At 55.6% G+C, this 121,896-nt stretch overlaps 1 protein-coding gene across 12 annotated transcripts; it reads left to right on the forward strand.

The window, feature by feature from the left end:
* The first annotated feature begins 24,803 nt into the window (after positions 1–24,803).
* On the forward strand, positions 24,804–111,647 carry CFAP46 (cilia and flagella associated protein 46). Of its 12 annotated transcripts, none has more exons than XM_059901063.1 (59): positions 24,804–24,915; positions 25,791–25,915; positions 26,070–26,201; positions 26,852–26,916; positions 28,457–28,621; positions 29,490–29,613; positions 30,081–30,175; positions 31,557–31,667; positions 34,800–34,899; positions 40,766–40,864; positions 42,651–42,841; positions 46,077–46,305; positions 46,467–46,587; positions 47,845–47,968; positions 48,179–48,309; positions 48,848–48,975; positions 49,990–50,123; positions 51,367–51,579; positions 52,808–52,973; positions 53,683–53,832; positions 54,698–54,805; positions 55,327–55,493; positions 62,141–62,272; positions 62,647–62,809; positions 64,613–64,697; positions 66,870–67,008; positions 67,383–67,566; positions 70,268–70,427; positions 71,269–71,474; positions 72,330–72,503; positions 73,118–73,267; positions 78,488–78,636; positions 79,547–79,645; positions 80,280–80,412; positions 81,133–81,279; positions 82,946–83,146; positions 83,252–83,358; positions 84,456–84,632; positions 85,512–85,647; positions 88,917–89,105; positions 89,843–90,031; positions 91,591–91,725; positions 91,806–91,985; positions 92,378–92,548; positions 97,106–97,203; positions 97,684–97,760; positions 97,921–98,051; positions 98,366–98,490; positions 99,294–99,373; positions 100,345–100,506; positions 106,360–106,430; positions 106,511–106,592; positions 106,663–106,698; positions 107,161–107,263; positions 107,759–107,871; positions 109,202–109,283; positions 109,937–110,073; positions 110,173–110,253; positions 111,067–111,647. In XM_059901063.1, the coding sequence occupies exons 1-59, from the start codon at positions 24,867–24,869 to the stop codon at positions 111,189–111,191; spliced, it is 7,836 nt and encodes a 2,611-aa protein (XP_059757046.1). In that variant the 5' UTR covers positions 24,804–24,866; the 3' UTR covers positions 111,192–111,647. The 12 variants fall into 12 exon arrangements, with proteins under 12 accessions (XP_059757046.1, XP_059757048.1, XP_059757047.1 ...); XM_059901065.1 differs by having other exon boundaries at positions 106,532–106,592; XM_059901064.1 differs by having other exon boundaries at positions 89,846–90,031.
* The last annotated feature ends 10,249 nt before the right edge of the window (positions 111,648–121,896 follow it).

Below are 121,896 nucleotides of genomic sequence, written 5' to 3' on the forward strand. Positions count from 1 at the left end.
CCTCCAGCCCCCCCGGCCGCGCCCACCTCCAGCCCCCCGGCCGCGCCCACCTCCAGCCCCCCCCCGGCCGCGCCCACCTCCAGCCCCCCGGCCGCGCCCACCTCCAGCCCCCCCGGCCGCGCCCACCTCCAGCCCCCCGGCCGCGCCCACCTCCAGTCCCCCGGCTGCGCCCACCTCCAGTCCCCCGGCTGCGTGCCCTCCACTGTCTCCACCCAGGACTGTTCTGGGGCGATCTGTGGCATCCCCTCTGGGGGGAGAGTCTCTGCTCTGCAATGTCATCCCCCATCACTGCCCAACTGACAAGGAAGGAGCCCAGGAGCCGCCACCATCAACTCTCACAGACTTGTCCACAGACTACCTTGTCTGAACAATCCTGCCCATGTCCTCAGCACAGAAGCAGCAAAGGACCCCCTGGACAGCCTGGGAGCCCTCGGGGCCTGTCTCCGAGCCCATGGGATCCGGGAGGTTATCAGCCCAAGGAACGCCCTCAGTGATGCTCAGCCCTAGAATCCCAGCTGTGCAGTCAGGAGCCTGGTGGAGAACCGGCAGGAGGGCCCACGCTGCCATCAGAGCGTCGTCTCCCTCTGGTGGCAGCTTCCTGAGGGCTCACCCTCCTCAACTCCACCCGAGGCTGCGCCCGAAGCCCAGGATGCCAGCGATCGCCCTCCCCACCCCAGGGACACCGCCGTCACCTCCCCACCCCATGGACGCCACCGTCACCTCCCCTCTTGGCTGTGCCTCCCACAGCAGGGCTGCCCTGTCTGAAGCTAGTGGCTGGTCCTCATGTGCCCAGGTGCGTGGGCTCCGTGCTGCCCCTCTGGCCCCTCTAGCTAGGTGTGGACATGGGTCCAACCACCAGGAAAGCATCACCTAGGAATGAGCTCTCACACTCTGCTCCCCAAGAATTAGCCCAATGTGGAAACATGGAGGTGGGAACACAGAGGCTCAAGGCCTTTGGCCAGGGTGACAGGCCTCAGTCCTGCTGTCCACTCCTCTTCCCAGCCGGCCAGCCCCCCACCTTGACCGTGGCAAGGGGAGAGCTCTGAACCTAGAGTGCCGAGGTCCACAGAAACAGCACCATCGAGGCTGACACTTGCCAAGGCCACACGTCATTGTCACGAGGCTCAGTCTCTGTAACACACCAGGGCCACACAGGAGCCCAGAAGCTAACTAACTGTGGGTTAAAATGTCTCTGGAGCAAAACTGCAGACACACCTCCAGTCAGCCTTTAAAGAGACACCCTGAATGTTGCCAACCAGATGAAGGAGTGGAATGCCGCCAAGTCTGGTAACACAACAGGGTACAGAGGGGTTGTAGGTAAGTGTCAGAGGCCATTGTCTCCACTAGCACACTGCCATTACCACCATCACCATAATCACCATCACCACCATAACAATCATCACCATCATCTCCATCACCACCACCATCAACATCACCATCACCACCATCATCACCACCACCACCATCACCATCTCCATCACCATCCTCCCATCAACATCACCACCATCATCTCCATCACCATCACCATCATCATCACCACCACCACCATCCTCACCACTTTCATGACCACCACACTCACCATCACCCCTGCCATCAGCACCACCACCATCATCAGAAGGTGGTAGCTTCCTAGATCATACAACCCAAAGGATACTTCTGTGACCTGGAAAATGCTGAGGTTAAGAATTCGATGGAACGCGATGGTTTATTTGGTGAAGGGAGAATGGAAAGGCATTCTTTCAGCTCAGGCTTTGTCATCATGTGGCCTCTCCAAATCTACTCCAACACGCCTGCCTTTGTGTTTAAAGGGAGATCAGCACAAGGGCACAGATGGGAGGCTCGTTCCACCCTGATCTTCCTCAAGCCCAAACAGCAAGTCGTACTTTGAACCAGTGGTTTCCACATTCTCTCTCTCTTTTTATCTTTTTAGCAGAAAAGCCTTGATTTTCCTGAACTAGATCTCACCAGGAGCCCAGGATGCGCAACCTCACAGCAGAGCCGCCCTGGTCGGCCGAGGCCCGAGGCCCAGAGTTTCCTGAGCACCCCGCCGCCCCTGCCTGAGGCCCCTCTGTCCTCGCCCATCAGGGGACAAGCCTCTGGGCACTCCAGGGGCTTCAGGCCTGCCCGAGAGCCCACATCCTGCAGGGAAACAGCACGTCTGCTGCCCAAACTCCAAGACCCCGAAGTCAGCCCTTGTCCTGAAGTTTCTGAAGAGTTTATTGATCATGAGGCACTGCCCAAGCTCACACCACGGAATTCAACGGCGTCTACACCGGCTCTCACCCTCCACAGTGGCCGCAGGCCACAGCGTCCTCCTGCCCACTGTCCAAGGAGCCACCACGTCCCAAACAGATGCCCAGGGACAAGGGACCATGGCACGTCCTGTGAGCACCAGCCGCTCTGAAGGGGGCAGGGGGCTCCAAGTGGATGAAACCTGGTGGGGCTGCTCGTGGCCACGAAAATGCAGTTTCACGCAACTGTGCTTCTCCTCAACTTGCAAAAGGAAGACAAGTTTTGACAGTAAAAATTATATTTCTTCCTTTTATTTCCGCTGAGGTTTCAGCACCAGAAACACCAGTCTCTTTCCAGGAGGCGCTTCCGCTGTTCACCGTCAGAGAGGAGAGGCTTCCTGAGCGGAGGCTGGGCCTCGGGCAGTGCCGGCCTCCACCGGGCAGCCTCGCGCTCCGGACACTGGATGGCGCTCCAGCCGCCCTGGACCCACTGCCGGCCCGCCGGTTCTGTCTCCGGTGCAGCTCATCCACAGGGTGAGGAATCCTTCGTGAGGCTCCTGGGCACTGAGGGTCAGCCGGGGTGGCAGCTATGACGAGGGCCCACCCCCAGCCCAGGACCCAGCCCTTTGAGTCTCAGTGTCCAGCCCGAAGCTTCTGGGCCAGATGATGACGTCACTCATCAGAGACCAGCTCACAGGAGCCGCTCCATCCATCCGCGGTCTCCCTTCACTCCGCTGTGTTGTTCTCTGCTTGGCCCGCCCGTCTCTGTGCACATGGGGGTTTGTTCCCACCCAGCGCTTAGAAGCTGGGGAGATGGAGCCGTTAGGGCCACAGCAAACGCCTCATTAACAGGAGGGGCCGAGCTGCTGGTCTCCGAGCAGCACAGGGGGATTTGCGGGGGGATTCCGGGTGCGGCTCCCTCCCCGCCGCCAAGTGGGCGAGCCTCCTCGAGGGTCCCAGCAGTGTCTGCAGGGCGCCAGGGATGCCCACGAGGCCAAGCCAGAGGGTCCTTCTCATCCAGCCCAGGACGCCCCAGGAGCAGAGCCAACACCCTGCTCAGGGCAGGCGGAGGAACCGCCCTTTGCCATCGACGGCTTAGCTGGGGCTGCCCCCACCAGGACAGACACCTCATACAGCTCACGGACACGGGGCCCCCGATACGGAGTGAATTAGCCAGCTGCTGCCCAGGCAGTGCCCTGGGCTGAGTCCACGGCTGCGCTCAGAGCTCGGCCAGCTGTGGCCTCCGTGCCTTGGGCCAACCGGCCACCCCCAGGGATGCTGACCTTCCAGGTGAGGAAGGCTGACTGTGGCCACACGGGCCACGAAGCGGTGGGTCCTGCCCGCGATCAGAGCCGCGTGGCTCACCTCTCGGGTCTAAACTCCCCTCGACGGATCTCGATTCTGTTTCTTCCCATGGTCGTGGGCAACCTTCAGAAGGCTTCTTGGCGTCAGTGTGAGCGTTGGCTGTGTTAATACCACAGAAATAAGAGGTGTCTCCAGGGTGTCAGCAAGCCAGACGTCGGGCTCCGCCCTGCACTTCAGAAGCCAAGCTGTTACTGGTCAGAAGATGGGCCCTAACATGACCCCGGAGGAGAGCTGAGAAGCAGCTCAAGCCCACAGGTGGCGGCCACAGCAGGCCAGGGGCCCCCCGGATGCCCTCGGGAAGCTGTTCTCGTGGTAAACAGGACAGAAAACAGAGGGGCCCTAGACTCAGCCTGGCACATCAGAGGCCGATGCTGAGCTGGGAAGAAATCCCTTCCTCCCGTGAGGACGCCGGCCGCCTCGCTCCTGCCCCCAGGAACAGAGAGGCTCCCAGATGACGAAGAAAGGCACCTCCTCCCGTCCCCTCCCACCACTGTCAGGGCCTCGCCTGGGGACCCTCTCTGAGGGAGCCCCGCCCTGTGGCCGCCAGGTGCCAGGAATCCTTCACAAGCTGCTTCTGGACAAAGGAAATGCAGCCTGAGATTCTAGGTCACTGAAGGGAGTGTTCTGGGCTATTTTAAACGAAATGGCCTGCACTTTTTATAGAAGGGGCAGGCGTTGGCTCTTCTCTTCTTGCTCCATGGTTTCTGCCACTAATGGTAAAATCTGTCTTCAAAAATCTAAGAGAAAAGGTCCAATAAAACTCAGTAATAAGGCTTTGGTAAATTACATATGCATAGCTTTCCAGGTTGGAATTCCTCTCAGAAGCTGACGGGTTGGGTTTGTTATGATGGACACAGTAGCCTTTACCGAGGCGTCTTCATCACAGGAAAAGGCGGGGCTCCCACACCGTCCTGGACGCAGGGTTCTCCCCCCACCAGGGTCACGGCCTGAGGGGCAGGAAGCATCCCTGCCGTGGACACCAGGAATCCTCCCCCCACTTCTCACCTTCAGCCAGTTCGCGCTGGGCTTCTGGCACCCAGAGCTGCAGGTGCTGCTCGTGAAGCGGGCAGAGGGGACCCAGCCAAAGCCCAGCAGCTGCATGTTGCCCTGCGCCCCGAGGCTCTGCTCGGCTGTCCACCTGCACGGTCACCCACTCCCAGTCGCGGCCCACCGGTGACACCGAGGCCTAGAGGGATTACATCCAAGCAGCTCCACTCGGAGCCGGGAGCTGAAGCCGGACATTCGGACGCAAGGCCAGTGCCTTCCTCCCCTCTGCGCTCGGGGGGCGGAGGCTGCCAGCTGACACAGTTCAGGGCCGCAGCCCCTGCCCTCTCCACACGGGCCTCCCGCTGACCCACAGACCTCAGGCTGCCACAGCCAGGCTCCAGCTGCAGGTGGAGCGGGGTCCCCAGGAGGGCCGGGGGGCCAGGGAGGTGCAGAAGCAGGGGAGGGACCAACAGGGGCGGAGGAGGGCGCCCACCGGGCTCCCACCGCCCCCCCCCCCCCCAGGAAGTGCGGACCACGCTGGTCTCAGCCCAGCCTCGACCGTCTCCGGGAGCACAGGATCCGAGGGCCCTCAGCTCGGCTGCAGTGGGACCAAGGCCTGACCCCAAGAGCAGGGTCAATTGCCAACCACTAGCCCCAAACGCCCGGGCCTGGCCAGGACGGCAGGTGGGACTCAGCGGGGGTGCTTGTCTGGACATGGCTCAGAACAGGGCTAGGGGCCCACGTGGGCTCAGATGACCACACTCCAGCAGAAGCTACATCTCCAGAGGCGTAGCCCAGATGGCGGGTCAGGAGGCGGTGCCGGGAGGGGAGGGGAGACCCCACCTTGTCTAAGCCCTCGCACACAAGGTCACCGTCTCCTCCCCACCTGCCCAAGTGTCGAGTCCACGCCAGGTGGCACTGCAGGGGCAGGGGCCCCGGGGAAATCGGAGTGTGGCCGTCTGACCTGGGCGCCTGCGGCCTCGGAGCCGGGCTCAGAGCTGCCGCCAAACAAGAAAGAGCTGAAGGCCGAGGTGACCCCAGCAGGGCCGCCCTTCTGCCCCGGGTGGCGGATCCTGAGCTGTCATGGGGCCCAGTGGGAAGCCAGGTGATGCCTCCTAGGTGTGTGGTCATCTATAAAGTGTGGACCGAGGGCAGCAGGGGCAGGACAAGGCCCAAGTCTGGGCCTTTGCTGGGACGGGCTTCTGCCAGCTGGATGCACCCAAGCGCTCCTCCTGGACCCGCTGTTTGTGTGGCTCTCGCTTTAATCACATGCTGTTACACAGACACTTCCTTCTGCCCAAGTCCAGCCCTGAGTGCACCTCCAGCGCCTGTGATCCAACCTCAAGGGCCCCCAGGAGGGGTCTGCGGGCCCTGAGGTCTGTGGGCAGATGCCCTGAGCAGGGGTCTAGAGTGGCACTGGAGTGACTTCTTCAGGAGGCTGAGATGGTGCCCGAAAGCCCCAGCTGCCCTCCCCGGGGTCCCCTGGCGGCACCAGCAGGGCAGGCGACGGGAAGCAGGTCCAGGATCAGATCGCCTCCACACTCACCCCCAGTCACCAGTGGACAAACGGACATTTGGGTGAAGGAAGCGGTCAGGCCTGCTGTCCTCCTGGGGCCATAGGGCAGGTTAGGCCGGGGACACACTCACCTACTGGCCATAGGTGGTCCAGGTGGTCCTGTGGGAGTGGGTGGTCCTTCTTCCCCTCCACCTGCTCTCGGGGCCCTGCAGGCCTAGGCGGGGCGGGCTGACCCACAGCGCCCACCCGACACCGTCCACACGCCCCAGAGTCTGCAGCGGATGTTCCCGCGGGGTCGCAGGACATCCTGGACCTGTTCCTCAGCGGCCACCAGCTCAGCCCCCTTCCTGTTGGTTTTCTGAGGTTCGGGTGTCCCCTTTGCCCTCCCAGCTCCTCTGCCAACCAAGCCCACACGCCCTTGGCCAGAGACCAGCAATGGACTATCATTTCTGGAAATCGAAGACGGCCCGACACGGGTCACACCGTCCAACGGGAAGTGGCGGTCCCACGATGCCCACTGGAATTGCTCGTGACAGGGAATTACGGGCACGGCCCGATGAAGAAAAGGCTCAGTGCCCAAACCTGTTCCCTCTAACAGTCTTTCAGAATCCCATAAAAAATGACTGAATGGTCAGCATAGAGTAAAAGAAAACCTCAGTCATGGTGTTGATAGTGGCCCCAGGGCCTGGCCAGGCGAAGGCAGGGAGAACAACCTGATCCTAAGAAATGACAGCAAGACCTGGTGACTATTCGCCTCATTTCACGCGTCAGAGCACGAGGGCCTCACAGCGAAGTGAACTCGATGCTCCACTGACGTGTCTGACGCCGGGTCTGGTCAGTGACACACAGTTCCCTCCAGGCTGCCCTTATCCGCCTCCAAGTTTCATCTTTTCACTGAAGTGACAAGGTCTTAAATGCCGTTGTCAGATTTGAGACAATAGTAGCAAGAACAGGGGAAGTAATGTTCTAGGCGACTTTTGTGGAAACCTAGTTTCATCTTCTTGTTTCAGCCCCACAGGGAGGACCAGCCGCTCAGTGCTGGGGCCTGGCTCCCCGAGGTTTGTAAACAGCTTCCAAGGAGGAAAGTTGAAGTGGGCAAAGACTGATTTAAAGTTACATTTGATTCGTCACGATAACTTTTCAGATTCTGTTTTTGAAGGCTGGGCCCCAGGGACTTAATGCTGCTGAGACTTGGACTCACATTATCTTATCGACGCATCCAAGTAGCCCTGAACTGTAGTAATTTTCGCCTCCGCAATCCTGCCTTACCCACGCCCCCCAGGTCCGCCCAGATCCGTGGTCTGCGCTGCTCTCGCTCGGGGGGGAGGGGGTGTCCGGGGAACCCTGCCGTCGGCCCCACGTGCCGGCAGGTTTGGAACGTGGGGCAGGAAGTCAGACGTTGCTCTCTACGGTTTGGGCTGGATTGAGTCCCTCAAAGCTCAAGTGTTGAAATCCTACCCCCCCCCCCCCGCCCCTCACAAGGGACTCTATTTGGAGCTGGAGGTCTTGGAGGAGGTGATTAGGTTAAACGAGGTCGTTAGGGTGGGCCCGGATCCCGAAGGACTGGGGTCCTTCTAAGAAGAAGAGATCAGGACACAGACACACAGAGGGACGACGTGTGAGGACACAGAGGGAAGGCGGCCGTCTACGCTCCAAGGACAGGCCTGCGTCTCGGGCAGAGAACAGCCAAGCCCGCCAGCAGCCCAGGTCTGGGGCCAGGTGGGCGCCGCGTGGTCGGGAAAGCTGTGCTTGTCCGGGGCTTGGCGCTGCTGGGCCCGGCCTGGGCCCGCCGCCCTCACCGAGATGTGAGCGGTGTGAGCGAGGGCTGGGGGAGTCCCCGTGACAGCCGGTCTGTGAATAAACCGTCACAGGGACCTGAGCGCCCTCGCCCGCTCTTGGCCTGGCATTGCCGCATCGCTGACCAAGTAAAAGCAGCTTTCCTTCACCACGGGTGTCTGGCCCCAGGTGATCATCACGGTCACTGCCACCACCTCTCTGCCCGGTCACCTCCCTGGGTTTGTCCAGTCGGGCTGTCTCGACGTGGGCTTGAGAAGATGTTGCTCAGAGAGGTCAAGCTACCCGCCCAAGTCCCACAGCCAGGCAGGGGCCCAGGGCCGTCCGAGGACCAGCTGTGCTCCCCGGGCGCTTGCTGACCGGGGAGCAGAGCACCCACACTGGCCCTGGGCAGGGGGACAAAAGATGCGGCCTGTGATGAGCCCCGACTGAGGACCGAGCCCAGAGGACACGGTCTCCTCCGGCGAGGGCGCACAGCACACCCGTGAGGCCGCGGTCTCATCTGAGATCTGCTGCCGGTCATCCGACTGGGCAAGTTCCCCGTCTGCACAGGGTGCGTCCCCGGCTCGGCCGGCAAGCCACGCTCTGCAGAGCCTTAGAGTCTCAGCACGTGGGGACCGGCGGGTGAGCAGACCGTGGTGGCAGGTCAACAGATGCTCAGCGCTTCCCAGATCGCAGTTCGCGTCTGGCTCTGGCCATTCCCTCCTGTGCTGCCGTCCCAGTGACTCTGCTTCCTCGTCCCATCGGTCTGAGGGCGAGGGTTGTTCAGGGAAAAGAAAGCCTCACGGTGCCTGAGGCTGCAAATGAGAAACTGGCGCTACGTTCCGCGTTTTCTCTCCCAGCCCCCCAGCCCGGACCTCCTGGTCCGGTGTTACTTAGCTTCTGCCGCTGGCTGTTGTCTCCGGGCGGGGCCCTGGGCGGCAGCCAGGATAGGAGGCTGGTCTCTAGGGGTGCTCGGCCCAGCAGATGCCTCCTCCACATCCCTGACTGTGCTTTCCACGCTTTTCCAGGTTCATTCACGTAGGTGCCTCTAAAGGGTCCTGTCCTAACCGGGGAGGGGGGGTGTCTCCCAGCCCAAGGCCATTTGCCAGTGTCCCCTCTGTCTCCATGCTCGCCACCATGATCCACACGTGAGCCCGGGCCAAGTGTCACGGGCACCCGGGAAGGTGCCGGTGCCATGTCCCGTGGCCCCCGTCCCGCGGGCTGTGAGCGGGGCTGCGAGAAACGTGCCGGCGCGTTTTTGATCGGCACGTGTGTGCATGCTCGGGAGAGGGCTTGCTGGGCCACAGGTGTGCAGGTGTCCAGGTTTGTTAAATCCTGCTCAACACCTGGCCCGGGGTTCCTGGCTGCAGGAAACACGGGCTGCCACTCCGTGTGGTTGGAAGGGCAGCTCTGTGGGTGTGGAAGAGGAGGGGCTGGGTTTGAAGAGGCCGGCTGGAGGGGGCAAGGGACCCCTGAGATTAAGGAGAGATGTCAGCCGGCTCTGATGATGCGCTCATGCCGGGGCCTGGTCACCTGGGACTCTGGGCCTGGCCTGTCACTCAGAGGCTGAGCAGGGAGGAGAGGCCGAGGCAGCAGGTGGAGGGAGGGGAGGCGGGGGGCGGGGGCTGGGGAGCAGGTCCTCTTGAGACAGGCTGGGACCTGGGACCGTTGGCGGCAGTGCTGCAGTGCTTGCATCTGGACATACCTCTCCTGGAGCAACAAAATACAAAGTAACTGTGTGGGACTAAAAATAACTGCGTGCATACCCGTTGAGGCAAATTCTACACAAAAGATACAAAGAAACCAAAAAACCCAACTGCCACTTTTGAAGAGCCTGGAGCAAAAGCAGGGAACTGTGCACGCCCCCTGCACACACCACCACCTAAGGGATGGGCAGAACACTTAAGCAGCCCCTCGCGGGACCCCTGGACCTGACCCCAGCCTTGCCCCATATAAGAAACAAGCTTGCCCCCCTTCAGGGAGCGAGCAAACAAAGGAGCCTGTGGTTTGTTCTCACTCCCCCGCAGCAGGCGCCCCCCTTCCCCAGACAGCCTTGCCAATTTCTTGTCTGGCCTCTGATCAATTTCTATTGATTAAGGAGGCCCAGAGCCCTGGTGGTAACACCCCGAGCAGGCTCAGTGCTGCAGGGAGGGACCGAGGACCAGGGGGTCACTCCCAGGGCATGTGCAGAGGTCCGAGGCTGGGCCCGGGACCCACGGCCGCCCTGAGTGGGGGAGACCCCGGACCCATGGGCAAGTAACGGGGTAGCTCGGAGCCAGGACGCGAGCGACTTCCGGCGGGTCTTGATTTTTGTAAACCAGCAGAAGGGTGCCCTCTCCGAGGGCCGTCAGACTGTCCCAAGCACATGAGTGTGAATTGGATGACTGTGAGCCCAGCTCACGAGAGGATCCAGGACACGGCAGGTGTACCAAGGACACGGCAGGTGTACCCACCCCCAGCCCCGGGAGCCCGCATCGTGGGGTTGGGGCAGCACCCACGGGAGGTGGGGGCAGGTGCCGAGTGGGATCAGCGCGGCTGTGAGTGAGGGTCCCGCCGGGAGGCCCGAGAGCGGCACTGCGGGCCCTGGGAGGCTTGGGGGATGGGGCTTCTGTCCCGTTTCCCGGCCCCAGGGGCCACAGTATGGAGCGGTCACTGCAGGACCCCTGCCTCTTGACCCGGACTCGGGCCTGCCTCCCAAGCATGCCTTCTTAGGAGGATTTTAAAGGAGAAGCTGCCATGTCGCCCACTGGCAAGTGAGGCCGTGAAAAATTGAGCCTCCGCAGAGACTCGCCCGTCGCTTCCGTAACTAGTCCCACAAGCACTTTGGGCTAAAAGGGCACATTCCTGCAGAGCTGAGCAGGAAGGCTCGGCCCCGGCGCCTGGTTATAGGGTTGGATTGGTCGACCACACGAGCCTGGACCACGTCCCCAGGGCTGTGAGCTAGACGGAGGCTTAGTCTTCTTCCTTTCCGCCCTTGGATATTGGAACGCGGACGTTCTGTAGTTCTCTGGGCTGTGCATCACGACTGCACGCGGGGCGGGATCGTTGAGAAGAGGGTGGCCCTGCGCCACCCGGGCTCCGACAGGGACAACACGGGAGAGGCAGGCGGGGCTGCCGGCGCCACCTCCAGGAGCATCTGTGGCTGCGCAAGTGCACTCACTCTCACGCACGCAGAGCCTCATTCTCTAGATTCCTCCAAAGGGACTCAAGTTCCCCGGTGTCTGTGATCACAGGAATGGGAGGGGGCAAGGGGGCTCTTAACTGCCGCCAGGAGTAGGCTGGGGGGCCCCCGGCGGTCTCAGAGCAGCAAGAGGTCCCCCAGGCTGAGGAGCAGGTGTGGGGTGGCCGGGAAACAAGAAAAGTGCCCAGTGCAACTGCTTTGGGACCCACCGTCCTGCAGTGCATTGTTTGGGGTCTGACCTGAGTCTGAGGCATGTGCTTTGTGTCCCCTCTCAGCTGACTGGTTGTCATTATCATTTCCTGCCAAGGGAACGGGGATGGAATCAGATGCACTTTTGGGCAGAGCCCCAAAGGAAGACACCCAGAGAAACCCGCACCAGCTAAAGTCACCCCAAGTCCCGGCCCCACGGTGACACAGCCCCTCTCTGTGTCCCAAGCTGTCCTTTGGTCCCCAAAGTTCAACCATCAAGTTAGCAAACCTCAGCGTGGTGATGGGGGGCGTACCAGATGTTGGATTCATTTATCAGTGCTTTGGTTCTTCTGTTTTCTAATTATTTTCTATTATCTTTTTAATTCCTTCCTTGTGCTTTTCTTAGGTTAATGTCATTCTTTTCTAAAATTTGGGTTGGATGGCTAATATTAAGTTTGGTTTATAATCACAAGTAGTTATTTTTCCCCCAAGCACCGTCTTTGGCAGGGATGTGCATGACCTCCCTCCAGTTATTTTGAGATACTCTATTTAATAAATTTGTTTTGATTTCTTCTTGAATCCGAGAGTTCTTTAAGACATAGACATATTTATCCAGTTAGAATGGCAGAATTCTAGATGTGCTTTGTCTTATGATCAGACTGTTGTCTCTGCTATTTCTACTTTGGGGACTGTATTGAGGGATTTTTGGTAACCTAATTCATGATCAGTAATTGAATATTCCCTGGGCACTTGAAAAAAAAGTTTATTCTCTATTTTCAGCAGGAGATATATATAGATATCTGAATTGGAGGACTGTTATTAATATATAAAATCTTACATTTGTCTACCTGATGTCTTTAACTGAGACAGAATTAAAGTCTCCGGTATTAATATTTTTCTACTTTTTTTTGATTGATGCTTTTCAGATTTGATGTTAACCTTGTCTGATCCCAGAATGCTGTGTTTTCTCCTTCCTTTTTCTTCTCCTTCTCTGTCTGTCTCCTGCATTTTCTCTTAGGCCTTTGCCTCCTCTTTTATGTTCAACCTTTCTGGGTCACTTAATTGTTTGTGTGTTTCTTTTAACAGCAAAGAGCTAGGTTTGTTTTGTGCTCCAATTTGAGTCTCTTTCATTCAACAGGAGTATTTGGGCTCTTTTCCTGATATTAAATTGGTCTTATTACATATTTATATTTGTTTCTGTTTTATTTCATTTATATTTTCAGATTTTTATGTGAAACTTTCTGTCTGTATTGTTTTTTGTATTTTTCTTCTAGCAAATCATCTGTGACTGCTCTGCTTCGGTTTCTGTGAGCTCCTTCCGACACTGTGGAGGACGTGGCTTCGGGAGGAAGCTTTTCCCTGTGGTTTCTGTGTAACCACGGTGTTATGGGATGTATTCCACTTTGTAACCCCGGGCCTTCCTGTCAACTGCCAAATTTCATTGAGTAACACTTGCCTTAATTTGTCCAGGGTCTATTCTACACATTTAAATATTTTTCTATTTTTACTATTTGATATATCAATTTTAAATAATTTTTTAAAGACTGTTTTCTACCTTCTTTTCCCTCCCCTCCCTTCACAACTATTGTTACTGAAGTGATTTCTCTATTACCTCCTTAATACTGACCTCTGACCTGCAGCCATAATGCCCAGAGGTGCCCTAGGAGGAGCCCAGGCCCCTCGCTCTGGACGCGAACCCCCTGGTCTCCGGTGACTGAGGTTTGTCTTCTCCCCGGGTCTTCAGGAAAGGCTCTTGGGGACCACGTTTCCTGCGTTTTTGCAGGTATGTTAGGAGGTAGTTTGGCTGAATATAAAGTTCTCGGATCAAAGCTTCTGGATAGGGTTGCCAGATAAAATACAAGGTGTCTCATTAGTTTTGAATTTTAGGTAAACAACAAATACTATTTTTTAGTATATATAGGAGCCATGCAATATTTGGTCGGCAGTATTTTATGGGACATATTTATACGAAAAACTAATTTTTTATCTGAAATTCCAATGTAACTGGGTGTCCTTTTGTGTATGTTTGATTTTTGCTAAGTCTGCCAACCCCAATTCTGGATAAAGACGGAGGATTGGAGACACAAGCCCCCCCCCGCCCCCGGTTAAGCCTGCGCAGGCGACACTGAGGGGTAGTGAGAGCAGACCCCCCCGAGGACAGAGCGCACGGGGTGGGGGGCGCTGGGGGACAGAGGGACGGAGGGCTGGGCTCTGGAAGGGGTAGGCAGGCCAGACGCAGGCACTGGAACCAGGAGGCAGGCAGACTCCATGCTCTGCCCGGCCACGCGGTTTGTTCTTGGGAGAAGGTGAAGCCGGGGCCCCTGGTCCAAGACTGCAGGCACCTGGCCAGCCAGGGAGCAGGACAGGAGGTGGGACATCCCTGCTTCGCTGGGGTCCCCCAGGCCACACGGCACCCGCGGTACAGGGCCTCCAGCCTGCGGCCGTGTGCGCAACTCCTAGTTTTGCAGAGGCCCTGGCGACCACCGGGGTTTTGAGCCCCTCTTCAAGGTGACGCCCCAAGGCTGGTCCTAGGTGTCTGGGGGCCAAGTGTGCCCCTCACCTGGGAGCCGGGGCCACCTGGTAACCTGCATGTGACTCGTTTGTCAAACTGTATACAGAAGGTCCACAGCTGTGCTGACCTGGGGCTGAGAGGCTGACTTCCAGACCTGGGCCCTGATTTCAGGGACCCCCTGGGCGACCTCGTGGGAACTGAGGGCTGGTCCTTCTCTGCTCATCCGTCTCCTCCCTGAGGAGATGACGAACCCTGACCCTGAAGTCTTGGGGACAAGGCTGACGTCCAGGAGAGGCTCCAACTCCCCAGATTTGCAGAGCCCGGACCCCGTCCACCTCCCTCTGGCGGGGAGATGCCAGGCCCTCCACCCAGACTTCTGCCCTCAAAGGTGGACACAGGACTGGGGTCAGCAGGACAGGAGGCTGCTCCCAGTTCATTTCCTCGGACTTGCATCCCAGGGGGCTGTGCCACTGGAGGGGAGACAGACATGGAGAGACGTCCCGAGGGAGGGACTTGGTGCCTCCACCCTGGACCCAGGCTACCCCCTGCCTCGGCCCCTGCCCCCAGCCCCGACCCCAGCCATTTCCTGGGCAGGACCTGGGGGTTGGGAACCATTCAAACAGGAGGCACAATTCCAGAAAAATCATGTAAACTGAAAAGGTCTGGTGTCCACATGGCAAAGGAGTCGGGCTTTTGCCGCCCCTCTGGGTCCCCGAACAGGGTCAGGGAATGAGGCAGGGGGCCTTGAGCTTCCGATCTGTACCCAGAACTGGGGGCGGCAGACTCGGTGACACAAAGACAAGTGAGGGCCCTCTCGGGGGGGCCAGCAACTCTGTAAACAGGAGGCTGACCTCCGACCTGCGAACTCTGCATGAACCCCGGAGGGCGTCCGCAGTCCTGAGAGGTCGCCCTCCCACCCCGGCCCTGGTCAGCCATGGTCCCGGGCGGACGGATGGGCCTGACTGGCAGGGCGCCCACTCCTACTTCTGTGGGACGTGCTGTGTCTCAGCGCAGTCAGACAGACGCGAAGCCCAGGCGGGGGTCAGGCAGACGCGAAGCCCAGGCGGGGATCAAGCTCCCTCGACGCCTGGACACCTGGGAGGTCCAGGTCCCGGCCTGGAAAGACCACCCCCAGCACCCCAGCTAGAAGGGGCTGGGCCTCCCCATGGGCAGTGGCCGGTCACCCCTGTAGCTGAGGAGGAGCCCCTGGCCCAGGTGATCACTGGGTTCCTGATGTTGAAGGAGAGAAGTGTGTCCTCAGTGGGAAAGACTGCAGTCCCCAAAACAGAACAAAATGACCCCAGACTCCAGCACAGAAAGCACAGAGCTGGGCTAGGGCCCCAGCTGCACATCAGAAACACAAGATTAACCCAGATGGAGACCCCGAGGAGGCAGGCAGACGCCTGGTGCTCCCTGTTTCCAGTGCAGATGGGCGCGGACTCAGGATGCCCGCTGCTGCCCTTCCCCCGCCCTGGTCGCACTGCCTGCCCGGGCCCAGGACCTTCCTGCCCAGGGCTGACCAGAGCTGTCTGCTCAGCCCCTCACCTCACCGCGGCGGTGCCTTTCCTGTCGGCGGTCAGGGCCGAGCTCCGGGGGACAGGGCTCGATCACCACTTGCCCCGAAGTCCATCAGAGGAAGGACACCATCGAGGACCAGGCTCAGCCAGAAGCAAAGGACGCGGGACCTCCTGGAGATGCTGCCCGTGTCAGGGCACCGAGCCCGGAAGGCCGGGAGTCGGGCCCGAGGACGGGCCTGGCCAAGCGTGGGAAGGGAGCTCCCGGGCTCCACGGGATTGAGGAGGAAATCTCAGTGGGAGCCTCGGAAACTCCGAAGGGCCAGATGACACCCGACAGGCAGCTCTGACCCACTCCCTGCAGTGCCCGGGCCAAACCCAGCAGGACGCGGTCAACGGCTGTCACTCTTCCCCCTTCTAACTTGGGACCCCCCGGGAAGGCCACAGGCTCCCCTAAATAACCTCCAGGACCCAGCCTCCCGGGGCAGCCTGAGCCCCCTTCCCACTAGGAAGCCTCCTACTCCCCGCCCTGCCAAACCCCAGTGACCTGGACCCCACTCCAGCGCGCCCTGGGCAACCAGGCTCTGCCGTGCCCACCCGGGGGTCTCCGGCGACGTCCACACCTGGGGGGCAGAGAAAGGAAGCGCCTGTGCCCCCAGGGCTGCCTGTGCTCCGCTGGCCTGCGACGGGGGGAGGCCACACAGCCAGTCCCTCCTCACCGGCCACCCGGACGGGAGCGGCCACCCTCGGGGGCACGAGTGGCCACGCAGGGTCAGTGGTGCGAGCACAGTCGGCAGAGAAACGTGTGGAGTGCCTGGTCGCACCCCCGCTCTGAGCCTGGGCTTGTCCCCCAGGCCTGGCACCAGCCCCTTCCCTCCGACAGGTAACCCGGTGGCTCGGGGTCTGTGCGGAGCCTGCATAGCCTGCTGGTTCCTATCTTGTCGGAGCTCTTTTTAAAAAAAGCAAAATAATAACAACAAACTCGCTAAACCAACTGATAATTGAATCAAGAAAAAAAATCAAAGGAAAAGTCAAGGTACAAAATTAGTTCTGGGAAGCGGAGACTAACTGCAGACTTAGAAAATTAAGTCTCCGCAGACTGTTAGCACAATTCTGTGCTAATGATCTGAACCCCTGGATGCATTGGACGGTTCCCGAGGAAGCCAAAGTGACCAGGACAGACTTGGACAGACACTTCACAAAGTCAGGCGCACGAAGGTCCGAAAGCACGTGAAAGTGCTCGACGTCATTAGTCATTAAGGAAATGCAAATTCAAACCACGATGAAATGCCATTTCACACCCGCGAGTATGGCTAAAATAACAGACAGATTACACAAAGTGTTGCCAAGTATCTGGGTCAACCGGAATTCTCCTGCCTTGTTGGTGGTAAAGTGGTACAGCCTTTTGAAAAGCAGTTTGCAGTTTTCGTGAAGCAAGCGTACACTCACCCTGGACCTCAGCCTCCCAATGCTCAGCCTTTGCCCAAAAGAGATGAAAACAAACGTCCAAGGAACACTTGCACGTGGAGCTCATGGTAACCTTGTTCATAACACCCAGACCAACACCCGCAAAGTCCCACAACACGGGAACAGATACACAATCACGTGTGCTCGTGTAGCAGAGCACCACACGGCCGTGTAAAGGAGCTGCCGCCGACACACGCAATAACGTGGACGAGCCTCAGGAAGGTTATGCTGAGTGAGAAAAAGAGCCGGACGCGGAAGGGAACGCGCGGTAAGATTTCATTTACAGGAAGTTCTAAACAGGGAAACCGTGGAGGTGGAAATCGGAGCAGTGTTGTCTCTGGGGGAGGGACACTGGGTCCTCCGTGGGTGACGGGATGACCCACGCCCTGGTGGGAGTGTGGTTACGGGGTGTGTGCATTTGTCAAAACCCCTCCAAACATGGCACTTAGGACCTGTGCCTTTCACTGCAGGTCAAAAAATTACATCACAAAGATACACAAAACTGTGAGGGAGAGAAAAGCGAGGGAGGGCTGTGACCTTCACATCAGACAAGGTTGGACTCCAGGCAAAAGAAATGAACAAAATGACAGAGGTGATAATCCACAGTGCAGGTGGAGTGGCCGCCAACACCAACGTGCCACGTGCCACAGGACCAGAGGCCCTGAAAGCAAGGAAGCCTGCAGGTGAGCACGGAGACCCAGGCAGAAGCACGCCAGTGATGCCGTGTTTTCAAAGGTGAGGATGCAGAGACCTGGACAGTAGAATCGGTGCCATGTTCTAACTGACATGTCAAGATGTCCCCGGTGCCTGCGGGACCGTCCTGAGAACTGGTTGCATATCTGGGCCCAAAGGTGCAGAGCAGAACAGGTGCAGCCGGGCCAGTGCTCTCGCCTCACAATGCGGCACCACGAGAAGTTAAAGCGGCAGGAAACAAAAAACTTTCAACTTGCATAAGAAACTACTGAGCCAGAGAAGAAGGAACTCTCATTACAGAATATCTAGAAAGCAATCCTAGGGAAATCCCGACTGCTCAAGAAAATGCATCCAGAATTTGGAAGTAAGGCAGCTAAGGGCTCTGATTTTCAGCATCAGGCCACGCTCTCGCCTGCAGCGGGCAGAGCTCTGGGGGCTCCTGTCGTGACCCCCGGGCTGGTCGGCCAACCTGGGAAGTCATAGGTCACCCTGTGGAGAGGGGACAGTGTGTGGGTAGAGAAGTGACCCCAAGGCTATACACTCATCGTCCCGTGCAACGTGCACCAGGTGCGGATCTGAGGCAGGAAACTGATTCACTGTCCCTGGTCCACTGGCGGGGCTCTATGTCCTGCAACCTCGGACCTCACGGGCATCCGCCAGTTTCCTCATCAATGGGCTAGCGGGTTCTCTGCCACACCCCCAGCTATTTGTATAAAAAACACGTTTCAACAATTTGAGAATCAGGCTTCTGCATTACATATCAGAAATCATGGGATACAGCTAATAGAGTGCTCAGATGAAAAGTCACCCTTTTTTACTTATATTAATTACTAAGAAAAGGTGAAAATAATAAATCAAGCATCCAATTCAATAAGAACTAAAAATACAGCTAAGTTAAGCAGACAGAAGGATAAGAACTAAGGAAGAAATTAATGATTTAAAAAATAAACAATGATAGGATCAATAAATAAATCCAAAAGCTGGTTCTTAAAAAAAAGGAAAACAATAAAATTTTAAAAATAAGTTAGCTAACCTAATCAAGAAAAAAAGAGAGATACACAAAATAAGGAAACAAGAAGAAAAAACAGCCCCAGATACAGAGGAAATGGAAAACAACCATAAATGACTACTTTGTTCAACCCCATGCATATTACAATGTGGATGAAGTGAATGCTTTTCTAGGAAAATATAAATTACCAGACTGAGTCAGGAGGAGCCAATTACCACAGATGAGAGTGTTGTGAAAGAGCTGCAACAGTACACACGCGTGTGTTCACACACACACCCAGACACACACACACACACACACACATCCATACACACACACCCACACACACACATCCATACACACACACCCAGACACACACACACATCCATACACACACATACATCCATACACACACACACCCAGACACACACACACATCCACGCACACACACATCCACACACACACACACATCCGCACACACACACACATCCATACACACACCCCCAGACACACACACACATCCATACACACACACACCCAGACACACACACATCCATGCACGCACACACATCCATGCACACACACATCCATGCACACTCACACACATCCATACACACACATCCATACACACACACATCCACACACACACACATCCAGACACACACACACATCCATGCACACACACATCCATACACACACATCCATGCACATACACACACACATCCATACACACACATCCATACACACATCCGTGCACACACACACATCCATACACACACATCCATGCGCACACACATCCATACACACATCCGTGCACACACACATCCATACACACACATCCATACACACACACATACATCCATACACACACACATCCATGCACACACACACACATCCATACACACATCCATGCACACACGCACACATCCATACACACATACACATACATCCATGCACACACACATCCATACACGTGTACACACACACCCAGACACACACACGAGCATATATGCACACATACGTGTCCACACAAATACCCACACACACATACACAAAAGCACATATACGCACATCACACACACGCACACACACACACCTGCTCAAAACAGGAAAAGAAAATGTCCAGTTTCACAAGCTCTAGTGAACCTTTAAGAAACACATAATTACAATGTTATGAAAACCAGTTCAAGAGCACAGGAAAAAAAGGAAAAAAGAACAAGCTTCCCAATTATTTGCTTGAGAAGAAACCGCAGGACAACCTTACGTATTGACATTGAGGCGCGTATTGTAAGTGAAATGTTCGCAGGAGCAGGACCTTTCCTCACAGCCCAGAGGGAAGCCGACGGGGCTGGCGGGGCACAGGCGGGAAACAGCCACGCGGAGGGCTCTGCGGAGCTGCCTCCTGGGCGGTCAGCGGGCCCCACCTGGGCAGACGCCCGGCCTTCCATCCAAGCTCCTCTGCGCGCTCAGTGTTTGGAGGGAGCGGAGGAGAATTTCAGGGGGAAACACGTGGCACCCCACATGTTCCAATTTGATTCTTGGGGAGATAAACCTAAGAGTGGGCCTGACGTGAATTGTCTTTGCTAAATGAAATACCATCCGGCAAAAAATAACTTTGTTTTCCACTCTTAATATTTCGGGCTGCTGTAAAACTGGAAACATGAGTTTTAATATTTAATGCTCTAGGACTCTGAAAGTCTCTTACTACACAATGTCTGTGAGACACTTCCTCGGTGGGAATAAATATTTTATAACTGCTATGCGTATGGTGCCGGATGTCTTTATGAATAAACAAAGACACGTTTGAGAACCATCTGTGAGGACTAATCGCTGGCTAATTTGACAGGGACTGGAGACTTCTCCTTCCAAGGTGGTGCACGGCTCCGCACGCTGAGGAAGAAGGGTGTTTAGGTTTCAAAGTGATATCCAGGGAGAACTTCTTTTGTCATGTGTCTACATGTGTATCCATATTTCATCATGCGTTGGGCTCTAAACTTTATCTAAGAAAACTTAGACACTTGTCAGAAAATGTGTCAGACGTCCCCCCTCCCTCCCACTGCCCTGTGGTCTGCATTTGCGTCCTAACCTTCACCGACGGGCACAGCTAAAGCCCTGGTGAGGATGTCGGTTGGGGGTGTCTCAGGAAACACAAAGCAGCCGTGGATTCAACAAGAGAGAAGTCTACTTTTTTCTCACGAGGCCACCCAGGACTGAGCAGGTGCCCACAGAAGGGGACCCGGGCTCCTTCACCCCAGCACGGAGATTCCCTCTTCATGGCACAAAATGGATGCTCAAACTCCAGTCTTCAGAGCCACTGTCCCACCAGCAGACAAAAGGAAGGACCAAAGAAGGGGTTGCTCTCCCTTTGAGCACACTCCCCTAAATCTGCATTGCAGTGACCAGAGCTGGGTCACTTGGCCATACTGGTCATAAGGAAGGCGGGAACTGGGGACGTCTTGTGCCTGCTAAAACTGGGATCTATTCCTGAGGAAGAAGGGGAGAAGACAGAGTACGACAAGATCTCCCCGAAGCCTGGGAGGCCAGGTGAGGGAGATCTGCTCTGCCGCCCCTCAGCTGCCGACTGTCAAATCGTCCACGACACTTTCCTCTTTTCAGGCTGGCCTTCTGGGCTCTTCCAGCCACGTCACCGGAGCCCAGCCCCGCCCAGGGCACCGAGACCACCCCCTCCCTGCCCGCCAGCTTTCCCTCCCGGTCACCTCCGCCTGATGCCCACACCCACCTCCTCTGCTCCTTCAGCCTCCCACCCACAGGGGCCTCAGGGGACCATCTCTCTCCCTGGACTTGAGCAGCTGTGCCCTGCGGGAGCCTCTTGGGGATGGGGATGCCACTCGGGGTTCACGGCCCCACACCGCAGGGCCCACAGGAGCCTCTTGTCACCCACTCCCTCTCCCTCCTCCACGCCCAGTCCTCCCCAGACCACCTGGCCTCCCTCAGCTTCCCAGGCAAAGCGCCCGCCAGCTGACCCCTGGCCCTGGTCCACCCGCCCGGCCCAGGGACCCCGGCTCTGAGTGGGCCCAGCTCATGGTTCATTCCGGCTTGGCTGTCATCACAGTAAAAGAAGATGCTCCTGCTTTAAATGTCGCTTCGCTGCGTTTTGAAAAATGCATACGACCATGTGCCCAACTCTCCAGTCAAGACGTGGACCTTGTATGCCACCCCTCCCCAGTCAGGCCCCCACCCGATTTCTGTCACCTTAGGGTCCCTTTGCCTGTCCTAGAATTTCGTGGAAACGGGATGGTGCAGATGGCTTTCACACCTGGTGCTTTGCTCCCCATCGCCCCGATTCATCCACCTCGGGGTCGCGTGGCTGGTTCACTCTTTTGTTGCTGAGTCGTGGTCCACCGTGACTGCGCCACAGCTGTTTACCGTTGGGCATTTGGGGTTGTCTCCACCTTGGGGCCATTAAGAATAAAGCTGCTGTGTAAATTTCTCGTACACATCTCTGTGTATACATGTGGTCATTCCTCTGGGTAAACACCTAGGGAGAAGGATTTCTGGGTCAGAGAGTAGGGGAATATTCAACTTTATTAAAAACATCGTTTTCCAGTGATAGCGCATTTCATATCCCCACAAGCAGTGCAGAAGAATCCCAACATCCACCTTTGTTGGCTGTTTCCGTTGTAACCGTTCTAGTGGGTCTATGGTGACATCTCTTTTTGAAAATTTGTATTTCCCTGATTACCAACGATGTTGAGCACATTTTCACGTGCTTATTGGATATTCAAATATCTTGTATTTTTGAGAGTCTATTCAAGTTTATGCCCGTCTTTTAAAATTTGTGTTGTCCTTTTATTATTGATCTATTGGCTTTCTTTCTATAACCTGGATACATGTCCTTTGTTAGATGTTCACTGTGATTATTTTGAACCAACCTGTAGTTTGCCTTTTCATTTTCTTCACAGTGCCTTTCGAAGAGCAGAGGCTTCACTTTGGATGAGGACAACTTTCTTTCTTTTCCTTTGATGCCATTTTTTATTCCCTACCTAAGAAACTGCTGTCTGCTCCAAGGTGGTGAAGTATTTTGTTTTACTCAAGAAGCTGTACACACTTAAATTTTACTTTTAAAGTCTACCTATGGTCCATCTCAAATTAGTTCTGTCCATGGTGTGATGCAGGTTCCAGGCAATTCACTGCCCACTTGTTCTGGCATCACTTGTTGCAAAGACTTTCCTTTTCCCCCTTGAAGTGGCACATCTGGCAAAAGCAATGGACCGAATCCACGTGGGTCTGGTTCAGAACTCTTTATTCTGTTCTATTGATCTACTCATCTGTCTTTCACCAACACCACACTGTCTGAAACACTGCAGCTTTAGAGAAGGTCTTGAAATCCAGGAGTTTGAGTCCTCTAACTTTGTTCTTCTTCCTCAAGGCTATTTTGGCCATTCTAGGCCTTTGTGTTTCCATATAAATTTTAGAATCAGCTGTCAATTTCCAGAGAAGCACTTCTGGGATTCTGACTGAGATTTCATTGAGTAGAAAGATCAGCCTGGGGAGAAGGGCACGTCACAGATAAGCTCCAGTTCACGAGCTCGGCGATCCTCTCCGTTCACGGGGGTCTCCTGGAGTTTCCCACAGCAAGGTGTTGTAGTTTTCAGTGGAACAGTACTAACACATCTTTCGTTAAATTTATCCCAAGGTAGTTGGTTTTGATGCTATTTTAAATGGTACGTTTCTGCCCTTCTCTGTTGGTCGTCAGTATACACAGATACAATTGATATCCACGGATAGCGCTGTATCCTGCTCCTTGCCAAGTTCACTTATTAGTAGTCATAGTAGTTTTGTAGATGCCACAGGATTTTTTACATCCATGATCACTTTGTTTACGAATAAAAGTCCATCAATTTGAAAAGTGCTTAATTGTCTTTTACCTTTAATAAGACACCTCCCCAGACACCAAAGGCCCTACATCATCTCCCCCCAGGCTCTTTCCTCCCCATTAAGAGCCAGACTTCTTAAAGAATTATGTGCCCAAGTCTTTCCCTCTGCCTCCTCTCCCTCGCTCACTCTTCCACCCCCTCCCCCACCCCGCCCCCAATTAGAGAGGTAGCTGTTCCTGAGTCACCGACCTCCTCCCCTGGGTGCTGTTAAACCCGACAGTGACTTCCCAGTGCTCACCTCGCCACTGTCTGGGCCACATTTGACCTGGCTGATCCCTCCCTCCCCCTTCCCTTGGCTTGTGGACCCAGCCCTGCACAGGCCTCCTGTCCAGCTCTCCAGTCTCCCCTGCACCTCTTCCTGCCCACGGCCCAGGGGTCTCAAGGGCTGCCTCCAGCACTCCCCCTGCCATGCTCCCCCTCCGCAATCTCACCCACACGCCATCACCTCTGCACACCTGCTCACAGGCCTGGGCCTCCAGCTCCGGACCTCTCCTCCCAGCTCAGACACCTCCCACAGACGTCGGCTCTGAGCGCCCGATCCACATGTCCCAGACAGAAGGCCCGACGTCCTCCTGAGCCCCACACCACCCGCACTTTCCCGGAGCTCCCCAGGCTGGCCCATGCCCCCATCCACCCCCAGGTGTGTAGTCCCGAGGTCAAGGGTCCCCTGGCCCTCCCTGGCGCCACGTCCATCACCCAGTCCTCACCTGGCGCCCGCGGAACATGCTCAGACCCACGCACACCGCTTAAGGCAGTAGGAAGGAGAACGGGCCCTGGCAGTCACGCTCTGCTGCCCCCACCCCCCATCGGCACTGCTGTGCCCCCGCCCCGCGCCCCTCCCCAGGCCTTGGCAAACGCTACTCCTTGGACACCTTCTCCCCTTCCTTCTCTGTCCAGCACTTGGCCCCTCTTTCAGACCTCAGCTCAACTGCCCTGAGCTTGGGGCGCTCTCCCCAACACCCCCCTCGGGACCACACCCCTCTACAAGTGGCCTGGCTCCCGCGCTTCCCCAGTTACTCTGTGCCCGCGTGATGTCCCCTCGCCACGGGGGCGGCCGTCCACCCGGCTGCCTTTTCAGGCCCAGCTCAGCCCCGGCCAGTGGCAGGGGGCAATTAACTATTTGCAGGATACATGAATGGATGAGCTAAGGAACGCAGGACCGCTTTCTGGGAGACTGCGAGGGGGTGTCAGCAGAGGGTCAGGGCCCGAACCCTGGGCATCCTGGACCGGCAGGGACCCAGATCGGAACCCGGGGCAGCTGCACTGGGCAGCCCCGTCACGGGGGTGGGCAGGGGCGGGAGGCGGGGGCAGAGCCTGCGGACCCGCCTGCGAGGACGCGACCCGGGTCAGGCGGGCGCCTCGCCCTCACGTCCTCTCCGAGGGGCTGGAGGCGCGCTCACTGCGTGGGCGCCGGAGCGGTTCGCCTCCGGACAAGTCTGGCCCCGCCGCCGACCCGTAGGTCCCGCCCTTCTCTGTCGCTAGGCAACCCCTGGGCCGCGGAGAGAAAGCTAACCGACCTTGGGCAGCGGGCACCTCGGACGCCGGCGTCATGGATCCGGTCATAATGCAGGAGCTGGCCCGCGCCGAGAGCCAGCAGGGTGGGTGGGTGGGGCGCCGGGACCCACCCGCCCCCCGCCCCTGGGGAGACCCCGGGACCCGCCGGACCCCCGCCCCCCCGCCCCCCGGGGAGGCCCCGGGACCCGCCGGACCCCCGCCCCCGGGGAGAACTCGGGACCCGCCGAGACCCTCACTCCTGGGGAGGCTATCCCCACCCTGTTGACCCCCGCCCTGCCTGACCCAATGACCCCTTGAAGCCAGCACTTCGAGGATTTGTCTGACTTGGGCAAACTATGGCGCCTTTTTTTTTTTTTTTTAATTTCTTTATTTATTTTTAATTAATTAATTAATTTATGGCTGTGTTGGGTCTTCGTTTCTGGGCGAGGGCTTTCTCTAGTTGTGGCGAGCGGGGGCCACTCTTCATCGCGGTGCGCGGGCCTCTCACTGTTGCGGCCTCTCTCGTTGCGGAGCACAGGCTCCAGACGCGCAGGCTCAGTAGTTGTGGCTCACGGGCCTAGTTGCTCCGCGGCATGTGGGATCTTCCCAGACCAGGGCTTGAACCCGTGTCCCCTGCATTGGCGGGTAGATTATCAACCACTGCGTCACCAGGGAAGCCCCTATGGCGCCTTTTTAAAAGGAAGCCTTTCGTCCTTCCTAACCGTTGCTCAAGGATTATTCACCTCACGCTGCTCCTGAAGCCGGAGCCGCAGAGCTGCTGCGGGGCCCGGAGGGCCGAGCTCGGGCATCTCGCTGCTGGGCTCCTTCCCCCGGAGAGGACCGGGCCAGCGCGGGCGCCATCACGGGGGTGCCTGCCCGACCCCAGACCCGTCCCGGGCCCTCCTGACCGTCCCCACTGCTGCTTGGTGGTGCAGTGGCTGCGTGATGACCAAATCTGCCTCAACTCCTGTCCTGATAGATGCTGCATCCCTGAAGAGGGCTTATCAGTTGATCAAGTCCGCCAACCTGGGGAAATCAGAGTTTGACCCGACAGAAAGCTTCAGCCCCGACCTGTTTGTTTTGTGTGCAGAACAGGCCCTGAAGGTGATTAATCCCAGGGGTCCTAGGGAGGTGCCTTCAGGGGACCCCGATTTCTTGGTTTGTACTAGAAGCGGGAAGCGGCAGCCCCTGCTGGGTGGTCCACTGGGCCGCCCCCTCTGCGAACCTCTTGGGGGGGGGGGTCTGTGTTCTTGTGCAGATGGGGCAGCCCGAGGTGAGCGAGGACTGCATCCGGATGTACTTCAAGGTGAAGGGGCCGGTCACCCAGTTTCTGGGCCGAGCGCACCTGTGCAGGGCCCAGCTGTGTGCCCCCAAGTCCACCGAAAACATGGTGAGAGGCGATTCCGGGCCCTGTCCCAGCGTCCCCGCCAGCCCTGCGTGCTGGTTCCTCCCGATTTTCTTTATTGTCCTTTTGAATCGTGAAGCCTTGGTGTGTACAACCTTGAGTGTCTTGGCGAGGTGAAGCGCAGCCTTAGCTAGTTGGCCATCCTGAAATGAATATATAATTGTTCTACTGTATTTTTCCCCTGAGGTTGCTTTCATTCTCCTCAAAGTTCCACGGCTTGTACCGCCGCAGTTAAAATTCCCCCGCCTCCAGACGGCGTCAGGCAGACTCACCTTAAAACGGCTTTGTTGGGAGTTGGGTGACCAGATTCATCTTCAGTGAAGTGAGATGCCGCATTTCCCATCTGTGCTTTTCCCTGAGGGGTCTGGCTTGTGTCCTTTTGACCTCTGCCCTTTGTGTCCCCATGCCTGGTCATGCCTGCAGCACAGGTGGGGCGCAGGGTGGGGTGGGGGGTGGACTTCCAGGCTTCCAGGGAGGGGGCGGAGCTCCTGAGAGCTTCTGTGAACTCCCACTGTTCACACCCTGGGGGCCGGGCCGTCTTCAGAGAGGCTTAACGTTCAGGGGAGTGAAGGTGACCGGTGATTGATGTTCCAGTAGCAAATTTGATCTAATTGTGCATTCTTTATGTTGTTTAGGAGGAATTTGAAAATTGCGTGACTCAGTATATGAAGGCAATCAACTTTGCAAAAGGAGAACCAAGGTGAGCAAGGCGGATCGGCCGTTTCTAACTGAGTGTGTACAAGGTTTAGAACCAGAACTTACCAGGTGGTTCTGTCTGTTTGGACGCTGGGGTTTTTGTCTTGTTTTGTTCGTGTTTTACTGCATCTAAGGCTGTGGGCTCACGTCTCTAGCGTTGGAGCTGGGCCGCACGCACACTCGACCCTTTAGCTGCATCCTCTTCCCTGTGCAAAGGTCTCTATGACCTGCAGATGCCTTTTGCCTGCTTTCTCTGTGGGAACCTCGCCTTTGACCAGTCCCCAGGCACCTCCCTTTCTGGTCCTCTCTGGGGGGTTGGCATCTGGGCTTCCTCCCTGCCCTGCCCCCACCGGCCTGTGCTCCCCCTGGCGGATCGCCTGGCCCACGGCTTCATGTCTGGAGGGGTGATTCCCCTGAAACTCCAGCACAGTTTTCTACTTAATTCCTGCTTAAATATTATTGAAATTGTTAAGTTTGCATACAAACTGGTATTGATACAGCCTATTTAAACAGGACACAACGTTTAAAGCACATTTAAGTATAAACCCTAGGTTCATTCATCATTCTCCCAGTGTCTGCTGTGGATGGCCTCCTCTGGCCAGCCCCTGTCGTAGGTGCTGGGGATACAGGGCCCAGCCCTGCAGACCCTTCCTCAGCGGGGACATCTGGATGGCAAGGCCCGGCCTTGAGCCAGAGGTTCTAAGGACAGTGGGTGTTTCAGGGGGACCATGCCCTGGAGCCCTGGAGCCCAAGCTGTGGGCACCCTTGGGGAGGGGCCTGGTCAGTGCTGCACTCCAGGGGTCTTGGGGGGACGTGCAGACTGCCTGGGGGAGGACCAGGAACCTCGGGGGCTGGTGGATGAGGGGTCTGAGTAGACCCACGAAGGAGCAGGCAGCCTTGTCTTCCTGCTGGGCCTGGTCCTCCCTCCTCTGGGGCACAGCGGTCATCGGCAGCACCCATCCATCAGATGACCAGCACCGCCAGGTACCTGGGTCCTGCAAGGCAGAGGTGGCCCCTCCAGAGAGGCACCTGGGTTCCCTCACTCGGGTTCTTCTGGGGGCTCCTGCGCCCTCAGGAAAAAGCCCAGCTTCTCAGGGCGCCCTGCTCCCTCCCCAGCGCTCCTCCTCACCCACCGTGCACTTCATCCACGCGCACAGGGACCCCACCCAAGCCGCTTTCCCTGTACTGCTCTCCTGGCTGATTCCTCCAGGCAGCCTTCCTTGATGCCCCCTGCACTTGCCCGTTCTTGTCTATCCCTTGAAAGCCGAAGGAGGCCTTCCTCATTGGGTACTTTTATGGGGAGCTGATCACTTTTCAGAATGGCCGAAGGAGTGATGGGATGTCTGGTCTGGACCTAGGAGCCTGTGGCGGGGTCTGAACTGGAGCCACCTACTCGGCTGAGCAGGGCATCTGGCAGCCAGGCCGGGGCGGCTCGGGCAGGGCTGCTGCACCTGCCAGAGACAGAGGCCCTGGGTTCCCTCAGCAAGGGGCTCAGGACGGACTGGCTCTGGGTGAACCTCACCCGCCCTCTTCTTGTGCCCCAGGTATTACTTCCTGGTGTATAATGCGTCGGTCCTCTACTGGCGAATGGCGAGGCCATTTCTCAAGCCTGGGTATCATCACCACCTGATCCCCAGCCTCTCGCAAATCGTGAGCGTGTTGAATGAGACTGAGGAAGAGGACAAGGGCTGGCGGGCAGAGCTGATGCTGTGAGTCGCCTGACGCCCGGCGGACGCTGGCCTTCCCCTCCCCGCTCCTGGTGGCCACATTTCACATCGCAGCCCTGGAAGTGCTCTCTAGTCCGAAGTTAGAGTCAGGTTTTGTGTGTCTTATCTGCAGATGTTTCTAAACTCTGCAGACGTCATCACGGTGTCCTATCAGACAGGTGTTCCCACAGGACAAGTGCTTCTACTCAGAACCCAGGAAGTGGGAGCCTGTGTCATAGTCCTGGCTCGTGGTTTTGAAAATAAATAAGTTGTGAATCTAGTAGACATTCTAGCAACATACAGCTTGGCCAGAATGCTCACGCATCCAGGTGGCCCCACTTGGGAAGCTTGCCCCGAGCGCATAACCCCAGGGACAGACAGCCCTGCGTGGATGTCGGCAAGTGGTCCCCAGCCGGCCAGGCGGGCTGAAAGGCGCTTGGTGACACTTTCCTGTATTTGGGTGGCATTGTTTTCGGCCAGTGACTTTGTGGATGCCACTGGGGGTGCCCAGAGGGTCGGCCCTGAAGTTGGAATGCAGAGTGTGCAGGCATTCCTCACCTGCTTTACAGCTACGTGGGGAGGCTTTAACAGAAAATAAGTGAAACTATGCTCTTTCTGTAAAACACCGTTGTTTGAGTCCTCGGTAATCACAGCGCAACAGTCCCCTTTCCCTTTGCAGGCAGTGGCCGAGCTTTCCAGCCCCGGCCCCAGCCCAGTGAGCCCCATACAGGGCGTGGGGTAAGGAGCTGGCCAATCCCTGCATCTTTCTGAAATTTGTAAAACATAAAAATATAATGACCGGGTTATTAGACGTTTGCAGCAGAAAATGACTTCATCCAGGTTTAATATGGAGTATTTTTGTATTATCCAGGGAGCTCCTGGAGTGTTATCTACAAGCTGGAAAACACGAGGAGGCCACGAAATTTTGTGCCACCGCAGCACCGTTCATCAAGGCTAACGCGCCACAGAAATACCGACAAATATTTGCTCTCATGGTAAGCTGGAATATTCCAAACTGTAGAAAGAAGTCATTTTCTTAAGCCATTGTTCAGGAAACTGTGGATAAAAAACAGCCAAGACCATCCACTGAGAGATACAAAAACATACATACATATGTACGAGCATGAACAGAACAAAACAAAATCTTTTCCTTCGTTGTGACTGAATATTTCCTTTTTAACAATACTGAATTTTTTAAAAAGTTAGCAGAAAATTAGTAATTTAAGTAATTACTGCAACAGTGTGTAAAGAGCGTTCATCACCTATTAATTTTATATATAGGAATCAAATTATATAAGAAAAACTAAACATAAAGCATAATAGATGAGAAAATGACTGTTAATTACGAAATTTTACTTTTAAAGGAGGAACATTTGTAAAATAATAGCTAAACAAAATATCTGGTCTTTCCCTAATTATTTGCTTAAATTTCTGTTAATATTCTGTTTTCATCTTATAACAGGTCCGACATGAATTAATGGATGAGCTTCAGTTAAAGGAAGAAAAGAGGAGTTCTACTAGCCTGTCTGTTACTTTCCAGATTAATATGCTAAAAGCGTAAGCGCTTTGGGAAGAGGACAGGCGCCGCGTAGTCTGTGTGCCGGGGTGGGGCGCACGTGTGCAGGGACGGTGAGGCTGGATGGCGGGCTCGGCCTTGCCTCCCTTTACTGAGAGGCTCCGGGGCGGATGCCAGAGTGAGCGCAGCTCCTCAGCAGTGAGGAGGGTGGCTTTAGAAGAGAGGGACAGCAGCCATGTCAGATGCTTCAGTTGGCCCTGCCAAAGGAAGCTTGAGACTTGACCATGAGCTTGAACAAAAAGAGAGTAGTTGTGGGTGAAACCCTCATGGGACTGGGTGAGAGTGCATGGGAGAGACTGTACCCAGGTAGAGACCTGCTGTGGTGGCAAGAGGGAAATAGGATGGTAGAGAACCTTGTGTGTGAGTGAGGAGATCCCAGTGTGTGTGAGTGAGGAGATCCCAGTGCGTGTGAGTGAGGAGATCCCAGTGTGTTAGTGAGGAGATCCCAGCATGTGAGTGAGGAGATCCTGGTATGTGTGAGGAGATCCCAGTGTGTTAGGAGATCCCAGTGTGTGAGTGAGGAGATCCCAGTATGTGTGAAGAGATCCCAGTGTGTTAGTGAGGAGATCCCGGTGTGAGAGTGAGGAGATCCTGGTGTGTTAGGAGATCCCAGTGTGTGAGTGAGGAGATCCCAGTGTGTGAGTGAGGAGATCCCGGTATGTGTGAGGAGATCCCAGTGTGTGAGTGAGGAGGTCCCAGTGTGTGTGAATGAGGAGATCCCAGCATGTGTGAGTGAGGAGATCCTGGTGTCTGTGAGTGAAGGGAACCCAGGGTGTGAGGAGATCCCAGTGTGTGTTAGCGAGGAGATACCAGTATGTGTGGGGAGATCCTGGGGTGTGTGAGGAGATCCGGTGTGTGTGAGTGAGCAGAACCCAGTGTGTGTGAGTGAGGAGATCCCGGTATGTGTGAGGAGATCCCAGTGTGTTAGTGAGGAGATCCCGGTGTGAGAGTGAGGAGATCCCAGTGTGTGAGTGAGGAGATCCCAGTGTGTGAGTGGGGAGGAGAGCTGTCAAGAGGAGGCAGGTGCTGGTCTGGGTTGGGTCTGGGCAGATGGGAGGTGCCAAGCCTCCCTTCCGGTGGGCTCTTGGTGTGGGACTCGTTCTGGGTGCAGGGCCTGTGCACGGCGTCCTCGGGGTCCGTTCTTAGTGATGGAGGAAGATAGAGCCTGGGCTGGCAGTGAGGGAGGAGGGGCATGAGCGGTCATCAGGAGAACGGAGAGGAGGAAGGAGGAGGTGTCACCTTCGGCCTTCTGTTCAGTGAGGACACAAGTTCATAGACTTCAGATTTTTTTAGGATAATTTAAAGAAATCTGACAGGATCTTTTGGTTGTTTAATATTTGATTAAATTGATCTACATTCTAGAAAATTGGATAAAAATGATTTATCTGAAGATATCAACAGAATTCTGAAGGATACCTATAAATGTTTAAGTTATTACAATCACCAGCACTTTCCTTCAATCAGAGAGGAAAAGTAAGTGTTTATGTTTTTCCAGTTTCACATTTATGTACAGCATTTCATAACTATAGGAAAATGTGGGGGAAAAAAAACATAACCATAATTACCCAAGCAAGTATCAACCATTGTGGAGGTTTTAGTGTATTTCTGTCTAGTCTTTTTTGTCCTGAGGTTTGTACTGTTTGGCAGCACTTGGGTTATGAAACTTCACATCATACTTTTTAAAAGTCAAATTCGACTTCTAATCACAAGCGCTTTTCAAGTCGTTGTACCGTCTTATACCTCTGAGCAGACGCCTGGCAGTTCGGCAGCGGAAGCACAGACCTCTCGCTGAGTGTCTCAGGTGTTAGTTCTCTGCTCCCTGAGTCCTGGGAGCGCTTCTCAGGGTTCAGTCCTGGATCGGATTCCTGGGAACTGGTATTTGAGCCAGAGGCTGAAAGAAAGGTCTGGAATGTACCCCCAGTTCAGCTCTTTCATCAGGTTCTCTGAGTTGTTCTAACTCAGAGCAGGTCCAGCTCGTCCCGTCCCTGGGCACAGCCTCCCTCAGGGGCCCCGGGAGGTTCCAGAGGGGGGACCCTGGGGACAGAGGGGACCACATGACACCAGGACACCTGCCCCGCCGCCTGGGACGGCACTGACTCCACTGCAGGTCTGCTGCCTGCTGGCGAAGTGGAACTTTCTTTCATATATTTACGGACATTTTTTTTCTCTCGTTAATTTTCCAATGATTTCTTTTGCCCAGTTTTTAAAAAGGAGGTTGTAGATCCTTTTACTAAGGACTTGCAAAGGCTTTTTCTATTTCAAAATTTGAGCCCTCCAATTTCAGTATAATTATCAATTGTGTCAGTATGTTTACTTTTTAGGTCTTTTAAAACAATTTTTGATGTACAGATGTGTTTTATTTTTATTTTATTTATTTATTTATTTATTTTTGGCTGCATTGGGTCTTCGTTGCTGCGCATGGGCTTCTCATTGCGGCGGCTTCTCTTGTCGCGGAGCCTGGGCTCTAGGCGCGCGGGCTTCATTCAGTAGTTGTGGCGCGCGGGCTTAGTTGCTCCGCGGCATGTGGGATCTTCCGGGACCAGAGCTCGAACCCGTGTCCCCTGCATTGGCAGGCAGATTCCTAACCACTGCGCCACCAGGCAAGTCCCCAGGTGTGTTTTATTTAAGATAAGAATGATTTGAGCTGACGTTCATCCCCCACCATCCTGGACCAGGCTCCATTTAGACCGTCAGGGAGTCCCCACACTCCTGGCCCAGCAGCCCGGTTGGTGGGCGCTGACCCGGCTCCCCCAGGAGCCCCGGCGTGTGGCCCACACGGAGCCAGCTGCGCCCTGCTCCTGACCCCCCGCACCCGCCCCGGGCCTCTGTGCCTGCGCCCGCCACACGCCCCCTCTCCCCCGCCTGTGGGTCTGTGGCTTCGCTGTTGCCAGTTTACTGTGTTGTGGCTCAGAGGCCAGCTGGGTGGCTTGTGGTGCGGCTTCCCGAGTGCTCAGCCCAGTTGCTGCTCCCAGGCCTGGAAGGGGCGTGTCCCCTGCTGCCCAGGGTCACAGGCTCAGCCGCTTGGAGATGCTGTCTGTGGGGTCAGGTCCTTCCTCAGCCCCGAGGCTCCAGCCGTCAGTGAGGGGCCCCTGGGCTTCTGTATCTGGAATTCTGGGTAGAAATAAAAGTTCTGTGAGTTTAAGACCAAAACAGGACTGAAAATCAGTGATGGCTCCCTTTGTGGGTTCTCCCTTCTTCCCTGCACAACAGGCCCAGGCGGCCGGAGCTCGGGGAGGCCAGAGGGGCTGTGGGTCTGGAGGCCCCGCCAGGGCCCTTGGAGGTCCAGGCTGCACGGGTCGGGGCAGAGGGCGGGGACCCTCACCCACCCCAGTGAAGGGAGAAGGGAGGGTGCCTATTACAGCGGACAAGCTGCTTGCTGCCAGGGTGAGTGTCGGGAGGCGGAGATACTGGACAATATTCTCCTGGCTGAGAAGTGTCTTTGAGACTGAAAAACGAAGCAGCAGCTCCATAAAGTACAGTTAGGAAGTTCATCGAGGGGACTGACACACAGGCAGGAACGGTCTGCGGACGACAATCCAGAGGCATCGCAGCTGTGCTCCGAGCCACCAAAAGGGGCACAGGGGACTTAAAGGAGGACTTAAAGGGGCCAGAGCTAAAAATGGCACCTGGCTACCAAGTGGGACCGAGGGTTTACCTCCCCTGGGGGTCCCGTGACCACTGACAACACAGGGCACTCTTCAGTTTTCATGTCAGGTGAAGGCAAACGTTAGCGTTGCCGGGGCTCCTCTGGCGGGGACGCGTTCCTTGTGAGTGGGCGGAAGCTGGGTCGCGGTCACGAGAAGGGGGCGGGGGTGGGGCTGCGGGCCTGAGAGGAGCTGACAAAGTGCAGTCCATGTGGTCCGGCCACACTCAGATTGTGACACCTGCCTCGGAAAGAGCAGGGGGGGTGTTGGCTTATCCCCAAGGGAGGCTGGCATGTCTGGGGACGCTGCTGGTGGCCACTGTTGCTGGTGACCAGGGGTGCTGCTAAACACTCCACCGTGTGCAGGACGGGTCCCCACCCAGCAGAGAATTGCCTCATCAAGACGTGATGGTGTCAGGCTGAGAAGCCTGGCCCATCTCCCACCAGAACCACTGCCTTGATTCCTGCAGTTTTATATTAAGTCTTAAAATCAGGCAGTTTAGTCCTCTGACTTTGTTCTTTTTCAGAGTTGCTTAGGATAGCCTAGGTCCTTTGCATTTCCATACACAGTTTAGCATCAACCTGCTGATTTCCACAAAGACCCCCATTGGCGATTGGTGACTGTGAATGCTCTGGTCACGGGATAGGAAGAGCCAGCCCCGAGGAAATGCGTGTCTGTCTCTTGTCACCCCTGCCCCCCACCAAGGGCTCAAGTGATGATGCCCAGGGCTCACAGCCCCTCATCAGGCTGCACCTGCACCTGTCCTGAGGCAGTGGAAGTCCCTCCACATCCTGTGTCAGGGCCAGAGGGGGCTGGGCTTAGGGACCCTCACCATGATTTCTCTTCTCTTCCATTTTATTCCTGCCTCCCCCTGAGTGACAGCTGAAGGCTTATTCTACCCACAGGTGGGTGTTTCTTGTTGCCTCCTATTGACCCGATGCTGTTTTGTTTCTGTTTCCAGAATTCTTTTGCTTTTTGAATTAGCTCATCTTTCTCTGATCTTGAAGTGTGGGGAGATCGCCTCTGACTGCCTCTCAGACTTGAAGAAGATGGACAGCAAAGTAGGTGGTCAGGGGCTGGGGGCACCACCCCCGCTCGCTGTGACCTGGGCATGAGAGGCAAACAAAAAAAAAAAACAAAACGGGAAAGGAATTCAAAAGCCCCTCACCAGGAGGGCCTAAATTGTTGTGTTGGTAAATTTCCTTTCAGTCTTTTTTAAGTGCAATTCATACAGTTGAGATGATGTGATTTTTGCAGTTTTGCATCAATAATATCATTAATGATAAATGGATCAATTTGTCAAGAGAATATAACAATTGTACATGTATATGCATCCAACATCGGAGCACCTAAATATATTAAGCAAATACTAACAAATCTGAAAGCAGAAATAGACAGCAATGCAACAATAGTAGGAATCTTTAATACCCCACTTTCAACATGGATAGATCATCCAGACAGAAGATCAATAAGTATGTATTGGGCTTGAACTACACTTTAGACAAAATGAGCCTAATAGACATGTGTAGAACAGTCCATTCAATGGAGGAAAATACACATTCTTCTCAAGCACACATGGAACATTCTCCAGGACAGATCATATATTGGATCAGCGGTACCCAACCTTTTGGGCACCAGGGACCAGTTTTGAGGAAGACAGTTCTTCCACGGACGGTGGGTGGGGGTTGTTCAGGCGGTAATGCGAGCGCTGGGGAGCGGCAGGTGACGCTTTGCTCGCTCGCCCGCCGCTCACCTCCAGCTGTGCGGCCTGGTTCCTAACAGGCTGTGGACTGGTACCGGTCCACAGACCGAGGGTTGGGGGCCCCTGTGTTAGATCATAAAACAAGTCTCAACAAGTTTAAGATGATTTTCTGACCACAGTGGTGTGAAACCAGAAATCAGCAACAGGAGGAAAGCTAGAAATTCAGAAAAGTGTGAAAATTAAACAACATACTCCTGAACAAAGAAGAAATCAAAAGGGAAAAAAAGATTTTGAAACATAGGACAATGGAAACACAACATACCAAAACTTATAGAATATAGCAAAAGCAGTCCTAAGAGGGAAGTTCATAGCCCAAAACACCTACAATAAGAAAAAAGAAAGATTTCAAATAAATGACCTATATTTTATACCTCAAGGAACTAAAAAAAAAAAAACCAAAAGAACAGAACAAAGCCCAAAGTTAGCAGAAGGAAGGAAATAACAAAGATCAGAGCAAAAAGCAAATGAAATAGAGACCAGAAAACAAATAGAAAAGATCATTGAAACTAACTGGTTTTTTGAAAAAATAAACAAAATTGACAAACAGCTAGACTAGGAAAAAAAGAGAAGACTCAGAATCAGAAATGAAAGAGGAGACATTACAACTGATAACACAGAAATACAAAGGACCATAGAGACTACTATGAACAATTATATGCCAGGAAGATGGGTAACCTATAAGAAATGGATAAATTCCCAGAAGCATACAACCTACCAAGACTGAATCATGGAGAAATAGAAAATCTGAATAGACCAATGAGTAAGGAGATTGTATCAGTAATCAAAAAAATCTCCCAACACGGACAAGATGACTTCACTGGTGAATTCTACCAAATATTTGAAGAAGAATTAATGCTAATCCTTCAAAAATTCTTCCAAAAAATTGAAGAGAAAGGAACACTCCCCAATTCAGTTCACAGGGTGAGCATTACCCTGATACCAAACCAGACGAAGACACTATAAGAAAAGAAAATTACAGGCCAATATCACAGATGAACACAGATGCAAAAATCCTCAACAAAATACTAGCAAATTGAATTCAGCAGAACATTGTATAGATCAAACACCATGATCAGAGAGATTTATCCTGAGGTTGAAAGGATGGTTTAACGTAGGCAAATCAATAAATGCGATATATCACGTTAACAGAATGAAGGGTAAATATACGATCATCTTAATAGATGCAGGAAAAGCATTTGACAAAATTCAACATCCTGTCATGATAAAAACTCTCAACAGATTGGGTATAGAAGGAATGTACCTCCACATAACAAAGACCACATATGACAAGCCCGCAGCTAACATTATATTCAATGGTGAAAGACTAAAAGCTTTTCTTCTAATATCAAGAATAAAACAAGGTTGCCCACTCTTGCCACTTCTGTGCAACATAGTACTGGAAGTTCTAGCCACAACAGTCAGACAAGAAAAAGAAAAGTCATCCAAATCAGAAAGGAAGAAGTAAATGTGTCCCTGTTTGCATTTGGCATAACCTGTTTATACAGAGGAAACTCTAAAGACCCCTCCAAAAACCATTAGAACTAACGAGCAAATTCAGTTAAGTTGCAGGATTCAAAATCATCATCCAAAAATCGGTTACGTTTCTGTTCACTAAAAATGAACTATCAGAGAAATTACAAAAACAATTCCATTTACAATAGCATCAAAAACAGTAAAATACTTAAGAATACATTTAACCAAAGAATTGAAAGACTTGTGCACTGAAAACTAGAAGACATTGATGAAAGAAATTGAAGAAGACACAAAGAATGGAAAGATATCCCATGTTCTTGGATTGCAAGAATGAAAATTGTTAAAATGTGTATACTACCCAAAATCACCAACAGATTCAATGCAATCCTTATCACAATTCCAATGACATTTCTCAAGAAATAGAAAAAAAAATTGTATGGAACCACAGAAGAGCCAAAGCACTCTTGAGAAAGAAGAACAAAACTGGAGTGGAGGCATCACACTTCCTTATTTCCAACTATACCACAAAGCCATAGTAATCAAAACATATGGTACTGGTACAAAAATAGACACATAGACCAATGGAACAGAATTGAGAGCCCAGAAAAAAGGCCACACACATAATGTCAACTAATCTTTGACAAGGGCAACAAGAAAACACCATAGGGAAAGGACACCATTAAATAAACGGTGCTGGGAAAACTGAATGGCCACATACAGATGAATGAAATTGGACCCCTACCTTTTCACCACTCACAAAAATTAAATGGATTACAGACTTTAAGACCTGAAATCATAAAACTCCTATATGAATACATAGGGCAAAAACTTATTGACATTGGTCTGGGCAATGATTTTTTGAATATGACAACAAAAGCAAAAGTAAACAAGTAGGACTACATCAAACTAAAAAGTGTCTGCACAGCAAAGGAAACAACACAATGAAAAGGCAACCTATGGCATAGGAGAAAAATATTTGCAAACCATGTATCTGATAAGGGTTTAATATCTAAAATATATAGGGAACTCATACATCAGTAGGAAATTATCATCATCCAATGGGAAACAATGGGCTAAGGACCTGAATAGACATTTTTCCAAAGAAGATACTCAAATCCTACATGAAAAGGTGCTCAACATCACCAGGGAGATAAAATCAAGACCTCAGTGAGTATCACCCCCACACCTGTTAGAATGGCTGTTATCAAAAAGACGAGATAACAGGTGTTGGTGAGGATGTGGAGAAAAGGGAACCCTTGTGTTCTGTTGTTGGGAATGTAAATTGATACAGCTATTATGGAAAACAGTAGGGAAGTTCTTTAAAAAATTAAAAGTAGAACTACCATATGATCTAGCAATCCCACTTCTGTGTGTGTGTCCAAAGGAAATGAAATCAGGATCTCAAAGAGATACCTACACCCCCATGTTCACTGCAGCATTATTCACAAAAGCAAGATGTGGAAACAACCTAAGTGTCTGTTGATGGATGAATGGATAAAGAAAATTGTGTGTGTGTGTGTAATGCAGTGTTATTCAGCCATGAGAAAGGACATCCTGCCATTTGTGACTGTGGATGAATATGGAGAGCATTACGCTCAGTGAAAGAAGCCAGACAGAGAAACAGAATAGCATGGTGGTTGCCGGGGCCTGGGGGCGCATGAAGTGGGGAGGTGCTGATCAAAGGGGACAAACTTTCAGCTGTAAGATGAAAACGTTTTGAGGATCTAATGTACAGTGTGGTGACTATAGCTCATAATTCTGTAGAGTATACTTGAAATTTGGTAAGAAAGATCTTAAGCATTCTCACCAAAAAGAAAACAAAACAACAATGAGGTGAGGTGATGGATGAATTAATTCATTTGATTATGGGAATCATTCCACAATGTATACGCTTTTACACTTTATACATTTACTCTTTAAATATATACAATTTTATTTGTCAGTTATACCTAAATTAAAATTTTTACATAAAAATAAAGCAGAGCAGACTTTTCAGAAAAAAAGATTAGCAAACTTTCGAAGGTATAGTAATGCAAACTATCCAAAATGAAACAGAAAGGAGAAACACTAAGGAGGATATAGAGAACATCAGTGAGCTTGGGACGACTGCAAGCAGACTAATGTGTATGTAATCGGAGTCCCTGAAGAATAGAGAAAGGAGGGAACAGAAAAAAATATTTTAAGAAATAACGGCTCAAAATTCTAAATTTAATCGTCTGTAAAGCGCAGGAAATTATGTCCTGAGGAACAGAGAGAAGAATGACAGCAGACTTTCTGTAGGAAATAATACAAGCCAAAAGACATAAGATCAACATCCTTACAATATTAAAATAAAATTAAAAAAACTATCAACCTAAAAAATCTACACTCAGAGAAAATATCTTTGAAAATCAGAGGCAAAATAAGTATTTATTAAAATATACAAAATCTGAAAGAGCCTGACTTACACTACAAGAAATTTTAAAGGACTTTTTCAAGCAGAAGGAAAATGATGCCAGGCGGAAATCTGGATCCACACAAATAGTGAAGAGGACCAGCAAGGGGAGCCACATGAGTCACACAGAGACTGAAAAATATGTAAATCTCTTGAAAAGATAATTGGCTATTTAAGTCAAAGATAATAACATGGATCAAAAGACTCAATATTGTTAAGATGTCAGTTTTCTCCAGATTGAACTGTACATTCAATGCGATTCAAAGTCCCGGTGGGAGTGTTTCAAAAATTGACAAACTGAGTATAAAATTTACATGGAAATGCAAAGGATCTAGAATAGCTAAAAGCAGCTTTGAAAAAGCAGAACAATGTCAGAAGACGAGCATGACCTGATAGAAAGGCACCGTGGTTAAGACAGGGTGGCCTTGACATGGAGACTCACAGAGACTGAGGGACAGGACAGGGTCCAGAAAGAGACCCACAAACTCGGGGCCTCCAACTTGGATGAGGTGCAGAGGCTTCCGGTGGGTGACAGAGCATCTTGTCCCCAAATGGTACCGGACAAGGAAACAACCACACGCGAGAAAGTGAGCGTCGGCCTGCGCTTCATACCGTGGACAGAAATTAACTCAAAATGCATCATAAACCAAAACGTGAGAGTTAAAATGATAAAACTTCTGGGGAAAACGTTAAGAGAAAAAAAATAAGAGGAAACTTTGTGAGCTGTTATCTCACAAGCACACACCTAGTAGGTGGCTAGACTGGAGGCTGACCGTCCCAGATGGCCAGGAGTGGGATGGGAAATGGCAACCCCTTGGGAAAACAGTTGAGCAGTTTGTAAAAGTTAAGTGTGCCCCAGCCACCCACCCAGCAAATCCCAGGCCCCTGCCGCCCCGCCGCCTCCAGCAGGACGCCCCGTCCAAACCCGGCAGGGATTCAACGAAAGAAATTGCTGGCCAAATTTCATAACAGAGCGTTCGTCTGAAGTTGGTGTAGTTATTTAAAAGTTCTGTGTCCAGTGAAATTAACTATCAAAGGTGAAAAACAATTTTTTTTCTAGCTTTCTCATTTAAATCTTTGCATCTTTTGGAAACATTTTAAGTTTTTCTTATATATATTTGTATTATCTAGTTTTTATTTGTTGAATTTCTACCTAGTACACGAATTGTATTTTTAAATGGTCTTTGAAGTTAATGAATGTGCATGATCACGTTCGTTAAAACTCTCCATCTTACACAACAACTCCTGTGCCCCGCAGGATCCTGGGAAGCTAATTGAAATCGAATGCCTGGAGTATGAATTGGAAGCTGTAGGACTTGCAAATAAAATTAAAATCTACACCCGAGAGGCTGTAGAGGTAAGTCCTCGACTAGGAGCCGCAGCAGATGCTGAACTGTTGTGCAGGTTCCCTGGACCCTGTGACTTGACTGGTGCCAGGTTTGGGGGGGAGACCTGACAGGCGCGGGCCAGCCCCCGTGCCCTGGTTTCCCACCCGCGACTGTGGCCTCGCTGGCAGGAGCTCCAGGGGCCTGGGTGGCCCTCAGCTGCCGAGGCCGGCTGCCGTCCTCCTCCGCGGCACGGAGCTGGGTCCCCCACGGCTCCCAGGGCCACCTTGGCCTGGCGGACGTCTGGGTTCATGCAGCCCATTCTCTGGGCCGGGGGCTGGGGTGAGACCATCCTCTGGCCAAGCCCTCCTGCGGCCTGTGTGGAGTGGCCCACCCCAGCACACTGATAACGCTTGCCATTGGTGAACGCTGAGCCCCCATGAGAGCCCTTTGCCATCCTGACTCAGGTCCAGGAAGGCAGACGTTGCCCTGGCTCTAGTGCGGGGCTGCCGGCCTCGCCGGGCTTGGGAAACAGAGGGGCTCCAGTGAAGTGGTGAGGTCATCACAGGGGCTGGGGGAGACGGGACCCCGGGAGGGGGGAGGGCAGGTCCAGAGGACCCCCACGAGCGTTCCTCCCTTGCTGCCCCTTTTGGAAACCCCTGACTTGTCTAGAATATTCCACTGGTACTTAGTGAGGAGGCAGCTGTCTCTCTGAGGAGTTGGCGTGCGGCAGCCTGGTGACAGACCACGTGAGCTCAGCGTCCTGTGTAATGCAGTCAGAGCTGGTCCAGCAGCCACTGCCAGAAGAGGAGTCCAGCGGTCATTTACGTTCTTTAATAAGAATCCTGCAGCTGAAAAAAGGGAACCAAAATACACTGAAGCAGAATGATGGCGGCTGGCATTTCTTTGGGGCCCAGGTGTCCACCCCCTGGCTCAGCTCCTGGGACCCACGTCCCCGCCTGGCCCGGGGGGAGCGGGAGAGGCAGCGTCGGCGCTGTGAGCTCTGCCAGAGGACGAGCCGCTGGGCCGGGGCTCCGCCAGTTCGAGGCCACCTGGGGCATGTGCGTGTTCCCTTTGGCCTTGCCCAGGTGGCTGCCCCTGCCGGCGTTGACCTTCTCGAGGGAGGTCGTGGGCTACCTGTGGGCCGCGTGCTGCTGCTGGCAGGTGGTGGCACTGGGACTGCAGGGCTGTGTCCCTCTGCCTTTGTCGGCCTCGCACCTCGGGCCAGGGGCCCTTCAGTGGCACCGGTTCATGAGACTTTGATGGACGAATCTTGGCAGCCAGGAGGCACCGGGTCTGAACCCCAAGGCTGCGCTGGTCCCTGTGGCCTGGGAGCAGCACGAGGGGAGGCCCCCGGGTGCCAGAAGCCAGGGCCCACGGACATGGCTGAGCTTGGGAGCCCGGGCAGCCCTGGTGGGCGCTGAGGGTGGCGCGGAGCTGGTGAGGCCCCTTGCACAGGCTGAGGCCGGCCAGCGCCTGTCTGCTGGGCAGGGCGTGTGGGGCACAGACTGCAGGAGCTGTTCACTGGGTAGTGGACGTAACTGGGTGTGGGCCCCATAAATATACAGGGCCAGGAGATCAGCAGCCTCGCCCAGATGGGCTCACAGAGGAGAGACACACCCAGAGGGCGCAGAGCCCGTTCTAAGCCGGGCCCTTCTAGAAAAAATCACGCAGGCCATTTCCACTGACAGACTCAGACTGTGGGCCCGGGCCCCACCTGCGGCCTCCTGGGCTCAGGGTCGGCCGGGGCTGCCCTGGCTTGCCCTGTGGTGCGCGTTGGCCCCCAGCCTCACACATGGGCCACTGTCCTTTGTGCAGACCCAGCTGAATATAGTACGGAGACTGGACACGGTGCTCCAGCGAGCTGTGCGCCTGGGCGACCCGCGGGTCATCCACGTGGTGTGCGCCACGCAGTGGGACACATGCCTCCCGCTGCTGCAGCACGACCTGCGGCGCCATCTGCGGAAGTCGCTGACCGCCATCGCGGAGGTCCTGGAGAAGGTGGACAGGTGGTGGCCCTGGGCTGTTCCCCCGGGAGGGGGACAAACGGGCGGGAGACCCTTGGGGTAAGGACGACGTCCGACTCATTTTCCCAAAAAGTGGGCAGGAAGGGCAGCAGGACTCCACGGCTCCCCGCAGAAGTGCCGGCTCGAGAGGCCGGCAGCCCGTGGGGGAGGTGCGTCTGGAGTGCGGGGGGCAGGGCCTTGCGGGGGGAGGCTGGGGGCACCCAGGTGGCGCCCATCTGAGGTCGAGAGGGTCCTGGGCTGCGTGGCAGGGGGGTGGCAGGGCACAGGGCCTGTGGGCACAGGCGCAGGAGGGAAGGTGGGGTGGGCGGTGAGTCGGTGAGGCCCCCAGGCTGGGGGTCGCAGCCCATGGGGACGCTGCAGATGGTCCCCGGCAGACAAGGGGGCTGGGAGACGGGGACTTGGTGTGTGGGCAGAGAAGAGGTGTGGAGGGTCACCCAGGAGGGGGGTGCAGCCTCAGGGAGGGGCAGTGGGGAGAGCTGCCCTGCCCCGTCTGCTCCTGTGATTAGTTAAGGTTGGGTTTCGTCACCTACTTGAGCCCTCGGAGCAGGGGTCTCGGCAGGGGAGCCAGGGGCCTGGTTGTCAGCCTGAGGGTGGGCAAGGGGGGTCCCCAGGCTCTCCAGTACGGTTCATTTCCTGCCGGCACCTGGGGGTCTTGGCTGTGAAGGGTTGCATCTCTCTTCAAATCTGGGATTTTTACCCATTTTAAAAGTAGTTTCTCCTTCTGGAATCCCATGGGGATGTATGACGGGCTCCTAGCCAGCTCCCGACCCTCCCCCCACCCCCAGCGAACCTTCCACACTCATGGGCCCACCCCCCGTGTGTGACACGCTGAATTCTGACCGATTTCCTCCAGGCCATTAGTACTCTTTTATTTTACAAATTCTCTACTTTTCCTTCCTTTCTTTAGCCTATATTTTAAAATTTTAATGACTATTCCTTCCAAAATATCCTTTTAGTTTATTTTCATATTTGCCTGATTTTTAAAAATAATGTCTTCCAGTTGCCCTCTTTTTCTCTGACAGTTCTTTTTCTGATTAACTTTATTGAGATACAATTGCACACAATAGAGTGCACACATTGTTAATGTCCCTTTGCTGTGTTGTTTTTTAATCAGGGGTGGGTGTTGAGTGCTGTCTAATGTTTCTTCTGCATCTATTAAAAGGTCTGTGACTTTTCTCTTTTGTTCTTTAATGTGGTGAATTACGCTGATTGAGTTTTGAGTGGTGAACCAGCCTTGCATTCTCTGCATGGTCCTGACATATGTCAGCGTGTTGTTAAAGATTTTTACGTGTAGGTTCATGAGGACGTTGGCCTGTGATTTTCTTCTTTTGTAATGTCTTTGTCAGGTTTTGACATCAAGGTCATGCTGAATTTATTAAATGAATTGGGAAGGTGGGAAGGATTCTTTCTCCTTTGCTTTCTGAAGGAGTTTGTGCAATATTGGTGTTTTCTTCCTTAAATGTTTGATAGAATCCAGTGAAACCACCTGGGCCCGTCTGAAGCGTTTCTTTTTCCATCCTTTCAATTCTCATCCTCTGTGGATCTTTCAATTTAAAGTGTAGAGCACAGCTTTTAAAAGCATGTAGTCTGCTGTTGGTCTCACTTCTTTCTGTCTAGTATGATAATCTCTGCCTTTTAACTGGAGTGTTGTCCCGCCTCCAGGGACCCCAGGCTCGTGCTGCCCACACCCAGTGCTGTGTTTGGTCCAGCTTTACAGTGGCTACTCATGGCAGAGACTTGATCACAGTTGGAAGCAGAAGGAACTCTGAAAATTACTCATTTCTAAGTCCTTTTCATCTGGTCCCATTCATCCTGTTTTGGCAGGGACGGAGTCTCTCATTCGAATCTGCTGTGCTTACTCACCATCGTCTCCGTGGCTTCCTTGAGCCAATGGTTTACCAGGTTGTTCCTGATACTGGCTGTTCCGCTGTGTAGACCTCTCCGCCTGGCAGGTTGTTCCTGATGCTGGCTGTCCCGCTGTGTAGACCTCTCTGCCTGGCAGGTTGTTCCTGACCAGGGCTCTTCCACCGTGTAGACCTCTCTGTCTGGCAGGTTGTTGTTCCTGATGCTGGCTTTTCTGCTGTGTAGACCTCTCTGCCTGGCAGGTTGTTCCTGACCAGGGCTGTGCCTCTGTGTAGACCTCTCTGTGTGGCGTCGGCTTGCCTCAGCTCGCTCCTCGGGTGGTCCAGCCCTGGATGAGTCTCGCATTATGGATTCAAGGTCAGGCTGCCCAGAGCACACAGGTCGGTGCTGGTCCAGCTCCCATTCTGTGGGCCTCCTCTTCCCCTGCCTCAAGACAGAACGAAGTGCCCCTTTACTGGCTGCTGTCCAGACTTCCAGGCAGAGTCCGTGGAACCTGGGTCCCTGACGGGAGCGCAGACCTCACGCTTGGCATCAACCAGGTGCCCTCTCCCGCCCGCCACTCCTGCCCCCCGAGCAGCGGAGCGCCAGCCTCCAGGCGCCATGGGCACTGCATCCTCTTCCCTGAGGTCACAGGCCTAGCGTGTGACGCTCATGCCTTGTTGTGGCTGAGGGTCGGCTCGTGGGTCCCCTAGAACTTTAATTCGACCAAATTTGTTGGCTTCTCTGATGCTCGCGTCCAGGGTGGAGGCGTGGCGCGGGGCTCTGCGTGCTGCGGATGAAAGGCTTTGAGGAGACTGTATTACCGTCTTAGACAGGCCGTCTGCAGCCCCGCCCAGCCCAGGAGCCTCCAGCAGAGGCACCAGCAGGGGCAAACGCCAGGCAGGGCCCACGGGTCCACGGGAGGCGTTCTGAGCAGGGGTGTGTGTGCTTCGGGCGACGAGACGGAGAGAACTCAGAGCAGGGCCGAGAGGGCCCATCCCCTGAGGCGAAGCCTGGGCTTCGGTTGTACTAAATTCACTTGCTTGGCCACGCCAAGAGCCTCCCGGGGTGCTGGACGAGATGCAGCGTCGGGCGCCCCGTGTTTGCTGAGCCCGCCACCTGGCTTTCGTGTCACAGCTGGTCTCTGTAGCGTGGAGCCCGGCTGGGCCCAGCCGCTGCTCCTCGGCCCTGGCGCACCAGCGGGCTCTGGGGTCTCCTGTGGTCTGCAGGGACCTCTGGGGTCTCCTGTGGTCTGCAGGGTCCTCCGTGGGTCCCTGGGGGAAGGCAGGGCGGAAGGCAGGGCTGGAAAGCCAGGCGCCGGGGGGCGTCCCGCGACAGCCCGGCCGGGCTCTTGTAATGCTGTCTGTCCCCCCAGCCTCATGGTCCTGTTCCGTTGCCAAGTGCACATGGAGGTGGCGTACATTGAGGAGGATGAGGGCCGGCTGGAGGCTGCCATGGCGCACCTGAAGAAGGCCATGCTCCTGGACACCCTGGGCCTCCACCAGGACGAGCTCAAGATGGCCTTCAACCGCCTGCAGCTCTGCGCCACGCTGTACCAGGTCCCCGAGCGCGCCGAGGACAAGGCCACCTTGGCCATTGAGCAGGTGCGCCCCCCCACCCCCGGACCTGGGCCCTGCGGCCTCTGCGCCTGGGGAGGGCAGGCGTCCTAGGCGGGGCCCCGTCAGGCCAGGAGCGCTCGGGAGAGATGGGCAGCGGCGCTGCTCCGGACGACGCGAGCGCTCATCACGCCGTCTCCCCTTCGCAGGCGAAGAAGGCGATGCCCGAGGACGGTGTGCGCAAGAAGCGGGCACTGCTGGTGAACGCGGGCCTGGCCCTGGCCCCTGACACCTTCCAGATCGTGCTCGACAGCGAGAACGAGGCCAGAGGTGTGCAGGCGCTCTCAGCAGCGCACACACGCCTGAACCCCCCCGCCCTCGACCTCCGCCGCACGGGCCTCAGGTGCTGGTGTGCAGCCTCGGGTCCCCACTCTGCGCGACAGAGCACCTCCCGTGGCGCGGGGGAGGCTCACGCAGCAGCGTTCGCCATCACACAGCCTGGAGGCCCGAAGCCTGAGACCGAGCGGCTGGAGGGAAGGGCTGCCTGGGCCTGCGTCCCGGGCCTGCATGGCTGGCTTTCCTCTGCGCCCGTTTCTCTCTGTGTCCAGCTTCCCCCTTTAAGGACACCCGTCATAATGGATTAGGGCCCACCCTAATGACCTCATTTTAACTTGATTTTTCCTGGTAAGACCCGTCTCCAAATAAGGTCACATTCTGGGGTTCTGGGGGGTTAGGGCTTCCTCATATATTTTAGGGGGCACTCCCCCCATGCCACTGTCCCCCCCGAGGATGGGGTCCTGGGCTTCTCTGCATTACCGCCAAGTATATCGAACCCTTGCAGATGGCAGATGAGCGCCCGGCTCTGGAGCACCCCGGCGCCCTTCCTCTCAGAGTCCCCGCTGAGGTCGCCCAGGGCTCCCTTCATGTTGGCTCCCCCGGCAGCCTTCAGCCGGGGGAGCCCCAGCCGTCCGCAGACAGGAGCCGCGGAGGGAGCCCGCGGTGGCCAGTGTGGTGGATCTGGGATGGGGACTGGGGGATGGCTCTAGGATGTGACCCTTGGCCTCGGTGGGCCACGGACCTTGTGCTGTCTCTGTGGCCGCCGCACGTCACCAGGTCCTGTTGTCACCCTGCCCGGGACGTGGCAGTGCCACCCCGTGCTTCCTTCTTGTCCCGCCGGGTGTGAGGGGCACGGGCCCAGTGGGCAGTCGCCCCGGACACGCTCGGGCTCTCTTGGTGCGTTTCACTCGGCGAGGGGCCAGGCAGGAGCAACCGGCCAGGCGGGGGCCTTCCGCGGGGTCTCCGCCAGTCGGCTGCTGAAGGCCGCCACTGTGCTGGGCGCGGGTGGGGGCTCTCGGGGCCGGCCCGGCGGGTGCAGAGGGGGGTCGTTCTGCGCACCAGCTGCCCCTGGTGCCCGGCGCCCCTCCCCCACAGAGGCACAGCTAGCGGGACCTAATCTTCATGAAAAGGTCAAAAGACGCCCGGGAGGCGCCACCACACCCGTCCAGAGTCCTGCGTGCTGGGGTTGCGGGAACGTGCCCTGACCCGAGACCCGCCGCGTCACTGCCCCGTCCCGCTGTCCACCCTCAGTTTCCACCGGGAAAAAGCGGGGCCGCTTCACCCACCTGTACGCGAAGGCGCGGCACCACTCCCTCAGCGTGGACGAGGCCGCGGGGCACGTGCGGCGCCTGCGGGGCCGGAACGACAAGGAGAGGTGAGCGGGCAGTGGCCGGGGGGTGTGCGGGGGCTTCTGGGTCGTCGCGGCGAGGGCACCGGACCGCTGCCCACCCCCTCGCCTGGCCCCGGGCAGCACCCCCGCGGGTCTTCCCGCCGCCCCGCGTCCGGGCTGGGGCGTCTGTTGGGCTCGCGGCAGGAGCGCTGCGCTGGTTCTCCCGAGCACAGAGCTCATGGCGCACCTGTGCAGGGTACAGATCTGGGCCGAGCTGGCCACGGTGGCCCGGAAGCAGGGCGTGTGGGACGTGTGCCGGACGGCCAGCCGCTTCTGCCTCGTGTATGACGTCGGCAAGGTGCAGCGGCAGGCGAGGCTCAAGCGAGGTAGGCCCCGGGCCACTGCTGGGCGCCCGCACTGGCGGGGTCTCCCCAGGCAACCTGGGGTCGCTGCGGGGCCCGCGGGGGCTCAGCGAGAGGACCCAGGGCTGCAGGCGGGGGGCCTATGGGTGGAGGGTGGGCCTGGGCCGGCTCCCCCCGTCAGCGCTGGGTCCGCACGAGTCCGGCCTGCAGGTCCCTGGAAGAGGTTGGTCTTGCGGACGGTGAGGATGGGGGGACCTGCGGGCAGTCCCAGGAGGCCCGGGGCGTGGGTGTTGGGGGCGGGGCCGGGGCTTCTCGAGGGGCAGAACCACGCAAACAGAACCAAGAGCCCAGCTGTCAGGGAATCGGCGGGAGATTGGCCGCGGCCGAGCTGGCCTTGGGGACACCTCGCCACCCCGTGGGGCCCCTGCGCTTGGGAGGTTTCTGCCACCCCCTCCTGGGCACAGTGCCGCCTCGCAGAGACCCCGCCGCCGCACCGGGGCTGCGCCGCGTTCCCTGAAAGGCTGTTCGGGTTCCGAGCATCCTGCGGCTCTGCTCTTTCCAGGGAAGAAGAAAAAGGGCGAGGATGGCGCGGGGCAGGACTCCTCGGGCCAGTCGGACGCCACCCTGCAGAGGCAGGCGTCCCCCAGCCTGCTGCGCAAGTTCGCGGAGGTGGGGTTCATCAACGCCGAGGTGCGTCCCTGCCCACGGCCCCTCGGCCCCCGTGTCACCTCTGCACGGACGTGACCCTTGTACTCCAGCCCTGCTCCCAAAGGAGCCTGTCCTTTAGGGAAGTTTTCCCGGGTTCTTGGGAGACTTTCTGGGAGAAAAATATAAATCAGAACGTATCGTAAGGGGTGTAGATGTTAATTTTCCTTAGAAGTCATGTTTGAATTGTGAATCCACGGTGACATAGGTACTGCAGGCTGATGGTTGCTGGATTTGGGAGTGCCCTCTGCATGGGAATCGCTTCAAAAGCACTCTGGCCCCGTTGTAAGGGAGGGGTGTGTGTTCTGACCCCATCCCCTCAGGGACCGCTGAAGGCTGCTGGGGACCATCCCCCTCAGCCCGACCTGGGGTCGCTACCGCCCCTGCAGTGAGCATGCAGAGACCCCAGCCTCGGCCAGGTGGCTTAGCTGGGTCCAGGCTGGCACTGGGATCCCTGCACCTGCACGTGGTGGTGATTTTGGTGATACTTTGTAACTTCGGGATTCTCAAGGCCATTTGAGGTTGTTTATTTTGGGGGTCGATGGGGTAACCCGGCCAGAACTCCCCGGCTCGTTCAGTGAGGGTTTGCTGAGCGCCTCCTGAGGGCCAGGCCATGCTGAGAGCTGGGGGCAGGTGACCGCAGAGCCAGGGATGGAGCCGGCATCACCCCCGGGAGGCAGGCAAGGCCACCTGCCCCCCATCCTTGGTCCTGTCAGCCTGCAGGGCTTCAGTGCACAGCCGTGGAGGGACGGGGACCAGGATGCCGTGGGCGCCTGAGGTGTGACGAGGGGACGTTTGTGTCCCTGGGGGCTCAGGCTGTGCTCTCAAAAGGAGCCCGTCTCTCTCTGAGATGCCGCGTGTACGGGTGAAGCAACGGCGTGGGGCGGGGGAAGTGTCGCTGCAGGCGGGGAGGGCCCAGGGGCCGGGAAGGCCCTGGGGCCATCGCGCTGGGTCTGTGCTCCCGGGACCTCTCCTCCACTCCACTCACTTCCTCTGCAGGCCACCGTCCACCTGCTGCGATCAGAGGGCGTGCAGCTAAATGACCGTCCCACGCCCCCCGACGACCTGAGTCAGCACCCGGTGGGCTACACGCCCGAGTCCCCAGAGGACAACGCCGAGTGGATCACGTACCGGTAGGGGAGCCGCAGGGACGCGTCCTGTGCGCCTGGCACCGCTCACGTGTGGCGCGGGGGCACAGGCCGGGACGGGGGCCGCGCCCAGACGTGCGAGGGAAGCGGCCGGCTGTCCCGCGCGGCTCCCTAGCTCACGTCGTTGCTCGCTGTGGTTGGTCTTCCTCGTCATCGGTGGAAACGAGACGTGAGGGAGTTGGTGTCCGCGGAGGGAAGCGGTAGTCGGGGCTGGCCGTGGGACACAGTCCCGGGAAGTGTGTGAACGGAAAGAGGGTCCACAGGGAACCCCCCAGAGACTTGCCCACGTGAGATGCCGAGTGCAGTTCAATCATGAAACCGAGGTGCTGTGGAAACAACCACAGTTTTTAGCCGTTGTTTCATCTAAAATTAAATATTTGAGAGGTGAACACGGTGGGGAGTGAATGTCCGCGTCGCGGTGTCGCAGGAGCTGAGGCTGTTGGCTGCTCCCCGCTGAACGTGGAGAGGGACCTGCTTTCCTGTTTGTTGCACCCGGTGGACGGGCCCTCACACCCGCCTGCCATGGAGGGAGTCGGGGACGCCGCCGGACTCCCTCTGCCCACGAGAGGCACAGGAAGGAGGGCCCTGACCTTGTGCAGATGGGGTTTGTCTTGGTGTTTTACGTCACCTGTGAGAGCGCAGCCCGGGGCCTTCCCCAGGGGCCGCTGCCGCTCCCGTCTGGGGCCGGACTCCTGACGCCTGGAGGAGGGCCCAGGCCACACCTGACCACTGCTTTTGTACAGCCCACGAGCTAACAGTGGTTTTGATGGTTTTTAAGTTTATGAAATTAAATAGCGAAAAACACACAACGGAGACTCCATGTAGCTGTCGAAGCCCAGGGTACTAACTGCCATCTGGCCCTTTAGAGAAAGGGCTTGCCAGGCGCTGGCATCCACATGGCGTCCATGTGGACGGAGGAGGGCAGCCTGGGTGCGCTGGGCCGGGGAGACGGGGCACAGGCAGGTGCAGAGCCGGGCTGGCAGGGGTCCGTCGTCGGCCGGGGAGGGGCGGAGTGAGGGGCGTCCAGCAGGGAGATGGGAGAGCCAGGCGGATGGGGTGGAGGCGGGAGGAGCCGGGCAGGCCGGGTCCTTCAGCGGGAGCGGCGGGCAGCCCCCAGCAGGGCAACTCTCTGACCCCTGGGCTCTCAGGACGGCTTCACACTGGTGTCTTGGTGCTGGTTTGGGAAGGGTCTTGATCCCGGGGAGAGCCTGACGCACGCCTTCTGTAGGACCTGGATAGAGGGCCTGTCGCAGTACGCCATGAACAGCTGGCTGCGCTCGGCCGACATCGGGCAGAAGCTACAGGAGGCGTGGATCGTGCAGAACGCCGTGGTCTACGTCCTGAATCATAACCAGCACCTCCTCACAGCTGGGCGGCAGAGGGAGCTCGTGGACGCCTTGTACCACCTCCTGGGCACCGTCAAGGCCGTGGGCCACAGCGGGTGGGTGAGGCTGGCGGTCGCTGTGTGCATCCTGGCTTCCCAGGAGGGCCCCATCCTGCCCCCGCCAGAGACCCTGGGATCGGGCCGGGAGCTGTGGGGTGGGGCGTGCGGGGCCACCCTCACCTAGCGCCTAGCAGTGACAGGGCCTCTGTGTACTGGCCGTGCGCCCCGAGCAAGATACTCCCCCTGTCTAAGCCGCAGGGCAACGTGTGGGGATGGACGAGGTTGTCAGGCGCCCTCGGGCCCGCACACGGATTCCCAGCAACATCACTGCCACGCGGGTTCCCAGCCTGTCACACTCTTGTTTCAAACAGCACGATTCTGAGGGAGGATGGCTGAGGCCCAAGTCTCGTAGGAACGGGTGGAAACCGACCTTGGTCTGACTTGGGGCGGGTTGAAAATCAGTGTCCGCGAGTTTTCATATCCAGGTGGTGTGGACTCTTGAGAGACCGATGTTCTCACTCCCCGAAGTTAGAAATGTGAAAGCGTCAAGTCAGGTCAGACCTTTACCTAATGAGCGTCAAGTCAGGTCAGACCTGTACCTAATGAGTGTCAAGTCAGGTCAGACCTGTACCTAATGAGCGTCAAGTCAGGTCAGGCCTTTACCTAATGAGGACGACTTTTTGAAGCCCTCTTTGTGTTTTTTGTTGGTTGGGCTTTTAGTCTAAACACTCAAATTTAAAATTTGTCGCCAGATCCCGAAGCAGAAAGGCTTGAGTGAGTCAGGACGCAGCTACGTGTGCACATGGGGATTTTTACGCTGCGAACAGGACGGAGCAGCCGTGGAGGACGGGCCTGCCAGTGCCCTCACCTCTCCTCTGGGCGCGAGGCCCTGGCAGGGTCCCCAGGACCATAGGGGTTGCGGGAGCACCTCTCCTTCTAGGCGGGTGTCCGTGTCTCTGTCGTAGACACAGGTCGGACCGCGTTTGACGGTTTTAAATGTTTTGGTGCTGAGACGTTTCAGGAAGAAGCAGGGAGGTTCTGGTCCAAGCCCACTCCATCCGACGCCCAGTGGAGGGCCTGCTGGACGGCCCGGCAGCGGGCACGGTGGCCAGGTGGGCCTTTCTGTCCAGGCCCCGCGGGACCCCCTGAGGAGTCCAGCCCACCTGGCACAGGTGTCTCCCAGGCGTGAAGGCCGCCTGGTGGGGGACGAGCCTCCACCGCAGGCAGTCCCGTCACCACGGCTTCCTCCCGGGGACGGCCTGGCCCGGACCTGCTTCTCTTCCAGAGACTTGGTACTGCTGGCAATGCTCTGCGGCAGCCTGGCGCGAGGCCTGATCGCCGCCTGGATCCCAGCCCCGCCGCCGGAGAAGTCTAGAAGACAAGCACGCGCACACCCACTGCACACGCCGCTGGACCCCGAGGCCGCCTCTGAAGTCAGGACCGCAGTGGAGGTGCCGCGCCCGTGGGGGGGATCGGAGCCGGGGGGTGGCAGACCCCGGTCAGTGCAGGCGTCAGTGGGAGAGCAGTTGAGGAAGGGAAGCTGCAGGCATTCTCAACTGCCCGGAAATGGGGCGCGGGGTGGGGGACACGCTTTCTCTAAAAGCAAGGAAACAAGACGAGGACACCTGGGTGTCAGTGGTGGGGACATCCCTGCAAGGCCCAGAGCTTGGAAAAATGTGGACATAAGGCCAGAAAAATAGGACCAATGCCTGTTCAGAACAGGAAAGCCACAACATCAAATAAAAGATGCACAGACCAGGGATACGGACGGCTCCACGGTGACCGAGTGGGGTTGTTTGTCCCCTGATTGCATCTCCCGGTGACGTGGACTGTGTGGTGGTCATCGCAGTCAAGGAGGAGGGATGTTGATGGGTGTTGACAGGCATCTGATGGCCCGTCACCCACTCCTAGTACACGTGAGAGAAAGTGAGTTCTGTAGTGAGTCTGAGGCACGTGCAGAGCCTGCGGCTGCCCCCAGTGCGGCCGAGAGCAGTGCCTCCTTCCTCCTGAGGCTGTGCCTCAGCCCCAGGACTAGTGCGTGTTTGGGCCACCTTCCCTTCTGGACCAAGAGCCAGGTCTGCTTGTTTCTGCAGCTTTGGGTCTTGGCTCGGGTTCCCTGTTTGGATTCAGGTGTCACGAACAAGGACACCGCCGTTTCAGGTCTGCGAGTTCGCCCTGAGCCTGACCAGCGGGACGGTGCCTGAGGAGGCGGTGCCCGTCAGCGCCCGGCAGCAGCTCGTTGCCACGTGGGTGAAGGCCAAGCAGCTGCTGCAGCAGCAGATCGGACCGCGCCTGGGCACGGACGAGCAGGTGCCGGCCGGGGGGCGCCCCCGCTGACGCCTTCCCCACCCGAGGGCGAGCAGCCTGGGGGACAGGGCAGCGGGGCTGCGGAAGCAGTGCTTCCCTTCGGGAGGGTCCGTCCTTGCCGAGCCCGACCCCCGAGAGATGGGGCACGAGGCCTCCTCTGCCCGCCTGGCCGCTGGAACATGTCCTCGTTCCTCCAGCCGACTGGCCACGGTTCTAACTGTCCACCAAGAGCCGCTGGGCCTCTGGGGGTGCTGTCCACCCTCGGTGACACCTTGCTGTGGCTTCATCTGGAGGTGCGTCTAGGCCAGAGGGGGGCACCTCCCTGGCAGGGCCCCACGGGCCACCTGAGCTGTGAACGCAAGGCCGTCGGGGTGAGGGGGCAGGGGAGCCACCAGGGGCCCAGAGGGGAGGGGGCAGGGCCAGCCCCACAGCTTCTGCTCCTGCAGACGTGGGCCGTGGATGGAGACCAGTGGGAGGTTCCCCGGGGCCCCAGCTGGGGCCAGGACACGTGGCTCCGGTGGGAGGTGCGGCTGGCAAGGCGGGGACCATCAGGGAGGGGCATCTGAGCCTGTCAGGAGTGAGCACGGGGGTGGAGCAGGACCGGGGGAGGGGCCTCCAGGCAGAGGGCCGCCCGCCGCGCCTGGCCACCTGCCCTCCCCCTCGGGCCGGGTCAGCCAGCCGCCGGGCCGCCCTAGGGGCCGCCGCGCCTACTCCTCTTCGTTACGTGAGGAGGCAACGTGGAGACAAACAGCTACACAAATAGCTCCGATCGTTGCCACAGAGCTGATGTTTCACAGGGTCGCTTCCCGCTTAGTCCAGATCCTCCAGCCCCCGGGCTGACGGCCCCTCTGCACTCCCTTCCCACCAGAGCACCAACGAGGACGTCAACTCGGTGACCAGAGTCCTCGTTGCTCTGGAGATGTACTCCTGCAACGGGCTGGGCCTCATGGACTTCACTGTGCCCCCCTTGGCTCAGGTAGCTGTCGCTCCCTCACCCCACAGGTGTCCCGGTCCCCCCCATTGTCACCTCCCCCCAGAAGTCGCCTTCCTCCCCCTTGGCCCACGTAGGTGTCACTAGGCGCCTGGTAGGCATTCCAGGGGCTGTGCCCCGACAAGGCTCCCCACCCAGCTCGAGGTGCTTATTCGAATCCCGCTGTCGAGACGAGGAGCCCCAGGTGGCCAGAGGCCCTGCCGCGTTCTCAGCACAGCGCTCCCAACAGAGCCGCGCGGTCCCCTCAGGGCCCCTGAGCCTGGCCTCCCGGCTCGTCAGAGGGCAGGGCTGCCCGTGTGGCAGGAACGCGGTGTGGACACTGGGACGTTTGTCCCCGACCCGCCAGCCCCACCCAGGCTTGGCCGCAGTTGGCAGCTGGAGCCTCAACCTCGCAGGTGACTCAGCCTAGGCCGGGTGACCACTGGACCCGTCCATGTGATGTCAGCCGTGAGCTGGCAGCAGAGACGCCCCCCACTCACAGACGCCCCTCTCCCCGCCACCGGCAGCTGGTGAAGATGGCCTCGGAGTGCAGCTGGTCGGATCCCCTTGTGGAGGTGCAGACCCTGACGCGGCTGGCCCACTTCACCTACGTGGCCCGGGACCACGAGGCCACCGTGGCCTGCTCGCAGAAGGCCATCCAGATAGGCGTGAAGCACCTGCAGGCCTGCAGTCCGTGAGTCACCCCAGCGCCCGACCTGCGTCCCTGTGGTGCGCTGCCTCCTCCGAGCCCACCGGGGGGGGCCCGCAGCCTCACCCGCTCGGCCCTGTAGCCGCCCCGCCAGCCCCGCGTCGGCCGGGGTGACGCCTCAGCTGCGGCCCCTGGAGAGCCGTGTTCAGCAGGATCCCGAGGCCCCACGAGCCTCGCCAGCTGTGGGCGTGACGGGGGCACAGAGGCGGAAAGGGCCTCAAGGCTCAACCATCGGCCGCTCCCCACAGGCAGGCAGCTTTGTTGAAAGTAGTTTTGAGCAGGCGACTTAGGAGGCCAAATAAATTCGGAAGTAATTGAAGGGTGATTTCAGTGAAAGGAAAATATCCCCCCACCACTGGCTCCTCTCCGCCTGAGCGCTGCTGGCGGCGGCTCTCCAGGGCCCCCGGACGGCCGCAGACGCGCCAGGCCACTTGGTCCTGTGCCTCGGGCCCCACTCAGCTCACCAGTAATCGGGGCTCCTGATCCTTCCCTCTTCCTGAACATGAGGCTCTTTTAAATTTGTTTCTGTTGTAAGCATTTCTGCTGTAAAGACTGTTTCCCTTGAGGCTCTTCTCTTTGCCTTACTTCTGAGTCTATTTCCTGAAAGACGGGATCCCGGCCCCCAGGCCAGGAAGACACCCATCGTGGCCGCACAGCCAAGCTGGCCGCTCGAGGCCGGATCCCAGGAGGCCTGGCCTCCTGCCTCTGGGTGATGGGAGTGGGAGCCTGAGCCTCCCTCGGTCAGGACCCCGGGGCCAGGTGCCGGAGCGCGGCCGCCATATCCTAGCGGCTGCTCTGGGGCCTGCGTGGGACACCCCCGTGGGTGTTTGGGGGCTGACGAGTGACCACGACCCAAGCTGTGGTCACCTGCCCTGCACGCAGCCAAGGCCACAGGCTGCTCAGAGCTCCCACGGAGGCCCCCCCACCTGCACTTCATCTGTCCCTGCAGTGGCTCCTGGGCAGGGGCTGCGGTGCCCCAACCGGGAGCAAGGAAACCAAGGCAGGCAGAGGCTGAGGCTCAGAAAAGCCAGAAGAAACAATAGGAGGTCCTACACCCAATTATTGGAATTCCAGAAAGAGGGAAGAAAGCGTTCTTAAGAAAGGAGTGAAACGCAGGAGCTTCCCTGAGCAGAGGACACCATCTCACGATTGACCCTCCCGCCAAATGACCGGCGAGAAGAATGAAGAGATACTCACATCCAGATACATCATGGGATCATCAGGTCACGGCAGATAAGGAGACTATCCTACAGCATTTAGAAGAAAAGAAAAAGAAGAAGGAAATAGAAACTCAACAGTCTTCTCAGAAACTATCACTAGAAGCTAAAAGCAAGTGGGACGTTCTAAGTGGAAGTAGTTTTCAACATGTAATTCTAACTCACCCAAACTTTCAAGTATCCCGGTAAAGAAAGCTACTTTTAAACAGAGGAGGACCTAGAAAATGTATTTGTCACACACCTGTTTTTAGAAAGTTAATTGAGGATACACTCCAGAAAAACAAGGGAGTAACCCAGAAAAGAGAAAGATGTTGGATGCTGGAAATGGAGATGCAATCCAGAAAAGGTGCCGAGCTGCACTGCAAGGATGTAGGGGAGGGCCCTGGGGGTGCAGGCAGGGCCAAAGGAGGACCCAGTGTTGTGGAGAGTTTACAGGTATTGTGGTAAAGGAGGGAGGGAGAAAAGCCAGTTGGAAATGCCAGGAGATAACAAAGGTAATAGCTTGCCTCTTCAGTGAAAAACACAGACATTATCATGGTGTTTATTGATATGCCAGTGTTAGGATTAGCATTTTGACAAAGAAGACTTATTTGTGGTTACCTAATAAAATATCAGTGTTACCAATTTTGACAGTACAAAAGTAAAGTAAAAGCACAGATAACATACTTTAGCAGCGGGAAGCGGGAAGAGGACAGGTGGCGTGAGACCCTCATCTGAGAAGCTGAATAGTCGGGTGTCACTTGTTGAGGGTCCACAAGATATTCTGAGGTACAAAGATAATAAATAGGGGAATTAAAAGTAATGCTAGGACCAGCTATATTCATAAGTTGGGAAAAGGGACTTCTATAGGTAATGTTTAAAATTCATAAATTGGGAAATCAAGATAGAAGCCAGTTTTTTGAAGGAAAGCATATACCTGCTGGAAGACAGAGCTGAAGACCTAGGAGTCATTCCCTCTTGGGAACAGGACTGGGAGCTGGGTAGGGGAGTTCCTTTTAACCATGCGGTAGGTGCCACTTTGATAAAAATTACAAGGTTAATTTTAAAAGAAAGAAAAAGACTACATTCATAAAGAAAGAGTCGGCGTGTGAGGGCTGCTGCATCGTCTTCCTGTAACGGAGTTAAGGCTGATTTCACTACTTGTTGCGGGCACAGCAGAGCTTCTCAGGGGACGGGGTGGCAGGGTGCCCGCTGCGGTGACGGGTGTATGCCCCAGCTTCGCCATTCTTTCCTCAGTGATTCTTAAATTGACTTTTATTTTAAAACAGCAATTCTTATAATAAAATAGGCTAAAACCATAAATGTTTACATATGGTAATAGGGAAAGGGGAAGTCGTACAAGACTATGTAAAAGTTTGGTTTTCACCTTAAGACCTTTGAGAACTCATTTGTAGACTGCTGCTGTCCTCTAGTGGTGATCGGTGTCACTACTCTCAGTGGGGTCACCCCCTACCCGGGTTTGACTGTGGACCTGCCCCGTTTCCTCCCCCCCCCCCCCCCCCCCCCCCCCCCGCCGCACTGAGGGCCGGCTGTGTCCAGGCCTGGAGCTGGGCGCTAGGAGGCTGGACAGGCAGAGGCCAGCGGCCCTTGGCTCTCTAGGGGACGCCGACTGCACGGTGGTCTTGCTGGCCCCTCAGAGCCTTGGACCCTGTCCCCAGTTGGCAGGATCCACGGTCAACTTCAGCCGCGTGGCGTGTACTGCAGATGATTCACCTTTTTTTAAAAAAATTATACATATTTCAAATTTTTATGCTAATTTTTTCTATTTTGCAAGTTATGTAAAGAAACTCAGTGTGGAATTGGTCACAGAGTAATTTTTATGATAGCATTTCACAGTAATAGTGAAAATAGTTTTCAGATCTTGGTGAAAAATAGTGCAGTTACTAATCAATTAGTATTCTCACCTCTGAGTGTGTAATTACCAGAATCAGTTCATATTTATAGTATTAATGTAAAGGAATATATATTAATAAGGAATTTCATGTAGATCCCTAAAACAGACCCACAGAGATTAATTACCTTTCTGCTTTGTTTAGCACTTTTATTTAACATAATCATCATCGCTGCTGGGTTTTTATGTGAACTTAAAAGTCATTTTTTCTGCCAGTTCTGGCCATGACACACAATGGATCTCATACTCTTGTGCTATTTTAAAAACTGTAAAACGTGACAAAATACATGAAACAACCGCTTCCAGACATTGGCCAACAGATGGCCCAAGGCCGCGCTTCTTGCAAGAAGAGGCCGTCAGAAGTGAGCCCCACCTGCACCCTCGCGCGCGGCCTGGGGCCGCGGGGCGCTGCCCAAACTGCAGCACCGGGAGCTGGAGCCCAGACAGAAGAAATGCGCGCGGGAGACAGAGACCAAACCCCGGGGCTGCTGGGGCCTCCGGACTCCACAGGATGCGAGACGAGTGAGGAGGTTCCTGGGCAGAGAAGGGCAGATCCCGCAGGCCGGCCAGAAGCGGGTGACAGAGATGCCAGAGGCCCCGTGCTGGCCCAGGAGAGTCAGGGAGCCCTCGCCGAACCGCCGGGGCATTCAGGAAGACCATGCCCTAGGGGCTAGGCTATAAGGGCCACGCGAGACTCGCCCTAAGACGCCTAATCCAAATCTCAGTAGGATAAGGATGAGCCACAGGTGAATTCACTGCCTGCCAGAAGGAAACCCCACCTTCCTTTAAAGGAAGGCAACATAATCCACACTCTCAGCAAGACAGCCCTCCACCCCCACCCCCCACCCAGTGCCCAGCATAACAGCAACCATCACCAGGCATGTGGAAAAACAAGAAACTGTGGCCCATACCAGGAGAAAAAGCAGTCAGCCGACTCAGACATGACACAGATGTTGGAATTAGCAGACGATGGATTTAAAACAGTTATTGTAAATACAAGAAAGGAAAGGAAGGATTTTAATGGGCAAATTACAGGTGGTGAATTCCAACAAAGAAATGGAAACTCTAATTAAAGAACTAAGTGGAAATTCTAGAAATGACAAGTACAATCTCTGACATGGAAATATCACTGGGAGAGCTTGACATTTGAACACTGGAGAAGTGATCAGTGACTCTGAATGCAGGTCAGCACACTATGGAAACTGAAGCACAGGGAGAAAGGCCTGAAAAACAGAGGAGCAGTGCCTTGGGGACCAGTGGGCTAGTGCCCACGGGCCAGCACAAGTGCAGGTATGGTCTCAGAAGGACAGAGGCCAGAGGGCGAGGTGGGAATACATATATTCAAAAATGTAATAGCTGAAATTGTTTCAAATTGAGTTAAAAATATCAACCCAGAGATCCAAGATTTTCAATGAACTCCAAGCAGGCTATACACGAGGGAAACCACACCTATTTTTATTGTAGTCAAATCGCTGGAGACCAAGGTGACAAGAAAACCCTGGAAGGAAGGTGGAAGGGGAAAAAGATGCATTACACACAGGGAAACAGGGATGAGAGGCGAGTTCTCAACAGGAACAATGTAAACCATCTTAAGTGGTAAAAAAGAAAAAAACCCTGTCAATCTAGAATTCTATATACACCAAAAATAGCCTTTGAAAAATGAAGGCAAAATCAAGCCATTTTAGATTAATTAAAACTAAGAGAATCCATTCCCAGAAGACCCACAGAACAAGAAATGCTAAGGGAAGTTCTTCAGCCTGAAGGAAGATGGTACCAGCTGGAAACTCAGTTCAGGAAGTAGTGAAGAACGCCCCAAGTGGTGACTGTGTGGCCGAACGTAAAAGGTTTTTCCCCCTTCGGTTCTTAAATTCTGTAAAAGACATACGCCTGTTTCAAGCAAAAATACATTGTATTGTGGGATTATTAACAAATGTGGAAGTACAATGTATGAGAGTGATAACACAAAGGATGGGAATGGGAGAGATAGGGGTATATCGAGAGTTCTTATACCGTCTGTGAAGTGATATAATATTAATTCACCGTAGACTGTGATTAGTTAGTTAGGAATGTATGTTGCAGTCTCTAGAGCAAGTACTACAGAAACAATAAAACAAAGAATTATACCTAGACATCCAATGGAGAAGATAAAATTGAATACTAAAAATATTCAATTAGTCCAAAAGGGGAGGAAAAAAAGAAAGAACATATGGGACAAAAGGAAAGCGAATAGCAAAATAGAAGATTTAACCCAACCACATCAACAGATCTATTAAATGTAAATGGGCCAACACTCCAGTTAAAGTGCAGAGTTTATCCAACTGGACACAAAAAGCAAGACCCAGCTCAAAGCCATTTTCAAGAGACACTCTTCAAATACAAAGACACAGGTGAAAAGTAAAAGGAGGGGGAAAGATGGCGTCTGCAGCACCAGTTGCAAGAACACTGTGGGGCTGTGGTAAAGCTCCCAGGATGTGGGATCAGAGATAGACATTTCACAATGATAAAAGGGTTCAATCAGCAAGAATCTTAAATGTGCATACACTTAACAGCAGAGCTTCAAAATTCAAGAAGCAAAAAGTTAGATACAGCCACAATTATAGCTGTAGATTTCAACATTCCTCTCTCAGTGGCTGATAGAACAAAGTAAGCCGTAAGCATGTAGATGGTCACCATCAGCAGATCACCCAGTGGTCATTGACAGACTCTCCCCAAGGACCATGTCCTAAAGATCCAGGTCTCCAGGACAGCAACGCCAGGGCCCAGGCGGGGCTCGGCTGTCCTCCACCTCCCGCTGGGTTGGCATGCCCATCCTGGGGGACGGGGCCAGCCTCCGATTCACCCCCAGAGCATGAGCTTGACCGTGCCCTGCAGATCCTTGCAGGCCGAGGGACAGCCTCTTTCTCCCCTAGACTCCTGACGGGCAGGGTGGCGGAGCAACGGGCTCCCGCAGGCAGGTACCTGGCTTTGGGGCCTCCCGGGCCATGGCGGGGGGTGGTCTACCCAGGAACCAGTGCTTTTCTCCTAGAGTAAGCCTGGTGCCCCCTGAGCCGAGTTGCGGGGACGTGCGTGCGGTTGTTATGTGCACAAGCCGCGGTTTGGCTGAGAGAAGAGAGCTCACGGCGCCCTTGACGTTGCTGAGTCTAAATTGTACGTTCTGAGCTCTCAGCGCAGAGCCTCGGCCCCCTGAACAAGACGTGCTCTGGGGCATGGGGAACGGGGCCCCATTGCTCCCGCAGGGCCCGGCCTCGCTTGGGGTGGGCGCCTTGTTCTGCTACTGCTGCTGCCGCACAAGGCACCCTACGTATTAGTCATTCAAACATCAGCTTATGATTCTGTCTCATGGTTCTGCGGGTTGACTGGACTCAGCCAGTTAGTTCTGGTTTGGGGACTTTCATGACGTTACTCTGGACTCCCCAGGGCTCTCTCCAGGGGGCGGGGTGGGGGGTCCCCAGGGCTCTCCCCTCTCGGCAGCACCTCCCTCCCCTGGGAGGCTCCGGTGAGCCGAGGCGCTTGTCTGTCTCCAGGGTGGAGGCTGAGCTGGTGGCGGAGGTGCTGAGCGCCGCAGCCTGCGTCCAGGGCAGGAGCATCGTGGACGACCTCAAGGGCCGGAAGCAGCTGCGCCTGACGGCCGCCGAGGCCTTCACAGAGAGTGCGAGGTGGGCTGCGGCCCCCGGAGGCCAGGGTCATGGTGCGCGCGGCGCGTCTGGGGTGCGTGTTGCGGGTGGGGATGATGGCGCCTGCGGCCCATGGTGCTCGCTGGGGGCTGTCCCCGAGGCCGGCCCCTCCCCCAGTGGCCCTGTGACCAGGGTCATCGCCTGCCCCGTGCGGTGACACCCACCTCACCCCCGGGGGTTCCCGGCAGCCCTGAGCGTCTGAGCCGGGACGGGCCCGAGGAACGGGGAGCCGAGGCCGTGAGCGGGTCACGGCAGGGCTGCCTGAGCGGAGCCCGTCCTGGTCCTGCAGAGCCGTCGTGGGGCCCCACCCCTCCCCTCGGCACCTACACCTGTCCAGGTCAGACCTTCCCTTCCAGGTTTGGGGGCCTCGCGGGGAGCAGCGCCCTGGTCATGCTGGCCGCCCGACACTTCTGGAACACCTGGCTCCCGCTGCTGCCCTCTGCCGTCAGCAGGAAGAAGTGCAAGAGTGCCACTCGGAGGGTCATCAGCATCATCAACGAGACGGAGGCCAGAAAGCAGGTGCGCTCCGGGCCGCCTGTCACGTCCTCCCTCCAGAAAGGCGGGCGAGGTTCCCGAGGAAAGACGGGCCCCATGGGACCACTCAAGCGATGAACACGATGGCTGCATGGGGGGCAGGGGACGGTGACACCCGTGAGATCCCAGCGGGGCAGGCGGGGCGGCTCCTGGCTGCGCTCAGGGCTCAGCTCTGTCCTCCCCCATCCCCGAGGGAACCCTAACTCAGACCTGGAAAGCTCCGGTAGGAAAGGGGAGAGGAGGGAGGGGGCACAGACCCACTCAGGGCCCAGGGAGGTTTCGCCTGACGGTGGACAGGCATCTGGTGGGCCTCAGGGAGTGAGGCCCCCTTCCCCCTCCGCCGTCGCCCAGGAGTGCAGTAGGTCGTGGCCCGGGGACCTCCCTTGATCTGAGAGAGAAAGCGTCAGTCTGTCACCTTTGAGTATCACGCTAGCTGTGAGTTTTTCATAACTTTATTGTGTTGGGGAATTTTCCCACCACTCCTAGTTTTCTGAGAGATTTTGTGATGAAACGTTTTTGGATTTTGTCAAATGCCTTTTTTCCATCAATTGAGATGATCGTGTGGTTTTCTCCTTTATCCTGTTAAGGTGATGTGTTACACTGATTGATCTCCTTATGTTGAACCACCCTTGTGTTCCTGGGATAAATCTCACTTGGTCATGGTGAATAATATTTTTACTGTGTTGTTGGATTTGATTTGCAATTCAGCAACTTACTTTGTTGAGAATTTTTGCATCTATATTCATAAAGGGTATTCATCTATAATTTTCTTTTCTTGTGATGTCTTTATCTGGACCCCCTATCAGAGTAATGCTAGTCTCATAGAATGAGTTAGGAAATGTTCCTTCCTCTTCAATTTTTTGAAGAATTGAGAAGGATAAGTGTTATTCTTTTTTTTAATGTTTGGTAGAATTCACCTGGGAAGCCATCTGGTCCAGGAATTTTCTTAACTGGAAGGTTTCTGATTACTGATTCAGTCTTTACTGTTAGAAGTTTGTTGACATTTTTTATTTCTTCTTGAGTCAGCTTAGGCAACTTGAGTGTTTCAAGGGGTTTTTCCATTGCTCGTAGGTTATCTAATTTGTTGGAAGACAATTGCTAATAGGATTCTATTATAGTTCTTTTTATCATTGTAGGGTTGATAGTACTGTTTCCACTTTCGTTTCTGATTTTAGTTATTTCTTTCTTTGTGTCTTCTTTCATCTTTTCTTTGCCAGTCTAGCTAAAGGTTTGTCTATTTTGTTGATCTTTGCAGAGAATCGATTTTTGGTTTCATTGATTTTTTTCCTATTATTTTTCTATGCTCTAATCCTTAACATTCCCTTCCTTCTGCTAGCTTTGGATTTAGTTTGTTCTTTTTCAAGTTCCTTAAGGTGTAAACTTAGGTTGTTGGCTTGAGATCTTTCTTCTTTTTCAATGTCGGCATTTGCAGCTATAAACTTCCCTCTGAACCCTGCTTTTGCCGTGTCCCATAAGTTTTCCTAATATGCTTTTGATCCTATTGACTCAAAGCTATAAAACTGACTTGTCTGCTTCGTGTCATTAAAAGCCGTAGACTGTGTTGGCAGGGCTAGTCTGTGCATGTGTGTGTGTGTTTTAAGGTAGTGAACCTTGAACTGGAGTGCCTTCTCTTACAGGGGAAATGTGATTCCACGTTTTGTGACTTAGTATTTCAGAAACTTAGCTGCAGTTTCCGTAATTCAATGCTGAACCAAATGAAAAACAAACTGGTGAAAGAAGAAACTGCAACTTTCAAACGTCTGTATTGTTGATTTGATTTTGCTTTAGGAAAAAGGGAAGACGCTGCTTCTGCACCAGTGGCCCACAGCCGACTTCCAAAGTGGAGAGACGACGGAAGGGTGTTTTCGCTCAGGTTTGTAGATGCAGGACAGACAGAGCCCCAGGCATGAGGCCGGGCAGGGCCTGGTGCTGTTAGATCCCGAGCCTTGTGTAGAACAGGTGAAGTTGTGGCAGCGAACACGGGAAATGCCTGCTCAGCACTGAACTCGGGCAGGCACGGTGAGGGTGAGGGCTCCTCATGAGCAGTGAGGGACCCCCACTGTAAGCATGAGGAAACCCCCCAAGCCTAGATGGCCCCCCAGTTCAGGGCCACCCTGCGCCCTCCCAGGCAGCCTTGAAATCTAGCCTCTGGGTTTTTCTGACAGGTAAATCACACTTTTCCATTTCCATAAAAATGTGGAGATATACTTCTGCGAAAAAAAAGTAGTGACCTTAATAAAATAAAAATATATTGTATAATTTATTTCTAAAATAAAAAATGATCATCTGCTAAAAAATAATCATCCCTGTTAGTGTAAGGGCCACGGTGTGTACTGGGAAGCGTGCATGTGTGGATTAGAGCCGTGGCCCCTCCTTTGGGTGCCTCAGAGTCTACAAGAGAGAGAAACTCGATTTAAAATAGCGAACAAAGATGTGACCATGTGTAATTAAATACTGAGTTGCACTCTAGACCCCCCCAGGGAAGATCGTTTGCTGGTGCCAGAGGGAGATGCAGACGGCCGCCCAGACCCGCAGGCCTGCGAGGCCCGGTGAGGAGCTGGCTGCTTGGGGCCCCGGCGCCGCCCGGAGCGCGTGGAGCCCGTGACGCTTTGCTCCACGTGCTGAAACATACTCAAGATAGCTAAAGGGGTTAGCAGCTTGAGCAAGTCAAATCGTAGGAGAAAATGAGAAAGTAGAATTGAGCAAAGCAATGTTTTGAGGAAAGATTACTGCCTAAAGTTTAGAGTGATCAAAGAGGCACACTTTCAAAATACATGAAAATTTAAATAATGAGAAATGCAGAAAATTAAAAAGTAAACACTGGGAAAGTACTGGCATCAAATTCGGCAGCTAAATGATCCATTTCTATAATGCATGAGCAGTCGCATTAGTCAGGTTACGAGATGCCACACTGCAGTAACAAATGACCCCGAAGGCTCAGCAGCTGAACTCGCACGGGCAGTCTCTCCCTCCTCGTCTGAGGCACCGTCTGGAATTTCTGGCAAGCGGGGTTGCCACGTCCAGGGGCATGTGCCCCTGCTGCCAACCAGGGGGTGCAGAGCCCTCACCACCCCGGCGTGTGGTTCCGAGTTGGCCTGGCCGAGATGAGAGGAGGAAAGCACGCTACGGAACCCACGTGGTTCCCAAGTGTCAGACGTTGACCAGTGTATCTGGTCACGTGCCTAAATCCACCTGCTCCTGGGCACCTGTATCCCGTGCCAGCGCTGGCAGTGGGGGGCCGCAGTGAGCCCTCAGGCCCCGAGTGGTGTGAGCTGGTGCCATCCTCTTAGCCAGCAGCCGGACAGCCTGCCGGCAGGATCCATGGGCGTGTTCGCCCCTTTGCTATAACGATTCAGAAACGGGAAAGAGAGCTACACGGTCAACGAGGTAAAACAGGACAAGCTGAGTGTCTGGTACCAGGGGCAGGGGCTCTGCTTTGATGGACGGTGGGGCTGAGGCGGCCCCCTCGAGCGGCCTGGGCGAGGGTGGTGGGGAGAGGCTTCTTCTTTCCTGACGCTCCCATTGTTTATTTTTAAAATTACGGAAGAGTAACGGGAGTTTCCGAAAGAGAAAGGGCTTGGAGGACTGCGGGGCCCGAGAAAGCCTGGCGGGGTGGGGCTGAGGGGCAGCCGGGGGCACCTGGTGCAGGTGAGGCAGGTGGGGGAGGGAGGACAGCAGCGCAGGTGTCGCTCAGGAGGAGCCCCTGAGCCTTCAGTCCCAAAAGGACTGATGTGTTTCCCACGATCAGGAGTCATTCCCGCTGCTCGAGGCCCGGCCCTGGAAGGGCAGCTCTGCGTGTGTCTAAGGGACGCAGATGACGAGGTCACGTGGCTGGATCTCCACGCGGTCCCACCTGCTGTCCGGCTCTGCGGCAGGAGGCCCGGGGCGTCCCAGACAGGCGGCCGTGTCCCGAGTGCTCCCTGGGGGACTCCCGGTCCTGTGGGCCTCAGGGTGGACCTCGAGCTGCCAGCACCCCCATTCCCAGACCCCCCAACCGGCGTCCCCGCGTTCCCAGGCCCCTCCTGAGCCCCCTCTCCCACGGCAGGGGCCGAGGATGACCTGACGCTGAGGGCCGCGCTCTACGGCCTGCTCTTCCACAGCCATGCCGACCAGGACGACTGGGAGGGCTGCCTCAAGGTGCTGGATGAGGCCCTGCAGGTGCTGCCGCGGACGGCGCACCGCCTGTGAGCGCCTGAGGCCCCCCGGGGCGCCTCCCCTCCCCGTGCCTCCCCCCCACCACCCCCGGTCATGCCTCCCCCTGCAGTCCCCCAACAGGGCGGCTCCCTCCTCAGCCCCCCACCCTCCCCTTTCCCCTGGTGACTTTACTTCCCTACCAAGAAGTCAACACAAGAAGGGAGGGGATTTAAGCCCAACACACACAAATGATAAATGAAAAAAACAAAACACAGCACAACACAAGACCCCCAAGATACTCAGGTTTCATTTTGTTTTCTCTTTGTAAGTAGGAACATGCACAAATACTTTAGTTTGTGTGCATTCTATATAGTTACGATTTTTACCATTCAAGCATTAATTTCTCTCTTTTACTTTTCTTCAGCTTGATTTTCAAACATATGGTCATCGTGAAGGCTAGACTCGGCCAGAACTTTATGATGGAAATTCAGAAATTCAAAGACCAGAGTGAGGAGTATCTGGCACACATGTGGCAGCGCCTGGCCCTCAACTCCAACAGTGTCCCCGGGGAGCTGACCTGCTACCACCACGCCATCCAGGCCCTGCAGGTCTGGCTCTGACTGACCGTGTATCTGCGGATGAAGCCCCCGGGGGCGGGAAGGCGGGGGGGCGGTGCAGAGTGAAGCCCTGCCCCTCGGGAGGCCTGGAAGGAAGATGGGGGCAGCGGGACATGAGCCGGGGCGGCAGACGGACCCTGTCCTCCCACGTGAGGGACGTGGGCCTCGTGAGACTGTGTGGGGAGGGCAGGGGGTGGGCCGTGGGGCTCTGCAGCCTCTGGGGTTTCAGGGTCTTGGGGACAGCCCCCCCCCCCCCCCGAGAAGCTAAGACACATGTTCCTCTCGACGCGCTTGGAGATTTGGGGGAGGGCGGGCACCTTGATGTGATGCAGAGCTTGTGGGACTTGCCTCGGGGCAAAGAAGGCCCCTTGACGGTGGGACTGAAGCCGCCCCAAAGACGTGCCCTGCGGCAGGCACCTGATGGGCTTTTCTGTTGAGCAGAATGTCTCCCCTCGTGGAGCAGATCCCACCGAGGTTTCTGAGAGCTCCAGGGTTGGGGTGTCACCCGGGAAGGGGTCCAAACACAGGCTCCATCGCTGGCCCTGTGGTCATCACCCAGCGGTCAAGCAGAGGCCTGGGTCCACTACAAGTGGCCGTGGGTGCCCCTGCATCTCGCGCCTGGAGCCCAGGCCAGGGTTCCTGGGGCCAGGCAGCTGTGCCGGGGAGCAGGCGGTGCTGTGGACAGGGCGGCTGCTGGCCGAGCCGAGCTGCCGGAACCCTCTGCCCAGACTCCGTGGAAAGGCTCTCTGCCCCTTCCTTCCTTCGTTTCTTTTATCTTAGGGGTACAAGGTGCTTTATAGTAAATTCACAGGGTTATGCAGCCATCATCACAATCAATTTTAGAACATTTCACCAGCCCCCCAAAACCCAGGTCCGTGGGCACTATGTCCCTCCCCCCACCCCCGCCAGCCCCAGTGAGCCAGCGTTACACGGATGGAACCAGACGAGGTGGGTCCTCTGCGTCCGGCTGCCCTCCCTGGACGTCACGTCCGAGCTCCATCTGTTGAAGCGCATGTCAGGGCTTCACTGCTGGTGGTTGAATAATCTTCCATCGTGTGGATGGATGTTGTGCCGATGGGCCTCTGTGTTGCTTCCACTTATGAGCTCTTGTGACGGGACTGCTGGAGACATCCGTGTGCAAGTGTTTGCACGGACACGTTACCGCTATTCTCTTGGGCACATACCTGGGAGTGAACTACCAGGTCATGTGATGGCTCTGTTTAGCTATTTGAATCGTGGTTTGACTTGCGTTTCCCTAGTAACTAACGCAGTAACTAGTAGCATTTTTTTCATGTGCTAATTGGCCATTTGTGCATCTTCTTTGGAGAAATGTCTATTCAAATCCTTTGCCCTTTTTTAAAAACAATTTGGTTTCTTGTCTGTTTATTGCTGAGTTGTAGGAATTCTTTATGTATTTTGGATACAAGTCCCTTATCAGATATATGATTTGTACATATTTTCTCTCATTCTGTGGGTTGTCTTTTCAACTACTTTCTCGTATTCTTGATGATGTCATTTGTAGCACAAAAGTGTATAATCTTGATGAAGTCCAACTTACCTATTTCTTTTCTTCTGCTGCTGCTTATGCTTATGGCATCGTAGCTGAGAAACCAAAGTGTAATCCAAGGTCACGAAGATTTCTACGTTTTCTTCCAAGAGTTTCATAGTTTTAGCTCTTACATTTAAGTCTTTGATCCGTCTTGAGTTCAGCCTTGTGTTTGGTGTGAGGTAGGGGTCCTGCTCCTTTCCTCAGCCTGTGGCTGCCTGGTTTTCCCAGCACCGTTGTTGAAACGATGACCATTCTCTCTTCCACCTACCTTGTCCCCGTCATCTCTCTTGCACAGCTCTTGTCAAAGCCACCCGTGACCACATGGTCACAGTCATTCTGAGGCCGCATCTGACCCCTCCTCTGCACTGATGGTCATCTGTCACCTGGCTTCCAGGCCCCCACCTCTCAGGGCCGCTCCTAATGAGGGGGGAGGACCCCACTCAGGGCTGGGATGCCCCGTCCACGCCCCTCCCTCCCTGGTGACGTCAAGCAGTGTCCTGGGGAGAGTCCCCCCTGACCTTGCGTGTCCCACCGCCACCTGCCCCTTCCCTCACCTCCTGCACCTCCGGCTGCACACCCTCCTCCTCCTGGCGTGTGAGGCGTGAGGTGTGGGGCGTGGGGCCTGGGGCCCGGCAAGTGGAAGGCAGGCCGGCTCCGCTCTCGGGGGGGCGGGGGGGGGCAGCGTCCTCCCTTCGTGCGGTGATGACTGACGAGCGATACGGGCTCTGACTCGGGACGGTGCAGCATCTTCCCTGCCCTCCGAGCCCTGGGAGCCACAGAACCGTCCACACCTCCGAGTGCCGGAGGAGACCCGGGGCTGACGGTGGAGTGCCGGCAGAGAGCCCCTCAGGCCGGCGTGCCCCGGAGGCGGGAGGGACACGCGGGGCCTGCGAGGGGCCCGGCGGGCAGGCGGCGGGGCGTCCACGGGGAGCAGAGGCCGGGGACACTCGCCTGGCTTTGGTCTTGCTGCCCGCTGCACGTGGGAGGTCTTGCTGAGCCTGGTGGTCTCGTGACGGTAGAGACGGGTGAGAAGGAGCCCCTGTGTTTCTAGAAGGTGGAGGCACACAACACCTGCACTGTGGTTCTCGGGCTGCTGAGTGGCAGGTGTGTGTCTTTACCATCCTTTTCTGTTTAACCCCAAAGAAGCCAGAGAGTGAGTGGCAGAAGGTTGACTACATCATGGAATTCAGCGAGTGGCTGTACCACAAACAGTTTCCTCTTGAAGACGTGATCTTCCACCTGAAGTGGGCGATCGACATCCTGCTGAGGATGCAGCCCGACAGGGGCTCCCCTGAGCCGGCAGGTGCGGGGGCCACAGGCGCGGGGGCCACAGGCGAGGGGCACAGTGGCTGGGGGAGGGGCCGCCCGCCGCGAGGGGCTCCTGGGCTGTCCCTGCGACGCCCCCAGCAGGCCAGTGCCCTGTGGACTTGGCGAGGTCAGGGCCCCGCCTCCCCGGGTGCTGGCCCTCCCCCTCCATCAGAGCACATCCACCAGGAAGGCCCAGCCCAGGGGTGATAGGGAGGTGGTGGGAGCAGCTGCCAGATGGGCGGAGGGAGGGCGGCAGCCGCCCGGCAGCCCCTCTGGTCCCCTGTCTGGGTCCGGCGTGAGAGCTGTCACCGAAAGGCGGGACAGAACTCCAGTCGGATGGGTGCTCCGGGCAGCAGAGGCGCCTCGGAACAGCGGGCCGACCTTCCCGGCACCGAAGCAGCCTCCTCCTGGGCCTGCAGAGCTCAGGGCCCCAGGAGAGGGGCCGCCTCCCTTCCGCACGTGCCGGAGGCTCGAGGACACGTCCACTCGACGGCCAGCCCTGTCTGGGTGCAGCCAGACGCCCAGCTCAGACCGGCTAGGGTGACCCATGGTGGGGAGGAGACTCTAAGTAGACCCCAGAGCCCAGGCCCCCAGCCCGGCCTGGGGCAGCGTCTCCTCACAGCCCCGACGGTGGGCGCGGCGTCCCTGCGGGTGGACCTGTCGTGTCCGCTGGGGGAACCCTGGGAGGCCCATCCCTGATGGTGCCCTTGGCCCCTGTGAGGGCTGCGCACCCCCTGGAAGAGTCTCAACCCCAGGCCGGGTGACAGGGGCCTCTGGGGACCAGGCGGGCGCAGGGGGCGGGCAGGGAGGACACCCAGCGGCACCCTGTCTTCCAGAAGAGCAGGTGTCCACTCCGGCGGCCCCGGAGGGCCCGGGGGCCGAGGACTCGGGGCCCCCCTCCCTGGAGAAGCTTCGGAATGTACGGCAGCTTGAGACGCTGGCCCGCGCCTACACGCTGCTGGCCCTGGTGGTGACCCCGAGCGCCGCCTGCCACCAGGACTACTGCCTCATGGCCTACACCTTTCTCCGCCGCATCTGGCAGGTGAGGCCGCGGGAACCTGCACTTACACAGGTCCTGCGTCTCTCCCGGCACAGCGTCCCCCTCCCCTCCTTCCCAGCAGCACCCGCCCTGCTTTGGGGACTCAGGGGAGGAGAGAGGGCCTCACTGCTCCCGACGAAGTGGCCCCTCCTCTCCAAGACTCACCCCAGCGCCTTTGCCCAACCACCCCCAGAACCCTGTCTTTCCACCGCGCTGCCACTGGGCTTCCAGAACCTTCTCTATGCCCCCTCCGCACGGCCTCCGAGCTGCCCTCCTTCCCACCACCTCTTTACGGGGCCCCCGGGGCAGCTCCTGGTCGACTCTTGTTCTCAGCGACCTCCCGCCGTCGGTGCCCGCCCCGTAGGACAGTGTTGGCAGGACAGGCCTTTCTTCTGGGGGCAGGTTTGCACCCTGCCCCCGGCCACGTGCTGGGGACAACAGGGCCATCGCCCTTTGGCAGCAGGAAGGACTGGGAAGGCCGTCCTGGGACTTAAAGGTGCCCCAGGCCACTACCACCCACCACCCACCATGCAGCGACTCTTTGCGATTCTTTGAGAACCGCTAAAAGTCACTTGAGTGTGTTCTTCATTAGAGACATTAATTCATTTTATGGTGCTGACAAGCTCTTCTTAAGGGTCAGCTGTGCGTCCCCGCAGGCCCAGGGTCCTGGAGGAAGCCCCTCGAGTGCAGAGGAGGGCGGCCGCGTGTCCACCCACCAAGGGGCACTGCCGCCACCTCTGCGCCGGGTGGCTCATGGCCTGGCCACTCCCTCCCGACCTGCCCTCATATCTGAGTGCATGGGAGGAGGGGGACCCGCTTCTGTTATCAGTGCTGCAAATTCGGATTTTCTTTTCCCAGGTTTCTTTATTAACAGCAGGAAAGTCAATTTCAGAAAGTAGAATTCCAGCAGCAGCGAGTTCACATTCGTTGTTGCTTCAAAAGGAGAAGGAAAAGAGCAAAGACAGAGAAAAAGACAAGGACAGAGAGAAGGACAAGGGCAGAGAGAAGGACAAGGGCAGGGACACGAAGCAGGTGACGTGCCCTCCCGGGGGGCCAGGCTCTGCCCCAGCCGCCCTCGAGGCTCCTCGTCCCAGAGGCTGGGCAGCAGAGGGCAGGGCCGTCCCGGCTGCTCCGTCCGGTTTCCCCCCCGGGAAGTGGAGCCAGCGGTTCTGGTCCCCCTGCCCTGGGTGTTAGGAGGTGACACGGGGAGGGTCTGGCTTCTCCCTTGTGATCTGTCATCTGCGTTCCCAGAGCGGGTCCCTCCCTCCGCCCAGGTGCATCTGGGCCCTGGCCATGCGGGGCGGGACAGCACCTTCTCTCTATCCACTGGGGGCCTGTGCTGCACGTCACCTTGTCACCGGAGGAATTGCCCGTGTCCGGGGCTGTGCTCGCGGCAGCACCCCTCCCGGCTGTCCCGCCTCACTGTCCCCACTGGGGACGCCCCCGCCTCCCTCCCCCAGCACTGTGCTCTCCGGGAAGTGGAGACACGTGTGGCTCCGGCGTGGCTCGCCGTCGGGCTGGCAGCCCAGGGAGGGCGCCACGCACGTCCCCAGAGGCGCTGCCGACCCGTCCTTTCCCGTGGGGCCACCTGGGTGTCTGCTTCCAGCTCCACCCCCTAAAGCAGAGCCTGGCTTCCTGCTTTGCAGTTTCAAAGCCCCACTCCTGGCAAACGCCTTGAAGACGTACCAGCAAGCATAGAAGAGTGGGCTTCCTACGCTTGCCCCGAAGAAGCCATAGCGGTATTTAAACAGGATCAGAGCAACTTTGCCGTCAACCCGTCAACTCTCCAGAAGCCGGTGAGTGGACCTGAAGACGCCGTCCCAGGCCTGTGTCCGTGTCCTGCCTCCTGGCTTGTTGTCACAGCTGACGCTTCCCGGTGTGAAGTGGGACCAGAGAGGGACGCACAGAAACAGGGCTCTGGTCGGGGAATTGTGAAGAAGGGCCTCCTGGGCATGAGCCCCCAGGCCCTCCCACAGGCCCGTCCCTGGCGTCCTCCCCCTCCCCGAGCACCTGCAGCGCCTGGGGGACTTTTCCTCACGCTCACGCTCACGGGTCACACTCCTGACCATGAAATTCAGCCGTGCCTGGGAGTGCCCCCCGGCTGTGACAGGCCACTGCAAACCGGCTGCTTAAAGCAGCAGGAAGGTGTTCCCTCACAGTTCTGGAGGCCACAGGTTCAAAGTCAGTATCACTGGGCTGAAGTCAAGATGTCGGCGGGGCCACATTCCCTCTGGAGGCCCCAGGGGAGGGTCCTTCCTGCCTCTTCCAGCTCCTGGGGGCTCCTGGGCTTGTGGCCGCGTCACCCCCGCCCCCCGCCTCCGTTGTCACGTGGCTTCTCCGCTGTGTCTGTGTCTCATCTCCCACGTACAGGGGCCCATACGATGACACGTGGGGCCCGCCTGTATCATCCAGGGCAACCTCCCCCGCTCGGCATCCTGACCTTGATCACACCTGCACGCGGCTTCCAGGGGTAGCGCCGGGCAACTTCGGGGGCTGTTTTCCAGCCCCGCACCTGCCTGGTTTCTGTGCTTGTGGAAATAGAGACCCTCGGCCTCTAACCGCCCGTGGCTGGCTTCTCCCTGGAGCGCGGCGTCCGCGGGAATCCTCCGCGCTGCCTCGTGTGTCTGGATGTGTTCACATTGTCGGTGTCGAGTATTCCGTCTGGTGACTCGACCACGGCCTGTCTGTCCTTCAGCCACGGGAGGCACAGGGCTGTTTCCATCATGCCTGTTACAGATGTCTCAGGGCCCACGTGCCCACGTGTCTGGAGGGCACACCAGCAGCGGGGTTTCTGGGTCACGGAGCACGTGTATCTCCAACTACAGCATGTTGACAAACTGCCTTCGGCAGCGGTCGTGCCAGTGAGGCCCGCCTTCTCACCTGGCCGTCTGGGGGGCGTGGGCCTGTCACTGGGCTCAGCCGGACACTCCCTGACTACGGCGAGGCCGAACGCCTCTCAGCTCCTTTGGGCCACTTGAGTGTCCTCTTTCGTGGCCTGCCTGTGCAATCGGTCGCCCACATTTTATTAAGCCTTCTGTCTTTTCCTTGTTGAATTGAAGGAGTTCCTTATCTCTCCTGGAAAAAACACTTTGACAGTTTATGACAGCAGGTCACCCTCCACTCTGTGCCTTGACTGTCTTGAGGTCTTCTCGTGAATACAGATTCCAAGTTTTAGTGTACTAAAAAGTATTAATCTTTCCCTTTATGACTAGTGCCTTGTTGTGTCCTGTTTAAAAAAAATGTTTTCCTTCCCAAAGGTCATGAAAATGTTCTCTTAGGATATTTTCCCAAAATCTTTATACTTCTACATGTCAGATTTAGATCCACTTGAAATTGGTTCATGTGTGTGTTGTGAGGTGAAGGATCCGGGTTTGAGCGCTCCGATCTGGATATCTGAATGTTCTGACACCACTTATTGAAACATCGTTTGCCTGGCTTCTTTGCCACGCTTGTCATGAATCAGGCGTCCACACCTGCACCAACACCTCCCTGTCAGAGCTGCTGAGGTTCGTCACCTTGACTGCTTGGGAGAGAGCACGTCCCGACCTTGTTATCCAGGAAGGTCTCGGATGTCCTTTCCATCGTCCATGTGTTTCCATGTGTCTCTTAGAGTCAGCTTGTTGGCTTCCACCGGAAACCCTGGTGGAGTTTTGGCTGTGATTGCATTGAATCTCGAGACAAGTTTTAGGTTAGGGGGAGAACTGACGTCTTTGCCACGTTGAATATTCCAATCGGTGAGCACATTCTAGTTCCCTGTTGATGTAGGTCTCCTGCAACTTCTCTCGATGATGGATTTGAGCTTTATGCGTGGAGGTTACACACATTAGATTTGTTTCTATGTATTTGACGTTTGTGCTGCTGTTATAAATATACCTTTTTTGTTTCATTTTTTTAAACTCCAGACGAAATCTAGAAATATAATTGTTTTCATCTTGACCTTGCAGCCATCAGTTTAGTTAACTTCTAGATAAGTTTGGTAGTCGATCTGTAGATTCTTTTGATTTTATGTGTATACACAGAGTCTGCATTTCGTCCGCAAACATTTTTCCTCATTTCCGATCATTACACTTTTTATCTCCTTATTCCACTGGCTGCCACCGACACAGTGCTGAACAGAGACGGTGATACCGCCGTATCTTGCTCCCTGTCTTAGCAAGGGGGTTTCAGCATGTCACTCAGTGTCACCGATGTTTGCTGTAGGTGCTTATAGGTATTCTTTATTGATTAAGGAAGTTCCTTTGTTTCTATTTGCTAAGAGTTTTAATCACAAATGGCTATAGATTTTTATCAAATATTTTTCTCCATCTATCAAATAATGGTTTTTTCTCTTTCCTTATTTTAATTGATTTTTTTCCCTAATGGTTTGAGAAGATTTTAAAATATGGATCCAATTTACTTAATAGTTACAGAACGCTTCAGATTTTATATTTCTTTTGTAATGTTGGTGGGTTGTGTTTTTCTAGGATGTTTCCAGTTAATATAAAATTTTAAATTTATTGGCATAATGTGGTTCTTAATATCCTATTATTATCTTTTAGTGTCTGTAGAATCTATAAATATTTCTGTGTCTCCCCCCACTCTCTTTCTTGAGCAGCCTCACCAGGAATGATCAATTATTAGTCTCTCAAAAAACCACACGCTTTCCAGGCCACGCAAATACCACTGGGCTGGGATGTAAGCCCTGACAGGGCTGTTTTACTTCATTGCCCTTAAGCCTCAGGTATGGGCTCTGGGGACCCAGTCGGGGCATTAGCCTTCAGTGGGCCCTCAACTCCACCTGCAAAGGAAAAGCCAGAGGTGCCGTTCAGGCTCTCAGCTGCCTCTGCTGTCAGCAGACATTCCAGGACACGTGTATCCCAATATGCCAGGTTCACATCTCTCAGTTCACATCTTCTTCCATGTCTCGGCCCAGGCGTTTTTGCCTGCATTGTTCACTCTTCAGTGCTTTTAAGCAGATTTTTTTTTTTTTTAAACATCTTTATTGAAGTATAATTGCCTTACAATGGTGTGTTAGCTTCTGCTTTATAACAAAGTTAATCAGTTATACATATACAATATGTTCCCATATCTCTTCCCTCTTGCATCTCCCCCCCTCCCACCCTCCCCATCCCACCCCTCTAGGTGGTCACAAAGCACCGAGCTGATCTCCCTGTGCTATGCGGCTGCTTCCCACTAGCTATCTATTTTACATTTGGTAGTGTATATATGTCCATGACACTCTCTCACCCTGTCACATCTCACCCCACCCCCTCCCCATATCCTCAAGTCCATTCTCTAGTAGGTCTGTGTCTTTATTCCCGTCTTGCCACTAGGTTCTTCATGGCTTTTTTTTTCGTTAGATTCCGTATATATGTGTTAGCATACTGTATTTGTTCTTCTCTTTCTGACTTACTTCACTCTGTATGACAGACTCTAACTCCATCCACCTCATTACAAATACCTCCATTTCATTTCTTTTTATGGCTGAGTAATATTCCATTGTATATATGTGCCACATCTTCTTTATCCATTCATCTGTCGATGGACATTTAGGTTGCTTCCATGTCCTGGCTATTGTAAATAGAGCTGCAATGAACATTTTGGTACATGACTCTTTTTGAACTATGGTTTTCTCAGGGTATATGCCCAGTAGTGGGATTGCTGGATCGTATGGTAGTTCTATTTGTAGTTTTTTAAGGAACCTCCATACTGTTCTCCATAGTGGCTGTATCAATTTACATTCCCACCAACAGTGCAAGAGAGTTCCCTTTCCTCCACACCCTCTCCAGCATTTATTGTTTCTAGATTTTTTGATGATGGCCATTCTGACCGGTGTGAGATGATATCTCATTGTAGTTTTGATTTGCATTTCTCTAATGATTAATGATGTTGAGCATTCTTTCATGTGTCTGTAGGCCATCTGTATATCTTCTTTGGAGAAATGTCTATTTAGGTCTTCTGCCCATTTTTGGATTGGGTTGTTCGTTTTTTTGTTATTGAGCTGCATGAGCTGCTTGTAAATCTTGGAGATTAATCCTTTGTCAGTTGCTTCATTTGCAAATATTTTCTCCCATTCTGATGGTTGTCTTTTGGTCTTGTTTATGGTTTCCTTTGCTGTGCAAAAGCTTTTAAGTTTCATTAGGTCCCATTTGTTTATTTGTGTTCTTATTTCCATTTCTCTGGGAGCTGGGTCAAAAAGAATCTTGCTGTGATGTATGTCATAGAGTGTTCTGCCTATGTTTTCCTCTAAGAGTTTGATAGTGTCTGGTCTTACACTTAGGTCTTTAATCCATTTTGAGTTTATTTTTGTGCATGGTGTCAGGGAGTGTTCTAATTTCATACTTTTACATGTATCTGTCCAATTTTCCCAGCACCACTTATTGAAGAGGCTGTCTTTTCTCCACTGTATATGCTTGCCTCCTTTATCAAAGACAAGGCGACCATATGTGCGTGGGTTTATCTCTGGGCTTTCTATCCTGTTCCATTGATCAATATTTCTGTTTTTGTGCCAGTACCAAACTGTCTTGATTACTGTAGCTTTGTAATATAGTCTGAAGTCAGGGAGCCTGATTCCCCCAGCTCCATTTTTCGTTCTCAAGATTTAAGCAGATTTTTAAAATAGCTCATCCAACTTCTCTAATTTTCTACTGAAGAATAATTGTTTTATCAAACCTAGTCTGACATTATAAGAAGTATTAGTTCGTCTCTGTCTATATTAAATTTGAAAGCAATTGTATGTGTATATAAAGACATGAAACAAAGACATTAATTTGAATGAAAGCAGATGGATTTTTCTTGTGAGCATCTTTATGCTTGGGTGCTGAAGATTCCAGGAGGTTGCACACGACAAGCTGAAAGCCATGAACTGAAGGAAAGGAGGCAGAGAGCACATCACTCCTTCCCTCAACAGACACCGGTTCAGCACCCGTGTGTGCGTGGCACTGTGTGCACAGAGTTCCTGTAGGGAAGACCCTGGGAGCTGGGGGCCTACCCTTCCCCCGTCTTTGACCTTACATGTTTGCTGTGTATTGATGTAGACGTACAGTTTATACTATCTGGACCACTTGGTCGAGGCCCTGCAGAAGGTGTTCCTTCACGAGCTCACCATCCCGGTCCTGCAGCTGGGGGCACTCATTGCAGCCTCCGTGGTCGAGAGCAAGAGCCTCAAGGACCTCTACCACCTCCGGTTGGTACACCTGCTTTATTTTCCAGGGAGCTGGGAGACATTTAGTGGCTAAAGTGAATATTTCCCAAAGCAATATAAAAACAAATAAGATTTTAAAATATTAATTCTGTAGTTGACTATTTATATAAATAATAAAGTCCCTAAGATTTGTAAAGCCAAATAAATCAGAATACTTAAACATAAAAATAGTATCTTTAGTTTTAAAATTTCTACCTGGTTCTTAAGAGAATATGATTATTCCAAGGAAATACACACTGAAGTAGAATAAGTAGAAAAAAGGAGCATTGTGTCTTCAGCTTACTCTCAAATAGTTCAGGAAAACATTTTATGTATATAAATTTTATATAAAATTTATGTGTAAATAATTTTTAATTATTTCCTGAACTATATATGAAAGTTTATATATAGTTCAGGAAATAATTTTTATATATACAATTTTTATATTTTTATATAAAATTTTAATAGATTTTTACATATATAAAATTGAGAGAGAGAGAGAACCTGGGTGGTGAAGGATGTAGTAATTCTTTGTAGTGTTTGTGTAACTTCTCTGGAAACTTGAAATCATTTCACAATACAACTGTTTTACACAAGAATCAAAGCAGAGCTTGTTTGCTTAAAGTTGTAATGGGTCAGAGCCCCACCCACTGTGCCTTGTCTTGACCTCGAAAGATGACCCTGAGACTATAAATGTGTATGGAGTAAAATATATGAATGAGTGTAGAAATGTGCTCTACCTGAAAGTTGATGGAGCCATCTGTTATTTTTCCCTAGTAATTTGGCTTAGCTTTACAACTTATAGAAAATATCCTCAGATTATCCTTTCCTTTTCCCGTTTACCAACTTGTATCAAGTTGGCTGAGCCCAGGGCAGCCCGACTCAGGGCTGATGCTCCTCTCGCCCCCCCCAGACTTGCCCTGGTTTGTGCTGATCTGAAGTTGAGGGAAGCAGCCGCTTTCCACGAGGAGGTGGTCGGGCACGCCTACATCTGCGCAGTGGAGCAGGCGAGGTAAGTCAGCTGGGGCCGTGGAGCTCCCCCTGCTGTGCTCAGGCACCCACCCTGCTCTCAGCCGCGTCTCCTCGGGCCCCAGGCCCCGTCTCCCACCACGGCTGGGCAGCAGGTGCAGTTCATTCCTCACTTGCCCTCCCGTGTGTGGGCATCTCCCGGGCTGGGGCTGCATGAGGGAGGGACACGGAGCACCAAGCGTGTGCAGGGGTCCAGGTGGAGCGGGAGGGGTGAAGGAGGTGGCATCCTGAGGGCACACGGGGAAGGAGGGTCCCACAGGAAGCAGGAGCTGGGCAGGGGCCTCTGTGGGCTGCCTTTCCAGATGGGGTGGAGTTCTGGCCTGGACGTAAGTTTGAGATTCATGTTAAACATCCAGGTCGGGATGTCAAATGAGTAGCTGGATGCATGAGCCTGGAGTTTGGAAGAGAGAATGGGCTAGGAGTGGAAATTTGGGAGTCATATATGCTGCTAAACCATGGGAATTTAAAAAAAATCTTTGTAAACACGTGAGTGAATAGAGGCTTCTTGTAGCTATTTTCATTTGTATTTCTTTGATTACTACTGAAATTGAACATTTTCAGGTGTCTCTGGCCATTGTATTTTTTCTTTGGCATAATGCCTGTTTTACTTATATTAGCTGCAGAAAAGAAATTGCCTTGAAAAAGGAGAAAAATAAGGAACCTCTACTAGAAGAAAGTCTGCCAACACTGAGCGAGCCCCCCACTCCAGCCCAGCAAGCAGAGATGAAGCCCCTCGTAGCAAAGGATAAGGTAGCCTTGCTCTGCAGAAGCACCTTGGTTCCTAGCCCAGCGGGGGCAGTGACAGGCCCCGCTCCAGCCACTGAGCTCGGACTTGTCTTAACTGCCTGCTGCCTCCAAATCCTGGTGCCGGGTTTCCTGGGAAATCCAGGGATTGCTGGGATGTGTCTCCTCCCTGCGGGCCCTGGCAGTCCCCAGGGGGGATGGGACTGTAGGGCCTGAGCTGCAGTTCAGAGAGGACGGGCTGGGAGCAGCGGGTGCCCCCCCGGGGAGAGCTGCCGCACCAACCAGAAGGGGGAAAGGGCGAGGCCCTCGCAGCCAGGGCGGCCAGGAGGTCTGAGCGCCCACCGGCCCGCCCCCGACCCCGTCCGGTGGTGGGCTCGCCTCGCATGGGCTTGCCCGTAAAGGAACTAACCATCCCCACCGCCATGCTCCGAGGTCAGGAGCACTTGTTACCATGGGAGTGCCACACCTGGGACCCCCTTCGTGGGGGGAGATGGCCGGGCCCTGGAGCACGCAGAGCCCTCCCGCAGGACAGGCCAGGCGAGCCACCTGCACCCGGGGCTGCTTGGTGGGCCTGGTGGGTGAGGAGAGACAGACCTCCCGGGGACAGCCCGTCCACGGGCACCGGAGCGGGGGCTGGGCTCGGCGGGTGCGGGGCCGGTGGGCAACCTTGCTCGACAGTACGGGCCCTGCACCCACGCAGCACCCGCGGGTCTGCATGTCTTACAGACTTTGAAGATAGACGGAGAGACCGGCAGGGGCCTGGATGGAATGTCCTTCCCGCAGTTGTGGACCCTCAAGGCTGAAGTCCTGCTGGAGATGGACCTGTACCAGCCTGCGCGGCTGCTCCTGTCAGAGGCGTACCTGGCCTTCCAGGTGAGGCCACACCTGCCCGGCCCACTGCACCTGTGGGGCCTCTTCCCCCGAGAAGCAGCCCCCCAACTCCGCGCCCCCGCTGAGACACTTCTCTCCGGGAGGCAGGGACCTGTCTGTGCTGAAGCCTGTTCTAGAGCGCCCGTCCAACTCCCATGTGCAGATCCAGCTCTGCTGGAGGTCTGTCCTTCACGTCCTTTGTCTGTCTGCTCCTCTGGTTTCTCGAGCTCCTTCATCAGAGTGTGTTAGAGCCTCCGTTTCTCATAACCGCTGGCTCTTTTTCCTCCTGGGCTGGGGGGCCCCTTCTGTTTCTGAGCCGGCCTCTCGATGTGCGTGTGGACGGGAGCCCTGGAGAGGCTGAGGGCTTCGGTTTTGTTCTAAGAGGCAGACAGATGGTGCCCCAGGGCCCCGACCCGCTTGGTTGTTTGGTTCCCGCTCCTCGGTGTGGGCCTTGCAGGTGTCTGTGGCCTCTCCGGGGTCTCACTGGAAGCCTGGGGTTCGCCCGGCCCCCTCAGAAAGGCTTGACTCCAGCCTGGAAGCTCAGCTCTCAGCTCAGCCCCTCAGGCCCCTGCTACTGGCTGCTGGGTTTCTTGAGCCTGCTCTGCCCCTGAGCACAGGTCTTTGGACCCTCCCCCCGGCCCCCGCCCCCTCCAGTGCCAACTTCTGGAAGCCCCAGGCTCCTGCCTCCTCCCCCAGCTCAGCTGTGGCTTTCTTCCTGGGCTCTGTCCCCCATGAGGACGGATGCCCTCGCGAAAAACCCAGGACAGAGCGGAGCCACCCGTGTGTGCGTCCCTCCCTCCCCAGAGGTGGCAGCTCAGCTGCAGCGTCAGCGGCTCCCAGGGCCTCAGACGGGTGCTTCTGTCTCCGGGCGGGTTCAGAATTGTTCCCTGGGAGGATGGGGCAAAGTTACAGAACCAGACAGGCTGGCACTTTCTTTGTAGAACTCCAGAGAGAGAAGCAGCCCTAATAAAGGTATAAAAAATTCACAGCCTTGGGAGGTTCAGCTCTCTGTCTTAGGCGGGGGGACAGGTGTGTACAGACCAGACTGAAGAGGGAGCGCGGCCTGGGAGGGGGCCGAGGAGGCCGTGTGGCTGCTGAAGGGAAGCGGCCAGGCTGGGCCCCGGGGGGATGCAGAGGCGCACGGGCACGGAAGGGCTCCCAGGGGCCGGGAATGGGGCTCCAGAGGGTGCACAGGTGGCCGAAGGAGGTGGGGGGCTGTGAGCGACACCCACATGCCACAGGCGCCGCAGTCCCGTCTCCTGGCCCGTGCCCGTGCATCCGTGGCCCTCCCTAGCCTCCCCCAGACCACGAAAGAGCCATCCACACGCTGCCCTCACCTCCCCCCGGCCGCCACCCAGCCCTCCTGCTGCCAGGAGCGGGCTTTCCAGGGCGTCAGTGCTTTCCAGACTCAGGGGAGTAGGTCTTAACACATGCCCGGGCACCCAGCCCAGCCCCTGTGCCCTCACACTGCAGGCATGTCGCCAGACAAGAGCTCACACAGTGTGTGCAGAGGCCTGGTGCCACGGCTGCCGTCTCTCTGTCTCTGTCTCTGTCTGTTTCTCTGTCTCTCTGCCTCTCTGTCTCTCTGTCTCTTTGTCTCTGTCTCTCTCTCTCGCTCACTCTCCCCCTGCCACTCCCCGTCCTATCTCAGCACGCACCTCTTTTTCAGGAGCTCGACGATCCTTGTGCAGAATCGAAATGCCTGCACCTGTTGGCACGGTTGGCAAATAAGGAAAAGAAGTACGGGCAAGCTAGGAAGATGATCGAGAGGGCCCAGCGCCTGGGGGGGAGTGAGCAGTTCTGGTACGATTCCACCCTGACCCTGGCGGACACGCTCCTGTCCACTGAGAACGAGAGGAGAGAGGAAGTGGTGAGGGGCCGGCCGCGTGCCCGCCCAGCGGTGCAGCCTGCGGGAGGTGTGGGGGGAAGGGGCGGGACAGCGGGGGCCGCTGTGACCCTGCTGGGCCTGCCTCAGGTCTGCCAGCTGTTCCAGAAGCTCATAGATACCTTCAACGTTCTTAAGAAGGAGAGACCGAACCGAATGCCCATATTGGAATTCATGACCGCAGACCTAGAAGCCAGGTAATTTTTTGTAAGAAAAAATGTTAATCAACATGAAAATAGTGGTTTACTTTTTTCCATCTATTAATTTTTAAGCCAAATTTCAAGCCTACGAAGTTCAGAGACTCACAGGACAAGGCCCTGTGCCCACAGCCTCCGCCCGCATCCCTTCCTGGAAGCAAGCATTTCTCTCGGGATGCGGCGGGTGGCCTTGTTTGTCCCGTGGATTCTCAGCTCCCGCGGAAGTGGCTCCGTCTCCGGGAAGCCTCTAGGCTGGGGCAGGCCCGGCCTCTCCTCTCCCCACGTTGCCAGGTGGTCAGACGTCCTCCTGCGGTCTGTTGGTCTGTCTGCTCCTCCGCTCGCCAGTTTTCCGGGCCGCGTGTCAGGTCCACAGAGACAGCACCAGGGTCTCTGCAGCTGCCTGGGAGGCGGGAGGCCACAGGAGAGAGACCCCAAGTAGGATCGTTAGCTTTCAGATCAGCAGCTTATCTTCGAGCCATCCTCCTGGTCGCTTATCTTCTCCTAGAAAGTGGTTTCCTCGCGGTTTCAGCACGGATGTTCATGGGTGCCTTTCTCGTAACTGTGCAAAGTCTCGAGGTCTGTCTCCTAAGTTGGATTTGCAGATTCCAACTGAATCCTCCTTCTCAGAGCAGCTTCTGCTTTACTGACCAAAGAATTGTGGATTTTGCCTGATTTTGGTTTTCTATATTCTCTCTTGGTCTTTGCTGAGTTCTTCCTGTGCTGCAAGAGGGCTTGTTCTGTCATGGCTGTTCCGTCTCCCCCTCTGGGGTGGGTTCCTTGGTCCCCGTGCTCTGTCTCTCCCCCTATAGCAAAGGCACTTCTGACGCCCCCTGCAGCAGGGTTTGACCTGTGAACAGATTTCATTTCTGGTGGGTTTTCTTTTCTGCCCCTGAGTGTTTTAAGAGAGGGGCGGGGTGGGGAGTTGTTACTTTCTAATTTTATGGCATTGTGACCAAAGAACGTGGCTTGTAGGATTTCTGGTGTCAAGAAACGCTGGGGAAGGTGTTTCTCCCTGCGCCCAGATGGAAGCTAGAGGTGGGCGGTGGCCTTGACCATGAGTCTCAGGGAAGCGCCTCCCCCGCCCCGCCCCCCCTCAGGTGTGTGAGCCTCCAGATCAAAGCCATCCTGGAGCCAGTGGGCTGTGAGCCCCTCCAGAACTCGTTTCTGCTGATGGAAATGGATGATCGCTTGTTGGAAATTGAGGAAAAGTTTACCAACATTGGCCACAAGGAGAAGTGTGTGGACATCAAGCTGGAGCGCGCCAAAATGAAGAGGTGGGTGGGCCCACGCCCCCCTCCCCGCCCTTCCGCTGCGCTTCCCTGCTTCCCCCACGCGCCCAGCCTTCCTCCCGGGCCAGCCCCCTCTCGGCCGCCAGCAGGGCCTCCACGCGGCTTGGCTTGGCCGCGGGGTTCCACGACCCTCCCCCAGAGACACGTACTGGGGTCCACAGTCTCTGGGGGGCGTCTGCCCACGTCATCCCGGCCCAGCCCTGGCCCCGGGCACGCGCGTCTTCCCGCGGCCCACAAGGGCGCAGACACGCGTGTGCACATGTGGCCACACACATGTCACCTCGGGAGGCCCGGGCGCTGACCCCGCCTCAGCGGGCCGGCACCCCTCCCATGTGATCCTCCCCTCTCCCCGCACCCTGCCCAGGGTCCCCACGCGGTCGGGGCCACGCAAGCGTCCAAGACACAACAAGCAAACCAAGGGCAGGGTATTACAAACAGACTTTATGCGGGAAAAGCAACCTGACACCTGTGAAACCTAACCTAACACAGTATTATCATAGAAGCAGTATATGTAGAACTTTAAAAAATGCAGAAAAACACAGACAGGAATATTAGGTGATTAAACCAGCACAACTAATATTGTGGCATTGCTTCACCTGATGTATCAAGCACCGATTTAATTATTTATAAACATAGTGTCATACTGTGTTTACCGCATTACTCCAGATCTCTCCTTTTTTTTTTTTTTTTTCTGAGATATATTGAGAATATCTTTCCAGGTAAAACATCTAATTATAAAATTTAAAGTACTAATAAAATATACATCATAATTACAAGAAAATTACATGCTACACATTTTGTTAGTACTGATGACGTAATGCTTTGACATTTTTGTTCTAAATTCCACTCTTCCATCCAATAAAGGTTATCTGCCCAAAATGAGAAAGATGAAGAACGGAAAACTGCATGTTACTTGGAAGCATACGACCTGGTCCAGAGAGCTGCTGCCGAAGAGGAAGAGCAATTTCACCGTATTCAGGGCTTACTGTCCCTTCAGGGTGTAAGTGTGTTATGTGATTTTTACCTCAATTTAAAAAAACCTAGAAAGCTATGGAGGAAATGCCCAAATGTTTGGAAAGTAAGTAGCATACATCGAAATAACTATGGGCCAGAGAAGAAATCAAAAGGGAAATTATTTTGAACTGTAGTGCTGCAGGGGGTGCATACCAAAGTGTTTAAGGTATCTCTAATGCAATACTTAGGGGAAACTTTGTGCCACTAAACACCTGTATGAGAAGAGAAAAAGATCCCAAATCAGTGATCTCACCCTCTGCGATGTGAAAGGAGAAAAAGAGCAAATCAAACTCAAAATAAGTAGAAGAAAGGAAATTGAAGATCACAGTACAAATCAATGAAATAGAAAACACAAAAATTAAAAAGAAAATCAATAAAGCCAAAAGCTGTTTCTTTAAGAAGATCTGTAAAGTGATAAACTTGTAGCCAGACTGATCAAAAAAAAAAAAAAGAAAGAGAGAGGACATAAATAAGCAATATCAGAAATAAGAGCTGTGGCATCACCATAGACTCTACACATATTAAAAAGATAATAAGGGAATATCATGAACAACTCTATGCCAATATATTTGACAACTTAGATGAAATGGAAAAATTCCTTGGAAGACACAATCTACCAAAGCTCACTCAAAAAGAAATAGATAACTGAATAGCCTTCTATCTATTAAATAAATTGAATTTGTAGTTAAAAGATTTTCCACAAAGAAAATGTCAGACTCATATGGCTTTAATGGTGAATCCCACCAAACATTTAAGGAAAAATAATACCAATTCTGCACAAATTCTTTGAGAAAATTGAAAAGGAGGGAATACATCCCAACTCTTCTATGAGGCTGGTGTCACTATGATACCAAAACAAGGTAAAGATATTTAAAAAATTAGAAAAACCTACAGGCCATTATTCTTCATGAATATAGATGGAAAAAATTTTAAACAAAATTTAGAAAATTAAGTGCAACAATGTATAAAAAGGATTACATACCAAGTTGAGGTTATCCCAGGACATAACATTCAAAAATCAATCAATTTGGTTCACCATATATTTTTAAAAATTAAAAATAAATTATCATCTTAATAGATGCAGGAAAAGCATTTGGCAAGATCCAACATCCATTTCTGATTAAAAAAAAAAAAACTCTTAGCAAACTATTAATAGAAGGGATCTTCCTCAATCTGATAAAGGGCATCTATGAAAAGAACTAGAGCTCACATGTTGAAAGATTGAATGCTTTCCCCTTAGGTGAAGAATAAGACAGCAATGTGTCCTCTACCACTTTGATGCAGAATTTTATTAGAGTTCTAGCCAATTCAACAAAGCAAGAAAAAGAAAAGCGTCCAGACTGGAAAGGAAGAAGTAAAACTGTCTTTGTTCACAGCGAACATGGTCGTCTGTATAGAAAATCCTGTGTAATCTACAAAATAATAAAGCTATTAGTACTAAGAAATGAGCTTAGTAAGGTTGCAGGATACAAGAACAATATACAAATATTAATTGTATATTTCCATATACTAGGAATGATCAATTGGATATTAAAAATTTTAAAACAACACCATTTATGACAGCATAAATATGAAATTTGACAAAAAAGTGAAAACTCGTACCCCGAGAACTACAAAACATTGCTGAGAAAAATTAAACAATACCTAGATAAATGGAAAGATCTATCAAGTGCATGGCTCAGAAAACTTGACGTTATTAAGATGTCAGTTCCCCCCTACATTATCTGCAATCCTGATCAAGATACTGTGGGGGTTTTGTTTTGTTTTTTGGGTTTTTTTTTTAGAAATTGACAAAGTGATTTTTAAATTTATATGGAATTTCAAAAGACCTAACATAGCCAACACAACTTTGAAAAAGAAGAACAAAGTCGGAGGACTAACACTACCTGATTTTAAGACTTACTGTAAAGCTACAGGAATTGAGACTGTGGTTTTAGTGTTAAAAATACACAAACATCAGTGGAACGTAATAGAGAATCCAGAAATAGACACATGCACATAGACAGAAAACTGACTTTCAGCAAAGGTGCAGAGAGTTCAGTGAACAAAGTCCCATCGTTAGAACAGTGGTGCTGGAGCAACTGGATGTCTGCATCCAAAAAATAAACTTCAGTTCTTACCTCACACCATATGTAAAAATTAACTTAAAATGGATCATAGGCCTAAATGTAAGAGCTAAAACTATCAAACTTCTAGAAGAAAACAGGAAAATACCTTTGCGGCCTTAGGTTTAGCAGATGAAGATTTCTTATGTATGACACCAAAAGCATGATCCATCAAACAATAAATTTATAAATTGGACTCTGCTCTTCAAAGACACTATTAAGAGAATGAAAAGACAGTCGACAACTGGGAGAAAACATTTGCAAATCATTTATCCGACAAAGGTCTTGTCTCCAGAGTATAGAAAGAACTTGCAAAACTTAGTAAGACATAAACAACCCAATAAAAACAGACCAAACATTTGAACAGACATTTCTCCAAAGAAAATATGTGGATGGTAGATAATCAGGTGAAAAGATGGCCAACGTCATTAGTGAGTCAGGGAAACGCCGATTATAACCACAGTGAGAAGCCGCCGCACACCTGTTAACATGGTTACAACTTGAAGGACCGACCACACTGAACATTAGCAACGACCTGAGGAACTGGGGCCCTCCTACGCTGTTGTGTTGGGGACACAGCGCGTGCAGCCACCTTGGAAAATGGTTGGGCAGTTTCCTGAAGAGTTGAGCACGGGCCCGCCGTATGCCCCAGCCATCCCGCTCCTAGCCGTTTACCCAAGAGACATGAAAGCACGTGTTCACACACAGACGTGTGCGTGAATGCTCACAGCAGTGGTATTTGTAACAGCCCCAGACTGCGAGTGGGTAAACACACTGGCGCATCGACACGACGGAACACTGCTCAGCTGTACGAAGGGAGTGACATACAGGCGACAACGTGGACGGACCCTAACATAACCACGCTGAGTGAAGCACGCCAGGCAGAGAGCACGTGCTGTACGATTCCATTCATGTAAAATCCGAGAAAGTGCAAGCTAACCTGTAGACCCAGAAAGTAGCCACACGTTTGCCTAAGAAGGAGGAGGTTGAGGAGGAGCAGGGAGGAGGGTTTGGGGGCGAGGGTGCAGCCGTCATCCTCGTGGGTATGGACGAGGATGGACGTGGGTATCCACACGTCAGGACGCGCGCGCCTGTCGGGGCTGAGCCTCGGCAGGAGCGCCCGCGCCGTGACCGCCCGCGCGCGTCTCAGTTGCAGAATGTCAGCACCCCTCGGATGAGGAGGCTGGCGCACCTCAAGCTCAGCCTCGTGGAGGTGTGTCTGGACACGCTCCAGCTCACGTGGGAGGAGACGCTGGAGCAGCAGCTGGAGCAGGGCTCCGTGCACAAGCTGCTGGCCGACTACCTGCACAGCCCCAGCGACTACACTTCTGTCGGCCTGGTAACTGTCCACGGACACTCGCTGGTCCCCCGGGGCCCCCACCCATGGGGGCTGTCGTGCTGTGGTGGGGTCTCCACCTCCGTGTGCCTGACGTGCAGACCAGCCACTGGGACTCCAGGAGGCCAGGTTTCACAGGCCTCCCCCTGAGGTCTCTGACCAGGGTGGGCTCCCTGCCCCGGCAGCTTCCGGCAGCTCCCAGCAGCCCCCAGCAGCCCCCAGCAGCTCGGTGGGCCTCAGAAAGGCCCCGTCTAATTGGCTAATGAAAGCGGGGTCGTACTTGGCGGGGGAGGCCCCCTGTGCACAGACGGCTTCCCTTCCCAAGGCACAAGTTTGCTCTGACGGTTATGTCGTCACAGTAAGGGGTCCATAAAGGTCAACTGCAGTCTGTTAAGAAAATAAGCTACATTTGCGAAATACTTGTTTTAGGGAAACATGTCCTGGCATTTTAGACTTTGTCTTAGATTTCATGAAGTATGAATCAAATTAATTTGATGTAACTCTAAATGGATCAAATTAGTCCTAAAATGGAACTGCATACAAACTCATGTCCTTGTCAGTCAGCCCCAAATTAAGGTTCTATCAGCAGACTTCAGACCCTCCTAACACCTGAGGCTTGGAGACCCTCGCCACAATGCATGGGGTGTTAGAGGGTGGGTCCCCGTGGGGAGGGGCAGCAGCGGTGGGCCTATTGCGTTTCCGGGCGGGGATGGGGTAACCGAGGCGGTTTGTCCCTGAAGAAGTGGTTCACCCTGAAGCGGACCCTGGCGCACACCGTGCTGGCCCAGCTGGGGAGCTTGCAGCCACTGTGCGCCGGCTGCGTGGAGCTCCGCGCCCAGCTCCTGGGCCTGGCCGGGAAGGCCCTGCACCTGTTGGCCGTGCACGCAGACCCCCTGCGCCCCGCCTTCTACTGGGAGGAGAGCCTCTTGGTACGTGCTTCTGCTTCTGGCTGGTTCACAACCTACCACCTACGCTTAAAAAACAGAAACAGGATATTCAGAGCTCACCTGACCTCAGTAAGAACTGAGGTAGCAAACAGGTCTCGAATCATCCCCGTCAAGAAGGGCGATGTGGGCTATGGCAGGAAGGAAAGGGCAGCAGCAGCCCGGCCTGGGGCCCGCAGGGAAGGACAGAGACAGGGACTTCGGGGACAGGCCCGAGGAGGGGTGGCGAACGGGTGGGAGAGGAAGGGCAGGCACGCGGCTGGTGCTGGTCCGAGGGCAGGACGGACCCATCCTAAGTGGGGCATCCCACCCCACCCCAAATGTGTCTCCCTCACCCTGGCAGCTCTGCATCTGGGCGTCTGGCCTGTACCTGAGCACTGGGCCTGCATCCTATAGCACAGTGGGGGGCCCCGCCCCCCTCGCTCCCTCCCCTGCCCCCTCACTCCCCTCCACCCCCGCCCCCCTCACTCCCCTCCCCCGCCCATACGGTCTGGTCCGGTGAAGCCCTGACCCCAGCAGCTGCTTCAGTGCACGGAAGCCCACACCCTTCCCTCCAGCACTCCCTACCCCCACAAGTCTGCCCAGCAGGCCCGGTGCGCCTCGGAAGGGGCTCTGGTGGCAGCCGCCGCCCCCGCTGGCCGTGGAAGCTCCAGGTCGCGGTCCTAACCACCTCGGCAGATGCCACCTCCTCCAGCTGGAAGGCACCTGCTTGGCGGTGCAGCCGGGCTCATGCCCGTAGACGCTGCTCTTTCAGGAGACCCCCAGCCCTGAGCAGCCAGGCGCCGCACCCCTGTGTGATTTGGGGCTGGTGCTTCCACTTCCCTGACCCAGCTGGGTGTGCAGGCCCTGGGGTCAGCCCGTGACTGTCTGTCCTGGGTCTCCAGGCCGCAGGACGTGACTCCCATTTGGGTGAATTGATGGCGTTTGGCCCCTTGTCCAACCAGAGCAGGTGTCTCTGAGTCAGGCAGACGTGGACCAGATACACAGCTGCTTTCCACGCGGGCGTCCCGTCTACGAAGTGGCCCTCACCACACCCCGACTCGGAGGCGCCGCTGGGGAAACGTGCCCCCCAGGCCCCGCTTTGTGTCGTGTCCCCTCAAACCCAGGGCTCCCCTTCAACCCGAGTCCTCCTGGGCCTGCTGCCCCCTTGGCAGGTTCCCTTGGCATCCTGAGGACCGCGTCAGGGTGGCTGGTCCTGCAGACAGGAGGGCCTCGTTTGTGCCTTTGTCCCCCGGGCCGCTGGGGCAGACTGGCAGCTGGCTCCCCGGGTCCTGGCCGGCCTGACGCCGGGGGAGGTGATTTTCAAGGACTGAAGGGGAGTGAGCACAGAAGGCCATTGACCTGAGCCTGCCGAGGCCCCACCCTGGCTGCACCTGCCAAACGCCAGGCTCTTGGGCCAGGGTCCTGCTGGTTACCTAAATCAGCGAGATGCCGGCCCAGCACCCACAGCGCCCTCACCCAGGGATCCTACAGAGACGCCTGGCCTTGGTGGGCACTGCCGTCCGTGCCAACGTGCGGGCCGACCGGAGGTGCGTGTTCCGTAGGGGGGCGCTGAGCTGAGCAGCCTCAAGTGTCTGGAGGTCATCCAGGAGGATGAGGAGCGCGAGGGGCCCTACGGCGACCTGCTGGCCTTCAGGGCCACCCCCGAGGAGCACGGCGGGAAAGGCTGGGATCTGAAGGTAGCCCTGCCCCAGCCCCAGCCCCGCCCCGGGCGCGCCCTGCCCGCAGAGCTGCCCTGAGCCTGAGCCTCGCCCCGCAGAGGAGGATGGCGCTGGCCCGGCGGTACCTGGCCCAGGCGTCCGAGGTGCTGCTGCAGAGCCTGCAGGTAGCCCTGGGCAGCAACCTCCTGGACGTCGCCGCAGCCGCCAGCCTGGAGATGGTGGGGTGCGTCGGCACCCTGGACCCCGCGACCACCGGCCAGTTCCTGGCGCTGTCTCAGGTGTGCTCTGCTCTGGGAGGGTCCCCAAGACCCCAGTGCTCCCTCCATTGGTGGCCCCGCCAGCCAGGCTGCAACTGGGCTCTGCCTTAAGGATGGCACTCATTGGAGGAAGCACCGTGGGCACCAGGAGAAGGGGTCCGGCCCCCCGAGGTTGCCCGGAGCCTCGTGGGTGCGCGTGCAGCGGAAGCCCTCCAAGCTCGTGTTCCTGAGACTTAGGGCAAGAGCGCCGAGCCCTCCTCCCTGCGTCCTGAGCTGCAGGCCTGCGGGCACAGCGGTGAAGGTCCGGCCTGGCCTTGCCCCGTGGCTGTGCCAGCCGCCAGGAGGAGCGCCCGGGCGCCCACCCACCCTGGACGGCGCCCGGGCCCCTCGGCAGCCTCCGTGGTCTGTTTCAGAGCTGCTCGGCCTCGGAGGGGATGCGAGATGTCCTGCTCACGGCCACGGCCAGCACCAGCAGCTCACAGCTGGCCGCGCTGCTGCAGCTCCGGCACAGGCTGAGGCGCCAGGAGAGCACATCCACCAGCCTGTTTACCAGCGTGGAGCAGAGACTGGCCGCCACATCCAAGGTGCCCAAGCTAGGGACGCCCTTGACCCTGCCCCTGGCCCCGCGGCTCTGCAGACACACTCGGGCCGAGTCCAAATCCTGGCTTGCTGTGTGGTTCTGGGAGGGTCACTCAACGTCTCTGAGCTGCAGCTTCCTCATGGGCCCGGTGGGGGGCTAGCAGCCCACCTCCTCGGTGACAGCGACAGTCAGCGAGCTCGCAAGTACAAATGCCCAGGGGCTGCAGCAGGCCGCGGAGGGGACGGTACCCCGGGGCTCTGCTTTCAGCCCTCGCTGTGTTTGAAGAAAAGTTTTATACTCAGTCAAGTCTTAGAGTTTAATTTTGAAAGAATTTTAATTTTGAAAGAATTTGCAGAGCATGGTAGCTAATAGCGCCTCTGCTTTCATTTGGACTAGCAAATATGAACTGGAGATTTAAAGAAATTAAACTTGATGAAACTCAACAGAGAAAACAGGCCCGGATGCTCTGGTCAAGCCCACCCTCCTCCTTCATGGGGCTTGCACGGTTACTCGCATGGGCCGACCTCCTATCCCTTGACCCAGGCTGCTTTCCTCCTCTTGACCTCTGAGGACGGGGTGACTGTGGCGGGGCCGTCCTGTGCGCCGTGGGTTTTATGAGGACGGGGTGACTGTGGCGGGGCCGTCCTGTGCGCCGTGGGTTTTATGAGGACGGGGTGACTGTGGCGGGGCCGTCCTGTGCGCCGTGGGTTTTATGAGGACGGGGTGACTGTGGCGGGGCCGTCCTGTGCGCCGTGGGTTTTATGAGGACGGGGTGACTGTGGCGGGGCCGTCCTGTGCGCCGTGGCTGTTTAGCGGCAGCCTGGCCCCCAGCACCTCCCCAGGTGTGACAACCAAAAACGTCTCCAGGCCGAGAGCCAGTGCCGTGACCCAGGGACGGGAATCCTCCCTCCTGCGGGGCGGAGGCAAGACGGGGTGCAGGCTGCTCTGGGCCAGGCCAGCCTGGAGGAGGCGAGAAGCAGTGCGTGAGCCGTGAAGACACTAACAGGTGAGAACCCGTGAGCGTTCTGCTCAGATGCCTCGCTGGAGGGAAACGGCCCAGGAGCCAGTCAGCGCCGACCACCGTCCTGAATCCGTGAGCACCAGTGATGCAGCTTCAGAGGCGCAAGAGAGAACTGCCAGAGGCAGAGCAGCCGCAGACAGACCCCCGGCTCTGCGGGGAGGCTGCAGCCGCCCTCTTGGCTGCTGGCACCATGAGCAGATGAAGAGGCAGTGGCCTGCAGAAGCGTGTGGGGCGTCCGCGAGTGCAGGAGGTGTGGACAGACCCAGCCTGGAACGCTGTGCCAGCGTGACCAGCCCCGGGCCACGAGAGGCCTCAACAAGTTCCAAAGCACTGAAGTCATTCAGTTTGCTTTCTAACCACAAGGAAATTAAAACAGAAATCAGTAACTAAGAGATACCTGTAAAACACAAAATTGCCTTGAAATTAACCAGTATGTCTATCATCATCAGTTGGTCAAAGAGGAAATCACGATGGAATTTAGAAAATACTTTAAATTGACTTAGAGAATAAAAATACTATACATCAAAACCTAGGAGACTTGTCTAAAACAGGGCGTGGAGGAAAAATACAGCCTTGAATACAAGAGAGTCTTAAAAACAGTGATTTAAGCTGTAATTTCAAGAAGCTAGAGTAAAAAAACACCTAAGAAAAATGGAAAACAAATAAGAACGAGAACAGCAGAAGCCATGAAATTAAAACACACTTACGGCAGAGGAAATCAGTCATGACAAGTGTTGGTTCCAAAGAGGAGACTAATAAAATTGATAAACACTTAGAAAGACCTGATAAAGAAAAAAGAGAAAGAAAACAAAAATTTCAGTATCGGTAATAAAAAGACATCACGAGATCCTTCAGACATCAAGAAGCTAATAAGAGACTATTTTTTTATAACCTTACTCTAATAAATTTGACAATTTGGATGAAATGGACAAATTCCTCCAAAAATATTACCTACCAAAGCGGACAGAATGGAAAATCTGAATAATATCGCTTCAAGAAATGGAACCTTTTATTAAAAACATTCCCACAAAGAAAATCCCAGACCCAGCTGGCTTCGCCAATAAATTCTTCCAAACATTGAAGGAAGAAATAATCCTTCAAAACACTTCCAGAGGATAGGAATAAAAGGAATACTTCCTGTCTTTAAAGAGGCCCAGTGAGCCTCGATACTAGAAACCTAGCAAGGACGTTACATGGAAGGAAAATCTCTCTCATCAACGTGGACACAGAGTATTAGCAAGTAAAATCCAGCGATTATAAAAGGAATAATACGTGAGGATCGAATGGCTGTGTTCCATGTGGTTTAATACTTTTAAATCATTCAATATAATTCACCGTATTAACAGGAGGAAAAGGAGAAAATCACAATATCATTTTGATAGATGCAAAAAAACCATTTGTCAAAATTCAGCACCAGTCTGTGATTTCAAAAAATCAAGATAGAAGATAATTTTCTTAATTTGATAAAGAATGTCTTTAAAACTCCATACCAAACATCACACTATATACTAAAATTTTGAAAAATTTTCTCGAGTCAAAATGACACAAGAAAGCTATCACTGCTTCTATTCAATGGAACAATAAGACTCGAAAAAGGAATAAAGGGCAGAAGCACTGAAAAGGAAGAAGTAAAACGGATTATTCACAATCAACATGATTGTGGGCCTTGAAAATCATACTCTCGATAACAGATTTAACATGCAGATTTGGCAGGTCACTGCTGAAGGCTGTAAACATGAGTTGCATCTCTACATGCCAGTTACAAACAAGCAGTGACAATGTCTGAATAATACCGTTTTCAGTAGCATCAAAAACAATCAAATACCTAAGGAAAATCTAACAAAAGATACACGTGACTTCTACCCTGAAAACTGCAAACCTTCCTAAGGAAAATTCAAGAACTATGTAAGCACAGAGGCAGCTGTGTTTGTGGGGGAAGGCTCCGTATTAAGATGTTTGTAAGGAAATGCCAGCTTACTATACAGGATATCAAGACCTATTTAAAGCTGTAGAAGGTAAGACAGCGTGGCATTGGCACACAAATGGAGAAAATGACCGATGGGACAAGAAAACGCCCAGAAACAGACCCACCACCCACACCTGACAGATGTCAAGCGCGACACTTAGGGCAGAAGAGCGGATGGTGCAGCCCTGCACGAAGGGCAGCTCTACCTGAGAAGGTAACACAGCAGAGCTTTCAGAAGAAGCTTTAAGGGGACCTCTTCATGCCTTCGGAGTAGGTAAGACTTACTACGCGGGAGACAGAGGTGCTAACCATCAAAGGGGGAACGATCAGTTGTACTGCGTTGACAGGAGGAACTTGTGTTCATCAAAACCATATACCCAGGAGTCAAAAGGCAAGCCCCAGAGGAGATACAACACACCTGAGAGGCCAGGGGCTGGTGTCCTGTGTGTAGACAGGAGGTGTCCCCTCTCGGCAGGAGAAAGACTGACTCTCCCACAGAAAACAATCACAAGACTGGAATTTCACAAAAGATACCCAAGTGGCCAGTAAACTTTTTAAATGACGCGCAAGTTCACGGGTCATCAGGAAAATGGAAAAATTAAAACCCCATTCAGGGACTGCTAGACATCCAACGGAAGGGCTGAAAGGGAACAGGTGCCAAGCCCCAAGGGCGGGAGAGGAGGCGGGGCCCTGCCGGGGGTGGGGCCCGGCGGCCCCTTCGGAAGCGACGTCCCCCAGCAACTCTCCCCTGCGGCCGGTGGTCCCCAAAGAACAGACGTCACAGCAGCATTTGTGGCGCAAAAAGGGAGGCCACCCGGGTGCCCAGTGGCCACAGAAGGGATGAGAAGTGGTGCCCTCCCGATGGGACACTCTGCAGGCAGCAGAGGGCAGCAGGGCCAGCCGCCACGTGCGCCAGCCCGGAGGGGCGCGGGCCCCGCACAGCGGGCCGCCCGAGCTGCGGAAGCCTGCGGCCCCTCCGAGCAGCCCGCAGCCTCCCGAGCGCGGCTCCCACGGCTTCCTGTGTCCGCGCCGCCGGGCCGAGCGTCCCAGAACCCGCTCCGCACCGCCGTGGGCTGGAGTGCGGACGCTGGTCGGCTTCGGCAAAGCCGAAGCTCATTTCATCAGAAAGTGGGGAATGGGCTTCTGAGCAGCCGCTCCTCTTTGGGGAGGCGGCCCGCGGGGTGCTGTGCGGCCCCCGCTGCGGACCCTTCCCCCGCAGAGAAGGGGGACCCGGGTCAGGGCAGGGGGAACCGCCGGCCGCCCCCGCGCCCCGCGGCCTGCGGGCCGGGAAGCGCGGGTCCTGCGCCTGCCCTGCCGGTGTCTGCGCGGGGGGCGCCGGGACCGCGGGGAGCGGAGAGGGCGGCGGCTGTGCTGCCGGACGTGCCGGGGCTTTTCCGTGCGCCTTTGGGCTCGGTGCCTTTGCCGGTGTGCGCGGCGGGTCGCGCTCTGGCGGTACCAGCGGAGCCAGTGTCCGGGGCAGCGGTGAAGTCCGCGTGCGTCTGCTGCCCCCTTGTGGCGGCGCCCGGCCCCGCAGCCGCCGCACGGCGCTGACTCCTGACTCCCCCCTCCCGCAGGCTTGGCAGAATCTCCGGGTCACCGAAGAGCATTTTAACTTCTTGAGTGAAATCCCTCCCACTTTTCGGATCCTCTTTCTGCACCACTCACGGGACAGGTGAGGCCTCCTCTCTCGTGTTCTCGGGCCTGCTACCCAGGCTTCTGCCCGCTAAGGTCCCTGTGGACACAGAGCAGGGGCTGCCAAGCCGAGGGACAGACACAGGCCGGCGGGGGCTGCCCGCTGGGAGGTGGGGGGACCGTCCCTCTGCCACGATGGCCAGGCTGGCCCGTACGACCCGGGGAGGGGAGAGGGCACGGTGCCAGCTCCCGCCAGCGCGTGGCCGTGGTCTGAAGTTCACTGCTCAAGTGGGGCAGAACCCACGGGTCTGGGGAGAAGCCGGTGCCCCAGCCTCCGGCAGCGCCGCACACAGAGCCCCCAGGGGCCTGTTTGAACCCTGTGTCTGACTTGGCCGGGGCACCGCAGGGAGGGGGCTCCTGCTCCCGGCAGGGTGGGTACGTGGCACAGAGTCGGCCTGGCAGGGGCTCCTCTGGGACCCCCGGAGCTGGGCTTTGACCCCACCCTGCGTCCTGCCGACAGGACCCATCTGTACGGCGCTGCCTACGAGAAACCCAAGCTCATCCCTGCAGCCAAAGGCAAAGCGCTCCAGGTCGGGGGTGAGTTCTGCCGGAGCACCGCCCTCGGGGTGCGTGCAGGGGTGCGCCCACCGGCGCCAAGGCCGAGCGTGCGCACGCGTTCCCACCCGCGGTCCCCTCAGCCCCGGGGGGCGTTCTGCGAAGCCGCGTGTGGGGACAGCGGCGGCGTCTGTCTCTGCAGGCTCCTGCAAGGTGGCTCGGGTGGCCGTGAGCCCGGCCGCCTTCTCCTCCCTGTTGGCCAGTGCCCGGCGGTTCCGGGAGCACGCCCAGGCCGAGGCGCACAGTGAGGACACGGCCCCGAGCCCAGGCTTGGTGAGGCCCCGAGCCCGGTGCCAGGGCTGCTCCCACCCGGCAGGGCAGGGTGGCGAGGCCTGGGCGAGGACACCCCCCCCCCCCCCAGGCGCTGCTGGACCCCGGGTCAGGCTCCCCGACCAGGCACGGGGCCAATCCTGCTCTGAATCCTTGAGCCAAGTGTGATGCAGACGCCTCCACGATGCTGGCCGAGGGGGCGGGGGGGGGGGGGGCGCCTGGCTGCTGAGCTGGGCCTGTCCTGGGGGGTCGCCGGCAGGGTCCCGCCCCTCTTCCCCTCTGACACCTCTGACTGCGGCTGTCTTTGGGTTGAGAAGGAGTCAGAAGGCGTGCCCCTGAGAAGGGAAGAACACTCTCTGCAGAGGTTCGCGGAGGTCGTGAAGCCCATGGAGGAGTATCTGAGGCCGCTCTTCCCGCTGCTCAGCTGCCCCCCGGAAGCCAGGTACCCACCCATCAAGGGCTGATTCCTGAGGCTTCAGGGACTGAGGGTGCGGAGAGCGGGCGCCGTCTGGATTGCCCGAGCCCTCGGGGTGCAGGGTCGTGTCGTCTCTCTGTCCCCACAGGTGCACACAGGTACAGGGAGCGATGGGCGTTGTGACACCCAGGGTTGGGGTGGGCGGTCTGGGGGGCGCGGCCTGGAAGCACTCCCTGAGTCCCAGGGCCAGCTGAGCGACTGGCTGTGGGCGTGTGAAAGTCAGAGCTGTTTCCTTCGTGGAAACTCACATCTCTGAGGCCACAGCGCCATAGGCTTAGTGGGCTTCTCTCTGCGCTGAACTGGACCATTCGATTAAATGGGAGACGTGCACAGGCTCTTTGAGAACAGAAGCCCGGGTTCTGTCCGCCTGCCGTCGGGAGGAAGTCTGGCCCTGCTTGAAACCTTTTCTGGGGGTGTCCCCGCCGGGCAGGCCCCTGCCGCCCTCTGAGCCGCTGGCCTGGGTGTGGGAAGGAGGGGAGAGCACGGTGAAGCGCCTGGCCCCTTGGGTCTATGTTGGTGGGAGAGAAGGTAGAGGGGTCGGGCACGTGAACTTCCCTGATTGGCCGGCAGGTCAGAGCATCCTGAGTCCTGTGTGTTCACGTCCTGCGTGTTTTCCCTGCCCCATCTCCGGAGACCGGTCCCCAGCAGCGGGCCGGGAGAGTCTTGTGGCCCTCACTGCCCTGGTGGGAACAGCCTGAGGAGATGCTGTCCTTGTTCTCAGTGATTCTCATGGAGTTTTTAAAACCTGAATCTCTGCCTTTGCCTTTCAGAGCACCGATTCCCACAGTTGTTGGGGATTTGGGAAAATACAAGGGCAAAGACAAGGAGAGGAAAGTGTCCCTGCCGCAGGGTGAGTGGGGCCCCAGGTCCGCGTCTGTGGGCTGGAGGCCGGCAGAGCTGCGCTCTCTGTGCTGCAGCGGGGCTAGCGGGGACAGCCTTCCGGAAGGTTCGCGCCACCCCGCCGCTGCCCACGCGGCCACAGATGCCCTGCCCTGCCGGATGCCCAGGTGAAAACCATGGTGACGTCCCCGTCACCCTCCTGAGCACGTCAGACGGCAGGAGGGCAGCTGGGCCTCCCGGGTCAGCAGTCTGCTGATTTCCTCAGTGGAAGGTGAAATGCCCTTGTTTTGCTCCCCGCCACCCGCCCCGTGGCTGAGGCACCCAGTGCCCAAGGTCCCAGCGCCGTGCCGAGTGTGCGCAGCTGTCAGGAACGCAGTGACCACTGGGGTGACCTGAGCTTCTGCCCTAAGAGTTCCCAGATGAAAACCTGCTGGATTTTAAGTAACTCGACTTGACTTTGCAAACACATCAACTCCATTGACATGTCTGGGGGCCTCAGCCTTTGCACCGGTGTCCCGACGGCTGGAGAAGCCGTGGTGTCACGGGGGCACCCCTACCCTCCCCCTAACGGAGCTGTCCCCAGAGGCCGTGGCCCCTGTCTGGGCAGTCCTTGGGGAGGGGGGTTAGTGCAGATGTTCGTCCCTTGGAGGGGCTCCCTGGTGAGGGGAGCTGTGGCTCCAGCACCTGCTTCCGGAGTGGCCGCGGAGCCTGGGCGGCCCTCAGAACCACAGAGGACCCGACGTCCCCATGGCCTGGGCTCTGTCCAGGTCCTGGCTGTGACCCGGCCGCTCCATCAAAACCAGCGTGTACCCCCAAGACGGCGCTGGCACGTCTGCGAGCGGTGCCCAGTTCAGACTCCTTTCCGCGTCTCCCGCCGGGCGGGGGCTGCACAGCGGCCAGACGGCCTCAGTGGTGAGGGGCGGAGCTTGGCCATCAGGTGTCTGCCGCTGCCTCGGTAGCCGCTGGCGTTCCCGCCCACAGTGCAGCCCGAGGTCGCAGACGACGTCATCCTGATCGCTGACAGGCATCTTCTGGAGCTGCCGTTAGAAGGTCTCTCTGTGTTCGATGAAGGGATGGTCTCCTCCGTGTCACGAGAGTTTTCCCTCCAGATGCTGTGGAACCGCCTGCATAGAACGGAGACGGGTGAGAGCTGCGCTGATACTTGACTTCAAAATGCAGATATTTAAGTGACTTTCACGATGAGAGAATGTAACTCTTGTCAAAAAATAGTTAGCAGATGTTGCCATACTTTTCGAGGCCCTGGTTCATTCAGAGAACACCTACTATGTGCCGGTGCTCTGTTAGGTGCCAAACGTGCCCTGAACAGGAAACTTAACTTTGTTCTTGGCTTCACATACTTCTATTTCAAAGGAGGGGACTGGTGGTCGCCAACCGACTACACAGTTAATCATCAATCAGATGGTGAGAGGCAATGAGGGAGAGGACGAGGGGGACCTGGCTTGGCCTGGGGGCGGCTGGGGACTCAGGCATGATCATGTTCTGTGACATGGATGTGCCTGGGGTGTGAAAATTCTCCAGGCCGTACACTGGTGCTGTGTGCAGTTTTCTGCGTGTGTGTTGCACTACGATAAATATCAAATTACGTTAAAAGTAGATAGATTGGACTTTTGTTTTCATCCAAGATGAGGTGACAGGGACCAAATTTGCCTTTCCAGCTGGAACAACAAAAACTCAGACAAAAATACATGAAACAGGGACTTCCTTGGAGGTCTAGTGGTTCAGGCTTCACCTTCCAATGCAGGGAGTGCGGGTTCAATCCCTGGTCGGGGAGCTAAGATCCCTGGTCGGTGAGCTAATATTGAATTGTAACAAATTCAATAAAGACTTTAAAAATGGTCCACATCAAATAAATAAATAAATAAATAATTTGAAAAATATATGAAACAGCGGTTTTCAGATATTGGAGAACAGGCAGTGGGGGACAGCAATCCCCAAAAGAGAGAAATAAGCAGGTGAGCCCCAGCTTTCTGCCTGGAGAGAGTCTACAGGCTGCAGCACATGGTAGGGGGGGGACCAGGCAGAGCCTGGCGGTCTCCCTGAGGTGAGGAGATGAGGGACTGGGGACCCAAGGCGGTCCTGGGAGGAGAGACCTGCAGAGGGTCCCCCTCAGTCTTCTGCTGGGAGCCGGTCAGTGCAGGCATGTGTGGAGACTACAGCCAGAATGGAACATCTTATAATTCACAGGTATCAGGTACAGGAACCAGAGGGCATTGCCTCTCTGCACTAGGGAGACTGGCTTTCGTCCCACCAACAGAACTTAAAAATAGGCCTCAAGGGATCAACCTATTTCCAGGTAACTTAACTGCATCTCAAAATAAAGCTCAAGATGTATAGAATTTTTGTAAAAATCCAGGACCCAACAAGGAAAAATTCATAATGTCTGACGTCCAATCAAAAATCACCTGGCATGCAAAGACCCGTGGTTAAGAGAAAAGGCAATCAAAAGCAGACCCAGAGGTGACACAGGTGATAATTCCTGTAACTACAATCCACGTGTTCCAGGAGGTGGTAAGCAAAGACACGGAAGATGTAAAACGGACCAGAACTGAACTTCTGCTGAGAAGGGACATGCCCTGGGCAGCATTAATGCAACTCGACATGACAGGAGAAGAAACTAGTGAGCTTGAAGAAGTAACAGCAGGAAAAAGCTGAAAAAAAAACAAAAACAAAAACAGAGCACCAGTGAGCTGTTGGACAAAGTGAAGCGGCCGAATCTGCCTGTAACTGGAGTCTTTGCAGGGGGAACATTTGAGTTAAAAATGGCCAATTTTTCCCAATTTTGATGAAAACTGTAATCCTGCAGACCCAAGAAGTTCAATGAATCCCAAACACAAGAAATAAAACCATACCAGGGGGCTTCCCTGGTGGCGCAGTGGTTGAGAGTCTGCCTGCCAATGCAGGGGACACGGGTTCGAGCCCTGGTCTGGGAGGATCCCACATGCCGCGGAGCAGCTGGGCCCGTGAGCCACAATTACTGAGCCTGCGCGTCTGGAGCCTGTGCTCCGCAACAAGAGAGGCCGCGACAGTGAGAGGCCCGCGCACCGTGATGAAGAGTGGCCCCTGCTTGCCACAACTAGAGAAAGCCCTCGCACAGAAACGAAGACCCAACACAGCCAAAAATAAATAAATAAACAAATACTTTAAAAAAAAAAATCTCTTTAAAAGAGCTTAGAGCGAAAAATAATAGCAACGTGTCGTGGAGTATGGGGTACTGGACCGCGGTACTGGACCAGCACAGCCACTGAAAACAGAAACAAAGAGGTACAGCTAGTACACAATGAGGAAGTCCAAATGGAATCATAAAAAAAAATACGATTAATCAGAAAAAGGCAGAAAAAAGAGGAGACATGGAACAAAGACCAGACAGGACAAATAGAAAACAAACAGCAAGATGGTGTGTTTCCACCCAACCACATCAATAATCACAGTCTCCGTACAAGGTCAAAACACCCCAGTTAAAAGGTAAAGATCACCTTTGGGAATGGAAATGCAAGGTCCAAAACGTGCTTCTTTAAGGAAATCGGCTTAAATAAAAGGACGCTAATGGGCCAGATATAAAGCATGGGAGAGAACAGGCCTTGCGCCTCCAAGAGGCCGCGGTGCTGGGCCCACCGGGAGCAGCTGGCGGGGCCTCGGGCTCAAGCCCCACCGATCTGCACCCCCTGCTGCCGAGGAACCCAGCCCCTTTCACATTTTATGGGCCATTTGATGTCCTCACTTGTGAAAATCCGTTCAAGTCTTTGGCCAGTTTTTCTCTTGGGTTATCTGGCTTTTGTTCTTTAGGTTTGTATAAATTTTCTGATCATTTTATGAACTACAGATCTCCTCCAAGTCTGCAGCTGGTCTTTTCACTCCTCTGCATGGTACCTCTTGGTGAACAAAATATTTGACTATAGTCCAATGTATCCGTCTTCTCTTAACAGCTGGTGCTTTTGGGGTCTTTTTAAAAAGAATATTTTCTTACCTGAAGATCATGAAGATATTCTATGATGTCTTCTAAATATGTCTCTCCTTTTTTGTCCTTCACGTCTTTACGTACCTTCCATCCGAAATCGGCTTTGCGCACAGTGTGAGACAAGGGGCGGGTCTCTCTTTCCCCCGTGAGTCCCCCGCTGTGCGCGCCCCATTTACTGAAAGGGCCTTCCTGTCCCCACCGCTCTGCGCTGCCAACGTTGTCTGGAAGAGCAGACCCACCCCATGGTGGGGTTAGCAGAATAGCAGCTGCAAAGGCGCCCACACCCTGACCCCAGGCCCAAGAGGAGGTGCCCTGATGTGACAAAAGGGCCTTTGCAGATGTGATTCAGTGAAGGGTCCTGAGATGGGGAGACTGTCCTGATTGTCCGGGTGGCCCAGTGTCATCGCCAGGGTCCTGAAAAGAGGGAGGCAGGAGGGTGCGGAGGTAGTGGAAGGAGCTCATGGCGCCTCTGGAGGCTGGAAAAGGCAAGGGAGCCGATTCTCCTCTGGAGCCTCCCAAAGGAAACAGCCTCGCTCACACCTGGATTTTAATCCAGTGGGACCCCTTTCGACTCCTGCCTCCAGAACTGTAAGGTAATAAATTCGTGTTGTTTTAAGCCCCAACATTTGTGGTAATTTGTTACAGCAGCAACTAGACCCTAATACAAACTCTCACCATAAAATAACAAAAATACTGCGTAAATGTGAGTGAAGTCTTTTCAATGCATTACGGAGTGGGGATAAAAAGAAGGATTCTGCAGGTCCCAGAGTGAAGTGTTCTCAGAGCCTTGAACCCTTCAGGCTGGAGGAATGCCCTTTGAGTGTTAAATATTCACGGCAAACCTTTAAGGATAATCACGAAAGAGCATAACTGGTGTATAAATTCCAAACCAATAAAGAGGGAAAATGAATAAGAAAAACAAGTGAACCAACCCCTCAGTCGAGTTACAAAGAGCCAGTGATGGAGACGCACACACGGAACAGGGAGGGCGGAGAACCCACGGGCAAGGTGCTGTGGCCCATCCATTAGATCAGGAATCAAACAAGTGAGTGCACCACACCTGCCGACGAAAGACACAGTAAACAAGAGCATGTCAATAGGATGCCGGCCACGTGAGACTCTCCTGAACAGAAAGAAGGCACAAAAGCCAGAAAACAGAAGAATGGAAAGAGAGGTGCCGGGCGGGCGAGCCACCAAAAGGGCCTCCATCTCACCGTCCGCCGGAGTCGACTTTACAGCCATGGGCATCAGTAGGGCAGGGTCATCACACAGTGATAACGGTGAAGTTCGTCGGGAGGATCAAAGAGCCTCAAATACGGGAAGCAGCAAGTAACAAGCACCTGGGGCGAGGCTGGTGGGCCCACTCCCGCGATGGGAGACTCCAGCACGCCTCCACGACTGAAAGGTCAGCCAAGCAGAAAGAGCACAAACAGAGAGAACTGGGGCAGCACACTTAACAGACTTGGCTTATTGGACACATGGGCCCTGTGCCTAAAAATTAGAGACTCACGTTCTTTTCAAGTACACGTGAAACAGTCACAGAAACTGGCTGAGGCCACATGTGATTAGGTTAGAAACCAATTCCCAAAAGATGGATTTTTTAAATTCCCATACATTTGGAAAATTTAAACCACTGACTTCTAAAAACTCATGGGACTCAGAAGAAGCGATCATAGAAATGTCAAAGACTGGCTGGATGTTACTACAGCAGAATCTAGAAGGATCCTTTAGCTTTAAAGGCTTAAAGGATCATGAACAAATCCCAACAAAATAGGAAGCAAAGACAAAAATTAGTTGTTTGGGAAAAAACAACCTCATAAAATAGACACATTTGGGTGAGAATGATCCAGGGAAAAATAGACAAGGCACAAATAAACAATATGAGAAATAAAAGAGACACCAACTCTAAAGAGCCTCAGAGATTTAAGAGAATAAGAGAATATTATGAACAACTTTTTGACAATATATTCAAAAATTTAAGCAAAGTGGACAAAGTCCTAGGAAAAAAAGAACTCGGAGACTCAAGAAGGAAAGAAAACCCAATGGCCTCATAGTGAAGAAAGGAAGATCAATAGATTTACATTTCCCCACAAAAAATACTGGTTTTACCATTTTTCTGTTGAATTCTACCAAAATTTCAAGAAACCGTTCATGTCAGTCTACACATCTCCCCAAGTAGAAGAAAAAAAAGCCATCCTTCTGCTGGCCAGTCCAGACCCTGACACCCAAACTACTCAAGATTAGCAAAGAAAGAAAGAAACATGTAACATTTCATCACCCAGTCTGACCTTAAAAACTTACAGATATCACAGAGGAACAGATTAAAGGGAAAATGAACTTATAAACATCCCAGATGATGCAGGAAAAAAAGCATTTGATAAAACGCATGCATCCGTAATAGAAATTCTTAGCAAACCAGGAGTTCTCCTCATCCTGGTGGAGAAAGCCATCCAAATCTAGGGCAAGCTGCTTCCCAGTGGTGCCCCCGTAAAGCTGGGACATGGCAGAGAGGCCCACATCAGCGCTTACATCTCTGAGGCAGCCGGACGGGAATGAAGGAAACTGGCATTATTTTCGGTTACCTTCACCAGAACGGGAGTGCAGCGGGGGCAGGGTGTAAATCCTCCTGCAAGAGGGAGAGGGGCCAGCAGGGCCCAGCCCTCTGCGACTGAGACAGCTCAGCAGGCGCACCGGTAGGTGCCCAGCGGCGTGTGTGACTGGGCAGCCGCGTGGGCCCGGGAACCTCTGGCAGCCGTTCCTTTCTTGAGGTCTCCTGGCCCGGGCCTTTCCCAGCCCTGTGAGCCTTTACCTTTGAGAGATTACTGCCATTTCAACTTTACAAAAATGAAAATCAACTGTTCACACCACTTCTTCTTTTTTCATTGAGGTGAGATTCACATAATATAAAATTAACCATTTTCGAGTGAACAATTCAGCGGCATGTAATGCCTTCGAACGTCGTGGACCACGGCCTGTGCCTAGTTCCAGGGCGTCACCACTTCTCGTTATTGTCTCAACAGAAGGGAGCGTGAAAAAGGAGAGCAGAGGTAAAGATCACGGAAAGAGAGGCTTAGCAAAGAAGGGAGCAAAGGTAGGCGGTCGAGGCGCCGCTGAGGCGGAGAGCCGGAGGGGGCCTGAGGTCCGGCCCCGCCCCCAGGACGCATCCCCAAGGACCCCTGCCTGTCCTTGCAGGGCACCGTGTCCCGGATCATCCCGCCGCACTGCATCACGGTCGATGCGGACAACTTCAGATGTATCCTTTGCTGCCGCTTCTGCCCCAGACAGCGAGCGTGTGGTCCTGTCTCTCCTTAACCAAGGCCCAGTCGCTGTGGACCCCTACGAGGAGGCCCGGGGCCCAGGTGAGCCCTCCCGCCCACGCACGAGCCGTGCACCGCCCACAGCACTCGGAGCATGTGGACCGAGTGCCTCGGCCTCTGCTGCCGCCCGGCCCTCCGTCACCTCCTGCTACGCTGACGGTGGGCGGGAGAGGGACACTGCTGTGCTCCGAGACCCCGCCCTCACCGTCTGCAGCCGAGCCAGGGCGAGGGCTGTGTGACATGGGGCCTGCAGGTGTGGCTGAGGGCTGCCTCTGCGGCTGCAGGACCGGATTCCTCGGCTCCGCTTTGGCTGAGCTGGTTTTTTCATCTCTCCACAAAGGAGGGAAGGAGCACGAAGATTTCCACTCCCCCGGGGCCCCCGTCTGTGCGGGGCCAAGGCCCAGGCCGCCCTGCCACGCCAAGGGCCACCAAGGGCACAGGGACCACCCGTGCCCACACGCGCAGTGCTCCTAAGTTTTGTCCACCATCCGATTCTGGCTGCAGAAATGCTGACTCCTGTCTCCGTGACCCGGGAAATTTTGGAAAGATTCCGAGACACGTTCACTGCGAGATGGGCGGGGCATCTGGGGAATAAGCAGTTTCCCAGGTTGGCATCTGGGTTCCCGGGACGCGGTCCTGCGGTGGCTGCGTTGCGCCAGCCCGAGGGGCGCTCCGCATGCGGCCCCTTCCCCCCTCCCCGTCCCGCTGAGGCTCCCTCCTGCCCTGACCCCCACTTCTGTCCTGTCAGACCCTTCCCTCTGGTGCACGGAGGCGCCTAGATCCCCAGATCCTGGATGCGGACCTGGGCCCGTGCGGCGTGTGCGCCCCTGCACAAGGGCCGGGCCCGTCCGTCGCGGGTGTGCGGGCTCAACCTCCAGGAGGAGCCTCGCGGAGGGGGCGGGGCCCCCAGGAGGGCGGGGCGCGATGGAGGGGAGGGGCTCTGTCGGGGCGGGGCCCAGGAGGGGCGGGGCCATCTGGGGCAGGGACCTGGGCTCCTTGGCCGGATGGAAGACCCTCTGCGGCTTTTTAGCCCGCGGCTCCAGCAGACGCGGGGCTGTCCCCGCCATCTCCCCACCCCGGGTCTCTCTCCTTCCCTTGGCAGCCAGGCCGAGTGGGAGCAGCTCCTGGGCAGCTGCGGAGGCTTTTTCTTCTACGGGATGGAGAGCTTCCTGTCCCACATATTGGTAGAAAGGTTGGCCGCCATGAACTTAGAAGGTGAGACCACTCCCCCCCCCCCCCCCCCCCCGCAAAAGCCCGCCTCTCCGCCAGACCCGCCGGCACAAGTCGAATCCACACGGGGACAGAGCAGGGCGCCCCTGTGTCTTATCAGGTGTCTCCCCTGTCCTCTGATGGAGGGCGGGGGGGGGGGGCGGCGCTTTAGGAAGGCACAGCAGGGCCTGGGTTGGGGGGCCGGTGTGGACTGAGGGCCCCTCCTGCCCTCAGTCCCCCTCCTCCGTTTCTCTGAGAGGCCTGGCCAGGGTCAAGCATTGGAAGGGTCACCCTTCGAGGGCTGGGCCTGCAGAGTGCAGGAAGGCTGGGCCGGCGTTTCTGGAAAGTGCTGGTCACAGCCCCTTCCCACCAGTTCTTCTACTTGAGTTGCAGGCACTCTGGCCCCGTTTTCCCTCTCATTGTCCGCTGGCCCCTGTGTCACCCAGCCCACCCCAGGGTGCCCGTGAGTGTCGTCTGGCCTGCCCTCACGTGACCTTCTCCTGAGGGGATTGCTGGGTAGCTGGCCGCTGTGCGCGGTTGAGTGGGGGCCTTTTCAGGGATCCCTCAGAGAGGCCGCTACGCTTGGGGTGCGTGGCACAGGCGGACACTGTCCGTGGTCGGGATACCTGAACCCAGCCCGTCACCCCGTCTCCTCCCCAGGCCCTGCCGATATGGGTGGGGTCCGCACGTTCTTACCCCAGGAGAAGGTAGAAACAGGCTTCTTTGAAACTTGAATTCCAGACCTCAGACGAGCTGGTGAGTGACGCTGAAGAAATCATAGGCTCCCAGGCACCTGTAGGGGTGACAGCGTCGCTGGGTGCCCCCGCCGTTCCCAGCCAGGACTGTCCTCACACAGCTGGAGGCTCTGCCCCCTCTGGGGACGGCCCCTGACGCTTGGCCTCTGCATCTGTGGGGCTTTCTGCACACCCACATCCAAGAGCTGCATTTCTGACACTGGCCCCATTTCAGTGGGCACATGGGGCCAGGGCCACCGACGCCCAGCCCCTGGCAAGCCGGGGTGCCTCATGGGTGGCCTCTGGGAGCCAAGACCCCTCTGCGAGGCAGGGAGAGCCGTGGCAGGCCCCGGGGTGGGCTTCCCTCCCTCGCCCGGCCCGGTCGCCCAAGGAGGATGTGAAGGGTGTGGGTCCGCCGAGGCAAATAACGGCCGGCTTGCCCGTGCAGCCCACGCGACCCAGAAAGGGGACGAGTGGAGTCGGAGCCTCGGTCAGGTCGGGCTGAGTTCCCGCTATCCTCCCTCGCCCTGGGCGACACCCCGCCTGCACGGCGCCCTCACCCTGGGTGCCCCGCCACTGAGCCGCCCCTCCTGTGACCACAGAGTGCCAGATGGTGGTCCTGCTGGACCTGGCGCGGTCCTACGAGAGCATGCGGCGCCGCGTGGAGTCCTCGGAGAATAAGAGGTGCCCGGGGTCCTCTCCACTCGGTCTCAAGCCTGCAGCCTGGCCTCCGGCAGCTGACGAGGAAACTGGGGGCGGCATATGAGCCACGGCTGTCCGCCTGGGGCGTTGTCCTTGCACCCCCTGGGCAGCTGGGATGCCGTGATCCAGCCCCCAGACCCTGCCCTGGCAAAGTCCCGGGGTGGGGGGATGGAGAGTGCCAGCACAGACCACGGGCCTGGCTGGAACTTCAGGCAGCTGGGCTTGGGCCAGGAAACAGACGGCTGGCAACTGGGAGGACACCCTGGCTTCAGGGCTCCCCGCGTCACCTGTCACACACACCCCAGGGCCTCTGTGGGCTGCAGGCAGGCAGAGCAGAGGACCACCCTCTGGGGGGAGGGGGGAGGTGGTTCCAGGGGGTTCCCCTCCTGGCTCCACACCCCATGGCTGGGAGTGTCCAGAGGGATTTGGCAGTACTCTGAAATGACTTTTCTTGTTAAATGGTATTTAATTGTGTGTGGGGCTGGGGCGGGGGCGGGGGAGGAATTCTTGGTTCTTTCGAGAACCCTAAGAGCTCTCAGTCCAAATACAACACTTGGTGCTCCTCGGGCTGCGGGTGGAGGAGGGCTCGGACCGGGCCCTTTGGTGCCGGCCCACGGGAGCTCGGTCCCCCGCAGTGCACGCCAACTGTCCTTGGAGGGGCCCATCGAGACGGCCGTCCTCCTGAGTCTGGTGGGGGTCAGGAGCATCGTGGCGAACCAGTGGCCGACGGTCCTGCAGGACAATGCGATGCGGGCCAGCGTCCTGTGGGAAAGTGAGTCGTGCCAGCAGCCGGCCCGTCCTGCAGCCCCGCGGGGCTCCCGGAAGCCTGTGGGGTGTTAACGGCCCCTCTGAAGGGGTGTTTCTTCTCTAGATCTGTTGACAAATGGCAAGCCGATCGGGAGAACGACCCGCCTCCTTCAGAAGAGAGGAACCAGTGAAACTGTCAACCACGGTAACTAGAAACACCCCCACCTCCTTGCTCGTCCCTCAGGCTACAGGGTCAGGGGTCCCCCACTTCTCCTGTTTCTGCACGGCCTCCGAAGGTCAGCCTGCACTGACAAAGACCTTCAGCCTCCTACAGACCACTGCCTACAGTGAGATCTGGCGTCGAATGTCTTTACGGAAACACACATGGGTCATTGGAACATCTTCATCTTCAAAACAGCTCAAGCCCCACAAACTCCAGAAGCCCTGGTGTGTCCTCTGGGGGGTGGGGGGTGGGGGGAGCCCACCCACTCCTCCTTCAAGGCAAATGGAGCCCTGAGGTCCACATGTAGCAGCAGCCTTACACATGGATTCTGGTGTAAAAAACTTAAATGCAGCACAGGGTAGTCTAAGCTTTAGCAATACGTTGATGGGAGAATCCACTGTAACTAAGGTTTATCCCAGGGTGATTTAAATCATGAAATTTTCAAATATACAAGGCGAGAGGGGCTTAAAATTCAAAACTCACATGGTCCACGGTGCCCGGGAGGTAGTTGCCAAACAATAAATGCTTGTGGAGCGAGCGAGCAGGTGCAAGTGAGCGGGCGAGGGCTGGCGTGTGGCCGCTGCCTCCGCGCCCGGCGCCCCCGCCTGTAGGGACGAGTGGCGGCGCCCCCGCCTGTAGGGACAGTGTCCCCGTCCGGGCTGCGTCCAGAGGCAGAGCCGGCAGCACCCTCACCTCTGCTGTGCTCCCCGCACGCGCCGTGAGCCTTGGCCGGGCCCCAGGCATCGTGCCCCCGCGAGCCCCGCGTTTCGCGAGCCCCGTCTGCTCTCCCCGCAGGTGAGTCTCTGCAGACCTGGGAGGACAGGCTGGCGCTCTTCCGGCCACAGCCGCGGGGCTCGGAGCGGCGCCCCGTCGCCCTCAACCTGGTCCTCTACGGGCTGCCGCACCAGGCCATCGTGTGACGGGGCCGCGCCTCCCCACAGCCCGTCCCCACCCTCCGCCAGCCCCCTCCCCGTGTCCCCGGCCCCTCCGCCCCTGACCTCCTCCCAGGCTGCGCTGCCAGAGCGCCCCCCCCCCCCCGCCCCCGTTCTGCAGGGCGGCACCTGCCCCTCCCTCCACGGTGAAGCCAGGGCCCCGTCGGGGGGAGGAGAGCATCTCGGGGGCTGGGCAGCGCGGGTCGGGGGAGGAACGCGTCCAGGCCCACCCCACAGCGGCCTGGGCCCCCGGGCCCCTCGCGGCTCCGTGCTCTCCCTGGGGTCCCCGTGTCGGGCGCTGGGCGAGGGGGTGTGTGCCTTCCATGGGCTTCCGCAGCTGGCGGGCCCCGGCCCCCAGCCCCTCGTGCCCCGGCTCCTAGACCAGAAACGCTGGGAGGACAGAGTCTGTTGAAGTGCTTTAGTAAACAGCTGCGTCACCTCCGAGCTGTGTTTCTGTGCCTCTGGAAGCAGGGAGCAGCTCTGGTTCTGCACCCCCGGCCGACGCAGACGCCAGCACCGCCCAGCACCTCAAAACTCAAAGAGAGGACGTGGCTGTGTGAAATGAGCCCCCAGGCCTCCCCTCCCTGCCCAGAGCTTTCCACGGGGTGGGGACTCACGTCCCGGGCAGAGGCGACCGTGTCCCCAGGGCTCCCAGGGTCCCAGCCCGGGACCTCGCCCACTCAGTTCCACGGGGCTTTGCCGAGGAGATGTGAGGGGGTGGAATGTCCGCTCCAAATGCCTCTCAGTGGAGTGGCCAGCACTAGACTTGCCAGCCCTGGCGTCCCGGGCAGGGGGCAGGCGGGAAGAGCCAGTGGGCAGACTGGGTCCAGGACCTCGTTTCCCCTGAATCAAGGGACCAGAAATGGCCGTGTGAACACGCCAGGGATCCTCGGGGAGGCGGGGGCGGGCCTGCGACGCCCTGTTTGTCTTGTTCCTCGCTGACCACTCTTGGTGCGTCACAGTCTGTGGTCACCTCCAGCCACTGGGCTGGGAGTCCCTGGAGAGGGGCACTCTGTCCAGCGCCAGGCTGTGGCGGGGCAGCAGGTGTTTGCCGAGGGAAGGGACGAACGGGCGTGCCTTGGAGGCTGAGCCCAGGAGGCTGAGGGCATCGCTGGGGCTGCAGGGTGACTGCCGGCTCCGGAGACGGGAGTGGGGAGGGGCCCCATCCCTGATCTCAGAGCCCTCACTGCTATGGCACGTGCGGCAGAGCCACCTCCACCAGAGCTGGACGTCCAGCCACCACCTGTGGTCACCGCTCTGGGCGAAGTGAGCCCTGGGAGAGTCCACTGTCCCCAGAGGTGGACACTCAGCTGGAGTTGAAGGTGGCCGTAGGAGGACAGATGCCACGGTCACTGGGACAGCTCCTCACACCACGCCCAGGCCAGCCTGGCCCACATGTGGGCAGCAAGACTGGCCAGGACCCTGCGTCCCGAGAGCCCCCCAGGTCTATGGCTGAGGGTCGAGGGTGAGCCCACTCCTGGCCTCTCTGGGGTGGAGCCAGCCCATGAGAGGGTGCATAGGCGGGGGCCGGGGAGGGTCAGAGCCCCTTCTGGCATGGGTCCTGGCAGGCAGCCCCTCAGATCCGCTGAGGCTAGGCCACAGAGTGCACGGTCTGGGCCGCTGGCCCCAGGGCTGCTCGGGCTGCCGTCTGCAGGGCGCCCAGGTGTTCCTGGGGCTCCCGGGCCTGTCCTGCCAGGCTCCGAGCACAGGTGCAGTGTCCGCACAGAAGTCATGTCCCCAAGCAGGCCTCAAGTCCCCTGCCTGCCTCGCCTACCTCTGGGGCCACGTGGCAGACAGAAGAAGCCACCCAATGGCCAGAGGATGCCAAGTCCCAGGCTGACTGACCCTGGTCACTGTCCGGGCTGGGAGGCCCAGGAGCTGAGCAGATGGGAGGCGGCACAGCAGGGGAAGGTCCCCTGGTACGTGAGCAGACACGGAGCTCCATCCTGACCTCGTGCCCCGGACACCAGCTGGCAAGACTGCATCCCCGCGGCATGGCGTCCCTGCTCTTAGGTGCAGAGTGAGCAGTACTGAGACTTCCTGGGCCGAGACACACAGCAGCCCAAATAGTAAAAAAAAAAAAAAAAAAAAAAAAAACAACCCAAATTAAGACCGAGATAAGATATCACCACCATGTCTACTAAAACAGCTAAAATGAAAAATAGTGACAAACACCAAATGCTGGGGAAGATGCAGAGAAACTGGGTCTCCCATACGTTGCTGTTGGGAATCTAAAATGGTGCAGACCCTCTGGAAAAGAGTTTGGCAGGTTCTCATAAACTGTGTGTGCAGTTAGCATATGACCCAGCCTCTGCATTTATCCCAGAGAAATGGGAACTTAGGTTCACACAAACACATGCATGAATGTTTATAGCAGCTCCATCCCCTTAGAGCAAAAACTAGAAACAACCCAAATGCCTTCACCTCGAACAGTTAAGCAAACAGCACATTTACTTGCTGGAAAGCCCACGACAGAAAGGAAGCCAACCAGGGCTGGATGGACCTCAAGGGCGTCGTGCTGAGTGGAGAAGCCAACACCAATGAGATCACGCCCTGTGGTATCGTTTATACAACATCCTCAAAGGACAGAACAGCAGAGATGCAGAACAGGCCCACTGGAGCCTTGGGGCAAAGCCAGGTTCTGTACCTCGGTTGTGACAGTGACACAAATCTGTACATGGGATAACATTTCACAGTGCCCCTCCCACACACACAGACACACAGAGACAGACACGCAGAACACAGACACATACAGACACACACAGATACAAGACACACAGACGCACAGGCATACAGACACACGCACACACACGAATGCCTGTTGAAGTGGTGGACACAGAACCGGGTCCACAGCCCGGGTTGCAGCACCAGCCTGGGCTCCTGGTTTGCCGCTATCTGGGGCAACCCCCCCGGGGGCGTGTGTGCGGTGTAGGGCGCACTGCACTGCCTTTGCTGTTTCTGCAACTTGCTGTGAATCTATAATTAATTCACCATAAACATTTTTTTAAAAGCTCATCTTTGATTAGATTGAGAGGTGGTGATTCCCCTCTTTTGTGTCTGATTTTTTTTTCCTTTTTTCAAATATATACACATACTTGTTCCAGTTTTTTTTTTTTTTAAAGCACTAACTAATGACCAGGGAATAAATTCAAATCAAGCAGCGTTGGAAATATGAGCTTTCTTCTAGAACGATGTTGGCACCCACCCAAACAACAAGAATAAAAGCTTCTGGAAATATTTCATCTGTGCAGCGTCACATTTACCTGATGCTGTATCTGCCCCTGTGAGACATGTTCAACAGTGAGTGCCGTTCCGTGCATCAAAGCCTCTAGGGTAACTTTCTGAATTATGTCCCAGCAACATAACAAATCACAGTATCAATTAGCTCCTATAACAGAAGTGGCATTCTGTAATACATTCAAGCATGAAAGAACTGCGTAGGTGAAATTTATGTAACCCTAAAAACTATAAGGAGAAGAAAGATGACTTGGAATTTATTGGTAATAATAGGAGACAGAATGCAATTTGAATGGTGGACAGCCCTTCAGCCCTCTGAGAAAGGACGACCAGATCTGCAAGTTCTAAACATTCCAGAAAGGACGCAGGTGGATGATGGGGCGCCCTGGCACGGGGCACGGGGGGCCGGGGGGCCCGGGAGACCCAGGGAGACCTTCCCACTGCCCTCGCCCAGCCTCCGACTTCCCCATCGACAGTCGGCTCTGGTCCAAGCTGAGCTCCAGACTCCGGATGGGCTCCACGCCCTTGAGCTGGTCACCCAGGAGCCCCACCCCCTCCCCCGGAAAGTGCAGCACCCAGGGCGAGCCGGATGGGGAGGAGAGGGGCCCAGCGTCGTCCTCGCAGCTGCTCTGCCTGCGTCCAGGCCCCCGGGTCCCAGGCGGCAGCGTCGGTCCCTCACCCGCGGCAGGCGGCGAATCGGACCAGTCGGTTCCTGCTCGTCAGTCACCTACTTAAAAGTTCAGTTTGTTTTCCAAATTCATGTCTTGGAAATAGTGATTTTCATATTTTTAAAATATGGAGTTTCTTTTAACAATATGTTTTATTGTAGGAAATTCGGGGGGGGGGGAGATTAAAGGGAGAAAAGCACTCAGAACCACACAAAGGCAGAAACCCATGTTTTGATAGTTTCTGGATTTTCCTCGTGTTTTTGCACAGTGAGCTCCTGGTGGTCTCACACGACATGGTAAAGGACTTCCCGTTTCAAGATTTTAATCAGAAACCTTGTTTAAAGCATGCCTACCCTCAAACAGGCTGCTTGCAAACACGACAGATCTGATGCACCGGGACGAGGGCCCTTCGGGCTTGGAGGGGGCCTCTCCGGATGGGGCAAGGCAGCCTGGGGTCCCGCTCATCACTGGGGAAGCGGGGGCACCGGAGGGTGAGTGGGGGCAGCAGCAGACTGGGCTGGGGGCCTGGGGACGGTGGGCTCTGGAGCTGGGCCAGCCGGGGTGTGGGGGGCTCATGCTCATAGTACCTGCCTCGTGGGTGGTCCCAGCTCCCGGCCGGGTCAGCACCTCCTTCCTCATCGAATCCCACGGAACAGCATCGCCAGGCACAGACCAAGGTCCATCTTCCATGACGTGGCCACCGCTTTGGCCGCGTGGGAGACCCTGGCCTTGGTCTGCCATGGCCCCAGGATCACACCTCCAGGCACGGGCTCTCTGAGCTCCTGGACCGCCCCCCACCCCCCGCCCCGGGATTCCCAGTGGGGTGTTCCGGTGCCCACCTGAGGGCGCGGCTGCCCCTCACCACGCTTCCCAGGAACCTGTGGTTCCGGCCAGCTCCCCCATCCACCTGGGGCCTGGGGAGCCTGGGCCCACCCTCCTCTGCAAGCGGTTAATTCACAATCACAGCTAAAGCAGCCCTTCCAGGTTGATCTGGATTAAGAAATTAGGCAGGTTAATAAAGCTAAAATGTTCACAGGCGCTTGTATATAAATTTCTATTAAGTTCCCTCATTCAACGCTGTCTCTAATAGTTTAATTTCTGTATTAAATAATTAAAACTCTATTTTCATTCACTGTGAACAATTGTTTTCCTTAATGATCGTCCTGGAGGAGCCAGTAATTTTATATCTTGTAAAAATGATTAACTGGCATCATTATCCCATATCTCTGAAATATAACCCAGCAACTTCAAGAAAGGCCATTTGTATTCAATTAATGTTCCCTTGCATTAAGACATACAGTATTACTTCATGCCGTGCATAACCCACTGTCCTCTCATTTTATTATGACGATGATGGAGATAGAAACAACCAGTTTAATTATCCCATTTCCAGCAGAGAAATCAATTTTCAATACGTCTCCACCCTTATAAAGAAGAAGGCAGCATGGTTCCTGGGAAGTGGCGCCTGCAAACTCCCTCCCGGCTCGGGCCTGACTGCAGACCCCGGGGCGTCTCCATGGGCCAGCCCTTCCGTGTAGAGCGTTTCCGTGGGGCAGACTCTGGGAGGGGCCTGTGACCCCCGCCTCCAGGGGTCTGTCCTGTGTGGGTGCTGCCTGCTCCTCCCCTCCCCCCCGAGCATCACTCTGGTCCCCAAGGCCCCCACGCCCAGCAGCAGGTTTCCCTAGGGACAGCCCTGCTCACTGGACCAACGCCGGCCTCGGATGGACCGGGTGCCCACGCAGAATCGGAGGGGGGCCCGGGGGCTGTACTGCAGCGTGCAGCCCGCCCCCTCGGTCAGGGTGATTCCAGGGACGCGCCCTGCCTTGCCGGTCAATCACACGGCTCTCTCGGCCAATATAATCTCATTGTTTGACATTTTTATCACAATTCATCGAGACCAAGGGGAGATGAGGAGATTAATACCCCCGTGCGGTTGGCTAATGGCCGGGAAGGAGCTGATGGGGAGCTCTTAAATTTTCTTATTATAGATTTTAATTCTTTGTGACGCGAGGTGAGAGGTGGCATCAGGATAATAAGGTAGAGGCCTCCTCTGCCCCGGTGCCCTGAGATCAGGGGGTCTGCTGGGCCTGCGGAGCCCCTCCCCAGGGGGCGAGACTGTGGCCTCTGCAGGAGGGGCAGCTGTGCCTGGACGGGCCCAGGCTCTGAGGAGAGGCTCCGGGTGGAGGCTGGGAACACTGGATACGGGGGCCGGGTCAGTGAGGACAGAGCCCCAGGCAGGCGGGGGGGGGGGGGGGGGTGGCTGGAGGCAGGGAAAGCCCGGGGAGAAGGACACTGTTTGGCCTCTGCCGCTGCCTCTGGGGACCATGTCATGACACTGGCCGCGTGGCCATCACTGACACAGACAGCATCCTTTGGCTGTGGTGTAACCCGTCACACCTGACCCCTGAGGAACGACAGGGCAGTGACAGGCGATGGGGACAAGTTTCAGGAACCAGGACAAGTGTAGACAGAGATCCAGTCGTGGGCACAGGGGCAGCTATCCGCTGAGGAGCCGGAATCCTGGCCCAGGCCGCCGTCCACAAGGCTCCCACCCCGGGCCGCCTGTTGCCCCCCGAGCCCTTTCCTCAGATCCACCGCTCACAACAGATTATTTTGGATTTCCCTGGAAACTCAGCATAGACATCAGCCTTAGAGCCTAAATCTTAGCATTTGAGTAAAAAGTGGAAAGAAGATTTATCTGCAGCCTCTGCCGTCCTGGGGCCAACGTCCAAGCATCAGAGCTCTCAAGGCTCCAAACATCCAAGCATCCTGACCACTCAGGCATCCTGGCTCATTCCATCTGCCCAGCTGCAGTGTCAGTATTATAAAGCTACAGAATCACCACCTGATCTGCTGGCTCTGGAACCGGTTTAATGAGAAATTAAGATTAAAAACAAACGATTTTGCCCAGACGCAGAGCTCAGATCAGCTGGAGGAGAGCCGGCCTGGTCCCGATGGGAGCTTGTTCCAGGCAGGGCCGGGAGGGGTCAGATCCCGATGGGGGCCGTCCGCCTCCTGTGTGGCCCCTGCCCTGCCCTCCAGCCCCCCTCCACCCCCGCGCAGTCCTCCTGCCCTCGCTGACCACCACCGTGTGTCCGTCGCCCCGCCCGGCTCCGCCTGCAGCCGGCCCCTCTAGCCGACTCTGCAGTGCGGGGTGAGGCGGCTCGCAGGCACGTGCAGGGCGGTGCGCTCCCGGGAAGGGGCTCGGCCGCTGGCTGGCGGGGTCCTCCCCGGCACAGGCCTCTCCCAGCGCAGGGCGGCCCCGAGGAGGCTGCCCCGCTGCGGGGACCAGCCCCCAAGTCCTCGCACTCACGACAGCTCCCACGCAGGCACGGGGATGGCCTCGCGGCGAAGGTCACGCGGGGTGCAGTCCGCGGCGGAGGCTCGTGAAAGCCAGGGCCACGAGCGGGCGAGGCCGGCTCGTGGATAAGCCCGAGGCTGCGGCCCAGCAGGCTCGTGGTGCTCTTAGGAACCAGTCAGGGGGGACTTGCTCAGAGGACGGGGGCGTCACGGGCACCCCGTGGCCAGGACCACCTCGCCCCACGGCCTGCTTCGGGCAGTGCCCGACCGGCCACAACTCTCGGCCCGCTGACCCCACTGCCGCCCAGCCCCGTGGGCTCGGCCTTCCTCCTGCTGCGTTGCTGGTTTTGCCGACAGACCCACAACCAACAGGGCAGGCTGTTCCGAACTCACTTCGGCCGGAGAAAATGGTCCTCGAGCTCAAACAAACGCAGGTCTTCCCAGACCCCAGCCCGGCCTCATCAGTCATGACCAACGGCCACTCAGTTCCCAGGATGTGGGCCTTTGTCGTTTTTATTAATAAAAGTAATCCCTGCTCATAGAAAAAACCGAAGAGCGCAGCAGAGACTACAAGAAGGCAGGCAAGATCTGCCCTCCCCTTCCTCTCCAAGCCCCGCCCCTCCTCCCCAGTCTCCGCCCCTCCTCCCCAGGCTCCTCCCTCTCCCCAGGCTGCTCCCCAGGGCAGGGTTTGGTGCCACGGGTACTTTCAGGACTTTTCTTTGGGTGAGTGTCCATATATTTAATGAAGAAACGACGCGCAGATTTCCCCAAAGTGCTAGTATATTAGAAGTGCTGTCATAGCAGGGTCCCCCCACTTTGCATGTCTTCGTGGGCGTCTCACACTTCATACATGGCCGCACCCCGGGTTACTGTGCTCCCAGGATACAAGCAATCTGTCTATTTTGGTGAAACTACTGATATCTTCTTTGTGAATAATGTATGGTCAACTCCTGTAACTCTGTCATGCCTCTGTGTTCAGGACGGAGAACTCGATATATTTATTAGATCCCAGCATTGATCATTTATCCTTCCAGTGTCTGCAACTAACGTGGGCCGTCATGGATGCGGAGGGTGAGTTAGGGTTCATGACCACAATTGGGTTTCTTTTTGCTTCTTTGTGCATTTCTGTCATTTTTTTTTAACTCTTAAGGATTTTGGTGCCAGGTTTGTCTTCAGAACAGCTTGTAGCTTCCACTGTTGTCAGCTGTAGCTTTGTCTTGAGATGAACCGTAGAGGCTTTACCGTCTGGCCCACGGTTTCTGCTCACAGACGTCTGTACGCAGCCACAAACTGCATTTGTTTGGCAGGGACAGCCCTACCTTTCTCGCCTGGACCGCCCAGGACTCCCGGGGGAGCTCCTGGGTCCCCACGTTGTGCCCAAGCCAAAAGAGACTAAAAAGCAGACCGGATGACAAAGGATGAGAACTGGGGGACCACAGGCGAGAAGGAAAGCAAGACACAACGTAAGATCACAGAAGGCCAAAGACACCTGCTGTAACTACACACACCAGCAGCATTAATACAGAAATCTTCAGATCCGGTCAGGGGCTTGCAGCAATTTATCCTAACAAGGATGTCAGAGGTTTTGCATGTGTACCCCGTGGTCTTCGCAGTATAACTGCTAAAGGTGACACCCTTTATGGGACACGCACAAAACTGGTCTGCAGGACCGAGCAATTCTGGGCCCTGAACAGCGGTTCCATGAAGATGCCGTGACACAGGCCCGGTGGGAGAAGGGGCACAGACGGGAGTGTGAGTGTGTGTGTTAGTTCTGTGGGGGCCGGATCTTATAGAGAGTGAGACCTCCCACATGTGGCGTCTTTTGTGCATTCCGTCCTTGGGGGTCGCTGTCCCCGGGGCCTGCGGCAGTGTCTGCCCCCAAATCCCGGTCTTCTCACCTGGGGCAGGTGAGAAAAGACACAAGGCCCCGTTCCTCCCCAAGGCCCCACCCCAGAGGGCCATCACCACCAAATCCCGGTCTTCTCACCTGGGGCAGGTCTGGGACACGCCGTTCTCATGGTGAGACAAAGAGCCAGGAAACTGGTGGACACGAGGGATCCTAAAGATTCCACTTGGGCTGGCATCTGTCCTCCCGCCCATCTTTCCCTGGCCACAGCAATCACATGGCCAAGCTGGTCATCAGGAGAGAGAGTGGGGTCCTCCCAGGAGAAGCAAAGCAAGTCCCCTGGGCCGAGCAGAGGAACTCCGGCTGGGAGGGTGGATTAGCTTCCTTAGCTGAATTAAATTAGGTACAGCCTCTCCTGGGCCCTTTGTAGGAAGAGGCAGCCAGACCATGAAATTCAGGCAGCTCACTGGGCCCCTACAGACCAAGCCACATACTGATGCCACAGGCCACCAGCGCCTGGGGGTGCCCGTACCCCCTAGCCCCGTGGCAGAGGGGTTCAGTGGCCTGGCAGCTGCACACAGCGCCTGAGCCTTTGGGGGTCATGTGCCAGACCAGCTCCCGGGCCCAGCTCGCTCCCCTGCCCAGCCCTGCCGGATGCACTGCCCGGACAGCTGGATGGCCAGGCAGCGGGCAGGCTGGGAGGGAGCCGGAAGCCCCTCACGTGCTGCAAGGGCCGTGGGGTGCTCTTTGCCTCAAAGTCGGGGGGTTTTCACAGCCTGGCTGTCCCTCGCGTATGGGAGGCTACAGGACAGGCTGCCCGGTCTACGGCAAGCAGTCGCCCCGACCTGTGCACCGGCTGTCAGGCTTTCCTTAGACCAAGGCCCCCTGTGTGCCGGCCCCTACCCGGGAACGGGGCGGGGACCCCATCACTCTTACCTGAAACCCCGCCTGGTCCAGCCCTCCATCCACAGCCCAGTGACCCTTTAAAAGTGCAAATTGGTTCCCATCATAGGCAGCTCCTTCCCTGAAGACTGAACCCCACTTCCTGGGCGGGTCTCCAGGGAAGCTGCCCCTCCCCCAGGTAGCCGCAAGCGCCCTCAGCAGCAGTGCAGGGGCCACCGTGTCCATAATGCTACCCTGCGTCTGTCAGGCTCGGTTATTAATTTGCCTCCTGTCTGCCCCTCTCCGCCACGAAAGGCACTTAATAAAGACCTGGGGGTACGAGGACAAAGACGTTGAGGCCCAAGCCCAGCCCCGCACGGCGGGTGATGGGAGGGCACTGGCCACGGCACAGCTGGACCCCTCACCCACCAGGAAGCCCCACCCGGGGGCCGGAGCGGCCTGGAGTGTAGCCAGGAGCCCTTCCGGAAGCGTCTCCTTGGCCAGCGCTGTCCGATCCCATCCTGGGAGCACAGCAGAGGTGCTGGAGCAGACGCCCTAACACAAATCTTGTACTTGGCGCCCAATTAGCGCGTTTGGCACGCGGTCAGACCCGTGGGAGAGCAGCCCCGGGAGAGAGCTCATTACCCACGACAGCGCATCTGGTGCCGCGACGCCCCAGGGATGAGCTCGGAGGCGGATTTACAGCTGCCGCTTTTTGTCCTTTCCTGAGGGAGACAAGAGTCTTGGGACCCCAGAAGAG

This window comes from Balaenoptera ricei, chromosome 16 (genome assembly GCF_028023285.1).
Source record: "Balaenoptera ricei isolate mBalRic1 chromosome 16, mBalRic1.hap2, whole genome shotgun sequence".
Classification (NCBI taxonomy): Eukaryota; Metazoa; Chordata; class Mammalia; order Artiodactyla; family Balaenopteridae; genus Balaenoptera; species Balaenoptera ricei.

Coding starts and splice junctions, on each gene's coding strand:
- CFAP46 (XM_059901063.1), top strand. CDS start 24,867: ATGGATCCGGTCATAATGCAGGAGCTGGCCCGCGCCGAGAGCCAGCAG. Junction 78,637..79,546: donor AAGGACCTCTACCACCTCCG/GTTGGTACACCT, acceptor CGCCCCCCCCAG/ACTTGCCCTGGTTTGTGCTG. Junction 83,147..83,251: donor ACGAGAGGAGAGAGGAAGTG/GTGAGGGGCCGG, acceptor GGCCTGCCTCAG/GTCTGCCAGCTGTTCCAGAA.